Genomic DNA, 144,179 nt, shown 5'->3' with positions numbered 1-144,179 from the left:
CACAAGGAAGTTTTTAGCGGATGCCTTACTCTGCGGAACTGAATAGTACTCCTGTGGTAGAGTGACCAGACGTCCCGGTTTTCCCTGGACAGTCCTTGGAAATCACCCTCCGTCCCATTGTCCCGGGAGCTTTTTCAATTTCCAAACCCCGTCCGGGGATTGGAAGGCTGGCTGGCTACGGTCCCTGTTTTTGCCAGGTCCCGATTTCGGAATCCCAATAACGGGTGCTGGTGCGACTCTTCCTGCATGTAAATGGGGGCATGAATCCTTTTCATGCCCGTATTTCCTCCCCGGTGCTCTCCTCCAATGAGAGCAGTGCGCCTGTGAGCACAACCCCTCCCTGCCCACCGCAACAGGCCAGTGACATAGAAGTAGGACTACCGTTTTATCGCAGTCCTACTTCTATGTCTATGGCCTGTCCCAGTGGTTTTTTTTTATCTGGTCACCCTACCCCGTGGGAGAATTTAAACGCCCCAGACCCTTGAGAGTCACCACTGAACTGAATTCCATGAACTCTTCTGACATGCTATTTTGAGGTCTGGCGGTTATGTGGTTTTGCTTTGATGCACTTTGCACCAGTGAGCTATGTTTTTTGGAGTAAAATGTGCATAGCATTCTTCCCATCAGAACTGGAGGTAAATACCACTGGAGTGCACGAAAATTGAGGCAAAATGTGAGTCACTGCCGCCCATATTTGGGCGTTGTTTTTGTAGTTTTCGAACTGTCCAAGTTTGTGGCGTGATGCAGAAGGTGTGATGGGCAGTTTAGTGCGGCCTTCTTCAGCTTTGTGGCCACTTTCTGGCTCTTTTGATGTTCATTTATTGTTTATGCTTGTGCAAGTGGTATTCGAAAGTGGAAATTAAAAACAAGCATTTGCAAATCTGCAATCCCTTGCAAAAACACAGTGGTTTGCTTTTCTAAATCAGCTTCTGTCCTGCAGCTTTCTTAACGCTCGCTGTCGAGAAATACTAAACAAAATGGCGCATGCAGCACGTCGGTATAGTCGTAAACCAGTGTATACCTCGCTGTAGTAAAACACTGCAAAAGGCCTTATGCAGCATGATGAGGTACACTACTCCGCACCTCCAGTTTTGGTGGCCACTTGCATTACGCTCCACTGCCACAGGCGGAGTGAAATGCAGCTAACTTTAAATCAGCCCGACGTCCTCATGAAATCACCTGGGCCATATTGAAGCAGCAGCACCTATAGAATAGGTCATCTTCAGTGGTGTCCGAGGTAGCTCTGTTTCAACGAGAGCAGAGGAAGGTGTGATGCGACATTTTGCTAGATATAACCCACTGCGCGTGTACCCAGAATCCTTCTCGACTTACTTCAAGAGGGAAGATACGAAATGGCCACGAGAGAGCTGAATCGTCCTTATCCGGCACGAGTGAAGCAACTGCGGCAGACTCCCCCTCAGAAGCATTGAAGTACCTCGCTGGCTTTCATCAGACAAGCTGCCTACAAGAAGGGACGGGGACTCTTTCTTTTTGATCCGCTTTCATGTTATTTGAAAATGCCACAACAGGCCGAGGCATGCACGCTCACACAGCATTTTCGCCAGACCATATGTGCCTTTCACAAGAAAGCAGTGAGGACTGCCAGAAGCACTGAACTCCACCGAGGAGCAGAGAGAAAGCCTGGCTTGGATTAATCCTCTTTTGCCCTCAGAAGACTATTCCTGGGATAATTCCTGGCACATGCGGAACACGGCCACCCTGGGGTATTTTGGCGCAGCACTGTGGCCAGCGAGCCGCACAGGGGACAGAGTGCCCACCAGTCTATTTATTGGGGACCGGTGGAGGTTCGGAAGTAGTTGATGGTTAACGCTGTACGTCTTGCTCCCAACTCTTTACCGGTTTACTTGGTGTGGGGCCTGCATAACATGGCAGGGCCTGAGTTGGGAGAGGGAGGAGGTTTGGCATTTGCTACTGATATGTCATTTTTTTGAAGTGCAGCATTTTTAAATATCAGGAGTGGGGGTGCGCGACACAGTCCCAGGTAGGTGGGCAGTAGGGAGAGCTTATAAAGGGCGGGACTGCTGTTGGTTGTCCTTTTCACTGGGGCCGGGGATCAAGGTGGGGCGCCCCACCCTGATGTGTTCACAGGGATTGTGGAGCCCGGTCCTGGCAGTGGACTCTGCCAGGCCTTGGGCACTGACCTTTTCTGGGTGTGGCTACTTCTTTTGGACAGCAGATGTCAATGGATATGCCCGCTCGACCTGGTTCAGCCTTTTGCAGGGGGGAGAGGATAAGAAGAGGGAAGATTGTTGCTAAGTAAAATACATATATAAAACAAAAGAAACAAATAAATATATATATATAATATAATGAATAATAAAATGTATAAGAAAATTGGGTAATTAAAAAATAATCATAATAAAGTTAATCCAATAAATAGCATTGATGCATCTGTTATAGTATGCCCCAGTACATTACCCCTTTGACTTGTTGGTTTTGGGGTATTATATGTGCATGTAATAACTTTCTGGGGTGTGTGGGGAGGTGAATGAGGCTCGTGCAGGTTTCCCAGAGCAGGGGATCTAGCAGGGAGGGCAACAGCAGGGCTCACGGGGGGGGGGGGGGTTTGGTCGCCCCAGCCTTTGATAGGCAAGAGGAAGTGCTGGCATATTGTGGTACATGAGCACTCCAGGAGCAAGGGAGGTATGGGCTATCCCCCATAACAAGAGGAAAACGCGAGGGGCCAGGATGGTTCCCCTGTTAGTGGTAGCAGGGCAACAGAGAAGGCTCAGTACGGCCTTGTGGAAGTCCACAACAGCGATGTAAGATGGGCATCACCAGAACGCACACTGAGTAGTACAGAGGCAGCCTGGCTGTGGGGTTTAATGGCAGTCCCGGGATCAAATGAACTGAAAGGCCATGTTAGGCCTAAAATGTGCAGAAATACCTTCTTGTCATGGGAAGGCACACTGGCAGACTAAAAACAGCATAACAAATGACAACAGTGCCAATGTGCCTAGTGAATTCAAATGTAGGTACTTCTGCATTTGACGCAACAAACATGTGAACAATGAAACCAGGCTGCAGAAGGGAATTGGAAAGGCACTTTGTGATCTGACAGACAGAAAGGCAGCATTTCATTTTCAACTGCCACATCAAAAATGCTGTTTTCAAAGAAAGAGAAATACACTTATTAAGCGTGCCTTGCATGCAAAATTCAAAGCCATAAAAGTACCTTTCATTATATCTGAGTGAGGCCTATTTTCCAGTAAAAATGGCTGATGCGTAATGTGTAACTTTGAAAAGCATAAATTGTTATCATGGAAGTGAGTGCATTTTGCAGCCTAAAGTAATGAGCACATGGAGTAAAAATGTATATTGCCAGGGTAATGTGACTACATATCATGACGGAAAAAAATGAACATTGATGGCAAGATGCAATTATATTAAAAATAATCAGAAGACCTAATTTATAATGTAATGGTAACATTCGAACATCAGTTCTGTGCATGGAGAAAGGCTGGGCTTGACCATAAGACATTTTCCCCTACACCTATCCAGGGCTCAAAGCTCTGCTCAACTCTTTATCTGAAAGTCCAATCACCTTGAAATGTCTGCAGAGCCAACTTCTGATGGACTAAAGTTTTATGAGGTTAGCAAATGACCCGTGTAGGGGAGGCATGGTATCACAAGTATGACACTTTGTAAAACCTTTATTGATGTTTCTGGGGTTGAAAAACTCTTACTTTGCCCTATATCTAGGATGGTAGTAGTCTCAACCATCACAATAAACAAAACAGTCCTAGTGGAGTTCATAAAATCAAAATGGCCTATACTAACAAAACCTAATGCCGGACCTATCTCTTGTACAAAAAGTGTATAAAGTAGAAATGTATTCAAAGGAAAAATCAGTGCGCAAAAGAATAAATGTGGCTGAATCAGTTCTCCTCCCCACGTTAAACTGCACGTAGTAAGGCGGTCCCTGTAGGCAGGATGACACACTCGCTCAGGTTTCCAACACAATAAACAGTTCCAAAACGTGGATCAGTGCCCACCTGGCCTTCCACGTTAAAGTCTCTGTTTCCAGACTTCCAAATAATGTTTCAACAAAAGGTTCATGTAGGCCTCCCTCTGTCGGGCTCAGACCTGTTCAAAACACAGTTGACGTGGGTCCCCTTCTGTCGGATTCAGACCTTTCACAACAAAGTTCACAAAGGCCGCCTGTGTTGGGCTCAGACCTCCTCAGAACAGTTCAACAAGACTTGCAAGGGGGCTCCCTTCACCAAACTTATTATACTTCAGGTCTCCCTCAATCGGGTTCAGACCACTTTTGAATGTCGAAGACTTTTGAATGTGCGGGTGGCGATCTTTACAGACCTCCATAGGACCACCTTGAATAAAAGTTCAAGGTTCAACGTTCACTCTCCCCTCCTCTAGTAGTTAATTTTGCTTGCTTTGCTTTTCCAGTTCATTCGCTTTATCGTTACAAACATTCACCTTTCAGGGAGACTTTTGAGTGGGCTACTTCCTTTCCCCAGATGAGTCTGTTACTCAGAATCGCTGATTTCATAGCTTTCCTTACTTCAAAGTTCATTCACAGGTCTGTCTTTCTTCGTGTCTCATCTACAAATGTGCAGCCTTCACTTACGATATGATGTTGCCACTTCAAACTTTCTTTAACACACACCGGTCTCTCAGTTCACTTGCAAACTCACCGGCTGCGTGCGTTCGTTTCTTGGTTTTACAATTTCCAATTCACAAGCTTAGGTTAGTACCACCGGGTTGGCCTAGCATCCCCAAATCTGCCATTCACCCGGGAGGTGACTGGCATCACTGAAACACAATGCAGCCTTCTGATGTGGGATCAGGCATTCTCTCTGTGTCTTTCATGGCATGTCAGAAGCAATGACCTTCATTAGAGAAGTCTTGGGGATTTTGACCAGCTGCCCTCATCCTTTGGTCCGTCGCTCTGCTATAGTAGGTTTTCCTTCACTCCGGAAGTGCTGCTCGTACTCGTTTTCCGCCTTTCTCAGAGTGTATTTCTAGGTTCTGCCTTTTATACATGTGAGGAGAGCTAATTGGTATTAGGTGTATGCACTTAAAGTCAAGTGCCTAACTTTGCCTGACCTGATTAACGACACATGTCCAGTACGATGTATGAGAGTTAGCCTTGTTACTCTCAGTCAACCTAATTTAACTGAAGTAAAAATGTGCATATAACTTGCAATAATTAAGAGGTGGCTATTTAAGTATATGCAGAATCAGAGTTTATTGATTTTCTCAGGAACCGTAAGTCACTCAGTAATGGTTCAAGTGTCATTAAAAAGATGATGAACAGGCCTACCTGGTGATTGAAGTCTCATAAAACAACTTGGGAACAAGAGGTACAACCTAAATTGTGTTTTAGTTCTCTATCAGAATTGTCCCTGGACCTAATATGATAGCAAACTTGTCTGTTTCCTCCACCCTCCCATTACTGTTTTTTTCCTCCTCACCACCCCTGCAGCACTATCTGAAACCTAGTATGATAGTCGCTTGTTTTGTTCCTCCCCTCCCTTTCTGCACCCCTCTCCATTACCTTTTGTTTTTCTCCGGCTCCACCAGAAATGTGGTCAGGACTAGTATGGTAGTCGCCTGTCTGTTTCCATTTCCTTCCCACTCTCCCCCTCCCTTCCTTATCTATGTCTTAGCTCTTGCACTATCTTAAATGTCGTCAGGCTGAGTACGATAGTTAATTTCACATCCTTACTGTTCATGGCCTGCAAGAATGTGGTTGTAGTTTCCCTTGTTCCCTCTCTTGCCTTGAAGTGCTTTGAAACACATTGGGCCTGATTCCGAGTATGGCGGTAAGGGATAGCGGCCACCGGTAATGAGACCGGTGGCGGTGATCCCTTACCACCATACTCCAAGTTCCCTTTGCGCCCTCGCCCTTAACGCCTGCTTTGAGCAGGTGTTAAAGTCGAGGGCGCAAAGGGGCCTCCAAGCCAATAACGGTGACCGTAATGAACGGTCACCGTTATTTGCATCTTCCCCATTCCCATTGATCCCTATGGGGGCTCATTTGGGAATGGGGAAGAGCCTTGGTGAATGGGGAATTACCGCCCCGCCAACCTTGGAATGGGGCGGTAATTCCGCCATCCACCAAGGCGCTGCCGGTCCGGGTACGGCGTCAACCAAGGCGTTAATAGCGCCATTGGTTAGCGCCGTACTCGGAATGAGGCCCATTGTGTATAAGCGCTATATAAATAAACGGTCATATCATATCATATCATTCCCCAGAAAATATCAAAAAGCTGAGATTTAGGCAGGTGATAGCTTAATAAATTAGAAGTCTGGTTAAAAAATGTCATATTGATAACTGTTATAATTTTGGGATTAATCATGAAAAAAAACATTTGTACGTGCAACATCATGCCGAGACGAGAGACATTTCAATAAATACACCATGATTAGCAGAATCTAAATATATATACCATTTAGGGCTTATTTGTAAATTAAAGAAAGTTGTCATGTAGGAGTTTTGTTTAGAGTGCAAACTGACAAGTGTTCAAATGTAAATTGCAGTGGGTGGATTGATGCCTCCCCTAATTTAAACGTAATCATGGCAGGATCAAATCCCAAAAAGAGGGACATAGGCTTGAATGAGGGGATGGAAAATAGTTGTCCAATCAAAAGTTAGGGCCAATGAGCTGGCATGTCATCATTTAGGTATTTTTGTGGGTGTGATTTAAGATTCATAAGGGGACGCACAATGGAAATCAGTGAGAGCTACCTAAAAATCATCTGGGTGGAAATACTGAAACATTGCTGCCAAATTAATATTGCCTGTGAGACAGGATTTGGGAAAGGCTTAAGCTGGCTGGGAACCATAGGAGAGCCAATAGAGGGATGAATGCTAGAGGTTTCCCTGACTGAACCTGGAGAGGCTGCCTAACCAAACCCCTGTGTTTCACCCAGAGATCCAATGTAAGTAATTGTCTAACAGAACCAAGTGTGTTGAGGATCTGAGCTAATACCTTCCACTTAATTAGTGGGTGAGGGCAAACTGAGTGGACCCTTAGCATTTTACAAAATGATAATTCAATGAATTCCTCTCTAGCCAAATCACGCAGGGTGATTTTGTTGAAGTTTGAAATTAACATCGCCCCCAGTGTGAAGTCTGTTAATATCATTTGGGTACACCCATTCTATTTTTGCCAACACCAGAATCCCCAAAAGGGAAGGGGTGTCCTTGTAAAAAGGAAATGCCTGTCACGACTCACTCCCTCTGCTCCCGGTCCCACCCCTTGGGGCCATGATTTCAGGTTTATTCCCTACTGGACTTTTCGTCCGAACCTTATGCTACAGTGCTGTGATGAATTGGGAGAGATAAATCCTTATTTTCCAAACTGCTTCCCTTCCGGATTCATTACAGGTTTTTGGCAGCCAGCATGCTTCTTTAATCAAATGACTATGCTTCCCAGAATGCCTGGCCCACTGCTTTATCTCCACCCTTGCAGGACAAGGTTGGGTGGAGGATAGGCAACACCTGTGGCTGCAGGTGCAGCAAGCAGCACACCTGAGGCGTGAGATTGTTAAGCAGCTTTAAAAGCCTCAGTTTGCTTCAGTCCAGCGCTGGTCATTGATGCAGTTTCCTGTTTGTGACTGGTCCCTTGTGCCTGGTTCTTGGCTTTGTGCATACTTCCTAGTTTCTATTTCTTCTTCCTTATCCCTGGATTTGAAATGTATGTGCTTAATTGATTCCTGCTTTCTACATTCCCTTTCTGTATTCCTCTGTTTACAGGCAGAATTTCTCAGTGCTTTCCCTTTTGATGCTGCCCAGTTTGCCTGTGTTCTATTACTCTTGACTTTGTCCTTTGCTGCTGTAAACCTTGATGCTTAGTCTTTCCTCCTTATAGATTAAGCTTCCTGTCTTTTTCCTTGGATGGGTTTGGGAAGTTTGCCTTTGTAATTTCGTTTTCCCTGCTCCTGCCGCTTTACCTTCTCTTGGAATCCATTCCATGTTTTCCCTTGCACTTCTGCATTTATTTCCCATTGATTATTAGGTGTGGTGTGCTGTTGTAGCTAGCTCCTGTGTGAATGCCTATGTTTTCCTCACTATTCTGTAATCATTATTCCTACTTGCCCCTTGTCTTGAGTCTTATATATTTTATATTTAGTTATCCTCCCATTGCTGTTATAGCCTTTCTGGGTCACTGTTTGGTCTACAGGGTTCATGGGCTTGCTGACATTCAAGTGGTATTTCTCATCCTCGTGAGTACTGTTTTTAAGTTCCCTTATTCAATACCATCAAGAGTGTTAGCTCACAGATCCTGTCGTTGCTTGTCCTCTACGTGGGTTTACCGCTGTCAGTACCTGTAACAGCAATTGTGGGTAAGGAGCTTGCCGACTTTCCTTGCAGTCATAAGGAGTTTCTAAGTGCTTACCCCACATCCCCTTTCTTTGTATTGTTGTCACACTCTATTTGCACTCCTGAGTTTTAGTATACATGAGTCTTGGTTCCTGTGTGCACGTTGTTTGATTCAAAGCTATTCACTGTGTGATTTTGTGCACATCCCCTTTGCCATATTCACTGCCTTTGTCCGTACCTGACAATGCCTAATGGTTCACCATTCCTCAGGGCTTTTCTTTAAGCAGAGGGGTGCTGAGTGCAATTGATTGTATGTTTTATTTTTTGTTGCTGGGGCAGATAGGTGTCTTGCTAAATGAAATAAAGTGAAGTCCCTAATTGAAATATACATGCTCTACATAGAGTGAGAAAATGTTTCCAGAGGGAAAAGAGATTTTGCATTGTAGAGGGTTGATAAAAAAAGTGTTCAGAAATTAAATAAAAGGGCCTGTTCTGAAACGTTTGTTGGGCAATAAGACTGCTAGCTTTGCTAAGGGCGCAGTGCCAGTCAAAATTTGGTTTACATGTGATGTAGTTAAACCATACTGTAATGCCTTGCTAAGCGCGCATGGAGATAACCATCTAGATCATTGCAAGTGTGAAATTGCTTTTGCAAAGTAAAGTGTTACAATTTTGATTTGCATTGAATCCTTGGTTTGGTGCCACAGAGAAGGTGGCATGTCATGTGAAGTAGTGTAAGTATGAAATGTTCTAAAATAATTGATAAAAAATATATTCTTTCTGTGCACCAGCTTGGTTCTTGGCTTGTTATTGCTCAAGGGAGAGCAATTCAATGGTTCTAGATGAACCAAAGACAGGGCTAGATAGAATATCATTGTCTATTTGTGTGATGCTGTTGATTGGGGGAAGTACTCCCCACATTACCATTGATCCCTTAAATATATCTCACAGGGCTGCTCCCTGCACAACAAAGGTCAAGCTCGGTGCGGGATGAAATGCAACAAGCAAGTGGTAATTTGCAGGGAGGAGGAGAGAAGATAATGTGGCCACAACAGGACAGATGGATAAGGGCGGCCTGTTGGCAAAGAGGTGAGCGCAGGAGATAATGGGCAATGTGTTGGCAATGGAGGGGGAGCAAACTGAGATACAGGGGGCAAATTGAAGATGCTGTCGAGGGAGTATCTGGTTGGGAATTCAAGGTTGGAGAGCGGGTTGGTGGCAGAAGCCAGGGTACCGGTGAACATAGGGAATTGGATCCCTGCAGTCTTCATATATGCAATTGGTTACGTGCAATACCAGAGTGGAATGCAGCACTTTTACTGCAAGCATGGACACCAGCAATAAGGTATTTGTGACAGCAAGGGCTGGAGTGGCAGAGGTACTATGAAGGGTTTAGAGCAAGGATAGGAGAGGGGCAGAGAATAAGATATGGGATGTAGGGGGGGAAATTGGGCTACATTGGAGGGTGCCTATGCACCTGACACCTGCTCAACATATGGAAAACAACTTTACCATGGTTTTTCTGGCCTCTTTATGGGCCTTTGTGCTGGACAGAGTGGGGGTAGGTAACAGAGGTCAGCAGGAAACACCATATTGGGCGTTTACTAAAGTAGCATGTTGGGCAGTCGACAAGTCCTGATGCAAGTGCAGTAGGTGCGCTGGACGGCACCCTGTCATGTATTGGGTGTGGCCGGTGACTGGAATGGGGGATTGGGGGATTAAGTGAGCAGGGAGAGTAATTAGGAGCAAGGGCCTACATACCCGTTAGGTTGGAGTGCTCGATGTTTGAACAGTAACATTTATTTTACACAAATGGGGCCAACGCAATGGTCTTGGGGGGGTGGGATGAGCTTCAGGCTTGGTATAGGGTGTGCTAGTGTGGTCCCAGGATGATTAAGTGAGCAGAGAAGTTAAGGCAGCTAAGGAGTGGCGGGATGGTGATAAGGTACGTGGTGGAAGGGACCATGGGAGAGATCGACAGATGTTGTAGTTGGTCCCCGGGGGGGATGGGATAACAATATGGAAGTATTGTTCGGCAGCCATGGAGCATTTAAACTGTAGTAGGAGCTTAACATGGATGGCTGCGGTCAAAAAATGGGACTAATATCCCAAGCAAGGTATTTGGAGCATAGGTGAGCTAGTTAAAGTGGTAGTACAGTTGGGGAAATTTCACTCTAAGTAAAGGAGCTAGAGCATTGGGAAGAACTGTATTGGCAAAGCAATTAGAGTGTACAATGGTGTATAACGATGCATAAGGAAACAGGCTGGTGAAGGGGCGATTAAAATGGAACATGAAGTTGAGTATTGCAGAGGGGTACCCATTTGTGGTGACTGTGCAGGACGGTACCCAAAAAAGGGGGAACAACAGTTGCGGTCAGCTGGGGGGGATCGTCAACCGGGGAAGTGTTGGAAGTGTTGGTGTGGGTTGCGGATGGGAGCGGATGCAGAAGGTGCATGGGATGGCAGCAGGGCATTAAGACAGACTGGTGGCATAGGTAGGTTATACATTTGATTTTGGAGCCGCAAACGGGCAAAAAATGGTACATTAGTCCAAAAGGGAGTAGCATGGGAAGAGTGACAACAGGAGGAGGAAAGGAATGAGGTGCCAGTATGATTCAGAGCATGTTAAGGAGGAGAGCATCCAGCATGTGCAATAGTATGAGAGGTGGAACAGCCAAACGGGGCATTGAATGGAGGGTCAACAAAAGAGCAAGAAGTGATGGCACGAAACCAGTGGTAGGGCGAAAAGACGGGTAAGGAGGGGAAATGCAGTATTGGTAATAATGGGTTTAGAGAAGCATATTAAAGGGAGTGGCCAACGGAGGATACGAGGAAGAGTGATGGACAGGAGTGCAATTTTTTGGTGGATGTGTGTGACAGCACCATGAGCATGTGGGTTGCCAATGGCATAATCTTAGTTGAGGGGCAGCCTGAAGAGCACTGTGGTATGGTGTGCCAGATCAAGGTCATGGTTGGGGTCATGAGGTGTTGGCAGGAGTGGTAGCATTGGTGGTGTTGAGAGAGTGGTCTGGGTAATGAGCAAGGGTAGTTGGGGTATAAAGTGGGTGTGCAGCAGGGGTTACTTAATGCAAGGATTTTAGTGCAGAAGGTTCTGGGTTCTGATCCACTAATATGGAGTATATAGATCACAGTGCGGGCAACCAAGAGCGGGAATGTAGGTGGCAGTTATGGAATATAGGGGTGCTGGGGGGTGGCTCTGAGCAAATTGGTGAGACAGTATGGGGAGGTGGCTGGAGGTCAGGAGTTTCAACTCTTGCAAAGAGCGACCGTGGGGTAGTACAGGGAATGCGTTGGGGCCGAGAGAAGCCAGGAACCGTTCAACTGATTGCTTATGGCTACGTTTGGTGCTGAGGTGGGAGAAGGGAAGGATTAGGAATAAGAGGGGTCGGCAGAATTATGAGGGGGAAGAGAGAGGGCAATGATGTGAGGGAGTGTATGATTAAGTTGGTCTATTGAGGGATAGCGTAACGATAATGGAGCGAGGGTCAGCATTGGTGGCTATGGTAAATGGTTCTGGGTCAGTTCGGCATGGTAGGGAAGGATATAAAGAAGGATGCTATAGGGCAGGGGGACAAGAGGTCCACAGTGACATCAGGAGTAGTGGCCAGATTGCAGGGGTTTGGCTAAATGATTGTGGTCAGCAGGAGAGGGGAATTTTTAGGGTGGGATTTATATCATTGGTTGGGGCTGCCATGTTATGTGAAGTGGTGGTGGTCAAAAGAAGGGAGGAGCTATTATCGAAATGTGTACGTTTCTCCAAGGAGGGACTAGACATCTTCCTTAAGAAGGCCAATAAATAAATAAATTAATAAATACATATAGTACTAAATAAACAAAGGAAAGGTGGAGGACTTTGTAAAAGGGGAGGGTCAGAGTTGGGTCTGGTTAAGGAAGGGAGGGGATGATGGGAGCGAGCGGCAAAGTGGCAGGACCAGAGTTTAGGAATGAGAGAAGGGAGGATTTGACAGCGGGAAAGGTTTAGGGGGGTTAAACAAAGGTGTGGTTAGTGGAGAAGGAAGGGCGGCTCTTGGTTACATGTCCAGGGGATAGAACAGGTACTCAAGGGGAAGAGTTTGAGTATAAGGGAGCAGGAGAGTTACAGTTTGGGGCATGTGAAATAGTTAAGTTATAAGGGATATTAGGGAGAAGGGCTGACAGGAGTTGAATAGGAAGGATCGAATAAGGTATGAAGGGGGAGGGTGTAAAAGTTTCTCACCATTTGTTTTTCTTTCTGCAGCTGTGGTACAGTTGAAGAGTGGCAGTATGGAGAGGTGAGTTGACAGGAAGACGATAGAGAAGGAGGGATTAGTACACAGAGGGAGGAAAAGATGAAGAGGTGGGGGTGGGATGGTCAGGCTTGGGCAGAATAACAGGGGCTTTAACAGTTATTGATGATGAAGTGGGATGGAAGAGGGGAATGCGTGCCAGTGGAAATGGTAATTCAGATAGGGGAGAGTGGCCCAGGTAGAATAACTGGAAAGGCCTCCATTAAAGAAGTGAAGAAGGACTTTGTGATTCTTAAGGAGGATTTGGCTAGGTTTTCAGTTACATCGGTTGCAGGTAGTTGCCAGAAGGGCCTAAAGGGGTGGGGTGTATGGGCAAGTGAGGAGCTGGGTAAGGTACAAGACGGGGATAAAAAAAAAGTTAAATGGTTACTTTCGGTATTGTATGGGGAGACACGGGAGGTGCCATTTTATTGGTAGGTATGAAGTAGGGAACTTGTAAGGAAGATAGGAGACACTTCTTTAGGAGGGGGAGGAGTACAATGTGATGAGACATCATGAAAAGTAGGGAAGGTTGGAAGATGGGGGGTGGTGCAGAAAGATGCTCCTGCATCTTGTATCCTTTCTCACTTTCTATCGCACTGTTCCCCATCCTTGCTCCAATCTGGAGCTCACTGCCTCTTTCTGGCCAACCCCTCCCACTCTGCTTTATGGCCCACCGCTCCCTCTGCTTTATGGCCCACTGACCCAACTCTGGTTTACTGCTCCCTTACCACTCCCTCTTTGTTCTCTTGCCCACTGCTTCTGCTCTGTCCCACTGCTAGCCCTGTATCTCCTTTCCACCTCACTTTTCTTTTGCATAAATGTTGGTTTTGGGTCAGTTCCTTAAAAAAATTAGGGAACTGAAAATAGATTAGGGGAGGAGCTGTTTTTAGATGACCCATTTTTGGAAATTCGCAGGTCACCTTTTTTAAAAGTTGACCTGGGTTTCCATGAGGGGCTGAGTTGTAGCACAACTGTAAGCCATCTTCAATACATTAGTGCCAGGAGTGTTCTCCCAACACCAATGTTCTACAAGTTCCCATCATCACAGAATCTGCTGGGAGCGATTTTACAGTAACGTGCCCACACTCTCCTTGTGTGCATGCCTTTGAACAAGTAAGGGAAAGGTAACGGAGGGAGGTGGGAGAACACAAATATTATCAGAAGTAGAGTAGAATGTATATACATATAAGAAGAAGGAAATAGGGACTCAAAGGGTAACTAAGCAGCAGAAAAGGATACCTGGGAGGACACCCTAGAAGAGAGAGGATACTGGGGAGGACACCCGAGAAGAGAGAGGATACCGGGGAGGACACCCGAGAAGAGAGGATACGCCCAAATTCCTACGCTTAATATAGCGGTTAGAAGAAACCTGCATCCATAGTCCTGAATAAAATAGGGACAAATAGAAAATAACAGCAGTTAAAGACGCTGTGAAAGGGGTGGGTTTACACCCCATGTTGGGATAACATTAGGGGCAGAGGTCTTTGTAGCCAGCTGGAAATTGTCTAGTCTGTTAACTTCTGTCTTACATGTTGTTTGTTGTGACATCATAGGATGACATTTTTCCTTTGAGGAGCTAGCATATAAATTACACGATTGCACAACTGAGATATTGTAGAACACGAATTGATGGTTGTCGGTTGAAAAAGGAGATATACATTTTTGTGAAAAAACGGGATTGGAGCTTGCAACGATTGGTGCTCGCTCATACGGTTGAAGTTGTTAAAAAATGAAAGACATAACAAGCGTTATATAAAGAGAAAGTGAACAGAGTTAAACATGGAAGACATGACTCCATTGATACATCTGTGCAAACAGTTGCCAAAACATGCACCTAAGCTGAAAAAGTACAGTGCAGAATGGGTTAAAGGAACCGCAAACAAAATGTTTATGGAATGGCCCCAGGGTGGATCGCTATCTAAAACAGTCCCACAGCACATGACGACATATTTGCACGCCACATACACAAGCAAAAAGTTAGAAAAACGCCTAGCTAGTTTAGAGCTTTGGAAAAAGTAACAGGATAAGGAGGAGAAGCCGCCGTTAGATTGGATACTGAACGTATGCACAGAGGGGGGTGAGACGCCTTCTGTGCCGCCGCCCCGTCTGAAAAGAAAAACTAAGTCAGTAAGGACGAAGGATTATACCCACTAAGAGAACTTAGAACCAATCTGTATGTAACGAAGTCTAAGAATCACTGTAACAAGCGCCACGATGCCTCCGGTCTGCTGCGCGCTCAACAAATGCGAATAAATAAATAAATAAATTAAAGCAGCTACAGGGTATAGCAATCCAGCATATGAGTCACCTACGCAAAGTAGTTACGAAAATCCAGACAAAGACAGAGATAGAGATATCACCCCCAAAGTCCTGAGGGACAAGGAGAGACGCGAGAACGAGAGAAAAGAACAGGCACAAGAAAATACATCTGTCGATACAGAGAGAGCGGGCAAAAGATTTTTTTATTTTTTATTTAAATTTCTTTATTATTTTTCAATAACAACAAGAATATGCAAACAACCTATCTTTTTCAAGCCAATTGAGGATTAGTAATAACACTTTGGTTCGGACTCTGGCGGTGGGGTGCACATAGGTGAGTTTGACCCAGTTTAGGAAGGTAGGCCCGATCCCCATCTTAGTCATGGTGGCATAGAGCCATTTCCATCTGACCGAGTCAAAGGCTTTAGAGGCATCGAGTGACGCCAACGCACTTCTGTCGGGTTCGTTGTCTGTGCTGTGTATGACGTGATGCAGTTTACGCAGATTCTCGGTGATGGAGCGGCCCTGCACATACCCAGTTTGGTCTTGGTGCACCAGGTGTGGAATGGCCGCCTGCAGTCTCCTGGCTAGTAGTGCTGTTAGTATCTTATAGTCCACATTGAGCATGGACAAGGGCCTGTACGAGCCACAGTCAAGACTGTCTTTGTTGGGTTTCAACAGGAGAATGATGATCGCTTTGCACATGGTGTCGGGGAGGCGGCCCACATCGTACGCCTCGTTATATACCTGGGAAAGTAAGGGGGGCTAGTGTGTCTTCGTAGTTCTTGTAAAACTCCCCGGGGAGCCCATCTGGTCCCGGTGTTTTCCCGGAGGGTAGTGTTCTGATGGTAGCCATGACCTCATCAGGCGTGATGGGGCTATCCAGGGCCTCGATTAAGTGTTCGTCTAGGTGCGGCAGTCTGATAATGTCAAGGACATCTTCAATGTCTGTGTCTGAGGGGGGGGTGGGGTCGGAGTATAGGGTCTGATAGTACTCTTTGAACGCTAGGTTAATCCCGGCTTGCGTATGGATATTCGAGCCATCCTCGCCTCGGAGAAGGCAGATGGGTGTTCTAGGGGCCTCACGTTTATATAGCCACGCGAGTAGTTTACCAGGCTTGTCACCTAGGGCGTGGCTCCTTTCGGTGTATTTCGCATAGCTCAGTTTCCCTAGTGTCTCCCAGTGTTTTAGACAAGCCTGTTTGAGTTCAATTGTTTTATGCAAGTGAGAGGGGTCAGGGGATGGCGCAGCCTCAAGGTCCCTCAGCTCAGCTTCAGTGCGCTCGAGCAGGGATGTGGTGTGCTTTTGGGCTCCTCCCGCGGCAGCTATCATCTCGCCCCTTATTACCACCTTGTATGCCTCCCACGCTGTGCTTATATGTTGGACACTGTCAATGTTAGTTTGCCAGTAGTTCGTTGTACCTTGTCGGATTTGATCGTTAAAGTCTTTGTCAAGGAGCGCCTCGCTTCTAAGCCTCCATGTCGGGACGGGGGGTCTAGGGGCTGTCAGGGTCCATGTGGTGATCAATGGTGAGTGATCAGAGAGCACTCTGGCCAAATATTGTGTGTGTTCGAATAGGGCCAGGTGATCCTCGCTGACCAAAAGACTATCAATTCTAGTATGCACGTTGTGTGGCGGGGAATAAAAGGAGTAGGCTCTGGCGTCAGGGTGTTGTACTCTCCACAGGTCTTTCAAGGCGAATTGCTGCGTAAGGGCATTGAGTATTTTGGCTGGGGGGGGATGGGAATGTTTGCTATCTGATCTGTCTATGCTCGGGTCTAGGGTGCAATTGTGGTCACCACCCCATATTATGAGACCCTCCCTGTAAGGTTTCAGGCGTGCGTGCAGTGAATGAAAAAAGACAGTCGCGTTGTGGTTGGGAGCGTAGGTGCTGATTAGACAAAGGTCTTTTCCTTCTATGGTGCCTTGTATTAGGGCCATTCTGCCTTCGTTATCCGTTTTGGTGTGAGATAGGGTAATGCGGACAGATGGTGCAATCCAAATCAGGACTCCTCTTGCATAGGTGGAAAACGTGGTGCCAACACAGGTTCCTCTCCAGGCTTTGGCCAGTGCGGCGAGTTTGGGTGCGTTAAGGTGTGTCTTCTGTAGGAGGGCGATACCGATTTTGTGGCGTTTCATGAAGGAAAGGATGCAGTGTTGCTTGACGTAACTGTTTAGGCCCCTGACATTCCAGGACATTATTCTGATTCTTTCAGCCATGGTCAATACATTGCTATAAGCTTGTGGGTGGATCCAGGGTGGGTTTGCGGGTGGGCCCGGCTAGTTCCAAGGGGATCCTGCAGCGGGTGGGCTTGGTCTGTAACCCATATAACTTTAACTGGGTTCCATCTCTGGGATACCCCTTCAAGTGAACAATAACCTTTAACTTTCTTCTAAACAAAGTGCGTCTAGCGGGGTTCCCCACTTTCTGACATTCCCGTTTCCGCTCCTTAGAATGTAACTTTAACTGGGGCATCCGCTTGGGGTTCCTTTCCCAATAACTATGAACTTTTAACTATGAACTTAACAAAACGCATCTAGCGAGGTTTCCCTCGTTCTGACTTCCCCGTTTCTGCTCCATTTGACCTAGGTCTCTTGGCGCCCTACGGGCGGGTAAATACCCAAACTATTTCAGGGGGGTGAAGGTGGTTCAACTGCAGGCAGAACAGAACTGAAGGGTTTCCGTGTCTGGTATGCTCCTGTTGCATCATTCTCGCCGCATTCCATAACGTCTCACAATGTTCGATTGAGCGCCGCCGGGGGTGGCTGGAAGGTCCTCACGAGGTTGACTGACGTGATTTGCGCTGTTTGGGTTCAAGGTCAGGGACCTGCTCTTTGTCCATCCAATCTCTTACTTCTGCAGGGGTGTCGAATAAATAGGCTCTGTTGTTATGCAGGACTTTAAGCCTGGCTGGGTACAGTAGCATATAACGCAGGCCGGCATTTTTCAGTCTGGCTTTGGTGTGAATGAATTGGGCCCTGCTCCTTTGGACCTGTAAGGTATAATCAGGATAGATGGCGATTTTAGCAGAGTCCCGTTGTATGGTGCCCCCTAGTCTTGAGAAGGCTAAGATGGTTTCCCTGTCCTTGTAGTTAAGCACTTTGGCTATGATTGGTCTAGGTGGAGTCCCTGGGGGCGGTCGCTTGGGGAGGGTTCGGTGGGCCCTCTCTATGGTGAAGCCTTGTGATAGCTTGCCAGCACCGATTTCGTGTATGAGGAGGTCCTCAACATAGTTCGTGGGGTCATTACCTTCAATACCCTCGGGCAGGCCAATGATTCTAATGTTCTTTCTGCGGGCCCGCCCTTCAGCCTCCTCAGCTCTATCCTCCAGGTTCTTCACCTTCTGCGCTAGAGCGTCTACTTCTTTTAGGAGTCGCGTTTTTGCTGCGGTGTTGTTTCGCACTTGGGTCTCTAGGGCGTCAGTTCTGCTGGCTATGGAGCGCACTTCCTGACGCAGCAGGTTCATATCGATCGCCACAGCGTCAATTTTATTCTCCATGGTTTTCTGGAGCGTCATAATGGCCTCCAAGAGTTCGCTGGTTCAGGCGCCTCCGCACATGGTGGTTCTCCGTTAGTTGCGCCAGCGTCCGGTTTGAGCGGTCCAGTGGTATCAAAGGTCTCCATTGTGGTCTGTCTATGTTTGTTGCGGGAGCTTTTGTTTGACATAGCTTGAAGGCGAGCAGACCTGCCTGGTCTTTTGGGCTTCTCAGCGTCTTCTGAGGTCCCTTGCTCCCCAGGGGCGCAGGTTTTAGGGTTGGTCGTCGCCTATCCAGCTGGTCTTCGTCCTGCGCATCCGCTTATATCAGGTGTGGCGCGGATTAATAGGTGCCGCGATGTAACTGAGGCGTGAGGGCACCAGTGGAGTGCACGACTCGTGCGGCCATCTCCCTAGGTCCTCGCCTATATCGGTCCTGTCTGAGCACCGAAGGCTCGTGGGTTGTGCACAGTATCCGGGTTCAGACCGTGGGCCTGCAAATTGCTGGTTTCTCCGCCAAGATGCGGGCGTCGTTGTGCTGCCTGAGCATAGGGTGTGGGGCACTGCCGCAGTTCAGGGTGTTGAGGCGCAGAGGCTCCTGCTTACTGTGCCAGATGAATGCTCCCAAGGCTTCGTCTGCTCTTCTCCGATCCGCGTTGGTGCCACTCGCCGTCCAAGGCACACACGTCCCGCTCTCCCGGACCTCGCGCCTCCTCCTCTCTATCCACTCTGGTCTTCCTCGTAGAGTCGAACCGAGCCCAGGTTCGGAGTTGCCGTTCGCTCAGGGGCACCTTGCTGGGGCGGGCAACTCCGGGTCCACAATGCCGCCGCCTAGGCGTCCCGCTCGGGCCGCTCCCGTCTCCCGCCGATGTCCGTTCCAGGCCGTTGTGGCCGGTTCTGCTCCGCCTCCTCACCCCCACGCTGGTCTGGGACACGCGGGGCGCAGGTCCGGGTTTCCACACGGAGGGGCAACTCCTCCCTGGTCCAAGTCTCTCGGCCCCCACTGCCACCGCAGACGCGGGAGCACAGGATTACAGCTGGTTCGTGTTCTCCGATCCCGAGGGCCGGCTCCGGCGGGGAGACAGGTCACTCCACAGCCGCCATTTTCAGTTCGCGGAGCCGTCCCTCTGACTCGGCGCGGTGGGTCTGCGGAGGATCAGGGCTGCTCCTAACTTCGGTCTCTAGTTCCTAAGACTCGTGCTGGTAGTCGAGGCGGTTGTCAGCCGACTTATATATGGTAAAGCTGGAAATAGTGGCGGATCAATGAATGTATTAAGCAGAGCTCCCAAGAACACGTCTTTCCTACATGGCAGTTGGCCACGCCCCCCGAGAGAGGGCAAAAGATGGAAAGGAAATGAGGATATAACTGACGAGATAGCATTCACACAGAACGAATGGATGGGAGGTCAGATTTTATTGAAACTTGATGGTAAAGGCATTGATGATGCGAAACAACAAGGGAAGCTAGACGATTTACAGAGAAAGGAGAACGAAAAGGAAAAAGGATTGAGAGACGAAAGAATAAGGAAAAAGGATAGGCAGAGATGAGAACAGTTATATCGCGAAGAGCAATAAAAGCTACGCGATCATAAGCAGAGAGCAGCCAATGATCAGGACAGACAGGAGTAGAGAAAGAATAGAAGAAGAGCAAAGGATACGAGAGAAAAGAATAAAGAGACGAAGGGATGAGGAAATTTGAAGGGCAAATGAACGTAGAGACGCAAAGAAAGAGGAAAAAGATAGAGTCAGAGAAGAAGCGAGGAAGCACAGAGAATTTGATGATGACGTTGAAAGTAAGTGAAGAGCACGCGATCTTGAATATCTGGAGAGGGAGGTTAAAAAACCTGGTCCAGTAGTAGACTGGGAAGATATAGAAGAATTATTTCCTGAGTTCGATTCAGTAACGGGCATGTCTAGGGCAGATATCGAGGGTGACTTCGACACAAGAAGCATCAGAGAGATGATCGATAGAATATATGATGAAATGGGGCTAGAACCTCAAGGGGAGGGGGAAGACGAGTTCCTGGAGAGCACTCAGCTTTACGATGCTGAGGACGCCTCCCAAAGTAGTAGAAATAGAGAGCTGTCCCTAGATAGGATGGAAATCAGTAAGAACAAAGAGGATGCGAGGAGTTGCACAAGTTGGGCACAGACAATGTCAGATACCGAAAGAGAGGAGCATGAGGAAAAGGAGGAAGAGAGGAGACGCGAAAAACAATTCTCAGGAGGGAAAGGGATACGATGGTCAGATTCTAGTGGGTCTGCACCGAGGGCATCAGAGTCAGTCACATAGTCAGACCAACGCGAAGAAGTATCTGACGGTCAGAGGGGGGTGTCTCCACCACCCTCTGTGAGCCAGCTAAGGACTTTGCCAGGTAGGCGGCGATGCAGGAATATTACTCTTGCAATAGACAGAAGAACAATGAGAGAAGAGCGAGAGGGCTATGGGTCCCAATTTCCGTTGCTCGACAAAGGTGGAACGAGACCACAGTATATTCCATGGCCACACATGGATTGGGAAAACCTGAAAAACAAGCTTCCAATGTTGACATCGGGAGCTGGAAAATGGATACACGAGCTTGAGAAAATGATGGGAGGGAACAGGTTAGCTATAGGGGATATCAAGGGTCTTTTAATTGCCATACTTGGTGATAGAGCAGACAATGTGTGGACACGGCAGGTTACCCTGGTGTGACCACAGTTAATACTGCGCATGACAGATACACCATTTAACAATTGCAGAGTCATGGTATGGAAAGCATTACGATCGCTATATCCAGATACTTCCGACATGGGAGCTATCATGACACGGAAGATGAAGGAGTCGGAAGACCCTCTGCTTTACATTCAGAATTTCCAAGATGCGTGGGTACTCGAGACTCGTGAATCTTGGGGGAATCTATACCCGTATTTTACCACATATTATGCCAAGGGCTGCCAGATCCGGTACAGAAACAGCACAAGAAATTGGTAGGAATCAAGGCCAAACTGTGATCTGTAATACAGTTGACCATAGCACACTATTGTAGACTGCTGCAAGAAAAGAATTGCAAAAAAGAGGCTGCATGAAAAGCTAAAGAGGCAAAATTAGTGCAGAAAAATTTGTCAAAATATGCCATTGAAGGGGCAATGATAACTAGCACAGACGGGTCAAGTATGCAGCAGGTCAATAATCCACAGCAGAGTAATCAGGGCAATACTGGGCTTTACCCCAGAGGAAGAGGATTTAGAGGAAGAGGTTGGCAGAGTAATCAGGGAGGTTTTGAAAACATGCAAAATGGCAATCAAGATATGTCAAATGGGCAAATAAACAGACCACTGCCAACATGTTGGTTGTGTGGGATGAAGGGGCATCTAGCACGCACATGCAGAAGTCAAGGCATGATGCAAGATGACCAAGGAACAAGAGTAGGTATGGTGAATGCACCTGTGTTTTTACAACAGGGAGGAAATGGAGTTGCAGAATCACACGGTGCAACAGCAAACACCAGGAGTGCAACAAAGCTTGCAATCTCAGAATTTGATGAGTTTTCCACAAGGACAGCCTCAACAGTCACTGATATAACTATCGCAGACAGTCAGTGCAGGACTGGCTGGGATCTCTGGCCTAAGAGGTAACACTGGTGATGGGGGAAGTCCATTCCCGCAAAATGGGACAAAGTTGTATATGGACTAGGAGAGCTCACTGGGAACCCTGATAGGTTCCATCTCATCTGTGACACCAGTCCCTCACCAGGAACCAAGGTCGGATGTCTTTATAGGGGATAAAGAATATTCCTTCTTAGTTGACACGGGTGCAACATGTTCGTGTATACGTGAAGGCAAGTTTTCCTTGTCAGGCGATGCTATAAATACTCAGGGCTTCACTGGAGCTACAAGTCGTGTTCCTTTTACAGACGCACTTCCAGTCTCTATAGGAGAATGTGATATGAATGTACCACTATTATATTCAAGACAAACCCCAGTGAATATTTTGGGACGAGATCTAGTGACGAAGTAAACATGACAATTTCATTCAGAGAAAGGCATAGTATGTTCAACTCCAGGAATGCACTATTTGAACGTGTGCGAGATGATTAGAGCATACACAGAACACACAGCTATGAAAGCTATCCCATCAGAGCCAGAAATATTTGCGTATGTTATGTTATATTTGCATTTATATACCGCCTTATGTACCATTGGTATGGTCTCAAGGCGCTGGTAGGTTGAACGCCCTCAGGAACCAAAGTTCAGGTCAGTATAGAGAAATTGAGAGAGTCAAAAGGTGCGTTTGAGCACCAGATATGTGTGCAGCTGGGGTGGCATTCGTGTGATAGCTGCTTCTTTCTAGCTGTAGGTGTGGAGGCTGAGAGATCAGGAGTATGTGTTTGTTCTGGCAGGTTGTTATCCAGACTGATTTGGCTGTGTAAGGCCTGAGGAGAAACACTTAGGATGGAGGGTGTGAAACCAGCAGTGTTTAGTTAGGGTGATGGGGAGTATGAGGTAAATGATGGTATGAGAACAGCTATACTGAATGGTGTCATAGTATCGCTGTGTTCTATTTGAGTGGTGGTGTAAAGAAGAGAGTAAGCGTGGAAATGTGGATATGGTGGTTAACCTTAGCTGCTTGAGGCCGAGCCCACTCCAGTAGTTCCATGTACTCTATCCGTTCCATGTACTCTATCCGTTCCATGTACTCCATCCGTTCCATGTACTCCATCCGTTCCATGTACTCCATCCGTTTCATGTACTCCATCCGTTGCATGTACTCAGACCGTCCATGCGTTACGACCGTGTCAAGCACTCAAAGCCGTTTGTTTCAATGCTCTTTCAAACCATTCCATGTAAGTCACGCCATTCTAGGCGTTCCAATCCGTTCCATGCACTCTAATCCGTTTCATGCACTCAAATCCATTTCATGCATTCCGGTCTGTTCCATGCACACGCAACTATTCTGTGAACTTGCATCTGTTCCATGCACTCCACTTCTTTCCAGACACTCCAGTCCGTTCCAAGCACTCCAATCCGTTCCAGGGACTTTACCCATTTTATGCACTCCAACCATTTTATGCGCTGCTGCTTTTATTCGTTCTACCTCACATTATCCTTTCTCCATGCATCATCTATCCACATACGTCTTCTTCGCACGTTTCGTCCACTTAATAGGTTCTACCCATTTCACTTGTTCTGTCCACTTCACCCGTTTCACCCACTTTACCTGTTCCATCCACCTGCTTCATCTGATTTTACCATCCCACCCGTTCCACTCACTTCACCCATTCTACATCAGTTCAACCATTCTGTCCACGTGCTTCACCCGTTCTATCCACATACTTCACCCGTTTCTTCCACCTGTTTCACCGGTTCCTTCTATATGCTTCACCAGTTCCATCCACATGCTTCACCCGTTCCAACCACATGCTTCACCCATTTCATCCACATACCTCACGCGTTTCATCCACATACCTCACGCGTTTCATCCACATACCTCACGCGTTTCATCCACATACTTCATCCGTTCCATCCACATACTTCACACGTTCCATCCACATGCTTCACCCGTTCCATCCACATGCTTCACCCGTTCCATCCACATGCTTCACCCGTTCCATCAACATGCTTCACCCGTTCTAACCACATGCTTTATCCGTTTCATCCACATGCTTTTTCTGTTTCATCCACATACTTCACGCGTTCCAGACCCAGAATCATCCGTTCGACCCAGAATCATCCATTCGACCCAGAAACATCCATTCGACCATGAAACATTCATTCGACCATGAAACATCCGTTCGTCCCAGAATCATCCATTCGATCCAGTCCATCCGTTTCACTCACATACTTCACCTGTTCCAATTTCATACTTCCATATTTTTCATTTTATCCATCCACTTCACCCGTTTCATCCACATACTTCAATTGTTCTATTCAATATATTTGACCTATTTTGTCCACATACTTCACCCGTTCCTTCCTCGTACTTTACCCGTATTTTACCTATTTTGTCCACATACTTCAACCGTTCCTTCCTCGTACTTTACCCGTATCGTCCATAAACGTCATAGGTTCTTCCAGCTCCATCCTTCGTTCCTACCACTCACTTCCATCTACATACATCGCCTGTTTGATCCTCACCCGACACCCGTTCCGTACTCTACACTCGCTTCCCATTCCACATTTTAAGCCCGCTCCTCACTCCGCATACTACACCTGCTCCGCACTCTATACTCGCTCCGCGCACTCTACACCCGCTCCGCACCCGCACGATACCCTACGTCCGCTCAACGCCTCACATTGGTTCAACACCACCGCACCTTATATGTGCTCAACACCCTAGATCCGCTCAACATTCTACATCTGCTCAGCACCATCAGGCACTGCATCTGCTCCACACCCTAAATCTGCTCAACATTCTACACCTGCTCCACACTATTATCCACTCACACCCTACATCTGCACCATAACCTATGTCCGCACCACCAACTATGCATTCATCCGCCCTACGCCCTCATCCGCTCTGCGCCCTCATCCGCTCTGCGCCCTCATCTGCTCTACACGCTCGTCCGCTCTACACGCTCATCCGCTTCTACACACTCATCCGCTTCTGCGCACTCATCCACTTCTACGTGCTTCATCCACTTCTACGTGCTTCATCCACTTCTACGCACTCATCCACTTCTACGCACTCCAGCCGCTGTACGCGCTTCATCCACTTCACCGACTTCATCAGCTCCACTCACTTTGTTCGTTCACCCTTATTATTTTTTTATTTTATTTTTTATTTTTTTTGGATATAACTCATTCTAATGTGTTTGTCCTTTTTTAGTTAACCAATAAAGGTTATTAGTTTTCAATCTCTCGCTCGGATCTTGATGCTACATTGCTATTTATGATTTAGCATTTGGCAAAGTCAGTGCAATGCTGTTATCCAGTTTGAGTTAGTTTGAGTTCGGGTCGGTTTTAGGGGAAGAGCCAAGTTTTCAGTAATTTGCGGAAAAACATGAGTTCTTCAGTGAGTCGGATGTGGAGTGGGAGTGCATTCTACAGCATGGGGGCCAAGGCTTAGAAGGATGATCCGCCTAACCTGACTGAGTTTTTTTTGGTATGACCAAGAGGCCGGCTGAGCTTGATCTTAGAGTACGTGCTGGCTGGTAGGGTTTTAGTTTGTCTTGAAGATATTGGGGTCCGGTTTTATGCAGTGCTCGGTGAGAAATGCATAAGGTTTTGAAGGTCACCCTTCGGCAACCGGAAGCCAGTGCAGAGTTTTGAAGGCTGGGGAGATGTGGTCTCTCGGGCCAAGTGCTAGTAGGAGTACGTGTGCTAATGGCAGGGATGCCAGGCCTTGCAGAAAAAACCATGAGAACCCCAGATGAATTTCTCTTTAAACCAAGAATACCTATGCATGAGGAAAAGGGACAAGTATTTCCCTTGGTGATACACACAGCCACTATACGAGGAAAAATAGCTTTGATTGATGGTTGGGATGATGAAGGCCGACAATGGTGCACAGTAATCACCATTGAAGAAGGGTACAGATTGATTATGATCTGTTTGATGAGCAAGAAGATGGGGGAGAAACAACAGTTGAGGTAAATCTCACTTTCTGGGTGAAAATGATCAAAAGAGAAGTGCCCCAGAGAATGATGTTGGCACAGAACTGTCCTAAATATTTCGAGGACGACATCGCCCAGGTGCCTGTCTCAGTATGGAACACAGGCCCCTATGACGTAGGCTTATTGAAGGGAGTCGGAGAAGTAAAAATTAAACTGAAGCCAGGAACAATATTACCAAAAGCACGACAGTATCCCATGTCCAGGGAGGCAGATGAAGGAATTTTCAAGACAATTTTGGCTATGATGAAACAGGGCATCTTAGTGACATCAGAATCATCATGCAACACAGTGGTTTATCCGATTAAAAAAATCAAAGGGAGGGTCGTGGAGACTAATTCAAGATTTACGCCCGATAAATGATATTGTAGAGGCTGAGTTCCCTTTAGAACCCTAACCCGGCTACAATCCTATGTAATATACCCATTGAGGCAAAATATTTCACGGCGATTGACTTAAAAAATACATTTTTCTCAATCCCATTGCACCGACATTCACAAGATCTGATGTCATTTATGTTCAGACAAATGCATCTGAAAAGCACGAGGTTACCACAGGGGTACTGTGAGTCTCCTATTTTCAACAAGGTCCTGCAGATGGACCTGAGCAGTATTGCATTAGAAAGTGTTGTCTTGCAATATGTGGATGACATCTTAATTTGCAGCACAACAGAGGAAAGATGCAGACACGATTCTATTCAGATATTGACTATATTGGCTGAAAAGGGATATAAAGTTCACAAAGAAAAGTTTCAATATTGTCAACAAGAAGTGCTATACATAGGTCAGCTGATCTCACATGAGGGGAAAAGGGTTACCCCGGAAAGGGCTGAAGCCATACTGAACACAGCCAAGCCACACACAGTAACGTAGATGCAGAGCTTTTTTTTAGGTCTTTGCAATTGTGTCAGGGCATGGGTCTTTGACTACAGCTCATATACCAAGCCCTTTTTACAGGCCCTAAAGAAGGCACAGGTGACGAAAGAAAAAATTGAATGGTCTGAGACCATGGAGAAAGGATTTACTGAACTCAAGAGAGCCATTTGCACAGCACCAGTTTTAGGGATTCCCAATTATGCAGAGGAATTCTACTTGTTTTCAGACACGAATGGCAGCATTATGACAGCAGTGCTCACACAGAGAACCACATTATGGGTACAAGCCCCTGGCATATTACAGTGGAAATTTGGACCCAGTTTTGAGAGGTAATTTCCCTTGCGAACAAAGTTTAGCTGCTGCAGCGTTCGCCATAAAAAAGGCTACAACAATAGTGATGGGAGGCTCCATGACGTTGTACGTCGAGCACGCTGTATTTGCTATTCTAGAGACACCAAAGGGCACATTGAAATCGCAGAACGCTTCTGCCTATGAAGTGATCATATCAAATCCATCGATTAAGATAGTCCGATGCAAAATAGCATAGCAGAGCCAGTCACTGAAGGAGAGCCAATCCATGACTGTGCAAGTTATGAAGAATTCTATGATGAAATTCCCAGAGTGAAAGAAAATACATTGGCAGAAGGAGATATTGTCTTAGTTGACGGTTCCTCAAGAATCGATCAAAACGATGGGCAAAGATATACAGGCACTGCTGTGATGAAGCACACAGCAAATGGAGAATTTTGAGTACTCATTAGTGCACGATTACCATCTCACTATTCAGCACAGGCTACAGAATTATCGGCATTGATACTCGCGATTGAGAATCATGCAGACCAGGAAGTAACGGTGTACAGTGACTCCATCTATGTAACATCAACAGTGCATGCAGGCCTAGCACGCTGGAAAAGGAGGGGCTACCTCTGAGCGGATGGCAGGCAAGTGCAGCACGCAGCCCTATTGGATAGGCTCATTAAGGCACTACAGCTCCCAGTGGGCACAGCGGTTGTGAAGTGCACTGCCCACATGAAGGGGACAGATTTTATCTCACGAGGAAATCAAGCAGCAGGCACGGAAGCCAAGCGTATGGCATCCAAGGGCGAGATGATCATGGATGTGGAAATTATGACGTAAACGAAAAAATTATTGTTGCACGAAGTGAACCTGAAAGCTACAATAACATGGGGCAAACCCAGTTAATGGAACTCCAAGGGGAGGCACCACAGGAGGAGAAAAATCTCTGGAAGTGGCAAGGGTGTTCTTTAAATGCCTCCGAAAGCTTGACAGCACGGGTAAAACATTAATGCCTAAAGCCCTGCTAAAAATAGCATTGGAACAGTTACGCTATCCAGCGCACATGACAAAAGAAAATCTCGTGGCAACGCTCGCTGAAGACTGGTTCATACCGAACTTAGCAGAGCACGTTGCATTTTTTATGGTGAACTGTATAATTTGCCAACAGTTCACGCCTGGGCACACACTAAAAGTAATTAGAGGCGTCATCCCAAGGCCCAATGGACCTTTTCAGCACTTGTATGTTGATTACGTCGATATGATTCAAGTATGTAACGGGTACAGGTATCTAATTGTTGTGGTGTGTCCATTCTCTAGATGGATAAAAGCAGGTCCCTGTACACACCCAGACTCTACCTGTGCAGCCAAATTTCCATTGAGAGAGTATTTCCCAGATGGGGAGTTTGTAAAGTAATGAGATCGGATAATGGGGCTCACTTTGTCAATGATGTTTTTGAACAGATTAGCTTGTTACTTGGTAAACAGCACAAGCTCTCGTCGGTGTACCACCCACAAGGTAACAGGATATGTGAGTAGCTCAACGGCTTGTTAATGGAAAGGATAGCCAAGTTGAAGCTTACTCTAAGAAAGGGATGGTTACACTGCCTTCCTTTGGCACTGTATGCACTCAGAAACCAGCCTGCTTCTGAGCATCATCTTACGCGGCACGAAATAGCAACAGGGAGAAGGATGCGCACTCCCCTGACACCCCAAGACAGAGCTAGATGTGATGCCCAGTCAACAAGAGAAATCTTACGGTCTGAAATTTAAAATTACTTGAATTGCATGACATCTTGTCTCTCTGTAATTTCAGGCCAGCTGCTGCGATGCCGAAAGGGTACAGGGCAGCACAGAACACAGAAGGAGATACTACTGCAGACACAGTTCAGAGTCTATTTGTTCCATCGATCTTCCCTGGAAACACCGGGGGTCATTACGAGTTGGCCAGTAAGGGTTTACTGGCACCGGTAAGGATGCCGGTGCCGGTAAACCCTTACCGCCCTATTCCGAGGTCCCTGAGCGGGTCCCAGCAGCCGTTCTTAGCGGGACCCATTAAGGGACCTTGGAGCTAATAACGGGCCTGCAATTTGCGGGCCCAATATTAGCGCCTTCCCCATTCCCATTGAGCCCTATGGGGGCTCGAATGGGGAATGGTATTTGGCATGGGGACTTACCGGGTCTGCATAGGTCGGAATGTCCCCATTCCACCTACCCAGACCCATCCCGGGTTTGGAGGCAACCATGGCGCTAATAGCACCATGGCTACCTACAAACTGGTAATGACCCCACCATCCTAGTAAAGTTCACATGAGAAAGAAGTGGGACGAGCCAATGTTTAACGGTCCCTTTACAGTAGAAGACGTCACCCCCTCTGCAGTAAAGTTACAAGGAAGAAGAGTTTGGATCTTTTTGAGTGAGAACAAGCCATACATTAGAGAATACCACCTGCCCACACCCCAATGAGTAGAGACTACAGACAATGGGGAAGAACCACAGCACGTGCAGACGAGATCCATGACGAGGAAGAAGGACGCATGACCAGCAGAAAAGCAAAGACAAGGAACTTTTGTGCAAAGTTGTGACTTCATTTTGAACATTCCTCTGAACACAAAAGAGGTTAGGGACGTAGAAACGGACACTCTGTGCATCTTAGTTGCAGGGAGAAGAAGAAAAGCGCACATATAAGCCCCAACATAGTCTGTTGACTCTGAACTTTAGACTGAGGCACACTGAAGCATTGATAAGAAAAGAATATGCCAAATTTTTATCGAGGACACATACATTGGAAGAAAATACAGTATCCAGATTCTTTCAACACAAAGACTTTGTTCGGAACCACTTATGGTGTCCCACAGTAGTGATATCACTAAGGAAGTGTTACTATATTTCGAGCTAGTACTGAGATCATACCCGTCATTGGTGGAGAGTCTCACCAGAATCATTGACTTTCTTCAAGATCCTGAAAACGAAAAGACCATAAGGAGGCTGCTCACTGTAATTGCCGAGCAGTTGCTCCTGCTTCCGGAATACAGCGAGGAAAACCAAATGTCCCAAGCGGAGCAAGAAGCTAATAGGATTATGAACGTACTGTTCTTTCGCCTAATTGAAGACTATCCAGGTCTTGTCGGAAGAACCACAGACGTTTTGACATTTCTTCGAGATCCAGCAAACACAGAACGTTTAAGTATAATCCTGAACGGAATTATTATCCAAGTTGCTTTCCACGCACACTGAAATTGGAGAAACTGTTCACAGTGAGTGAGGGCCAAACAGTTCCAAACTTCAGCAAGGGCAGGACAAATGTCCCTGTCACCAGAACATGCAGGTTGGCAAGTAACGTCTTTTTTCGCCTAATTGAGGACTTCCCAGAACTTGTGGGGAGACCTGCCAGTGTTGACCAGCGACCCAGATAATTCTGCGCAGATGAGCATGCTCTTGCATGGTATCGTGATGCAAGTCAAACTTTCTAACCATCAACAGAACTATCTGCAAAGATATCAAACTTTCCACGAGGGACAGATCGAGAGAGTATTGCCAGAGACTTCACCTTAGTTATACTGACAGGAACAAGATGTCTTTGGGAATGAAGAAAATAAGAGGCACCAATTGAGAACTCGTATATTTTGAACATGCACAGTAAGGAGACTTTCTGAATTATTACCTGATTTTGACATTTCCTCATACGTAGAAAAAGAAACTGTATTCAGAGACAATAGACTCTGTACGGGCAAAAAGGAACAATTGTTTTAGTACCTGCAACTCACAAGCAGAACCAGCAGAATCCAGAAAAAATATTGTCTAAGTGTGTATTCAAAGTTAGTATTTTTCAACAAATGATCGAGATGGGGATTCAAAGCAGCAACATTGTCCTCCTTCAGGAGGAGAGACGCTCATATTTTTTTCCGGAACTAAATGCTGTAGATTAACTTATAGGGGTATCATGCAGTTATGTATTATATTCATCATTGTTTTGCTGTCAATGACGATTAGAAATGCATTTTTTATTGGTGCACAAAGTGTTCCAATTCCAGTGCACCCACCTAATGATGCACGCATGTAGCCTATGAAGGCACCCAGACCTTACATAGTCATTCCAGTCCCTAGAAGGTCTAATAGCGGAATGAGTGAACTTGAGATGGATGTGATTAGCAATGACACACACACATTTATGGTAACAAACAAATTGAAAAGCCAGAGACAGGGTCGGCAGAGTATGAATAGAGAAAGGTTACTGACAACCAAACACATGCAAACGATGAGTGCACACACACCAGGTCTAATGTCAATAACTGCAAAACCACAGGCCGAAGAAGAAAGGAAGGTTGAACTGCCAACAATGAGAAGCTCTACGATCAGCAAAGTTAAAAGCCAAATGGAGAAGGCTCAGCTCCTAAAAAGACAACAGGCATTAGAGAGGAAGCCAACCGAAACAACATTAATAAACAGCCCTGATACAGCACTGAAGGAGGCAAATGCAAGCCCAGACAAAATCTCATGAGCACAGCTGATAGCAGAATCAATATGGCTGTCATTAGCCAGTGCCAGGAAGAGGCAAGAGGAAATAGAAAGAATTGCCAGACTTTTGCCTACTCAAATGGTGCAGATGAAGAGGTCTGCGCCATGGACCAGGACACCTGAGAATCCTCCAGCAAGAAGAAGCCATATGGATGCATTCAAGGATGTAGTTATAGCAAACTACATGAAAACCTTGAGAATCACGAGAAGCATACAAGGAGATCACAGTGAACTAAACGACTACCTGGACAGCACAGCACATTTGGGAAACAACATATGGTACACACATATGAAAGAAGTTGGAAAACGGAGTTCAGAGGGGGAATCCCTTGTTTGTGCACTCCTACCTTACAGCATGGGGAGTCAAAGATCTTTGTAGCTGTAGAAATTGATGTCCAGACAGCACACTGTCTATCGCACGTGGCAAGGTGCAAGACCAGAGGCCAGTTCATGGGAAGTGATGTCTCACTGAAATGGGCAACTGAAGCAACCGATCCAAATGAAGACGATTATGTCCAGGACATAAAGACAAAAAAACAATGGAAAAACAAAACACATTGTGATCAGATACGAGAAGCCTGGAGTTAAAGGAGCAGAAATCTGAAGAGAAGCAAACCAGAAGCTAAATAGCCAAGGGAAAACTCCAGAAGAGGCTCGAAGTTGCAAGAACAGAGGATTAAGGAAGAATTAAGGGCGATCCAATTTATGACTCTCCAGAACAGATATGTTCTTGACATGATCACGGCTATGGATGGAGGTGTTTGTGCAAAAATCGGAGAATCATGTTGCACATTTATACCTTCTCACAATGAAGAAAAGGGAACTGTTACAGAAGCCATAGGTATGCTGACAAAATTACAGAATCAAATGATGAAACTGAGGAAGTGAGCAAAAAACAGTTGGTTTGGATCACTATTTTCATGGGTTCCACAATGGATGGCAGATGTATTCAAATTCCTAGGAGCCCTGCTAGTGATGATATTGCTTGGATTTTGTGTTATCAAGATAATAATCTCTCAGTGTCAGAAAACTGAGAAATAAGCCATAGGGATGAAGATCATGACTGATGTCGAACCAGGGCAGAAGCCCAAAGACCTGACTGATGAGGAAATAGACTTTGAGAAGGCCAGCATCTATGCACCAGAAGGAACAACGTTTCTGTATCCCAGGAAGCATCAAAATTATGTGGGAAGATGCATCTATTGCAGCCCAAATAGACATGTCAACTAATGACGTGGAATAAAGATGAACACGTAAGAACAGCAGGAAGTTTAAAGGGGGTTATGAAAATATGGTCCCCAAAGAGACATTTCTTCAGACCATCATGTATAAACCCAGAAGATGATGAGAAAATGGACCCAGACAATGAAGTGAAAGTGAATACCGAGGAGCCAAAGAAGATGAATCCAAAGGAAGAGATGAAAGTGGTTGATGAATCGCCCAGAGAGGGGAGGGTAGAGGAGGTCCCAAGTACGGCCAGCACTCCAACCGTCCATTTTGCAGTACCAGGAACGTTCATGCCAAAGTATGTGACGTATGATGAGCAAATAAACCAGCAGAGAGCCGCAGTGGGGCTCTGTCCAGTACCCATCAGAAGAACAGCACCTATTGAAGTACCGACACCAAGGAAAATATGGACAGTAAGGTACCCATTGAGAAAACCATATCAACAAATTAAACAAAATGAAGATCGTCTGAGTACAGTCCAGGAAGAAGCCAAAAAGGTCTTAATTGCAGACGAATGGTGACATCAAAAGAACCCAGATTGACTCACACATAAAATATATGATGACCTGAGAATGTCGTAAAGAGACAAAATGCCATGGACAAGGGACATTGTGAACCTAAAGTGAAAGGACAATGTCAAAAGTGAGAAGCTTATGCTGTGAGCATGACGAAGATGTTCAACCCGTTTACGCATGTACATATGCTTGGAACCGCAAGACAGCTAAGGAAATTGTGCAGCTTGCTATGCTTAGTAGAAAGATAGAGTGCGGCAAGCGCCACCTATACATATCTACCTCAAAAGAAGCATGCTATTTAAGTGTACTTCCACTATGCACAAGAAGACGAATCAACCAAAGGTTACTAAAGGCTACACGAAGAGAGCTTCATATTTAACAAATCAAGAATAAAAGGCAGAAACGAAACTCAGCAGAGGCAAAGCATGCCAGAAAAACCAAGGTCGTATCAGCTAAAATAGATGAAAAGTAGCTACAATTAATGAAGCAAGGAACAGAATATTCTGCTCAGAAAGGTCAAGATAAGAAGCCAAATGCAGGTGGTGGGCAAGATGAAAATCAAATACACGAATTACATGGAGAAGAAGGCGATTTCACTGTGTCTGAATCACATGACCAGCAGAGCGAGAAGACGTGAGACTTTCACACCTACGCATGGCAGTGGGCCAGGCGAAGATATCAGAACTTTTCCAGACAGGAGATGCAGTCTCAAGGCCAACCACAGTGAAATAATTGACACATGACCACTAAAGAGATGATTTATTATAACAATAATTGGAGGAAGGCCGGGGGAGCTGAGGGGCACCCTGCACCTGCCCGATCATTCTGCGTACTGCTAAGCAAAGTGGAAAAGTATGAGTGGGATTGGTGCCAACCCAATCATAACGGACCAAGTAATCTAGGGTCCCATAGTTAGAAGAACCAATGGGACGTTGTACTTTTAGTGACGTCTACAGTAGCCATTTTGAAGGAAGGGCTTAGATGCCCCACCTAACAGTGTTTTCCCAATCCTCTTACTCCGTTACCATATACAGATATAGTACCTATATTAAAGTTACCTTTCTAGAACCAATAGAATTGCATGCCACGTTTTAAGCATTGAACGTCAGTGATGACGGGTTTTTAGTATAAATAATGTGTTTTTTATGAAGTTCGTTAGAGTTGTGAAGCGAGAGGTTAGATTACGCATCTGCTGATATTCATGAGACTCCCCGTTTTTTGAACTTGTTATTAAACTGACTCTCTTTGCCAAACCCTTGAGTTGTCCTTATTGATTTGATGCTTGAGTACTAATCTACATCCCCATCCATCTCACTGGTGCTGCTATTCCATCTTAAAGTGTTATTGGGCAAACCCCAGATCTATGGGCAGGTTGAGTGTCCTGGTGCACAACACATAAAAAAATAAAATACATGACAGTTTCAGTAACGACCCTGACATGCAATACACACCACTGCACCTATTCCAAACAGCCACATGGGTTACTTTAGTTTTCTGCGCAATTGAAAGTCCACCCTGTTTGTGAATTTGGGATGTCCTTTTAAATTTAAGCATGCAGAAACCTCGCCTCATTTGTGCAAATGTGCAAAGGTGTGAAAAGGGCATCTGAATGAGAGCGTACAAAATGCACACATTCAGATGTCCTTTTTGGATTGGGTTGTTCCTTTTTTGCGCAAGTGACGAGATGCGCTCATGCATCTCAATGCTTGGGCCCTAAAAAGTTTGGAGATGCAGCCTTTTGTCTTTTATTTTTTTTAAATGTCAGCTTTCTAAAAAACGGTGGTCTTTCACAGCTTTTTGCGTGATCGTGAAATTGCAATAAGCAATGGAGGGTCTGATTAGTCCATGAGCGACAGCACAGGCTTATTGCCTTTGCTAGCACAAACATGTTGGCGCTGCCTGTGGTCAGATTTTGTGCCATGGGTCAACACAAAGTGCAGTGTTGTATCCTGCAATATTACGGAAGAAATCACTGCTTGCGCGATAAGAAGGGAAAGCAGCGCTTTAACTCAGCCAAGGGAGGGGGTAGAGTCTCATTTTGCTGATACTATGTTTTCTTTCAATTGAATGTGCATTCACCAGGATGCCTCGTTTATTTAATGTATTTATGTTTTCTATTCCCTTGCTGAACTAGAATAGAAGGGGGAGGAGAGAATGTGAGAGTAGGAGAAAGGAAAAAAGGGGGCAAAATGAAAGCGGGAGACAAAGGAAAGAATGTTGGAAAGTGAATTTTCGATATAAAGAATGAATGGAAATGATCAGAAACACATCATGTGTTCCTCAAACTAACAACGCAATAACTACATTATCCCACTGAACAGAGATAAGCAGCGATTTAAAGTAACATTTAGAATAGAATAACATCACTGTATATTTTGTCAGCAGGTTCTTTCTTTATTGTAAAAGAGGAGAACTCACAGAACATTTTATTGATGTATTTGGTATAATTATTGCAAGATTATTTTACTGTGATAATGAATAAATATAAAGAAACCGCCCACCAGAAAAGGCCAGCAACTGCCCATACTGCCGCCCAGTAGAAGTGACCACATGATGGGGGACAGGGCCAGCCTTAGAGGTCGCAGTGCCCCGGGCAGCAAAACAAAAATGTGGAGCGGGCGGTCCTGTCGTAAGGCGGGCCCTGATAGGGGAGGTAAGAGAAAAAAAGAGAGAGAGAGACAAAGTTGGTGCATGTTTCTGCATTTGGATTGGCAAAAGAGGAGGGTGACTACTAGCTATGAAGGGGGGTCATAAGGAGGCCGGCAGCAGGAGATGGAGCAAAGAAAGAAAGAGTGCATGTGTGATTGACACTGCAATAGCGGTGTGCATTATTCTGGTTACATGATATGTCATATATTGAGATTGTTTCACGTGATATTTTCAAAATGGAATCCACTGATATTCCCAATATCACCATTATGGGTAGGTTGGGGTAGCAGTGCCTTTTCAGTGTCCCAGTTTTCTTTCCCAATTTACTCTTGCTTGTTGCGCTTCTGGTGCAGCTAACCACTCATTCTTTTCTTATTTACTATCCATGCTATTATGTTCTTTCATACCAGACTCATCTGAAGGGTTCATTTAAAGGCCCCAAACAGAAGTCTCTTTCACATGAATGGCAGGCATTTTAAACACTGAAACAAAAACGGCCTGGACTTTGTTTTTGCTTTTCAAGTACAATTAAAGACTCATGTGTGTAGAAAGGGGCCTTTACCAATAGACAAGCAGCATTTTCCTTTACAAAAGAAGGAGGAATCAAAGATCCCTGTGACATGGAAACAGGATTTTTACACATTGAAAACAAAAACGGCATGTGTGTGCATATAAAAACGGTTTTAACAAGTAAAAGTGAAAAAAATATCACTGCTCACAGAAAAATGGCAGGAAAAGAAAACATGATGTGAGGTTTGACCAAATGCAATGTATCTAATGTTTCACCCACAAAACTCCAGTTACATCTGAAGATCCATTTTGTCTTCATGGAAAATGTCAGCGTCAGACAAATCCTTTTGCTGGCTGTGAAAAAAAAAATTCACAAGGAAATGGCCCACTCCCAGCCTGGATGTCACATCTCCCATCAAATGACCAATTGCAATAAAATATCCTGCTAAAGGTGTCAAAATTCAGTGTTCTCCAGACCTGCTGGATCTGAAAGCATTGACGTCAAGCAAAGTTACCCCTTGGCTGGAGCATGACAAATATGTGTGAAAATGGGGGCACCCACTTCAAAGAGCAAGCTTCCAACACAAAGGAGACTGAGGAAGGTACAGGCTGAGCCAGTGAAAACAAATGAGCGAAGGCAGAAAAGGTCCATTTGTCCCACATGAAGATTCACAATTAATTTAAAAAGACTATTATCATTTAGGCCTTTTTCTCAGCCATCATAAGGCAGAGGGATGTCATCTAGGTACCATTTTTAATGTAATTTCCAGGCTATTTGGGGGGATATAAAATTCACCCACGTGCGACTCATGGAACTGTAATGGCTATTTAAGATGTGTTTCTAGCTGGTCTAAACATGTTCCAAATGTGAGAGTTGGTGAGCGGGTGGAAAATGAAATTAGGGATATGCTTAATAACTTACATATTCATAAATGTTGTGCTTTTTATGGAAACGGCAGAAATGTGCCACATGGCGGTGCTACATCATACGGATTTGGTGGGTGGCTTATCTAATTCTCCATGATTAGCTAAATCAGAAAATATGTTTAGTATGGCAGTTGCTAGTAGAATTATGAAGTTGTGATACATAAAGTTTTTGTCAAAAAAGTTGAAAGGAGAACAAAGGGCGATTACAAATGGAAATTGCCATATGTTGCTCCAGACCCCTAAACCAATCGTGACTTGGAGGTTGGGTTTGGGAGGAGAGAGAGTGGTAACTGTCCAATCCTAGTGGCAGGGATTATTGCAGGGTACTTCCCCAAGTTTGTAAAATTGGTGGTGTCAATGCTGCTATATAAGGGGAACTGCAATAGGACAGGAGACACACACGAAAAAAAAATTTACAGGCAGAAAAAGGAAAGAGAGAAGAGACAGACCATCAGGAAGGTTGCTGAAACTTACCATCTGACAGCTGTAAGGAGACACCAGAGGAGATTGCGGAGAGTGCATCTTGGTGGAGCTGTCTATTTCTAGGAAGGCCTCAAAGCTGACTGGGTCCCATGGTGGAGAGCGGGAGGCCATCTTTGAGAGTTGAGTGACCAGACCCCTGCCCCATCTGTCCAGAGTGTCCTGAGATGCAGCTTGCTTTCCAGAACTGTAAACAGAGGATTGCTATGTAAGTAGAACAGAGCCCTGGGAAATCAAAAGGTGGAGGAGTCTGCTTGCCTTGAACCCTTTCCCTTTATAGTCAGTGGTGGGGCAAAACTGTGTAGATCCTTAGCCTAGTTAACAAAAAATATTAATTGAATTAATTCCCCATTTGGCAGAACACAACGGGGTGAATTTTGTTAAAATTTGAAATGAACGGAGCTCACTTCCCAGTGTGTGCTGAAAACTATAGCCTATAAATTATCTGGGTAATCCTTGTTGTCCAGCTGACCCCCACTTGTTTACGGAAGAGGGATATCTTTGTTCTTAAATCAGTCCAACCTTTTTATCCAGCTTTCCCAACACAGGCTTTTCAGTAAGAGGGGTCTGAAATCCAAAATTCCCCAAAGCATTCCGGTTTTTCTGTCTGACTTCCCAACATAGACCAAAGCAAGGGCGTCTGAAAAATAAACCACTAAATCACCCTGTGTTCATTTTAAACTAAAAGTGGGTGACATCATAATTACCAATCTTGAAATCCTACTGCTAGCCTTTAAAGCCTGTAGGAAAATCAAAATCGCACATTGCATGATAATTGCCTTTGCTATTGATCAGTGTAATTATTTTGTGATGTGAAATTTGCAGAACGTGAAGAATTGTGTTCTTTTTAACTCACTTTTGTAATTTATTTTTGCTGAGAGAAGTTGATTGTGTTGTGCCACGGATGAAGTGGTGTTTGACATTTTCGTGCTAATTTCTATTACTTTTAATTTAAATAAATACCAATATATTTCCTGTACACCAGCATGGTTCTTGGCTCATTGTTTTCTCAGGGCAGAGGGATCCAAAGGGCATGATATGTGTCTGAGATAGGGACAAAAAGAATCTGTTAAACAGTTTGTTGCATGACCACTTGAGAGGGGAGGGAAGGAACTCCCCGTGTTGAGGGTGGCTTCTCAATAAACCGTTACACATCATTAAGGTTGCAGGAGCATCCCCCATGGGCGATGCATCAGGGACCTTTTGTCAGTCTGTGGTTCTGGCACTTACTTGCATACTATGTGTTGTGGACTACGTCAGTGCTTTGATCGTGAAATATTTTATTTTTGCAGTTTCTTCAAATATATTTTGCAACTCTACACAATGCTGCATTTAATTGAGCATGACACTGGTGTTATCGACTCTCATCAAGGTTTCGCGGATTTCCCTTTCGCAAGATACAATGATAACTTTTTCGAACATAAATATATATTCTAAATAAGTAGCTAATGCTTATGCAGACCAGTGGCAACTCCTTCGTTATGGTGGGGGCGCCCCCTCGCTTTGGGTTTGAGATGTAAACGTTATGTACATCTCTCTGGCACTGTTTAATGCTTTGAACTGACACTCATATGTCCAAAGCAGTAGCTTAGTGGCAAGCAGCACAGTCCACCTGGGTTGTTTTTTTTGGCCGGGCATCTCTTCTGTCTGCTTCAGTCCTGAGGAACATCCCTGCTATGGTTTTATCTCAATGCCAAGACTTTTGGGCTCTGCAAAACACTTAGTGCTCAATAATGAGAGGCGGGCGGTGTGTAGGAAATCTGCCCATGCTGTCTCTCATTATTGCGCTAATAGCATACGCGCTGACTGACAGGAAGGTTTCCTCTTATGTCAGTCAGGCTGTTCTGTGGATAGGGCAGGCTATCCAGTCATCTTCCTGTGTGATGGTGTGCTGAGGGTGCGAGCAGATGATTGAAGTGTTCAAGTGTAATTTGTTTGAATATGTACATCCAGGTAAAGGGGTTGTCTGAGTGTGCACCTGAATGAATGTGTCTTCGGGTGAATGTGTCTGTGTCTTTGTTTGTTTGTTTTTATGTCTACATACTTGTATACATACAGAAATGCTGCAAGAATTCCAGGGAAAATGAGAGAGTGTATGTTATATGAATCTGCAGGTTAATGGTAGAGTGTATGTTCTACATATGTGTGTTTGAATGAACCATGTGTGCCATAGTGGGTGTGTCTGAATGGGTAAAGAGGGAGCAGGCCTCTAATTTTAGGAGGGGGGGGGGCTCCCGGCAGCATTGCATTTTTGACTGGGCATGAAGGGTAAAGCCAACCTGATAAGGATTATTTTGTGACTAGACTGGCTCAAATTGGTGCAGCCATTCTGGCCATGTTTTCTAACTGTGGCATGCCATTTTTTCATTTGTCATTGTAAACTGCTAGGGGGAAGTGCAACATGCTGAGGCATGCTGGAAAAAGACCTACCTACAATAATGTGCTTCCCTAAAATGGCCAACAGGGACAAGCAGGGGGAAGCAGACAGGAGGCAGGTAAGTGCTGAATGGGGGAGCGGGGTAGAATGAGAGGGGCCCAGTATGCAGGAAGGGGATGCAGATCAGAAGCATGGGGCATAGGGTATAGTACCCCCAAAGGTGGATTGGAGGAGGGGAGAGAGAGGGAAATTCCTTAAAGAGGGCGGCCTTCAGCAGGCTGCCCTCTGCAATGTCATCCTTTTGGGAGCTGGCTTTAGACACAGATACCTATTTTTAATGGCCGTTAAGGGCAATGCACACATGATATGTCTTATTACATGGCTTGATTGGCCAACATTGGTGGTGAAGCCATTATAACAATGATTTCTAACTCTGGTGTGGCATTTGATACTGGCCAACAAGAGTAAAGCAAACATGACAATTGGTATTACATAGCTAGGCTGAGCCACATTGGTTGTACATATAATCTAGCCACTTTTCCAACCGTGGCATGGCATTTTTTACTGGACATCAAGAGTAAATGAAACATTGCAAGTGTTAATATGTGGAAAGATTGGCCCACATTGCTGGTGCAGCCAGATTGGCCACGCTTTCAAACCATGGCATACCATTTTTTGCTGGGCATGAATGGAAAATCAAACATGATAAGTGAAATTATATGGCTAGGTTGGCCCACAATGGCGGTTTAGCCAGTCTGGGCATGTTGCCCAACTGTGGCATGGTATTTTTCACTGGGTATTGAGAAGCAAACATGATCAGTGCTATTACATAGCTAGACTGGACCACATTGGTGCAGCCAATCTACCCACGTTTTCTACCTGTGGAATGGAATTTTAATTTACAAGGCATCAAGAGTAAAGCAAACAATGAAGTGTTATTGTGAGTTAAGGCTAGCCCATTGAAATGATCCAAGGGACAGGTACGTGATTAAAGTCTTCTTTATTCAAGAGCATATGTAAACCTCACCGGGTTCTTCTCTGGTCCTCTCTTAACTGACTCTCACTCCTGCATCTTTCGTACCACATTCCACATTTCATGTTCTATGTTCTCACACTACATACTGGAGAATGCTACACATCTCCCTCTTTTACAATATTGAAAAAACACATGTATCTGAGAAAAAAAAACATTGCTAACAACTTTAACTGTGTACCAGCCAATTAACCTACAACACACAAACTATTTACACATAAACATTCTATTAATTAACTTGAAAGTACTAATACTGTAATAAAATAAGACATTGGGCCTCATTACGACCCAGGCGGTAAGGGGTTTACGGCAGCGTTAACAGCGCCGACCCTTACCGCCTGAGTACGAGGTCCCTTAGCGCCATGGCGCTTTTAACACCTGCTTTTAGCAGGTGTTAAAATCCATGGCGCTAAGGGACCATGGAGTTAATTACGCCACCGTAATTTACGGTGGCGTAATTAACGCCTTCCCCACTCCCATTATGCCCTATGGGGCAAAAATGGGAATGGGGAAGGGTAAATGGGGATTGGGGACTTACCGCCCCGCCAAGGTCGGAATGGGGCGGTAAGTCCGCCAACCACCATGGCGTAAACGTAGTTTACGCCATGGTGGTAAAGTCACAGCCCAGGCGGTAACTTACCGCCTGGGTCGTAATGAGGCCCATTGTGTCAGGAATGGCACTCTGTCAAGAGTGGCCCAGGGCACCCCGGTAAGTTTTGGGTGGCTGTGCTGAAGAAAGGTAGCAGATGAGCACACACAGCAGGAAGATCAACAAGAAAGAAGAGTAGGAAACTGTAGCTGTGAGCAAAAAGGGGCAAAAGATACAAAGGTACAAACAAACTGGATTCCCTCTTGGGGTGTATGCTGAAATGGGAAAGAGTGTTCCACGAACCTTAGGAAACTCCCACCTTCTGCACAGATTGCTATAACAGAGGCACACTCTGTATGCTCATGGCTGGGAACAACAGCAGTGGGTGTCTGTAACACTGAAAACGCGACAAGGGAAGGGGCAGAGGTTGCCTGCCGGAAACCAACGGGCAAGCTCTGTACAAAGGGATTACAAAAGACACATGAGAAGACAAGAACAGAAATATCCAGCGAAAAGGAAGTCAATGGCCAATCTAGCAGAATGAAATGAAGGAAAGGCAGTTAGACTGAAGTAGATAACCTAAGGTGGAGTACAGAGGACTCAAGGAAGAGAACAAGGGAGCAGCAGTCAGGAAAACAGAAGGGCTGCAAAGTAGGAAGCAGGTCTGCAGTCAAGAGTGGCACTAGGTGCAGGCAAACTGTAGTGGACTGCGGAGGACTGTAGTAGGCAGCAAGGCAGGGAGTCCAGAGGAACAGGACAGAGAGAGATTAGTAGTAGGCGACAGACAGAGAGCCCAAAAGAATAGGGCCGCGCTGTAGGGAGCCCAGAGGAGCAGGGGTGTAGGCAGCTAAGTGAAAAACAGGCTGTGAGGCAGAGGAGTGTAGCAAGCCGCAAGGCAGGGAGCCCAGAGGACAAGGGCTGTAGGCAGCGGAGGGAGACAGTCTGCAAGAAAGGAGCCCAGAGGACAAGGGCTGTAGGCAGCGAAGAGGTGCAGGCTGCAAGGTAGGGAGCCCAGAGGACAAGGACTGTAGGCAGCCGGAGTGAGGCAGGCTGCAGGGCCAGGAGCCCAGAGGACAAGGACTGTAGGCAGCCGGAGTGAGGCAGGCTGCAAGGCAGGAAGCCCAGAGGACAAGGACTGTAGGCAGCCGGAGTGAGGCAGGCTGCAGGACAGGGAGCCCAGAGGACAAGGACTGTAGGCAGCCGGAGTGAGACAGGCTGCAAGGCAGGGAGCCCAGAGGACAAGGACTGTAGGCAGCCGGAGTGAGGCAGGCTGCAGGGCAGGGAGCCCAGAGGACAAGGACTGTAGGCAGCCGGAGTGAGGCAGGCTGCAGGGCAGGGAGCCCAGAGGACAAGGACTGTAGGCAGCTGGAGTGAGGCAGGCTGCAGGGCAGGGAGCCGAGAGGACAAGGACTGTAGGCAGCCGGAGTGAGGCAGGCTGCAAGGCAAGGAGCCCAGAGGAGCAGGGCTGCTGACTGTAGAGGGCTGCAGAGGACTGTAGTAGGCTGCAAGGCAGGAAGCCCAGAGGACAAGGGCTGTAGGTAGAAGGCAGCAGAGCGTGATTGGCTTCAATGCAGGGAGCCCAGAAGGGCGCTGGATCAAAAACAGGATAATGCAGCAACAGGAACAGCATACAAAGTAGAGGGTCAAGGCAAACAGGAGTGGGGAGATCTCAAGATGCAAGACACTGTGCTCCTGCAGGCAGCTGCTTATATACAGCCTGCCCTGTTCTGAGGCAGGCTAATTGACAGCACCTGGAGCAGCACACCTTAAGACAATCTGCCTCCTCCCTCTCTGGTCCTGAGCAGGTGGAAGCAGCACTGGCCGCTAGGGCTTCTGGAGATTGTGGTCCCAATAACGATGAATGAGAATAGCCAGGAATTGAGGACTGTAGCCAGGTGCATTATGGTAAATGTAGTTAATTGAATAAAATAAGAAAGAACCAAAGTTGAGCAAATGGAAATAAAAGACCAAGGCGTGAATAGGAGTTGTTCAAAGAGTATTAGACGGATAAATGAGTACCAAGAAGTCCATGATGGTTGCCAAAGCATGCGCCAGCGGCGCGGGCATGACACATTGGTTAACATAGTAATTAGCAAAGCAGGACATTTGTGTGGTTAACATATTACGTTTGTATTGCAGGACATTTGTATTCCTATAGAAATCACGTTCACAAGAGCAGGGAATTACTCAACATCGCCTCTCAAATACGACTGTCTCCAACACCCCTGTCTGGAGCGAGGCCTCAGATCTCTTTGCCCTAACTCAGCTTTCTTTTCTTTGTGAACACTCTGAGTGCTCTGATATCTCCTGATCTGCAACTCCACAGGATCCTCAACACACCTGCACACTCTGTTGACGTTCCACACACACCCACCTGCTACTTTCACAGCACCATGTAACCTTTTTATAACCAAATCAATCCTCCTCTACTTTGCTTTGTGGGAACTTAATTCACAGCCAATCCCCTTCTTACTAATGTTCTCCTTAACTAAATCTGTATCAATGTCCTTTGGATACACCCTGCCTAGCCAAGCTGAAAAAAACCCTGGTATTGGGTATCCTCCCTCTCAACATTTAAAAATGCGACACTCCTGTTGTAGCATGAGGGATAAACCTATAGGCCACCACTTTTTCTTCAGCAGTTTTCTTCCAACCTCCTCCTTCTGAAATGGCTGCCCTAATGCTGTTATTAAGGACTCTATTACATCTTTCAACCATACCATTGGTCTCTGGGTGACATATCGAACTGGTTTGTGTTCTATACCATTCCCCTTCAAAAAATTATCAATTTCCTAGGAAACTAATTGCACACCATTGTCTGATATAATGGTAGAAGGATAGCCTTCCCTTTTAAAAATCTCATCCATAAATGTAATGACATATTTGGTGCAAACATTCTGCACACAGGAGATGTCCACCAAAAGTTATAGTATATCTACCTATAGAATTCAATACATCAGTGTTCCCTGAGCCCTCCCAGGTCCCACAATATCTAGAGCTACCTGTTCCCAAGGCACGGGCAGAATAGACATCAAGGTCATAGGTTTCGCCCTTGTCACACAGCCCTTAGCAGTATACTCACACACTAAACACTCTCTGATGACTCTCTCAACTTGCAAATCCATACCAGGCCACCAAAAGTAATGTCTTATTAATTGCTTTGTTTTAATCGCTCCTGGATGACCTTCATGTGCCATTTCCAGGTTTTATTTCCATACTCCAACAGGAGAAAACAATGTATCCCCCCTAAACACCATCCCGTTTTTAATGAGATGTTTGTCAAAGATATGTCTCACAGCATTAGGAATGACTCCTCTTCTGATCTCACGTCTCTTTACTCTACATTCAAGTCGTTCCTTAACATTAACAATCACTGCATCAGCTGACATTGCTTCCTGCCGTTCACTCTCTGACACTAGCTCTTGACTGACATCTTCTCTGGTCCTCTCATAAATGCCTCTCACTCCTGCATCTTTCCTACCATGTTCCACATTCCATGTTCTATGTTCTCACACTACATACTGGAGAATGCTACACCCATATTGATGCAATCAGTCTGGATAAACTTTCTTACTGTGGCATGGCATTTTTATTGGCCATCAAGAGTAAAGCAAACACAATAAGTGTTATTATGCGGATAGACCTGCCCATGATGACCAGTTTTCATTTGTCTAGGAGTTAGTGGCATCTGGAATGTTAATGCAATGCATTTTAGAAGTGTCAACCAGTTGTACTTGGGGAGCAGTATGTCAACCAGTTGGTTTGGGAAATGAACATTTGGGGATTAATAGACATACATCTGACTGCAGACAATGCTCTGCTGAGTCACAAATCCTAGGGTTAGAGGTTGTCAACCAGACAAGGTGAACTTCTGGGTTCGATAAGGTGAATTCCAATTTCAATAAAAAGGTATTTGTATAAATATAGGACTGATATCCATCTTATCAGCAGATTTGTATATGTGAATGAATCTATGTCTACTGGTCAGAACTTTTCAGATCGAGACCACTTTGTGAAAACATTTGTGAAATCAATGCCTAGTGGTCATCAGGGTCACTGGAATGAATTGTCGAGGCACAGCGTGCCAGAGACCACCTGTCCATGGTCATGGGGGGGCATAACTAGTAGCAGCCAGTGTGGCAAGAGATCAACATCTCAGTCTCTCACTCTGTGAAGTCTCAGTAGAAAGTGAAGTCAGATGTATCCCACAAATCAATATGGTGCCACTCAAAACACTCCAACTACCAATTACATGTGATGAAGAATATCATACCATATCTACAGATGCCACAGAAAATCAAAGTCACACAAGCTCTCGGTTTGGCCATATTGGATGATGGTAAAACAACATATATACGGACATCATTCAATAATTGAATCAAATGTTGCAACTACTTCTAAACAAAATATTGAGAGTGAATTTTGTTTGCCAAGAAATAATTGGACAGGAAGATACCTGACTTGAAGGTGTTCCATTGGCTCCCTATTGATCGAATCATCACATTAAAGCCCTTGTGTTGTGACAAATCAACTTCCGAGGCACTAGTGGTCCAGCGATGAATATCGGTTTCTAAACCATCAATCAACCCCACACCTTTAGTAACCAGAAGGGATTGTAACAGATTGGAATAAAAAGGGAATTATAAGACCTACTTGTCCAATTTTTGGTAACGTGAACGGATCTCCACGAGGTTGTGGATCGTTTGTTAGTTGCATTGGTTAATTTCAACACAGCAAAAATACAATTATTACCCAATGATAAAAGGGACTGTTCAGTCAAGGTTGTATAAAAATATCTACTTTATCATTACTACAACAGACAGTTCTAGCACAGTACAAAATACAACTGACCCTGTAAAGAAACACAGGACAGACAATTTCACGAAGGAAAGGGATGCAATCTGGATACTAACAGGAGGGTAGTTGGTAAAATAATCAGTCTTACTGTTCAAGGATATTCTGTTCCAGCACCAAAGGGGCAAAGGGTTGTAACTGTCTCTAGGAGCCTTTGGAGAAGGACCCGGGGGGCAGAACCACAATGTACCTGGTGCTAAAGAAGTTCTTGGTGCTCGACAGCATCAAAGCGGTTCCAGGGCACTTCGCAGCCCTTGAGACAGAGTTAGAGGTGGGAGACAGCTGCGGGTACCAGGCAGCAGGCAGTTCGGCAAGCAAGGCTGGACGGACGTCTGCAGGATGTCCAGGGTGGTGGCTCGGACCAACAATTGTTGTCTCTGTGCTGGTTGGTGGATCTGGAATGCTGGTCGAGGCGGGTCAGATGGCTCTTGCGACTGCGGCGTGACAACTGTCAGTGGTGCAGCCGGATGCGGTTTGAGGACTCGACTGTCTCGAAAGTGTCCTTAAAAGTTGGATGCTGGATGATGTTTGTGTGGCGCTCCTCCTAGCTTTTTCGCAGAGCCGGCGTCCTCTCAAAGTGGACGGCCAAAGCTCAGGCGAGTGTTGGCAGGAAACGTCTGTGTCCTAGTTCAGATACTCTCCGGCACTTACCACCCAGGGCACGCTGTGTGTTGGCTGGGTACCGGTTCTGGAGTTGCTGGACGGGTCCTCTGAGTCCAGGATCACCCTCTGTTCCCTTGGAGAAGTTTAGGGGAGGGATCTTGCTTCCCTCTTGGAACTCCTGGCCTTCCTTCACTGGCAGAAGATGAAAGGTAAACTTTACCTTCAGCTCGGGTCTAAATCAGTCCTTCTTCTTACTCCTTTCAAAGGCTTCAGATGATCTGCTAAGTGAGGGGTTCAGCCTTCTTTTAAAGCCAAATGGGCCTTGGTGATTGGTGCAGGCTAAGCCCACCTTAATGAATCAATCCTGTGTCCCCACCAACAATATTCTGTTATGCATGAGGTCAGGACCAGAGTACTCTGCAACAGGACAGACAAGGGGGTGTCAACATATACCTAAGTCCCACCCATTTCCCTGTCGGTTGTAGATCAAAGTGTCTTTCTGGTTAACTGAGCCCTCTGCGACTCTTGATTAAAGCGCAGGGTTCCCTTGAAGTTTGTGCTGGGAGCAGACTTCCTGTCTCTCCCAAACCACATACTTCTGCCCTCTGACAGCAGTCAGCTGTGCAGGGGTTTGCCGACGGTAAATAGTGAACCCAGACATGCATTTCACTGCCTTTCATACAGAGGGGTGGGAACTAGCTTCAAGTTGACACATTGCATACCAAAGGGGTGTTAGCCCTGGTTTTGCAGTTGTCTTCCTGCAACCAAGCGCCTTCAGGCTTGCTTCAATTATTTCTCATTAGTGTGCACTGCCACCAGCCGGAGGACAAAGGAAAGCAGATCCATAGGGCTTTTGATATTTAAATTAGGCTGCTCATGCTGGAGGAAGGTGTGCCTTCCCCCTCCTTGAAATGCTTTGATTACCCGGGCTGTCACATTTCAGCTGAATATGACAAGGTAAGACAGCACCTGTAGGCTGTGTCTTCCCGGAGTACATTTGACTATGCATTTTGTGCAGGAAGCAGAAGAATTGTGTGTGGAATGGCCTCACACAGTCCTCGAGGTTGGTTTCCCATCATTCCTTTTCATTATTAAAAAATCAAAAAAGCCAAGGCGAGCACACTCTCCCTGTGCGGATGCTCACATTTCTCACATTTGTATTGTCAATAAAGTCCTCCTGAAACCAGGTCTAGGCAGACAACTGCCAAAAAGGAACTTGAAATCCTCCAACCTTGACTTACTGTCACATCCAACCTTCAGAAAATGCCATCATGGAGGATGCATGTTGACAGTGGGGTCGGGTGTCCAAAGATTGGAAGAATGTATCCTTGGAAATCAGGGCAGAGCTAAATCATGAAAGTTTTAAGAGACTGATTAGGGACTAGTTGCCTAATCTTGCCTCTGGTAGGCAAGCCGAACCACTCATGCAGCCGTTAGATTGACTTACCTCCTTCCCTGAAACCTTGCACAATGTTTCACTTCTTTGCGCAATTGGCAACAGGCTCTTTTGCTTGACTGTGTTGCCTTCTTCCCTCAACTCACTTGCTCAAAGCAGTTGCATCGAAATTTTGTTTGCTGCAAAACTTGAAAACAAATAAATAGCCCAAATGTGGATGAGTGTAGAGGCATGTGTACATGGTGAGGGGTTTGGGCATAAGGCTGATCAAACAAGTCTCACTCCCCAGATTATTTCTTTGTTGGAGAGTGAGTTGTGTGTGTGGGAGGGGGATTAGGAGAGCTGTGCAGTAACCATCCCGAGGAACACAAAAGGTTATTTAGAAAGAAGGAAATGTGCACACTATAGCACAGCCACTAAATGCCTAACAGGAATGTTTTGTTTTTTTGTTTGCTTTGAATTCGTTATAGTCATTGTATCCTTGTCTATTCCACCCCTATGTCTCACGATTCTTTCTTCCCCAGTCTTTCAATTTTACACCTCATGTCCACTCTTTCTTTCCTTGCTTCACCCTCTCCTACCTGTTTCATCTCCCTTTGCATGCACACACACACACACACGCAAACTAACACCTTCACTCTCCTACTAGAGTTTGTTCACTTTCCTTATTGAATTTCCCTCTCACTCCCTCATATTCTGTGTCTTCACTCCACTTTTCTCCCTGTATCATAAAGAACTAAGTGAACAGCTACCCCTCCCTCAGATCTCTAGTTCTAGACAAAACTCTATTTCCGGTGCATATAAATCATTAAGAATGCACTATACCTTAGTGTTCTTCTTTGTGCATACAAGACAATTTTATTTCCGCTTGTTAGGCACTCTCCATCATAGGCCATAATATTCAAAACATACATATCATGACAAACATTAAAACATTTAACAATAGTTCCTCATACAATATGAGCTAGGCTTCTTCTCCAATCTGCCTCTCATGTGGGGTTAGTATTCTAGAGTGCTTTCATTGCAATCGCAATATCAGTATCGATTTCAGAGTTTTGTACAATGTTTTTATGGGTGACTGCTAACAAACAAGGAGTTCTTACATCTAGTTGGAAACAATATTGTATCACTTTTCCCTATTTAGACTGCAGTCTGTTTTATTTACTTATGGTTATATAGTAAAGCTTGAAGCCCCCGGTGGCTACACGCAAGTGTACAAAGTTGCCACTGTTCAGTTTGTTGCTCGGATGTTATGTTCGGTAAATGCGTCGACACAGATGGGGTAATTCATGGAATGACTGTGTGCTGAAATTTGTGGCGCAAGCGTGAAAAAGCTAGCGCACGCGTGCAATGAATGGAAGGCCCTGCGTGTGTTTTTCCCGGGATGTGTGTCAAATCAATGCTTACCTTACACGTCACTGCGACTTTCCAAACGCGTGCGCAACAGGAACAGGGAAAGCGCACAACTTCTCGCGCACACACCTAAAAAGGAGCGGAACACAGGGAATGGGGAACAATGCGTGAAAATGTAGGTGTAACGGGTGTAACGTTGGAAGTACCGCTGGGAAACATACACAACGCCCACACGCTAGTGAACAACACGTATTCATGGACTCCAATAGGGAAAACCCGCGCAAGTCAAAACACATGCACATGCACAAATACGTCCGCCACATGAAAGCAGACGGAGGCGCCCCCGCGCAGCATAAAAGTGCACGCAAACAACAAACAAGCAAATACAGCTACAGCTGTGATCGTGGGACACCGCAGGAGGAGGAGAATAGCCAGGCCTCGCATTTTTTTGACCAGGACCAGCCTTTTTGGGATGCCTGATGACCGGGTCTATGGCAGGTATAGGTATCCACCTCATATCATCCTAGACCTGGTCACTGAGTGGGAGGATGAACTCACATCACCCACCCTGTGCTCCCAAGCGAGCGGGGTACGCGTATTCCATGGGTGCGTGAGGAGTTTTACACACGATTTTGCTGGCGAGAGCGGGGTACGCGTAATGGAGGGGGGCGCGGGGAGTTTTACACGCGATTTCACTGGCGCGTGAAAGCTGAGTGGCATTTTTTGCGGTTTTTCGTGGTTGGGGTGCTGTATGCTGGTCCACGGGCCTTTGCACCATGTAGGGGATTTGTGCGATATTTTTGGTGCATGGGGAGGGGTTGGGGGCGTAACTGGAGCTGCTGCAGGGTCGCTGCGCCACTCTGTGCTATGGCTAGTTATGGATGTAAGTATCCATGAATACGCTGTGCGTGAAAATGGGTTTTGGCGCACGCGGCTAGCACATGCTGGCGCACGCTCCCTCTGCACGGCCCGCGTGCACTTCTTCTGCGCTAAATTCTGTGAATTACCCCCAGAGTGTTTTGGCCCTTTTGGTAATGTTGCATACATCCTTTCCTGTAGCGCAGGGATCTGCTGCAGACCATCTGCAACCTATGGCTCTCCAGATGTTATAGACTATGACTCCAATGATCACTCACTATTGAATATGCTGACTAGGGCTGATGGGAGTTGTACTACAAAACATCTAGAAAGCCAATGGTTGCTGACCCCAGCTCTAGCACCTGTTCAGAAATCTCTCTCTGTCTCTCTCTCTCTACACTCCTCCCTCCGTCACTCCCTCTCTTCACCCCCCTGTCATCTCCCTCACTTAGTAAAATAGTGAGAATAGGCTGGATACTGTCCAACAGCTGGGGACAGGTGCCTGTCCCCCATGCAATCATAGAATACAGTAAGGGGCCCAGATAGGCTGGAAGAAACATATATCCTGTGCAGGACGGGGACTGAGGTCACAGAGCCTGCTTCCCTACCCCAGGAGTATAGTGCTGACTCCACAGACAAGGAGTACGTGCAGCTCCACTTGATCCCGTGGCACTGTCACGCCGACTGTGCGTGGAGGGCTTGAGCCAAAAGCCTACACTCATCGCAACACAATCTGAACTGGCTTCATGCTTGGGGATTTGCATCACCCTCCCCTTGGGGGGCCTACACCACAGACTGAATAATTCTGCTCTACTGCAAAGTGTGCATAATAGTCCATTAGGGTGGGTAGAAACAGCTTTTATTTGAGTGCCATGAGACAATTCAGTAGGTGGTACATGGCATATGGTCTATATTATTAATATTAGAAACAACGTAAATACTATTAACATTTTGCTTGTTTTAGTTGCAGCATCCTCTGCCTCATGGGAAATGGTGGAACAGTAATAGGGAGCAGACAAAACAATGGACACATCAGAAGATTGTAGGAGGAGACGGCCCATCCGAGATGCCCATTTTTAGAAAGATTGAAGGATAATTCCTTCAAGGCCTGCGGTGTACAATAATGTATTATTAGATTTGAATTTGTACAACAACAGGAATACATTTGAATAAATTGGAAGCATAATTTCAGTACATGAGACAACCCATCAAAAACCATTTGAGAACAATTTACCAAGGATTGTAAAAGAGAATCAGAACAGAGGAAGAGTAAGAGGGAAGTAATGAGGTTAACAGGATGGGGGATGAAGAAGATGAGATTTCAAGGAAGGAGTGATAAGAGGAAATGGTTCCGATAGAGAGAGGAAAAGAGTTCCATTGTAGGGGGGCAAGGAGCTGAAAGGATCGGAAACGAGAAGGGGCACAAGGAGAGGGGGTAACAGTGAGTAGGAAGAGATCAGCAGAATGGAGGGGGCGAGAGGGAGCGCAGAATGAGAGGAGAGAAAAAAAGGTAGGGGGGCAAGATCATTAAGAGATTTAAAGACGAGACAGAGGAAATTCAATTTAAGTTGAGAATGAAAGGGAATCCAGTCAAGATAAGGGAGAAAAGAGGAAATGGAATTGCGTGGAGAGAGAAGACAAAGGGTGCGAATTGCAGAGTGGTAGAAGGATTTGAGGGGGGCAAGATGAGAGGAGGGGAGGCCGAAGAGGAGAGTAGAGCAATAGAAAAGATGAGAGAAGATGAGGGAAGAGATTAAGAGTTTAGTGGCATGGAAGTTGAGGGAGGAACGGATTTTACGTATATTGAAGAGGTGGTGGCGACAGGCATGAGAGGTAAGAGAAATATGGTGGGTAAAGGAGAGGGAGGAGTCGAAGTGGAGGCCTAGATTGCGAGCATGGGCAGAGATGGGGAGATTAGAAGGGGAAAAAGAATAAAAGGAGGGGAAGCGTATTAGAGGGAAAGAATAATACTTCAGTCTTATCAGTGTTGAGGGAGAGAAAGTGGGATGACATCCAGTTTTTGATTGCAGTGAGACAGGAAGAAAGATTAAGGTGGATGTCAGGTGTGAAAGAGGAGAAAGAGGGAAAGAGCTGGGTGTCATCAGCATAGAAATGGTGAGAGATACCGAAGGAAGAGATGATGGAGGCAAGAAGGGAAGTGTAAAGTGAGAAAAGGAAAGGGCTATGGTAGTGTGCTTTGTAGCTGTTTATTTGTAATAATAACCCACCCTGTTAATATAAAAAAAAACTGGATATATAATTAATCTAAGGATTTGTTTACCTTCTATAGGGGCACAGCATAGGCAGTGAGAAAAGACTATTATTGATATAATAGTTCAGGTACAAAAAACAGTGTATATACAGTTGTTTGTCTACCACCAAACCCGGAATGACATATAGATGACAATGCATATAAGATTAATGTGCCTATTGTATCTGTGTTCACTATAGACTATGCACGTTTCTGGTTTTGTAGGCGCTATAGCCAGAGAACGAAATGTGCAAGACAGATCTTATCATTAATGATTAAGTGTACGGAATGGACAAGGCATGCTGACTCGCCCGCGCTGGTTACTGAGGTGGGGTCGTCCTTTTAAGGACAGCCACTTTAAAACCTCTGATAGAATGAACCAAAGTTTTGTTTATTACTAATGTGTATATAGCCTAGGTGCTGTCTTTATTTTAATTATTGCTGCTTGATACTTGTTGGCGCATTCGAAACTGACATAGAGATAGTTTTATTTACTTGGGACGCCGCCGGTGCGGTTCATTCCTCTTTCTACTGCTGCAGTGGGCATTTCTCTGCCTCACTTGCAGCTTTAGACGGCATCATATGTGCCGCGTTACTCCCCCACACATCGACAGGCACAGTGGGCGCACTGTCAGCGCGCCAAAGGTGCGCTTAAGGCAAGCCTGTCTGTGCCCGTCCGTGCACGGACTGTGCAGGCCACGGACAGTAAGTCTATGGTAATTAATGCCCTAGAGCGAAGTGTTTTGCTGTCACTGGCTCCTTGCAATACCAGCTGTCCTATGGGCTTCATTAAACCCTTTAAACCCTCCAGTACTCCTAAAGCTATGCAGGCAGCTGACCTGCAATGTAGGCTATTTAATGCTCGCTCTTTAGTGGCGCACTCTATGGAGTGTTATCATTTAGTGTATAGTTATCAGCCTGACCGCCTGTTCCTGATTGGGTTAGACGTCTGGCCCTTCCATTGTTCAGACCCTCCCCCTTAATTATGAATTGGCGCATGTTGACCGCAAGGCAGCCCATTCTGATGGGTGGGTGGCCATTATTTATAAAGCCAACTATAAAGTTGCTTGCACTGTCCCTAAGCACTCCCTCAAAATGGAGTGTCTTTTGTCCTGCATTTCTTCCTCTACTACCTTGAAATGTACTGTTTTAGTGATCTAACAGCCCCCTCGGGTCGACAGTCTGTTCTGTGCAGAATTTCCAGCATTGGTGCTGGAGCTTCCGATTAAATATCCTGATCTGCTGATTGTGGGTGATTTTAATCTTCCGGTCAATCCTGCCACTAGTGGGCAAGTAGCCAACTTTTTGGCTTTGATGGCAGATTTAGGACTTCCCCAGCTGGTTGTTGAACCGACTCACCAACAGGGCAATATCTTGGACCTGGTCTTGGCCTTTAGGGCATCCACCACTACATTTCCTCCCAGTCCTGTAATATGGTCTGATCACGCCCTGGTGCCCTTTTCCATCCTCCAGGAGGCTCTTACTCCTCCTCTGGTCAAACCAGCCATTCTTAAACGTAGTTGGCACAAGGTATCTTACCCTGAGTTAATTGCCTCTTTGCAAGCAAAGTGTGGTTACGACGCTTTATGCTCCCTGGTCACATTGGATGCCTCCTTTATAGCCACTGCTAATCTGCTGGCCCTGTTGAGGCTATGTAAGCAGAAAGGTTGTTCTCCTGAGCCCAGGTTCTCTGAGGAACTTAGGGCGGGTAAACTACTTTGTAGACAAGCGGAGAGAAAGTGGCAGGTTAGCTACTCTTGTGAAGCCAAATCTGTTTTTCGCCGTTCTCTTACAGCTTGTCACAAAGCAATTATCAACGCAAAAAATGTTTTTTTCATTCACAAGGTGGAGGGTGCTCTTAACCAACCGAAGGCCTTCTTTGAACTTGTTCAATCATTATCCGCCGCTACGAAAGTGTGTGCCCAGGTGCCACCCCCACAGGACTTCTGCAACTCGCTCTCCTCCTTTTTTCTGACAAGAATTTGGACCATTCGACAACATCAAGGGTGGGCGCGTCAGTTGTCTGGTGATGCGGCCCCTGATGGGGTTTCTCCTACTAATGGGACTTGGTCCACCTTTCCTACTTTCTCGGACCATGATATACTTGCTGGACTGGTTCTCAGCCTTTCCACTCGGCATCTCTTCCCCCTTTTCGCTCCAACCCTGCTTCACTTTCCTGTGTCGTTCCACAGGGATCTGCTCTGTATCTTATCTTGTTTAACGTTTATATTAAGCCTCTTCTGCTTCTTATTGTGTCCCATGGTTTTCGATACTTTTCCTACACAGACGATACACAAATCTTGGTTCACCTTGATCTGACTCAATCTGATACGGCGACCTAGCTTAGGAAGTGTCTTGAGGATCTGGGCTCCTGGATGGTGACCAACTGGCTAAAGTTAAGTGGCAATAAGACTAGGGTTTTGGTGGTGGGCACAACTTCTCCTCTTCTTTTTTTGGACTTCTGATTTTTGGCCTACATCTCTTGGTCCTCTTCTCATGCCTGTTTTGTCTGTCAGGAATTTGTGGGTTAAAATCTCCTCCTCGTTTGCTATGGACGAGCAGGTTGCAGCGGTTTGTAAGACTGGCCATTTCAAGCTCTGTATTCTTCTGAAAGTCCTCCCTTTTATTCCTGCAAAGTGTCATGCCCCTGTTGTGGCTGCGCTTGTTTTGAGCATGTTAGATTACTGTAATTCACTCTATCTAGCACAGTTTCGTGTTCTTATTAACCGGCTCCAGCTTCTGAAGAGTGCCGCAGCCAGGTCCATTCTTCACCCTCCGTTTGGAGCGCATGTGTCCCTGTTGCTGAGACAGCTCCATTGGCTACCTATTGATAACCGGATTCTTTTTAAGTCCATGTGTATTGTACACCATGCCTTCTATGGCCTTGGGGCAGCACAATTACATGCTAAATTTCTGCACAATGTCCGCACTCACTGTCTCCGTTCCCCGTCTGCTCTCCTTGTATTGGTCCCTCGGATCAGACTGTCATGGGTGGGGAGGCACGTCTCGGTTGTTGCCGCTAAGGCCTGGAATGATCTTCCCCTCACCTTACTTGAGATTGTTGACCACCTCGCCTTCTGCCAGTCATTGAAAATGTTTTTATTCTAAATTCTGGTATATAAAAACTCCTGTTCACGCCTCCAGCGCCATGATGCCCTCAGACAAACGTGCGCTTAACAAATTTAGTTACCATAACCTGATATAACTTTCATGGTGTAGCTCTGGGGCAACACGTGTGTCTTGGAAGTAAGACAACACAGAGTGTCCAGCGTTCCAATCCCAGTCCAGCGCTTAGAGGCTGGTCTCTGGCATGAAGTGTGATACAAAAGCTCAATTTATGATTTAATAATTTCAATTGTTGAAGAGATACTCTTGAGTATTGTGCAGTCTGGGTAGTCCATCTTCATCACTGTTCACTTTGTTTTGGATTTTGGGGATTTGCACAGAAAGCCCCTGTTCATTGTCAGAATTGAGCTCCTCGTTGCTAGCACGAAGGAGGTGAATCTAGTTTGCTTCAGGTAGGCAGAGCTGCAGCTCTCCATTGCATCCTCGAGAACCTTTGCAATGTTCATCAACTGCATTGGGAGCTTTGATATGCACTCAGAATCTGAAGCGCAGCCGTCTTATTGGGCGTCCCAAGTGAAAGTGGTTAATACACCAACATGTGGACAAACTTGGTGCTGTGAAACCACAATGGTAGTGATTTTACGCAACATTAAAGCGTTCTAATCTCACATGCACAAATAACTTGGTAAACAGTGAACGTTGATTTTATGCCAATAAAGTATTTGATTATGTAGATCTTTTGGCTGCCATGGGTACATTCCTTCTTCATTTTTTGTTTTTTTGTTGTTGCTGCATTTTTCTTAGGATCTTCATTTGGATCTACTTTTAGGATTTTTGTATGTTTTTTAAGCTATTTGCCATTTAGGTATTTTTCAGAATATGTGTAAAGTTTATTAATGTAAACTGTATCACATTAAATAAATGAATTAAGTTGTTGGTGCAAGTCCCACATTTACAGAAGCCTACAGGCTTCTTTGGAAGCCATGAAAGTTTAGTTTTGGTGGGTTCCTGTTCTGGGTGCCTGGGACGCAGTACATTATGTAAGGTTTTTTGGTTTTGTGTAGCCAATCTCTGAAGACTTGTGTCTATAACTCATAGTCCCTTCTGTTCATTTGTGGCTCTTGCGCCGATATCTGAAATGTGTTGGAGGTAGGTAGCCTGGAGATTGCTCTGCAAAGCGGCTGGTTGAGGCATGAATACTTGCACTGACATGTGCCGACCACACACACCACATTGCCTTACACCTCAGCAACCTGCTCTATTGACAGTGCCCGTTGCTTGGTTAGGCCTCACTCAACTCTGGCAGATCTCCATTAATTGGATCGAAAAGCAGGGTGGCCCGATGGTGCCCTGGCGAGGTTGCTGGTTCGTCATCATCTCCCGGGTACTGCGCACTATCCCATATCCTGTCCCCTGTAATGTGGGTCTCCTCATGAGGGACGAAACCCAAATTGTCACCATGGTTATCATCATTGTAGTCATCATGATGATCCAGGTCTGGTGGCTGTCTGACACAGGAAGTAGATGAAGGCACGGGAAGTTGCCCAGGCACACCTTGCAGATTCGCTGCCTAGGCCCTGCAGCAAAGAACACATGGGCAAGTCTTTACAGGCAGGTATGTTGGAGGTGGTAGCCTTGCCAGCAGTGGTGGTGTCATTTGTGGTGGTGATGTAGTGGTGGGGTAGTGGCTGCGATGGCAGTGGTGGTGGCAACGGTGGCATTGCAGCCAATGGAAGCCACTGGAAGAAACGGCATTGATCTCCTGGATTCTGCACCAGATGCAAGCCACCTGCCACGGGGCCCTCATTGCCACTCCCTCTGCAATACAAAAGCTCCAGTGCACCGCATTTGATTTTTAGCCAATCCTTAGAACTGCCATCTTAGCCGTTGCAAATATCATGGAGTCTTGCTGACATTGGGAAGGGCAGGACTGGGAATGGACTCACCCCAGCGTTTATAAAATGGCGGCTCCCGTCTTTTCTGTATTGCACACATGTGGTAATGAAGTGCCACGCCCAGTATTTCTTTACCGCTTGCAGAATATGTTATACGCGCTGATTGACCGCCCTTGCAGCGGAAAACACACAATGGTTCTGGCCAACGAAAAACACCACACGTGGTAACGATGTTTTGTTGAATGTGTACGTATGAATTCGCAGTAAGTGACTGTAGGCCCGCTAGTTTTTCTTCTGCCATATGCGATGCCTTTTCTTCCTTGGGTCGGACCCCCGAGAGATACAATAATAAATGCGCCTTTTCAGGAATGTAATCAAAAGAGTTCACTGGAGAACCCCCTGAAGTCAGCAACAGCAAAAAGACATGTGTTTGTCATAAAATGGAGCTACACAATGGGCATTTGTGAAGTGACTTTCCACGCCACATTTTTGTTTTTAAATATGACATGAAATAAATTGGAAAAATGTGAAACGTGTTAGTGGGGTCGAGGGTAAGATTCTGCAAATGTAGCTTAGATGTAAGGAATTTAACCTGACACCGGACCGCAGGCGCATCCACTCATCATGGGGTCGTGTACTAGGTATGACAAGACATTCTGCCGCGCTAGGAAGGAAGAAAGATTGTTTTCCTTACTCCATAACATTGAAACTATTATACAGATCTGTGGGCTAATGGGCCCACTGCAGGGATCTGTGTCAGACATGCATGCCACAAATTTAAATCTTGGCTGCGCTCATTCAGCCTTCCAGGCTTGCCTGGGCGACACCATGGACATCTGGAAACAAGACGCCTCTGGTGTACAAGCCCAACCCCACCTAGAAAATACACCTGCACAGTTAGTCAGGTGCTCTGGCTCCTGTATGCATCAAGCTAAGCACAGCCCCCGCCATTTTCTCTCGTCTACCTTCACTATTCTACACTCGCTTTTCCTTTCAGATGCACCAAGGCTCCTGGAGACCACTGTTACGCTCACCTGACTCCCACGGAGGCGCTGGCCTGGTCTCTTCTAAGGTGATGCGCAGGGTTCGGAAGACGGACTGGACCGGGCCCTCAAATCTGGCTTGTCTGGCTCGCAGAAGTATCCTTCTGTAGGCGAAAATAGTGGATTAACTGTCTGCGGGGTAATGCAATCAGCCTCCCACTTTCCCCTCTCACCCTCCTTAAAAGCCTTTTGTGATTTCTCGTAGCGTCTCACCTTAGGGTCTGGAAGGACGAGCTCTCCATCCTGCTTCTGATGCAGGGGCGCGTTGGTATCCAGTTACTTCACTGGATTTTCGGATTGGTGAGAACCAAACTTGCTTGGCTTCCAGGTAAGGTTTTTGATAAGAGGTTCCCCTTCTGTCCATGCATTAATGTACTAATGCTAGTGTCTTTTTCTCCATAGGGGCCGGGGTACGGAATGATGGGGAACAGGCACCGACCCGAGATGAGAGGTGAAATCCTTGTAGAAATCAGGTAATTCTTTAATGAGCGTTTTTTGGTAATGTCTTTTCATTCGCTCATTAATACTGATGTCTCTTTTTCCCAATAGGGGCCGGGGTCCGGAAATGCCAGGATGCGGCGCTGACCCGAAATGAAGAGGGAATGAATCAACAGGTAAGTCTTAACATGGAGATTTAGCTTTCCTTATTCCCTTCTCTCTCTCACCTTTTGTTCCGGTCTTTTTCTCCCTAGGCGCTGGGGCGTGACTGCGAATCCGGATGATCGCTGCTGAACATGGAGGCGCCCTCTAAAGGTGAGTGGAATGCGGCGCTGCAGCAATCGACGCGATGAGCTTTTAAATTAAAGTCTTCCTTTTCAGGATTGTCGGCGAGATGTCTCCGGGATGCGGAATTTAGCAGGTAAGGACTTTTCCTTCTTCTGTTTTCTTCTTCTCTTCCTTTGCAGGTGATCCAGGATGCTGGCAGGCGTGGCAGAAGTCAGGATGCAGGAGCAGACACGGTGAGCGTCCAGCTGCTAGATGCAGAACAACGCGAAGCAGGTGTGGCTGTTCGGGTGGGGTTTAAATAGCCTTGGAAGAAGTTCCAGGTATGTATCCTTCCTCCAATCAGGTATGTATCCTTCCCCAGCCACGCCCGGATGGTAAATTAGTCCCACAGGTAAAGTAGTTCCTTTCAGGCCTCAAGGAGGCCGGGATCCTGCAGCTTGGTCAGCATCAGGTAAGTGCACCCAAGCATTCCCATAATGAGCCTGGCGCCTATGGTGCCAGGACTGATGTCTTTTATGAGCCTGGCGCCATAGGCGCCAGGACACTGTCCAAAGGGCCCCTATATGGGCTTGCTGGGTCCTTCCTTGGGGACTGGATGTCCGCTTTCGGGGACGCCGGGCTTGAACCGGCTCCCCGGGGGCGGGCATCATGACAGCACTCCCCCCCAAGGCCCCTCCCAAGGTTGTTACCTCCGGGGGTTTTGGTTTGTCTGGGAAGAGTCGGTGGAATTTCCTGACTAATCGAGGTGCATGCACATGGTCGCTGGGCTCCCACGACCTCCCCTGAGGTCCGTACCCCTTCCAATCAATTAGGTAGAACAGTTTTGACCTAAACATTTTTGAGTCTAAAATGTTCTTCACTTCGAATTCGGGCTCCCCATCTATTAGAATAGGTTCTGGAGGTTTGAGTAGTCGGGTTCCGGGTACCACTGGTTTCAGAAGTGACACATGAAAAACAGGGTGAATTCGCATACTAGCTGGTAAATTAAGTTTAACAGCCACTGGGTTAATTATTGCCGTAATAGAATAAGGTCCCAGATATTTTGGGTTAAACGTTCGAGGCCCTTTGAGTGGTAAATGTCTGGTAGCTAACCACACTTGATCCCCAATCTGATACGGAGGTGCTTCACTCCGATGTAGATCAGCATTCTCCTTGTATTTTCTCTTGGCTTGTTGTAAATGCGTAGTTGCCTCTTTGAAGGCTTAGGTAATTGTAGAATGCAGATTTTCTACTGCAGGTATTCCGAGGTTCTGAGGTGAGTCAAGGTTTGAGGTTCGAGGGTGATGCCCAAACAAAGTATAAAAAGGACTGTGGCCAGTTCCAGAGTGTACCGAATTATTATATGCGTATTCTGCTATCCAAAGAATGTCTTTCCAGTTGCTTTCAGATTGCTGTAACATACACTGTAAGTACTGTTCAAGGGTCTGATTTGTCCTCTCGGTCTGACCATCGGTCTGAGGGTAGTGACTGGTCGATAATCTTACGTCGATCTGCGCCATTTGACAACATTTGCGCCAGAAGTGGGAAATGAATTGGCTTCCCCGGTCAGAGATTAGTATAGATGGGAATCCATGTAGCCGAACAATATTTTCGAGGAATTGTTTGGCTAGGACAGAAGCTGAAGGTAAACCTTTCAAAGGAATAAAGTGGGCCATTTTGGAAAACAAATCCACAATTACCAGAATAGTACTGTACCCAGAACAAGGAGGCAGGTCCGTAATAAAATCCATTGATAGGGTGTGCCAGGGTGCTGGTGGTATGTCTAGAGGTTGAAGGAGACCGGCTAGTCTTTTCTTTTGACTTTTATTTTGGGCGCAAACACCACAGGACATCACAAAAGATTTAACATCTTTTCGCCAAGAGGGCCACCAAAATTGTCGTTTCACCTTTTTCTCTGTCTTGGCAATACCGGGGTGTCCCTCTATTAATGTATCATGATAACCGGAAATAACTAGTTCGTGTAATTCCTTATGTGGCAGGAATAAGCGTCCTTGGAAATAAGGTAAACCATTATCTATGGTAAAGTCTGATCCCTTTTGTATCCATTCCTGTAAGGTTGTAGGGTCCAGGAGTTGTTTCACTCTGGCTTGAATGTCTTCAAGCGTCTGTAACAAAGTCATGCCTAGAATCCTCTGTTCGGGAATTATTGGTACTGGTTCTGAGTTTGTATCAGATTCTCCCATTCCAATTCGGGATAAGGCGTCTGCTTTGCCATTCTTGCAGCCAGGTCGATAGGTAATCACGAAATCAAATTCAGTGAAAAACAAAGCCCATCGGAGCTGCCGTGATGACTGAGCCTTGGCGGTTTTCAAATACTGTAAATTCCGGTGATCAGTGATCACTGTGATGGTATGTCGAGCGCCAAGCAGATAATGCCGCCAGGTTTTAAAAGCGGACTTAATGGCTAACAGTTCTTTGTCCGTGATTGCATAATTAACCTCGGGTGCCGAGAATTTTCTGGACCAAAATGCTACGGGATGCAGTTGGTTGGTTTCGGGATCTCTTTGGGACAGGACAGCTCCCATGGCTAGGCTGGATGCGTCAGTCTCGACGACATAAGGGAGATCTGGACGCGGGTGTTTCAATATAGGTGCGGAGGTAAACTTAGCTTTTAAATCCTGAAAGGCCTGCTCGGCTTCTTCAGACCATTCAAAACGTTTATTTTTCCTCAAGAGTGCAGTAATGGGTTGTACCACGCGTGAAAATTCCGGGATAAACCTGCGATAGAAATTGGCAAAGCCGAGCATGCTTTAAACCCCTTTTACAGAGCTAGGTGATGGCCATTTGAGGATGGCCTCCACTTTTCTTGAGTCCATTCGGACTCCTTTGGGTTTCATGATGAAACCTAGAAACTCGACTTCTGTGGTATGGAAAACACATTTCTCCAATTTAGCAAATAGTTTGTGTTGGCCCAGTTTTTCAAGTACTGCCCTGACGTGTTTTCTGTGATCAGATTCCGAAGAGGAGTACACCAGAATGTCATCGATATATACGACAACACAAACATCGATGAGCTCCCGAAGGACATCATTCATGAAGTATTGGAAGGCTGCCGGCGCGTTACATAATCTGAAAGGCATCACCTGGTACTCGAATAATCCGTATTTAGTACGGAAAGCAGTTTTCCATTTGTCGCCTTCTTTAACTCGTACCAGATGATAAGCCCCCAGGAGATCTAACTTGGTGTATATGCAAGGGTCCTTCACCTGGTCAAGGAGTTCAGGGATCAGAGGCAGAGGATAACGGTTTTTAACCGTTATCTGGTTCAATGCGCGGTAATCGATACAAGTTCTAAGGTCGCCTTCTTTTTTGGGCACGAAGAACAAAGCCGAGGATGCCGGGGACTTTGACGGGCGAATAAAACCAATAGCTAGGTATTGATCCAAATATTGTCTCAAATGCAGATTCTCAGGTTCGGTAAGGGCATAAATCCTGCTACAAGGGGGTTGTGCACCGGGCACCAGATCGATTTGGCAATCGTACGATCTATGAGGAGGTAACGTGTTGGCCTGTTCCTTTTGGAAGACGTCCTGAAAGTCTTGGTATTCCGGAGGTAGTTGCATGGAGGCAGAGGTTACAGATGCTAGATTAATCTTCAGGTTTTCTGGGTAGCAGGTTTGTGTACAATCCGGGAAGGTTATTCTCTTAGCTCGCCAATCAATTCGAGGATTATGTGTCTCTAACCAAGGGATTCCAAGAATAACCTGAAACTGTGGAGCCTTGATTACATCAAACTCAACACCCTCCCGATGGCCGTCGGGACCAATAAGAGTCACCTCAGTAGTGGAATGTGTTACCGGTCCAGAGCCAATTTCAGTTCCATCGACTGTGGTGATGACATCTTTGCTGGTTTTAGGACGGAGAGGGAGGTTAATCCTAGAGACCAATTCACGATCCACATAGTTTCCAATAGCCCCACTATCGATGTATGCCTTTATTGCATGCAACCGATTAGGCTGTTCTGGATCTACGAGAACCATTGGCACAATGAAATGCGAGGTCTGAGAGTTAGTTTTCAAGCTCGGCAAGCGGACCCCTACACTTGTCGGGCGGAGTCGTTTCCCGAAACAGAGTCTTCATGGTTTTTATCAGCGGCTCCTACCGCCTTTCGGGGCGGTTTTGCCGGGCAATCTCGTAGAAAGTGTCCAGAATTCCCACAATAAAGACATAATTTAAACTGCCGCCTCCTTTCACGTTCCTTTTGAGTTAAGGGTCCTTTAACCCCTCCAATTTGCATAGGCTCATTGACATCAACTCCCTTGGGATTAGCATGGGTCTTGACCAACACCCGGGTCTCAAACCTGGACCGATCTGCTTTTCTGTTTTGAAGTCTGTGATTCAATTGGACCACTAAGTCTATATACTCTGTGCATTCTTGGGGCAGATTTACAACTTGGGCCAAGACATCTTTAAGTTCTCCGCGAAGGCCTCGATAAAACAACGTGACTCCTTTATCCTCTGGCCATCCCGTTTCCACAATTAGTCTATTAAAGGTTGCAATATAGGATAGGAGGTCCTGATTGCCCTGTCGCAGGGATAGAAGTTCGTCATCCAGAGCCTGCCCCTGAGAGTGTCGAGCAAATAACCTTTCCATGCTTGCTTGAAACCTTTCAAAATCACGGAGAATCGGGTCATCTTGAGTAACCAGTGGAACTGACCAATCGGCAGCGCAGCCGCTGAGATATGACAATACAAAGGCTACCTTGGTCTGATCATTAGGGAAGGCCCCAGGTCTGCATAGGAAGTGCAAACAACACTGATTCATGAATACGGCGAATCGTTTGGGGTCCCCAGCAAAGCGTTCGGGTGGGGCCAGCGGCATGTTTCCAGGTAGATTAATCTGCACAGGGTTACTGGAAACCACAGGAGCGGGGTTCCCTCCGGAACCGGGTAGAGGAGTTTGCCCAGCTTGACCTTGCAAAAGCTGTCTCGCCAGGTCATCAGTTCTTTCCTTTGATATTATTAATTCCCTCCTGAGGGCATTAGTCTCTTGACGAGCGGCATGTACTTCGGCCCGTAATTCCCCCAGTAATTGGGCCAACTGATCAGTCTCAGAACTTTCCATAGCGCCTGGGTGGGAATTTGTAGGAAGGCTTCGCGTTCTGTTACGCTCACCTGACTCCCATGGAGGCGCTGGCCTGGTCTCTTCTAAGGTGATGCGCAGGGTTCGGAAGACGGACTGGACCGGGCCCCCAAATCTGGCTTGTCTGGCTCGCAGAAGTATCCTTCTGTAGGCGAAAATAGGGGATTCCCTGTCTGCGGGGTAATGCAATCGGCCTCCCACTTTCCCCTCTCACCCTCCTTGAAACCCTTCTGTGATTTCTCGTAGCGTCTCACCTTAAGGTCTGGAAGGACGAGCTCTCCATCCTGCTTCTGATGCAGGGGCGCGTTGGTATCCAGTTACTTCACTGGATTTTCGAATTGGTGAGAACCAAACTTGCTTGGCTTCCAGGTAAGGTTTTTGATAAGAGGTTCCCCTTGTGTCCATGCATTAATGTACTAATGCTAGTGTCTTTTTCTCCATAGGGGCCGGGGTACGGAATGCCGGGGAGCAGGCACCGACCCGAGATGAGAGGTGAAATCCTTGTAGAATTCAGGTAAGTCTTTAATGAGCGTTTTTTGGTAATGTCTTTTCATTCGCTCATTAACGCTGATGTCTCTTTTTCCCCTTAGGGGCCGGGGTCCGGAAATGCCAGGATGCGGCGCGGACCTGAAATGTAGAGGGAATGAATCAACAGGTAAGTCTTAACATGGAGATTTAGCTTTCCTTATTCCCTTCTCTCTCTCACCTTTTGTTCTGGTCTTTTTCTCCCTAGGCGCTGGGGTGTGACTGCGAATCCGGATGATCGCTGCTGAACATGGAGGTACCCTGTAAAGGTGAGTGGAATGCGGCGCTGCAGCAATCGACGCGATGAGCTTTTATATTAAAGTCTTCTTTTTCAGGATTGTCGGCGAGATGTCTCCGGGATGCAGATTTAGCAGGTAAGGACTTTTCCTTCTTCTGTTCTCTTCTTCTCTTCCTTTGCTGGTGATCCAGGATGCTGGCAGGCGTGGCAGAAGTCAGGATGCAGGAGCAGACACGGTGAGCGTCCAGCTGCTAGATGCAGAACAACGCGAAGCACGTGTGGCTGTTCGGGTGGGGTTTAAATAGCCTTGGAAGAATTTCCAGGTATGTATCCTTCCTCCAATCAGGTATGTATCCTTCCCCGACCACGCCCGGATGGTAAATTAGTCCCACAGGTAAAGTAGTTCCTTTCAGGCCTCAAGGAGGCCGGGATCCTGCAGCATGGTCTGCATCAGGTAAGTGCAAACAAGCATTCCCACAATGAGCCTGGCGCCTATGGCGCCAGGACTGATGTCTTTTATGAGCCTGGCGCCATAGGCACCAGGACACTGTTCAAAGGGCCCCTATATGGGCTTGCTGGGTCCTTCCTTGGGGACTGGATGTCCGCTTTTGGGGACGCCGGGCTTGAACCGGCTCCGCGGGAGCGGGCATCATGACAACCACGCAAATAGCAGTGGTGCACGGCATAAATCCACATAACATAGCATAACAATATTAGTTTGGGTGACGCCACTTGCCTTGCGCAACCGAGGGTGGCGTTACATTTTTTGTGCTGGTCAGTAAATATCTTTCACATGTGCAGGGCCGGCCTTAGGGCAGGGTGGGCCAGCCGACCGCCTTGCCCCCCAGGGCACCATTAGCCCCCTGCCACGCCAGCTTGGAGGGAGTCGTTTAAGGGCTCCCCCGAGCTGGAGTAGTGAGAGAAGGCGCGGCAGGTGCCCTTTTGTTATTAAATGCACCCGAGAAGGTAATCTACCTCCCCGCTCTGACGTGAGCATGAGCGCCCTATTCCAGTGATGAACTTCCTGACAGGCGCCGGAGCGGGCAGAGTTAGAAAGAAAATGTGGCGCTCCTGCCCCCCCCTTCCCCTGTTGACAGGGGCGCGCAGGGAGGGGGGGTGCAAATCCTGCCCATGGCGATCCTGCCGCTAAGGCTGGCCCTGCACATGTGGAAAGTGGAACAAAAGTAGAGCAAATGTGTGATGTTCATCCTCGCTCGGGTGAAGAGTGAAAGTGGTGGTTTCGCAGCATTTGTCAATGTGTTGTGAATGTGTTGCCTGGTGATGTCGTATATATCGGCATACCTGATGGTGATGATGAAGTTAATTCTGACATCCTACATGATTGATCCTACATGATGTCATGCTTGTGGTCATAAGTGGTGCATTGGGGTAGAGTTAAGCCTCTCTGCAAGCTTAAATATTGCAACTTCCTCTGTTTAGATTCTGCTAGGCTTTCATTAACACCGGCAAGTAACCCTTCTCACAGAATTTCTTTATTTATGTTTGTGAGTTTGGGTAGAGCAGTCGCCTGCAGTCCGTGTTGAAGGAACTGGTCTAGCAAACATGGACCAGCCAAGGTCGCAGCAAGCTCCAGTTAGGCACTCTCATTGTCTCCGAGGATGTTGCTGCTCTGTGACAACAGAACATTACAGTGCCATTAGGCACTGATGGGACGGAGGGGTGACTATTAGCAGGGACTTTTGTCCCTTAAGAAATGTGAATTGGGGTGATCAGAAGCAGGAAGGGTGCATAATGCTGCATGCAATAATAACTATAGCTATAAAAACCAAGGGGGATTTGTTGGGCTCACATTAATCTGCATGATGCTATTGTGACTTTGCATGCAAGATGGGGAGAATAAAACTAAAGCCGTACTCTTATTGCTGAACATATTTCTGTTACAATGTATATGATGTAAAGTTAGTTTATTATAAAAGGCTAGTTTATTGTGTAATGTGGTTTACTTCCAAGGCATTGCAATAAATAAAGTATTATTTAAGCACATGAAATGTAAAGCAAATCCTTAATAAATATCTATAGAAACTAAACCTGGGACGTTGTGTTCAGTTGCTTATATTGTCCACATCCTGGTTTCACCAATTAACCAAAGTGTGTGATCCTGGGCAAATAATGTAATTGCACTGTTTTATCGGCAGCTCTGTAAATCATTCACTTCATAGCTTGTGTTAATATATCATGCTGTTATATAAAAAAAGGCCTAATGACTATAGAGTTGTTGCAAATATACTAATAGTGCAATTTAGGTATTTTGCATCACAACGTTATTTGCCACTTGGCTTACTTATAGCAATTTATTCAAAAGTCACTTCCGTGGAGCCTCAAAGTATCAAAGACTGATGATGCTCCTTGCCAGGTGCTTCTCTCTGAAGTCACTTTTGTTGGTGCAATCCAATTGCAAATTAGGAGGTCTGCGTATATTTTGCTCCACATAGCACCAATAGAGGAGTTTTCTGGATCTGTTACAGTCCTGCAGTTTTATGGCTTATCGTATTATTATTCATAAATATAATGGTAACAATTCTTGGAATTATTGTTGTATCATAACAGTAGTAGTGATACAATTAATATTTATTATTATTATCATTATTGTCAAATATGGTTGTTGTTGTTAACAGACGTTATTATTATATCTACCAGATGACACCATGTCATTTTATGACACCTTTCCTGAGTCATCAGCATTTATTTCTCCATTTATTGCATTGTGGGGATTGTATCGTGGGACATTTCAACTGGAAAAAATGGACTACAGTAAAACTAAAAGTAAAGGCCTCGACTTCAGGGTTCTATGTCCTTTCATCGTCAGGCATTTCAAAGCCTGCAATTCAAACGTTTATGAAAGTTCATCAAATTAGTTTTTTTGGGTGTGGGTCCCGTCCCCCAAACCACCCCCTCCGGCTCCTATTTTTACCTATACCCAACCACCCCAACCACTTATCTACCCTTTCACACCCTCCACCCCTTCCCCCGCCCCCCCAAAAATATTCGATGAACTTCTGTACACGTTTACAGTGCAGGCTTTGAAACGACTGGCGATGAAAGGACGTCGGACCGACTGGAGGTGGCCCCTCTGCTGACATGAAGTCATCTTGTCACTTTTAGTATTTACATTACTGATTTTAAATTATCGTTTCATTTGTAATATGCTATTATTTTCTCTGTAAAAGATATTTTATAATTATTTGTTTATGCATCATCGGTGTATACTATGATCATTGTCCGAAGACCAGTGAAGGATACACGGGCGCCTCGAATTCGCACTGCAACCCGGCAATAATGAAGAAATCATCTCCAGATTATATCAACAAAAGTTCTTTATTATGAAAATAGTCATGCCCAGATTGTAGGGTTTAGCAGCATGACGTGTTTCGCAACAATTTCGTTACATGTTCACATATTACCAAGGTGACAAAGTGCAGATTTTAAAGGAGACGGGTGCTCTGACATTCATTGGTCCTATCTTTGTGTCTATGGTACACTGCTAATAATGTGCATGCTGAAATGCATTTTCCTGTCGGCCATGATAGAAAAGGTCATCCCACTGTGACAAAGCATAGCTATGCTTAAAAGTCCATCATTCATATTCTTATGAAACAGACATGGTTCAAAGAATCAAGTACATTCTAAGGCTTTGATTCATGGAATTAATTGCGTGGAAAATCGGGACTTTGCGGGACATTCTGCGCCAAAAAAAACTTTTTTTTTATTCATGCAATCGACTTTGTAGGACTTATCTGGGCTTTGCTGGGACTCTGAACAGGCTCGGCACATCTCTGCGAGCGGTCTGTCGCCTTGTGCGACACTCCTCGCAGAGTGTGGATCGGGCCTACGCAGAGACCCATATAGGAGGTGGAACATGCAGAATGGAAAAGAACACAAGAAAATGTGGGCATGTTGAAGGACGACCATGTCAAGCAATCGCACGACCGTTCCAACACACACCCTACCGTATCCATGGATTTCAACGCGGAATGTCATACTGGGAAAAAGCAAACACTGTGATCCATCTGCCACATGATATTAGGCGTAAAGTTGAATGCGCAAGGGATCCAATGCATATAAAGCATGCAATGCACACCAACCCAATGCCCACAGCTACGATGAACCCAGCAATAGCAGGAGCTATTGTCCACAAACGCTGGAGATGGAGGAGGATGCAGAGGGCCTGGATTTTTGCACAACGCACTATGCTTTTCGGGATTCCAGATTATTAGGTATTTGCTAGGTACTGGTTCCCCTCCATGTAATCCTAGACCTTGTCAGGGAGTGGGAAAATGACCTCGCATTACCCACCATCTGCTCACAGGCCTTTACCCCCTTTGAGAAAGTGCTGACTGCACTCCATTTCATTTTAACTGGTTCCTTCCAGCGTACCACAGCAATAGTTGGTTGGATATCTCAGGCCATATAATCGCGCTGTCTCCACCAGGTATTGCCATGCATAACAGCATGTGCGTGTGTGCCCAGGCACATATATATGGCCTGAACACTGGAGGAAAGGCAGAGAGTATGCCAGGAATTCTACGCAGTAGCACACTTTCCATGTGTACTAGGTGCAATTGACTGTACACATGTAGCGCTATGCCCCCGATTGACAGAGCAAATCTACCGCAATCGCAAGCAATGGCACTCTTTTAATGTGCAGGTAGTGTGTGACGCTAAAGGACTGATCATGGAAGTGTATGCCAATTTCCCTGGCAGCACGCATGATAGCTACACCTACCGCCAGCCATCACTCCATCGGACCCTGGCATCTGAAAAATATGGCAACACCTGGTTCATCGGTGAGTATGAACTGTCATGCACATGCATTCATTAGAGACACTGAACCACAGACCATGACAATAAATGACAATAGCACCATGTACACAATTGCAGGGGACTGTGCCTACCCGCTGTCACCATATACTATGGTGCCATACTGGAATCCTCCCACACCAGCTGAGGTAAGATACAATTCAGCACATATAGCCACTAGGGCCATAGTGGAGTAGACATTCGGGTACTAAAGTCACGTTTCTGGTCCCTTGACCACTCTGGTGGGGTTTTGCTATATGCCCCACCAGTAGTCTGTAAAATTATAGTGGCAGCAAGTGTACTGCACAATGTTGCCACAGCGTGGCGTATCATTACATTACATTACATTACAACATTTGTAATGCACACTATGGACCCTCAGGCATAAAGGCGCGAACAGGTTGGACTGAAGACACACATAAAACATAGAAAATGCCAGTGGAAATGCAAGTGGGACACCACCCTCACCCCCAGGCACCACCCCCGCCCTTAGCTGGCCAAAGGTCATGTGGAGAGGCTGCACGTACCCAGCTGGTGTAAAACTACTTCACCTAAAAACCTGGCCCTGCGGAGCAAACACAGTGAGGCCACAACGCAGGTGCCATTCAATTATGAATTTGGGCCTATCCTCTGTGCCCACTTCAACACCCTGAGAATGTGTGTCTGGGAGAGGCAAAATGTGTGTGCTCATTAGACATAAAATAACATGCACAAACAGTGCTCCAGATATGATTTTCAAGTGGGAGTATTGAACTCCCAATTATAAAAGTAGGGAGTAAAATTATGTTATAGGGTGTAAAAATGTAAGTTCAATTCCAAATGAGAGTAATGCAGAAGCAAGTAAAAACATTTCCTAACTGAAAATGTTACTGGAAAGATACATTGCTTTGCACCTAGTCATACATGCATATCAAAAGATACGTGTACACTTCTTCCATTCAGGCAGCTCAAATCGTAATGGACACCTGTGCTACCATGTGCACCACTGCACATGCACCACTGGATCAAACATATCCATGACGTTGTGACGGTGAGAGCAGGAGCGCAGGATTCCACATGACTTGTTGCATACATTATTTTGGGGAGTATTTCCACTCCCTATTATTATTAGACATGAGCATGTGCCAATTTCTACGGACTGGAAGTGGCTGAAACACCCCCTATCTGTAGGGCTGTGCACAAATCACCAACACAGTCAAAGCAAGTGGAACCAACAGTGCCCATGTATTACACCCAAAAGCACACAACACAATCAACAAAGTCCCTGACGACTGTCACATTATGGACACCAACCACTATTCTGCATGTAGCCACCAAACTACATACACGAGAACACAAGTAGGAAGGCACAGTAAAAAAATGTACATTAGCAACCAACACGTGTGAGGAGTGCCCTGGACCCCCTATGCACACAATACACATTCACATCAAAATAGTAATGCAGACTTTGAGAAATGCACCAGCATTTCAATAAAGATGCACATCTCACCTCACACCTTTTACCTTGTGGGCCTGCACCATCTGCATCCTGGAATGCATAGATGCCCCCTCTGTAGGCTTGCAAACCACTCAACTATGATGATGTGTCCTGTGCACACATACAACAGTAACATCTCCTTCAATTGCAGCAACCATCTTCCCCCAGCAGAATGTTTCTGTAGAGAAAAACAACACAACGTCAGGCCAGGCAACACATCTATGCACCCAATTACACAGCAATATGTGCCCCACCCCTGAATTCCAAGCAACAAATGCAAACAGGAACTCACCAGCCACCCATCACCATGTGTCCCTGCACCAATGTAGCCAGATCTGCCCACCTCACACTTTTGCAATGAAAATAACCCACACGACAATTACCTTGCAACCAGTGCCACCCTGATTGTCTTGATAAAACAGCATGCATAGATACACCAGCATATCACATGCACCCATGAATCTGGACCCGTACACCTCAGTACAAGGAAAAGAAAAATAACTTCACACAGAGCCAGACTCCCTTTCACCATCGACAACACAAGTGCCACCCTTTGACTTACCTGCACAAGGTACCCACCAGGCTCACATCCCCTGCATTGCACCGGAAAACCAGTTTGAACTTGCAAAGAAATGCATTGCATCATTGAACAGCCATGACAACTCCAGTATGGAACAAGGAAATAGGCATGGACCACCCAGTGTAGAAGGATGACAGAGGACAAGAGGGAGACAGGACACAGCATGATGATTGCCTAGCAGTGGAGTGGAGAGAGAGAAAGAGAGGGGGGGGGGGTAGAGGCAATGCGGTGCAAGGAGGAGACTGACTGGTGGTGAGATGAGGATGGATATGTCTGACATCACATCACAGCCAGAGAGAAGGTGGCCAAGAGAGGAAGACAGATACATGAAAACTTGTGAAAGAAGCAGCCTGGTCAGAGAGCCTGGAAGGCACGCACATAGATGGAAAAGTAGCCTGCGTGGTGGGTGATGAAGGACAAAAGTGGGTGATGTAGAAGGACAGACTGCCAAAGAAAGGCTACCTGTGAAAGGTCAATCAGCAGCTTCACATCAAAGAAACAACATGCACAACCTACCATGACACGCAGGAGGAGACCCATGTACGCAACATCCCCGCAAAGAAGTGCCTACAACCACCTACCCATACCCTGCACCAACCACCAACCCCCTCTGTTGGACACCACTTTAAATGGACCTCAGGACAATATGCAGCTGTTCATTCACCCCCCAACAGACAACACACCCTGTGCAACACAGTCCCAGTAAGTGTGAATGGATCCCAGGGTGCACTGGCAACTCCTACAGGGACAACAGATGAAGACAAGCTGGGGGGTGTATACATTGTACTACATTCATGGGCCCACAAGGTGCACACACACCATGCAGTCACTCACAGTGCTGGATAAGATCAACAAGTAAAGTAAACAAATAATCATGCAATACATACAGGTGGGAAAAATATATGGAAACAAACAATGTACACGTGACCTGATTGCCTGTTAGGGTTACACATGTGCATATATGTACAACCCTACAAGCAGCAAGATTGGCAAATCTGTCCCGTGGAGTCAATGTCACAAATGCCCACAAATGTGTCACCAGGGGCAATGCCATGACGCAGAGCAGCTGAGGATGTGTAGACCTGACAATGGACGTGTGTGTTACATGTGAAATAGCTGAATGGCAGGTCATGTGAGCTGATAAGGGTGGGGAGTGGGCAGTGGCACTGGTCAAAGAGTAGAATGGACAGGGAGTACACCTGCAGGCTCCCTAGGAAACATGGGGCAGGGAGAGTACAATGGTGTCAGTAAGGAGACATTATCACAGTCAGTGAGAAAAGTGTTGGAGAGCCAAAATACACAGAGAACAGATGCACAGAGAATGCATGTCGTAAATTAGCATGTACATCCAGAATGTGGGAAATACAGGCATTGACTCTTGTGTGAAAAGTGCTGCACAATCCCTTCAAAATATCTTCAACAATTGTGTACGTGTATCCTCCAATGCAATGCACACGCATTGGAAGTGCAAACACACACATATGCATGTGGACAGACACACATCTACAGTGACGTTTACCATGACTCAATGATCACACCACCAGCTACCAAATATGTGGAATGCATGCAAGGTTTGTGGTGACCATTAATACATACATTACACAAGAGCAGGGCTGTCATTTAGGGTTCGCCAGAGGTCGCAACTGCGACCTCTGAGGTCTCCCTTGTGACCTATAAAAAATAAACAAAAAACATATTTCTTTTTTAATCCAAGCTCCTGTGCTGTGGCCAGCACCATGTGGCTCTTTACCTTTGGAGTGGCTGGCTTACTTGTTCAGGCCCCTTAAAAAAAAGAAGAAAAATAAGAACAGGAGTGCCACAAGTCTAACACTTTCAGCACTGACCCTACATAAGAAAGAATAGGAATACCAAATAATGTGTCTTTCTGGAATTCTATACAATAATTGCTAGACTCATTAAAGGTTTATTTCAGGCACACTTCAGGGGGTGAGTCACTGATTTAGTCTGTTCTTAAACGCCTCAACTCAGCCTTTCATCCTTCTGAGGTCGATAAATGAGTACCAACACAGGTTGGGTGATATTGGGTGTATATTATTTCTATATAAAGTGCTTAAGCGTAAGTGCTATATAATAACACATCATTATCATTTGGTCATGGACGTCTGCTTGTATTCACACTAATTTGGTAATATGGGCCTATAGACACTGATCTTAACGATACATATGGTGATCCATTCTTGTATGAAATGTACATCACGTTATAGTGATATCGTAACCATATTTCTCATAGTGTTCAATGCTATGTGATGACACTTCCTGTTTTGTCAACGGATGAAGGGTCGTGTTTCATCCCTTCCCACAATATCACTTCGGGGTGGGGTCAAATGACCTCACTTCCTGTGATGTCATCAGGGGGTCCAGGGTCGTGTGATGTCACTTCCGCTACCCCTGGCATTTTGGTGAAATGACGTCCCTGCACAAGAGAAAGTGCAAATCCTTACCTGCTGACATAGCTTGCCTGATGTGATTCCCTCATCTCCTCCAACGGAAACTGTACCTCCAAATTCGTGAATGGAGGGCCAGTGCCTGGCAGAGGGCATGGGGAATAGGGACGTTAAAGGGCGCAGGGTGAACCTACCATGGAGTGCAGACACCGAGGGAATCATGATCACTGCAACAAGGTACATAGCATTACACCAGCCATAGATGCTAAGTATGCATACAGCACTTATGTGTCAATATTCCATCAACCCTTTGTTACCTGCACATGCCATCCTATCGTCCTTAAGACAACCATGGCAGTTGACACCACTGTACATGGCTGCATGTCCACTACTGCACTCATCATACCTTTGAGACGGCAACAGCATATCTCTCTACGAAATAAAAAAGAAATGAAAATGAGTCCCTCTCGAATTGGGCGGAAACAAAAACACATGCCTCCATCCTGGACAGAGTATTGAAAAACAAGAAAAAAGTGTCCATGCTGATCAAGGAGTCAAAAAAATGAAAAATCAGACCACACCGGTCACGTAAAAATAAAAAATAAAATATCTCCATCCTGGACTGGGGGCAGAGGGGTGAGTCCACCCTGGAGGGGGGATGAGAGTGCATTTCGATATCCACGAGTGAAAAAACTCCAATGAAAATCCTCTCCACATGGGCTCATGAACATCACGCCAACGGTGGTTCAGGAGGTGTAGGTGTGCTGGACCCACCATCCTGTAGCTGATCTGCTGGTTGTGATGGTGGATTCAATCCACGCATTGGCAAGGACTGGTCTTCATTGGCCTGGGCCAGCCGTGACACGGTTGCATGCACCAGCACACCAATGGTGGTGAGGTCTCGATGTGCTTCCTCGCGAATGGCCACAGAGTCTGTATGCGCACTCACACATGACGCATCGAGTTGCTGGGACAGTCTCCTCATGGAGCAGTGTCCTTGTGGCTGAGAGTTGATCATGCAGGGAAGTCCTCAAGCTCTCCATCTCCTGGCGATGCGTACTATGAGATGCCTCCATCTCACGCCTCAGGGCCTCTCTATGTGTCTGAGCATCTGCATGCAGAGACTCCTGTAGACACTTCAGGTCAGCCTGTCGGCCCTTGATGTTGGCCTCCACGCCCAGTCTGTGGGAGCGGATTGAGTGCTGCTTGACCTGCAGCCATTGCACTTCCCCGACCCGCTGGTGGGGTCATGTTCTTGGCCATTTTATCCATGCCCTCTGTAATTCTGTCAGACAGCGGCACGCAACATTTGCTGCTCTCGCACTGTCTGTCCAGCCTGCACACAGGGCTCATGGCGGCCTGATGCAAAGGAAGATGCCCGTTGCTGTGATGCCCTGTCATTGGCTGCAGGTCTGCAACCCTCCGTTGGACATCAGCCCCAGAACCTGACACCAACTCATGGGAAGGTGGCCTTGCAGCTGTAACCACCGCAGACGTGGGGCCCACCACTGACTGGCCTTGTGAAACCAGCTGCACAGCCGCAGACTCAATGGCCCCATCTGATCTGCCCCTTGGGGTACCACCTTCTTCCCCTTCGAGGCAAACACTTCTGGTTCTGCATCCAAATCAGCAGAGACAGAAGAGGCCGCAGCATGACTGATAATTGTCTGTAGCACCAGTGGGTTTTCAAGGCGAACGACACCACGGCCTCCACTGGTGGTCTGAGGTACCAACGGCTCTTCTTCCCCCTCCACCTCTGCATCTGGTGCATCCTCATCTACACATGGGCAGAGAATGACATATGGAGTCATGTTCCTCCATCAGAAACAATGGGGGCAAGGGTGGTCAGTCAAAATCTCGAAAACAAAATCTCGAATGACAAAAAGCCCGAAACAAAAATCTCGAAAAAAAAATATCGAATTTTTTATTTATTTATTTATATATGTTTTTGGGGTCAGGTAAGTAAAAAAAAGGGGTAAAATAGAAAAAAAATGAAAAAAGGGAGGTTGGGGGGGAACCCCCCTATTTTGGAAAAAAACACATTGAAAAAAAAAATTCGATATTTTTTTTTTCGGCCTTTTGTATTCGAGATTTTTGTTTTCGAGATTTTTTGATTCGGTATTATCACTATAAACCGGGGGCAAGACCCTCTTTTTTGTGAGGGGGCCTGACTCTAGAGGGTTAAACAGGAATAGCAAAGGAAGGTTTAGAGTCAAAGGCTACCCTAGTCATGGGCATGAAGGGGGAGGTAACCTAACTGTTGGATGTGGAGGTAGATATCAGCTAGCTTAGATAAAGGGTAAAAGATCACCAATAGCTAAAAAAAAATATGATTCAATTTGTCAACAGAAAAAGGTTTTAATTCAACATAACATGAATGACATGAATTCATGAATAGGCAAGTGCCTTTAGGTAGCACGTTTAGTATGCATATGGAAATATATTGTGGTATGCATAAGGGTGGGTTAGTAGCATAAGGGACAATTATTTCTTAATGCATGCAAAATAAATCATGTAGCAATATGCTAACATTGTCAAATTGACAATGTTAGCATATTACTACATGATTTATTTTCAGCAATACAAGAAATAATTGCCCCTTATGCTACTAACCCACCCTTATGCATACCACAATGTATTTCCATATGCATACTAAACGTGCTACCTAAAGGCACTTGCCTATTTATAAATTCATGTCTTTCATGTTATGTTGAATTCAAACTTTTTTCTGTTGACAAATTGAATCATATTTTTTTAGCTATTGGTGATCTTTTACCCTTTATCTAAGCCAGCTAATATCTAGCTCCACATCCAACAGTTAGGCGACCTCCCCCTTCATGCCCATGACTAGGGTAGCCTTTGACTCTAAACCTTCCTTTGCTAGTCATGTTCCTCCAGACAAAAATGAACATGAGCATCAAAGTGCAGAGACACAAAATGGGAGGACATGCAAGCATCTGAAATCGTGATGTCCCACACTATGAGCTGTAAGCCGCAGATGTATGGCATTTGCTAACATGCGGCACCCCTCTCCACCACAAGGCCCTTTCCATGTTGTCAGTGGACACATTGACGTACAAAACAGTCGTACACATTGACTGATGTCCATGCAACTGTCATGTCAGCACACAACCCAGGCACAAGTACTGCACATGTGTCATTGTAATGGTGAAGGCCACCACTTCGCATCTGTCAGCCACCCAAGTCCACAGATACTACCGCCATCAAAACACGACACACAAAGCAATATGTCAATTAAGAAGTGGACCACCATGTCCAGTAAATACACACATGTGTACTGTTCAAACATTTTTCAGCATCAATACATATGCTGCCTGCCTGAGATGGTAAACTGGCAAATCCTTCGAAAAGTGCTACAGTGCCTGCATGTGGACACAGTATACATGCATACCCTCTCCACTGGCATCCACTCCATCCACCCAACATCACAACCACTGCCACATGTCACCTTAATGCAACCATGCACCCTGACCATGACAGCATGGCCCATTGCATCATTGTGCAGAGCGTAGTCCACGTACAATGAACAACGTGATATGTGTGCAGCAAAGATGTGTGCGCTGTCAAATCACAAACCTCTCAGTGTAGGGCTCCCTATGTCTGGCAGCAAAGTGACCACACATATGACTGTTACCATGTCCCTATAGGTGCGTTATAAATGCCATATAATATCAATGTCAACACCAGGTCTCCCGGCACCCTGTGTGTGGTTCCACGTTGGCGTGAGACCCCTGCTGTATGCCTAGCAGAAGTCAGGAATATGCATTGTGAATTGACATTGTGTGAGATGACATTGTCATTCAAATGACATTGTCATATGAAGCGTCAGTTGAAGAGTGGGCATGAGTGAGTGACCAACAGTCATTGACTGCAGTTTTGAATGGCACTGTCAGGCAACTGGTACTGTCATCTCATACAATTCAAACTGCTACTGCAAGTCATGGGGTCTGCCAATTTGCACTTGTTCTTTACTTAATCCAAGGCGCTTTTACAAAGCAAAAATATCAAACGGTACAATCAGACATGAGATTTGACAAAGTATGCACAGAAGGAGTTTTGCTGGGACAGATGTCATTTCAGTGCTTTACGGAATAGGGGATAGGAAGTGATGGAGCAAATAGAAAGAGGAAGAAGGTTCCAGTGTAGAGGAGCAAGATGTGCAAATGTACGGAAGCATGATCGTGCACAAGGAGGAGATGGAACTGTCAATCGGTACTCAGTATTAGAGCGGAGAGAACGAGTAGGAGAGTAGAATGAGACTAATGAGAAGAGATAATCAGAAGTTAGACCATAGAGAGATTTGAAAGTTAAAGAGAGAAAATTGAACTTGAGTTGTGCGTGAAAAGGAAGCCAACCCAAGGTGTGAAGAGAGGGAGATATAGAGTCATGTGGGATCAAGCAGAGGAGTACCCTAATTGCAGCATTAAAAATAGATTTTAGAGGAAAACATCGAGATACAGGAAAACTAAATAGCGGGGTAGAGCAATAAAAGAGGCATGAGAAGATGAGAGAGGTTATGAGTAGCTTAGTTGAGTCGAAAGTTAGAAAAGAACAAACTTTTTTGATGTTGAATAAGTGATACAGAAAAGCTTGAGAAGAGATGGAAATATGGTGTTTACAAGATAAGCAGAGTCAAAATAAAGCCCAAAATTGAACGATGGGGGATCAACCTCCGAAAATGTGTGAGGCCATTCCGCACACATTTTCTCTGCTCAGCACACAAAATGCATAGTCACGTGTACTCCAGTAGGACACAGCCTACAGGCGTCGTCCTCCCCTGTCATGTTCAGTTGGAATGTGACAGCCACGGGTACATCAAAGCATTTCAAGACGGGGAAGGCACACCTTCCTCCGGTCATGGGCAGCCTAATTAAAATATCAAAGGCTCCATGGATCTGCTTTCCTATTGTTTAGTTCTGCTGGTGGCAGTGCATACTAATGAGAGATAATTGAGGCAAGCCTGTTTAGAGGAGCTTGGTTGTCAAACAGACAACAGGAAAGCAGGGCTAACACCCCTTTGGTTTGCAATGTGTCAACTTGAAGCTAGTTTCCATCCCTATGTATGAAAGGCAGTGAATGGCATGTCTGGATCCGTCAGTTACCGTAGTTACCCCTGCAGAGCGGACCCCTTTCAGAGGGAAGAAGTATGTGAATTGAGGGAGACAGGAAGTCTGCTCTCGTCACAAACTTCAAGGGAGACCTGTGCTTTAATCAAGAGTCACAGAGGGCTCAGTTAACCAGAGAGACACTTTGATCTACAACAGACAGGAAGGTGGGTGAGACTTAGGTATATGTTGTCATCCCTTACCTTTCCTTTTGCAAAGCATTCTGGTCCTGACCTCACGCATAATAGAAGATTGTTGGTGGGGACCCAGGATTGATTCATTAAGGTAGGCTTAGCCTGCACAACCACTGAGGCCCATTTGGATTTAAAAGAGGGCTGAGCCTCTCACTTAGCAGATCATCCGATGACTTCAAAAGGAGTAAGAAAAAGGACTCATTTGGACCCAGGCTGAAGGTACAGTCTGCCTTACATCTTCCGCCAGTGAAGGAAGGCCAGGACTTTCAAGAGGGAAGCAAGATCCCGCCCCAAAACATCTCACAGGGAACAGAGGGAGATACTGGACTCAGAGGACCCATCCAGCAGCTCTAGAACTGGTACCCAGCAGGCACACAGCGTGCCCTGCTAGGTTCTGCCAGCAAGCTTCCTAGGTGGGAAGTGCTGGAGAATATCTGAACTAAGGACCAAGCCTTTGCCTGCAAACCCTCCCCTGCACTTTGGGCCATGCACCTTGAAAGGACGACACAAGCCCTGCGAAGAAGCTAGGAGGAGTGCCCCTACAAGCATCAACCAGCGTCCATCTTTTAAGGACATTTTGGAGACAGTCAAGTGCTCGAACAGCAACCGGCTGCACCACTGACTGTTGTCATGCCGTAGTCACCAGAGCCATCCGAGACGCCTCGACCAGCATTCCAGATCTGCCAAACAGCACAGAGACAACGATTCTTGACCCCAACCTGCTGTGTAGGCCAGCCTGCAGCCGTCCGTCCAGCCTTGCTTGCTGAACTGTCTGCCGCCTGATACCCGCAGCTGTCTCCCGCCTCAAACTCTGTCTCAAGATCTGCAAAGCACCCTGGAACTGTCTTGACGCTGTTGAGCATCAAGAACTTCTTAAGCACCAGGTATACTGTGGTACTGCCCCCCTGGTCCTTCTCAGAAGGCCACGAGAGACAGTTACAACCCTTTGCCCTTTGGTGCTGAAACTAAATAACCTTGAACAGTAAGTCTGATTACTTTACCAACTACCCTTCTGCCAGTATCCAGAGTATTTCCCTTTCCTTCATGAAACTCTCTGTCCTCTGTGTTCCTTTACAGGGTGGGTTGTATTTTGTAGTGTGCTAGAACTGTCTGTTGTAGTAATAATAAAGTAGATATTTTTATACAACCTTGACTGGACAGTGCCTTTTATCAATGGGTAATAATTGTATTTTTGCTGTGTTGCAACTAACCAACGATCCACGACCTTGTGGCGATAAGCCTGCCGTTCCGTCCACGTTACCAAAATTGGACAAGGAGGTTTAAAATTGAATTGTGTTCCAATCTGTCCTGATCCCTTCTGGTGTACTAGAGGTGTGGGGCTGATTGACAGTTTATAAACCGATATTTATCTCTGGACCACTGGTTCCCCGGAAGTTGATTCGTCACAGTGCTACTTTGCCTGTCTGTCTGTCTGCGACCACGTTGACACAAGGTGCTGGGTCACCTGTGGCCTGAGGCCCTCCACGTCCTCCTACGGCTGGGGCAGATGTGCCCTCACCACGTCCCTGACCCCGTCTGTACCGTTTGCCTCTTGGGGCCTTTCACTCATGTTTCAGGTGTAAAGTACAAATGCAAGGCACACCGAGATATTGTCCTGGGACAGTTTAGGTAATGTGCAATGCAAATGTGTGGTCCATTAAGGCTGCAATGTACCCCAAAAGCCAAAATATACAATACGTGATATGCAGAGGCACCCCTAAAATCTGAAAATGCGTACGCTATCCCAGAGACCTTCCAAAAAGTTAAAAAAGTAGTATGGAATACGCAGAGGCACCCCAAAACCAGGAATTGCATACGTGACACACCACAGGCCTCAAAATGGACAAAGATACATGCGCATATGCGCAGAGGCAACCTCCAAAAGCAAAAATATGGTACGCGGTACCTGAAGCGAAAGGATTGCATAGCACCCCCAAATACATATAAACAATACTCATCCGTCTTCTTTCCTTTGTGCACACAACCAGAGTTGCGCATCTATGTTCTTATGTATCCCCGTCAATGCTGTCAGCCATGTAGTAACTTACATGCTAACGGCCTTTAGTGTGTTTTCCGCTGCCTTCATAGTTAAACATGGAAGAACCCCTCTCCTGCCTCTGTGCCGGTTTACCTGCCTCCTCCTGACCTGTGCTGCCTCCCACTTTGCCATCTGCTGGTGCCTGTCCATTGTGAGTGCCTGTTGCCCACCTGTACTGTGTAGGGTGAGTGCCTGCTGAACTGCCATTGCCTGTACTTCTTTGTTCGGCCCTGTGACCACCTCAGCTGCCGTGTCGGGCTCCCACCTTCCCATTCCACTACCACTGCTATGCAGCACATATCCAGGACCACTTTGCCCACCCACACCTGCTTCTGGCGTTGCCATGTCTTCACCAGCTTCCTCTGACCAGAGCATCAACCTCAAGGCAGCGAGGCAGATGGCTGCAAACTTCAGCTCCAGGGAAGTTGGCATCTTGGCGGATAAGGTCCTGGAGAACTAGGATGCCCTCTTCAACTGTCACGCCTTCTCGGTCGCGAGCGCAGGGTTTGTTTTCCTCCCGCAGCTCTGCCCTCCACCGTATCAACGAGCATGCCCCCGCAGTACCTGCCCCAGCCGCACAACAGAAGGGGCGTTGTTTTCCACCACAAAGACCATGGCCATTGCAGTATACACTGCGGTCTTGTTGACGCCTGCAGCCATTCTCAGGCAACGTAAGACCTCACGTGACCCGTTGCTGCGGCAACCCCCATATAAACTAGCCTTGGGTGGGGAAGCACCTCCGGTCCTTCTGGAGCTTTGTAACCTTTCCCGCTTCTACATCTGTCACAGGCCTTCTATAGGGAGGTCACAACTATGAATGTCTGCTTGTGTTCTATGCCCTTCTGTATTGTTCCTTACTTGTTCTTTTCTCTTTTTCAGCCACCTGGAGTCCCAGCGCTGCCGTTCCAGTTACCTGTGGCCTCAATGATCGGCCAGTGAGTAATCTGCTCTCTCTGGCTGGTACTTGGGGACGGAGGTCTTTAATCCACATGACAACCACGATTTTTGACAGACTGAGAAGCCATACTTGTGGTGTGGATTATGGACGCTGCTGCGGGGGATCCAGTGGCTGCTCTAGTGCAGGCCATTGCAGTGTTAATGGCAGACATGTCCGCAGCCGCCACCGCAATACACCAGCATTTGGATGCCATACAAAGTGAGTGCCACGCTCTTCCAGCTGACCCCAAATTCAGGGATGTACCTGCACAACACACCGTGTTTGGAGTAGCTCAGCCTCAAAACCCTGTGTACATCCCTACCCTTTTTCCCTTGGCTGCCCCAGAAGAATTCCAGGGAGACCCCAGAAAGTTTTGTACCTTTCTCAACCAATGCAAGTTGCACTTTTTGTGTCGGCCACAGGCATTCCCAAATTCTACCACCAAAGCTGTGTTTACCCTCTCACATTTAAGTGGGATAGCTGCTGCCTGGGCTAACCCACTTCTTGAAGGCAACAGTCCTGTTCTGTATGACTTGACCAGCTAGTGGCCGAGATGAGCTGGGTATTTGACACACGCTACAAAGCACAAACTCGGAACCTAGAACTCTTAGATTTGGTACAAGGAAAGAGTAGCCTCAGTGAATACATTACTAGGTTTAACCAGTTATCTGTCAAAACAGCCTGAACTGAAAACAAGAGGGCTGTGGCTTTCTGTAGAGGCCTTAGTGACCTTATGAAGGACGCCCTTGCTGTAGTACCCATGCTGCCTGTGACGTACCCAGAGCTAGTGGATTTAGCATTGCAAGTAGACGCCCGCAGGACCGAACGAAAGACTGAGGATAACAGGTCTCCGTTTCTACCATTTTCGGCTTGTTCCCCCTCTACTGAGGCATCAGGGGAACCGATGCAGATAGGGGGCATTCGCGGTCCTCTGACTCCCACTGAGAGGGAACGTCGCCGTTTGTCCAACGTCTGTTTCTATTGTGGTCTAAATGGTCACCTCGTGAAGGAATGCCCCAACCGCCCTAGGAAGCCTGTGGGTTTTCGGTAGGCTCATCCCTAGAAGAGGGGGCGTGGATGAGCCCAACTACGATGCCCCCAACCCTTGAGCCCACTGCTTCTCCCACTGCTCTGATGTCATTACAAGCCTTCCTCTTGTCCCCCTATGGCACCAAGCACACAGTGCATCTAGTCTTGGACTCGGGTGCCACCAGCAACTACATATTGCCTTAGCCACATCCTTGAACCTGCCTCTACAGAATAAGAGTAGACCCGAAATGGTAGAGGTTGTGGACGGTTCTTTTCTTGTATCCGGTCCCATCAAACAACAAACCACACCACTTACGCTGATAATCCATGACAACCACATGGAAACAGTGACATTTGACTTAATCACTACCCCCCCCAGTTTGGCATCATCATAGGCGTCCCCTGGTTGCGAGAACACAACCCTCTCATCGATTGGTCTCAGGGACGCATCTCTTTCAAGTCCTCGTATTGTCAGGAGCATTGCTTGAAAATGGGTAGTGGTTTTCGCTCTCCCTGCCAAGCCCTAATTGCTATTGCACATTACGACCAGAGTGACATCACAGAAACACTGTCTGTCTTTTGCTCACACAATAGGCACTGTCATTCCCAATATTCCCACATCACACCACATGGTCTCTCAATGAACTCTGCCAATGTCAAAGCGGTTCTGGACTGGCCCATTCCCACCACTATCAAAGTTCTACTATCCTTTTTGGGTTTTGCCAACTTTTATAGACGATTTATCTCTGGTTTTTCATCCACTGCTGCTCCCCTAACAGAACTTACCAGTCCCAAACTTCACGTATGTGTGGACTTCTGTGCATCAGGAGGCGTTTGATAGCCTGAAAACCGCATTCACCACAGCCCCGATCGTACAGCATCCCAATGCATACCAGCCATTCATAGTGGAGGCTGGGGCCTCCTCTTTTGTGTTAGGTACGGTCCTTTCACATTCTTGCCCAACAACAGAATTATTCCATCCGGTGGCATACCACTCACAAAAGTTTACCACCACCGAGGCACACTGCACTGTTGCAGTGAAAGAATTGTTGGCAGTGAAGGATGCCAGAGAGACTAGAGCTATCAATGAATTGCCATCGTACCTGTTCATATTCCCTGATAAAGACAGAAGAATGTTCTTTATGAAATTTCGGTCGAACATATTACCCACAAAGGAAAGATTAGTAAGAACTAAACAGCAAGTAAATTAAGAAGTGTCTTGTCGGATATGTAAAAACCAGATGGAAACAGAGAGCTTGTATCATCTTATGATGTTCTGTCCTGCTCTCGATCAAGAGAGAAATGTATGCGCTCCTACTTTGAGATCGCACATAAGACACTGAGCTCGGAGGAAAGATGGGCATGGATATTGTTAGGGACTGAGAAACGGATGATTTATATAATTTTTCATTTTTGGAAGAAGATTATGGATAAAATTGAAAATGAGAATTGATTGAAATGTAAAACTGAAATGTAAGATGTTTTGATAAGACAAAATGAAAAGTTTATTGTATACTGAAACATTTTAATAAAAAATTAAAAAAAGAAGGATGCCTTCCAAGTCTGGAGGCATCACTTACTCGGGGGCCAAGTGGCCAGTTACTGTTTATACTGATCACCGAAACATTCAGGACCTGGCGGCCCTAAAATGTGTCAACAGCCATCAGGTCCGTTGGCACTTGTTTTTCTCAGCCTTTGACTTCGTCATCCAACACCGCCCAGGTACGAGCCAGGTACGACCCATGGCAAAGCGATGTCCTTTCATGTATGGTGGGTGGGTATACTCTCCCTGTGTTCCCTGACTCGTTTGTTTGTGTACACCCCCCTCTCCTTTACTTACCGACATTCGGCTATGGATCTCCAAACACCCAGAACAAGTACAAGACTGGAACCCTGTACTGCTGGAGGGTCTTCCTTTTGTCCAGGATTGGTTATTCTTGCCTACACCGAGCATGCGGCTTCAGGCCTTGGAATGGTCTCATGACGCTGCCATGAATGGCCATCCAGGACAGAAACGAACGCTATCCCTCCTTTAGCACTGGTGTTGGTGGACAACCATGCGACGAGATGTCGCTGCGTACATTGCAAACTGTTCCATTTGTACCCAGTGTAAGAATCATAAGGGCAGGCCGCTGGGTCTTCTGCAACCCATGCCACTACCACAGAAGCCTTGGCACACAGTTTCTATGCATTTCATTACCGACTTGCCAAAGATCCAGGGTTTTGATACCATATGGGTAGTAGTTGATAGCTTCACCAAATTGTCCCGCTTTGTCCCGTGCTCAGGTATTCCCTCTGCCCCCGCATTAGCCAAGCTTTTCTTTCACCATGTGTTTTGTCTTTTTAGTCTTCCCTCTGTCCTAGTATGCGATAGGGGTTCACAGTTCATGTCCCGATTCTGGTGGTCTCTCACCGCTCTCTTGGGTATTGATTCACGCTTTTCGTCTTCCTACCATCCCGAAACAGATGGACAGACGAACGCGTGAACCAAACTCTGGAGCAATATCTACCTTGCCTTTTCCTGCAGTATCAGAAGACATGGTTTCACGTTCTCCATCTAGCTGAATTTGCCTATAATAATGCACCACACTCATCTACAGGTACCTCACCGTTCTATTTGCTGTATGTCCAACATCCTGTGCCATGCCTTTGTCCGATCTGCCCCTCTCTTCCACTCCAGCAGCTGATGCTTGTCTTAGGGACCTCACCATCGTCCATGATCAGACCCTGACCCACCTGCAAGAGGCCCAGAGAGCCATGTGCTGTTCGGCCGACAAGAAACGTAGTCCGGCTCCCTCCTATGCGGTTGGTGACATGGTATGGTTGTCTACGAAACACCTCATTATCTCTGGTTGTTGGAAGCTGTTGACTAGATACATAGGTCCCTACAAGGTTGTCAGGGTTGTCAACGATATGTCCTACCGCCTGGCCCTGCCTGTCTCTTGGCGTATACATCCAGTCTTTCATACCTCACTTCTGAAGCCCTGCCCTTCCTCCACACGGTGGGTGCTTCCCCCTACCCCACTGCTACAGGGCTCTGGTGATGAATTTGAGGTCCACGCTATCCTGGATTCTCGTGTCTGTAGGGGACAACTTCAGTATCTCGTTGACTGGAAGGGGTACGGTCCGGAGGTCAGATCCTGGCAGGCTGCCGGGAACGTCCATGCCCAGCTCTTGTCGTTCGCTTTCACCGGACTCATCCTTTGCGCCAACGAGGACGTGGCCATTGAGGGGGGCTCTGTCACGCCTTCTCAGGCGCAAGTGCATGTTTGTTTACCTCCCGTGGCTCTGCCCTCCCCCACAACAACGAGCATGCCCCTGCACTACCTGTCCCAGACGCACAACAGAAGAGGCGTTGTTTTCCACCACGAAGACCATGGCCCTTGCGTTATACACCGCAGCCTCATTGGCCGTATACCCGGGTGACTGCAGGATGCTCAGAGAGTGTCTGCAGCCACTCGTGAGCAACATAAGACCTCACGTGACCCTTTGCTGCGGCAACCCCATAAAAACTACCAGGACGCTACGTGCGCCGCTTCTCAGCTATATCTGTGGGTCAGTTTGTTTGGCGTTCTGTTTTGCTCGTTCTAGTTTGCTGCTTGGACTTCCTGGTTCTCCTTGACCCCATGGCTCTGTTTTGCTGGACTGCTTTTGGATCACCCTTGGATTGTTAACCATCGGAACTCTTATTGTGCTCGACCTCGGACTGCTTAAGGGCTGTTATTGGATTGCCCCTCTGTATCATGTTTTTTGTCTTTTCCTGCGCTACAATCCGCTACTGCAACATCTTGTTAGCAGGTACTTGGAACATTGCTCCCAGCCTTCTGTTGGGGTTGCCCTGCACCCAACAATTCCTGGGTTCCCTGAGGTCCCTGGAATCCTGTCACTGCCTGCAGCACCTTGGGTGGGGAAGCACCTCCGGTCCTTCTGAAGCTTTGTAAGCTTTCCCACTTCTACATCTGTCACAGGCGTCCTATAGGTGGGTCACAACTTTGGGTGCCTGGAGTCCCAGCTCTGCCGTTCCAGTTACCTGTGGCTTCAATTATCGGCCAGTGAAAAATCTGCTCTCTTTGGCTGGAACTTGGAGACAGAGGTCTTAAATCCACACGACAACCACGATCTTTGACATCAACCCAGCGAAGCAATGCAGCAAAGAATCAAGCAAGCAGATCTGGGGGTCATAACAGCTGCATCAAAACAGAGGGGGTGGCAGGAATGTCCATAAGTGCTGGGAGGACCCACACCAAGGCCTTGCGTGCCCTGAAGGCCGGTGCAACCGTGGAGGTGAACCGTGCAGACAGGTTTAGGTTTTTATCATGCGGTCCTGGTGAGGTTTTACCCAGGGCTGTATACCCAGATCTGCAATTCTAAACAACTTCTGGAGGCTGATGGTGAGTGGTGCACTGCTCTACAGTGCATGTGTGTTATGCATGGGTCTGCATGTTCGTAGTTCCATCCTTATGTATGCAGCATGTGTGTTTCAGCGATCCACAGTGGCATGCAGTCGCCAAACATTTATCCCCATGTGTGAAGTGTGGCCTTTGTTCATTGTACATGCACCGGTATTTGCAGTGTGTGTAGTTTTGCAGTTGCGCAAACCGTACCCATGCTGGATGGTAAGTCAGGGGTGGACGCAAATGTTTGCGCAAAGGTTGGTCTATTGCTATGTTTTTGGTTTATGTGAGGTTGTGTTATGGGCATTACTCATGCAGCTCGGTTTTCTTTGCAGGTCGGGTTGAAATGCACTTTGGAATCTGTGAATATGCGGAGCGTGCAGAGAGTCGTTTTCGGGACGCAGGGATTTGCAGGATTTATGCACAAATTCCATGCATGGGGTTAGTTTACTGCCTTGATGTTTGTAAAGCATACCTGATCCACTTTAGAATGCGTGCAATTATAATGATGCATAGGCCATCATAAATGTGCACAGTACAGTGTGCTATCTTGAGTGATGGACTGACCTAGAAAATAATGCTTTTAAGGACCAACCGTCAGTTTAACCTAAAAACCAATTCTTAGTGCCGTGCATTCTCAGTTTCATAGATGGTCAGCACACAGATTAATAGAAACAATTCTATGCATCAAATCATAACATTGGAAATGCACAGTGCAATAATACCACCCCGACCAAAGTCTCTGTTACACATAGAACATTAATATTGATGTATTCTCTGGTAGCAGTGACACATTAATAGCTCTAAAGTGCAAAGTGCTGCGCAAATGCGGAAGATATCAAACTCATAATCCGGTACACGAGAAGGAGTATTGCAGATGTAAAGTGCAAAGTGCTGCGCAAATGCAGAAGATATCAAACTCATAATCCGGTACACGAGAAGGAGTATTGCAGATGTAAAGTGCAAAGTGCTGCGCAAATGCGGAAGATATCAAACTCATAATCCGGTACACGAGAAGGAGTATTGCAGATGTAAAGTGCAAAGTGCTGCGCAAATGCGGAAGATATCAAACTCATAATCCGGTACACGAGAAGGAGTATTGCAGATGTAAAGTGCAAAGTGCTGCGCAAATGCAGAAGATATCAAACTCATAATCCGGTACACGAGAAGGAGTATTGCAGATGTAAAGTGCAAAGTGCTGCGCAAATGCAGAAGATATCAAACTCATAATCCGGTACACGAGAAGGAGTATTGCAGATGTAAAGTGCAAAGTGCTGCGCAAATGCGGAAGATATCAAACTCATAATCCGGTACACGAGAAGGAGTATTGCAGATGTAAAGTGCAAAGTGCTGCGCAAATGCGGAAGATATCAAACTCATAATCCGGTACACGAGAAGGAGTATTGCAGATGTAAAGTGCAAAGTGCTGCGCAAATGCGGAAGATATCAAACTCATAATCCGGTACACGAGAAGGAGTATTGCAGATGTAAAGTGCAAAGTGCTGCGCAAATGCGGAAGATATCAAACTCATAATCCGGTACACGAGAAGGAGTATTGCAGATGTAAAGTGCAAAGTGCTGCGCAAATGCGGAAGATATCAAACTCATAATCCGGTACACGAGAAGGAGTATTGCAGATGTAAAGTGCAAAATGCTGCTATGGATCTAAAGAATGTTTGACATATAATGACGTGATTAACGCTGTCCATACTCAGATATGCGTACAATATATAATAATCACGCACATAAAAAAGAATAAAAACAATGCCATAAACGCGGACGCCTCATTCGGGATATACAGTGCAAGGATACTATGGCGAGCAGAACCTCTACTGTACCTACAGCCTCAGAGTGATTCAGCTCTGTAGCAGCCACCACGCACCGACAGATTTAGGACCTGACTCATGGAAGCGTTTTATAATGGCGCAATCCCATAGGGAAACGTTCTGTGAATCAGTGCAAAGTGCTGTGTAAATGCGGGCACATAAGACACCTATACAACAGTGCGTGCAAATGGAATTGTTAAATGCAACAGACGTAAAGTGCAAATACTATGATCATATGATACCCATATAATACCCAAATTCATACAAAATGCACACGGGTTTAGGACGCTGACTATGAATAACAAACCCTCCATTCACCGATTCGGGCCAATGCACATGCATGGTACCCCTAAACTGACAGGGCCAAACTGTTGGGATCAAAGGGAAAATTGTCCTGTCGAGACACTGTGCATGCTGGTCTTTGTCCATATAAATGAAACTGTTCACTTCCGGGGCAACTCTCTCACTGGGTGCAGTGTCGCAGAAGTCACAGCCTCTCAGATTATCTGTTGGGTGACTGACATTTTCCAAATATTGTTCTTTTCACTTTTCAAAAGTCTTTAAAATAACTCAATTGCAAAAAAGCTATTAAAATTGTTTTAACAAATGGTCAGATATCAATGCATACTCTGATTTCCCTGAGTTAGGTCAGAGTCAAAGTTCGACGTTCAGCTGCAGGGCGGTTGGGCCTGCACGGTGGTAACCATGGCTACCTCCCGCTGGAGCGATTCCACCAAACGGTAACCATGGTTAGAATCAGGCAGTCCGTGGTGCCTGTCACATACACTCGACCAACCAGTTGGAGGGCTCCGGCAACGGGAAAGTCCAGGATATACCTTGGTTTAAGACGAGTGAAACATGTGCACAATGTCAGAAACATTTCTCCTTTCTGAAGAAGTTATTCGTTTTCTTTCAAAATAAATCTTCAAAATATGAAAAAAGAAATAGTACATTTTGCTTCAATAATACCTATTCAGAAAAACAGTGCTTACGAAGAAGAGCTAAAGACAGGCTGTTTTCAATATCTTCAACACTAGCGTGGATTGTCTCCGCGTCTTCACAATGGGATTTACCACATTTTGGCATATACTTTGCTCGCCTTAAAATTGTATGACGCATGCGATGCCTGACAGAACACATAAATATGTTCAGTGAAAAAACGTTCTTACAGGGACATTATAGATGCAACACAAAACAACAAAAAACCAAAAATGGCTGGCCACCAGGGGGCGCACGGATGAGTATCCCTCCCGTGTGAGCTCCGTCCCTGCGGTCCTGATAAGCGGTATGAGCCCCCGCTGATGGACCCCCCCCATGAAAGTTCGAGATTCTGTGACCTGAACGGACCCCCACCGCAGCTGAGAAAAAACCCGACAAAAATCGGGCCCGTTTTGACCGAGAACTCGGTAGTTCCAGAAGTGCCTATCCGCTGCGCCACGGAAAGCGCGAACCCTGGCTTTGCGTGGCCCGTGCGACAGGCGTTACCCGCAGTGAACATCTGTGCCCCAGGCCTGTGGTGGTGATCCCTCGCTCGCGGGAAGCGGCGAGCCCAAAGACTCCCAACGATACCGGGCGGCTGCACGGTGTGAGTGAGGGACTTCTACGCGAAACTCCGCGGTGCCAGGGACCGCGCCACGCGGTGCCGCGTAATACGCATGACCCCCATCCCTGCCGCGGAGCTCATGGGGTGAACTGTACCCCGGGGGCTGTGTGCTACCCGAACCGGGCGGCGCATTGGCCTCACGAGGTGTTGCATCCCGTTCCGGGGGTCCGCGGCTTAACCCGCTGCAGGACTTGCTGCCTCCCGCTGCACCGGAGGGGAAGAGGCATCCTCCTACGCCGACCCGCGTTGGGCCGACGTGAGACCCCGCAGCGTCCTAGGGACCCCCGTTCTGGCGCTGGCTGCCCCCCCTGCAGCGGCACTGCACACGACCCCCCTGAATACTGTGAGGGGAGAAGGACATTGGAGACCACGTGGATTGGAGGACACATCGCATAATGCGGTTTTGAAGAGACGCTGATCTCCACACTGTCACCCTGGCTTTTCGTCTCCTGCCTCCTTTTGCCATACGCTCCCTGCACAACACACTACGTCGGAGGAACAAAGGTGGTCTGCTGGCCTCACACCAATTACAGTGCAGCCCCTCTGCCCACGCACACTCCTGAACCACACATAGCCCGCGTTGGGGACACCCATGATCCCCCTGCGGAGCTGAATCGAGGAGTTGACCCATATCACACGAAGTGCTGAAGATCGAGGACAATACTGACCCTGCAACCCACGTATCCTCGTAGAGGGTAGGGCCCCCTACTCAGGGGAGCGTGCCTCCTCTAATCAGGATTTCGTCGCATGGACCTACGCCACAAACTAGCCAGATTTGCCTACGAACCGTCCCTCCCGCCTTGCGGATCTACAGGTGCAATGGCCACGGACCCATCGGAAGCAGGTGCCACTGCCACCAAAGGAGACATTGCCACACTATTGAATGAAATAAAAAACATGGGAGCCAACCTCAGCGGTAAAATCGACAAAATCACCCAGAGGATGGACAGATTCGAAGAACGATTGGAAAGTGTGGAGAATAACCAGGCTTCGATTGATACCCTTGAAGCCCAGATGGACGTACGGATCCGAAACATCGAAAAAAGGGAGGTCGAGGCGAGGCTCAAGATGGATGACTTAGAAAACAGGGAGAGGAGGAATAACCTTTGCTTTTTTGGTATTCCGGAACGTGAAGGTGAAACTGAAAAAGACCTCAAAGACACCATCCACGACATCATTAGAATATTGACCGCCGATGAAGACATCAATGAGCCTAAGACGGAACGCATACATAGAGCTCGTGGGCCGCCCAGCGGCCCACGGTCTGTCCTGGCCAAATTTCATCGATATCTAGACAAAACCAGAATTCTTGAGAAGGCCAGGTCTGGAGGCCCGCTCACAATGGGAGGCGCTCAAATCACCATCTTTCAAGACTTATCCTCGCTAACATTAGCCCTGAGACGCTTTTGCAGCCCCCTGACGAAATGGTTTAAGGACCAGGGCATGAGGTACAGATGGGGATACCCTTTCTCGCTCACCTTCGAGCATGGCAGCAGGAAAATAGTCGTACGCTCTGAAGATGAAATCAAAGATTGCATCGTCGACCTCCTCGGTACGGACCCGCGGGGCAAAGAAGGTTGCAACGACGGATGACCGGGATCGCAGTGGGTGCTCCAGGGCCCCAGGCGCAAGAGGGTAAAGGGATCGATAAAATTTAGACGCCCCAACAACACCCCCGACCATCATTAAGCAAGAGAAGCTGCGTCAGATTCGTGCCGGCTACAGTCATACCTAAAACACGAGGTGTTGTCTCCTGCGGAGGGTGCGACATGGCGAAATCACCCACTTTGGTGCCGCTGCGGGCAGGGCACCCCCCGGAAATGGGAGGCGACGTGAACTCCTGCGGGGTGACCTGAGAACCACACGTAACGTTGAAACTTTCACATGTTTGTTGTTACTATTGTTGAAACTGCATAATGTTTGGGGGAGGGGAGAAAGAGATGGGGGCTCACCCTTAAGTTGCGATGGTACATCTGATCGGGACCGTAGGTCAACGGTCCCTACTGATGGTCCGCCGACGGACTGCATACTCCCATCCAGTCTGTCCCGGATGCCGTCAACAGCTGCCTATGCAGCACCCCCTGTTCGTAAGCTCAAGCGAGCACCATCAACTATGGTGGAACATGGGAAAAGGGGAGAGAGGTAACGGACACTTGGGAAATGTACAGACAACACTACGTTTGCTCCAAAGTATCACAGTCAAGATGGCACAGGGTATCCACTCGTCTCTCTGGCCGCTGGTGGTGAAGGATCCTAGACTGCAAACCGCTGATGGCATCACATGAGAAGCCTAAGGGCAAGGGTCTCCTCAGAATTGGGACTATCAATGTGAAGGGATTGAATTCCCCTACTAAGAGGTCGCTGGTGCACAGAGAATTCCGAAGATCTGACATTGACATTCTCCTCCTTCAAGAGACAAAATTTGCAAGAGCGGAGGAGCGGACGGTTCTGGGGAATCGGGGAGGTATGGAATTCTGGGGCTCTGGCCCGCTCAGGAAAGGAGGGGTCGGAATTCTCATCAAGAAGGGAGTTGGCTTTGAACTAGAGAAGACCTGGTCGGATGTGAGTGGACGAGCCCTCCTGATAGTGGGGAAAATTGCAAGAGTTCAGGTCACAATTGCTACAATATACTCACCTAATAGCGGACAAGCTGCATTCCTTCAGAAAATGATTCTCAAAATAGTACTGGAAACTGCAGGCCACCTCTTCATAGGAGGCGACTTTAACCAGTGAGTGGACCCATCCGTAGACTGGAGGCCAGGCAACCCCGACATGCGGACCCAGCATAGAGGGGACCGTACTGAATTTGCCGTCATGATGGAGCTATACGATCTACGGGATGTGTGGAGAACACAACATCCTGACAAAGGGGGCTTCACCTTTTACTCGAACCCCCATCGCACATTCTCACGCATAGACTATATATTCCTCGTGCCTGACCTTGCAAGGTCCACAAGTCACAGGAGTATTGTCCCGATAACATGGTCAGACCATGACATAGTGCTAGCAGACGTCAACTGGGCTGACCTACCTGTCGCTGGGGGATCCTGGCGCTGCAATGAGTCCCTCTGGACCGACGCGGTGTTAAAAAATGAAATGGAGACCGAGATCGAAGAATACTTCAAGACGAATGACAACGGGGAGGTCTCCAAACAAGTGATTTGGGAAGCGGGGAAGGCCACTTGGAGAGGCATATTAATACGCAAGGGCTACTCTAAAAAGAGAGAGCATAAGATTGTAGAAAACAAGCTACGTAATGAAATACACCAGCTGGAGGCGGAACTAAGAGACAAAACAACGGTGGACTCCACCAAACTAGACATGGCCCATGTTAGGCAGAAACCTGTGCAGTTCCCTTAGGGACCACTGCAAAAGATTTAAGACTACAGGTGTTGGCAGCAAACCCACCTGGTAGCAGTCTGCACCACCAAGATTTACCTGGTAGCTGTGGCTGAGCAGTCAGACTTCCCTCAAGAAGAGTTAGGCAGTATGCAAAGTATACTCAATAGGCACTTAGATACAATAATACAAGCAAACACTGACCAGAGCTTTGGTACCAAAGTATATAATTATTTATTTATAAACACACAGTGAAACACTCCAGCACTCATATTGTAAAATATTCTAAACACAGTTACTATTATGATATATACACCCCTTTTCCCCTTATTAGAAAATCACAGTAAAACACCACTTATTTTCATACAGAGGTGAGCGCTTAACTAGATTGCACTCTACTAAGGTTGTGGAAAAGGGGCTGAAAAAGACAGAATATGCAGGATTACACCACTCTACGATTCAGGAACACTATTAGCAAGGCAGAGAGCAAAAGTCACTGGTGAGCCAAAGTCCAACGGCTGGGCCCACTCTTAGAGAGAGCAGAGCACAAATGCGCCCAAGATCACACAGTTACACTAGGCTTAGAAAGTCTTGCAGAGGGTTCAGAAAAGAGTTTAGAGAGGCTTTAGAAAAGTTTAGCCAGGGTGTCCCAGGCTAACCCAGGTTCGAAAGCCGGGGGCTAAATCTACCCCATACAGTCGGTTGCAAGGGAAGCCGGGTGGAACACGGTACCTTAAGTGGGAAGGATCCTCCAGCGGTGGCAGTTGTTCCTGGTAGTGGTTGCAAGTTGCAGCGTCGTCCAGGGGAAGAGAAGATCTCGACGTGGAGGAAAGATGCAGGTCGTTGCACTACCAGGGCAGAAACCAGCCGCATAGTTTTCCGGTAAAAGGTGGTACCTTTATCTCGCGGTCGTGGTAAAACGTGGTATCCCGGTTGCCGGGGTGCTTAGCACGGGCAAGGCGGCCACGAGATACGTCGGGAAAGCGAAAAGACGGTGAAACTGGTTATCCCCACCAGTCAAAGGAAGAAGACTCTCCGGCGGGAGATCTCCTCTGTCGTTGGGAAAAGTGGTGAGACGGTCCAGCAGGGCTCCACGCGTCGTGGTGTCATGGCAGGTCGGCTCAGCTTCTCCCTCGTCGGATTCTTAGGTCCTGTGGCGACTTCTGAAGTTCCAGTCCCCAAAGCCCTGCTTTTATGCAGCAAGCCCCCATTCACTCAGCCTAGCTGTCACTCAAACATGCTAAGTGGTGATCCGGCCGGCTCACCACTTGGGCCAATCAGGACGGAGTGCGACTTGAGTTGCCTAGGCAACTCAGTCCAGGGTGCCTAAATTCCCCTCCACCCCGCCTAAGTACCCCAGACATAGTGGCACCACTTTGGAGGGCTTCTGTGGAGAAGCCCGCCAAAAAGTGGAACAAAGGGCTCGACTTGGGTTGGAGTCACAGAAGAGAACACAAACGCCATTTTAGAATCAAGTTTTGGCAAAAAATACCAACCGGGGAATTAATATTAATTAAATAAACCGGCGGTATGTTCGAGGCTACCTTAAATAATTAAATAAAGATAGTAGCCTAAAACAATGGGAAATCCCATAGGAAAATATTCGCGGTTGAATATAAAAAGTAGTATCCACTGCCACCAGCCAAAACTCGATCAGGGGGGACGGAGACGTGCCCCCTCGACTAACAGACCCTGGGGCAATCGAATTGCCCCAGCCAGTACGTCCACAATATGATGGTTTGTACTGGTTCTGTTCAGAATTTAAGACTAGTAAAGTCAATGGTGACTTTACATGCCCTGGGAGACAGTAGTCAGTCCCAGGGTATGGAGTCTATACTGCGGGGTCACTATGACACCCCTGTGTTACTGCACGGAGGGTGCTGTGTGACACACATCACAAAAACACATGAAACCCTATGGAGTAAAATACCCCATAGCCCATTAGGCACATCTAGATTCAAAGAAACACACTCAAATCATGTCCAAGAGTGAGGGTAAAAGAGTCTCACTCTTGGCAGGAGAAAAAAATAAACCCCAAAAATCCAGCATAGCTGCTGGGGGACTCACTAGGTTAGGAAATGCAGCCTAAACAGAGAATTCTCCCTAACAGCCCATCGTAAAAGAGAGGAACTACGGCTGTTAGAACACGGCCAGGTGGTGTGGAAATTGCAATTCCTGAAACAGACATATTATGAGAAGGGGGACAAGGCTGATGCACTCTTAGCCGCCAGGCTCAGGAAAAGGAGGGAGGAACGCAAGGTGAAAGAGATAATAGAGCCCACCAATCCTCCGATGCACCCACCCACCTCAATACTCGAGTGTTTTGCCAACTTTTACGAAAACCTATATACCTCCGAGCTGCTCTCGGCTCATTCTGACATATCCTCCTACCTGTCCCCAATTACTATGCCTACAATAACACACAGAGACCGAACTCCTTGATAGTCCAATAACCGAACACAAGACACGAGAGGCGATCAAACGGCTTACACTGGGGAAGTCTCCGGGTGAAGACGGTTACACGGCCGGCTTCTATAAGACCTTCACCGATCAACTGTCACCCTTTCTCACGGAACTCTTTAATGAGATAATGAGCTCTGGGATCGCACCAGATTCCTTTAAGAAAGCCCTCCTAACTGTCATCCCTAAAGAGGGTAGAGACCCCAAACTATGTGGGTCATATCGCCCCATTTCCCTCCTCAATCTCGATACGAAGATTTATGCTCAAGTATTGGCGGCCAGACTGGAAACTTTAATGCCCAAGTTGGTCCACCCTGACCAGGTGGGATTTATCCTTGGAAGGCAGGGTGCCGACACCATGCGAAAAACTCTACATCTTGTCCACGTAGGGCACAGTCTACCAGATGATCCGGCCCTCCTATGGATTGATGCAGAAAAAGCCTTTGATCGGGTGGAATGGGATTTCCTGGGGGCAGTCCTCCAGAAAGTAGGGATAGGCCCCAAATTCCGTGATGGGATACGAGCAATATACGCCTCTCCCAAAGCATCAATATTTGTGAATGGGGAATATTCCAGGTGGTTTGAACTGCAACGGGGGACCAGACAGGGATGTCCACTCTCCGCGATCCTGTTTGCACTTTCCCTCGAGCCCTTAGCTCAAAAAATAAGGAGCGATCCCCGAATAGAGGGAATATGGCTGGGAGGGACAGAATATAAGGCTGGGTTGATGCTGATGATATCCTTCTACATCTAACTAAACCTATGACCTCCATCCCCCATGCCCTAACTCTAATAGAAAATATGGCCGGTTCTCTGGGTTTAAAGTAAACATGTCAAAATCCATACTCTTTCCACTCCAAGGATGATAATGACACCAAGTTCCTCCCCTTAGGGCTCAAAGTAGAACACACGACATTACGATACCTGGGCATACAGATCACCAGAACCCTAGACGACCTCTACGAGGCTAACTTCCCCCTGCTCCTTCGTTGCTTCGAGAGAGACCTCGAGAAATGGAGCAAACTGACGATCTCTTGGCTGGGGCGTATCAACGCCGTCAAGATGGTGAGCCTCCCCCGTTTTCTCTACCCCTTTCAGATGTTACCGATCGAGATGCCCAAAAAATTCTTTGTGGATGCCCGAAAGATCCTGTTGCGGTTCATCTGGCAGGGGAAGAGACCGAGGATCTCTTACGACACACTTACTCTCCCCAAAGACAGGGGAGGAGTAGGTCTTCCTGATCTGGGAAAATACTATAAAGCCGCCCAGTTACGTGTCCTAATTCCGCACTTCAGGGACCACAAACACCTGCAATGGGTTCAGATGGACAACCACTACATGTCCCCCGCCACAGTGGCAGAGTGGCTGTGGTCACCATACCAACGGGTCCAGAGGAGAATTAATCACCATCCCATACTGACTACCATATGGGCCATATGGCGCACTGGGAAAGAGATGCGAGAAGTTACCACCTGGCCATCCCTGCTCAGTCACTTGTGGTCTCCTGGCATAAATGACCAAATTCCGAATCTAGAGCGGTTCCAGTCATGGTACGAGGCGGGCCAGGAAAGGGTGGGACAACTCCAGAGACAGGACTCGTTCATCACATTACCTGATCTGACAACGGCACTGGGGATAGGTACTTTATCGACATTTCACTTCATCCAGCTAAAAGGGGTGTTAACGAGACCTGAATGGAGAGAAAAACTGAGAAGAGACCTTACTGCCTTTGAGAAACTCCTAGACTCCAGAACAGAAATGAAAGGCCTTATATCTGTAATGTATCAAACGCTATTAGCAGCAGGAGGTGGAACTACAGAACCCCTTAGGGCCAGATGGGAAAAAGACCTCGGCGAAGAGATACTCCCCGATCAATGGGACTTAATGTGCAGAACTGCACCTAAATCCTCCATATCCAACCAATATAAGTTTCATGCAATAAAGCTTCTACACAGATGGCATTACGATCCGCTTCGACTCTCCAAAATGTCCCAGTCCATGAGCCCGAAGAGCTGGAGAAATTGTGGAGAAAATGCCAACTATTGGCACATGTGGTGGAGCTGCCCACGCATCAAAGTGTTTTGGACTGAGGTTCTGGGATGGATTAAAGAGGTAGACGAGAACTTGACCCATACCTTGTTTTGTTTGGCCTTGAAAGAGACGAGGAGGATTGGTTTCGGGTGAAAGGCCTGGCCCCCCAGCTATTACTGCAGCGAGGGCCCTGATATCGACCAAATGGAAATCTCCTCTGGTCCCAGGTAAGACCGAGTGGATCAAACTGGCCACGAGCAATTATGTGATGGAAACGATCACTGCCTCCCTGCATAATAAATCGTCGAAATGTGAAACTCTATGGATGGACTTCAAGAATACATATATCGCACCTACTTACGACTCCCAAACAGAGGAACCCCCAAAAGCCTGACCGAATGATGCTATGCTCAAAGAACACTACAAAGGATGAGAATCTCATCTCCAGCGAACATGGTACTGCCAGATGTGACACTGTGTCAACCATACGATACTAATACTTTCGTCAATCAATTGCACTTGTGATGTACACCAATCCAAGTGGGGGGGAGGGGTGGGAGTGGGTTATGGCGAACAGTCAATGAGACATACCCAGATAATTGGGACTGTCGCACTACTAAGAGATTCCAGCATATTGTTTTAGTCTGCACTGTTTGTTCGACATGTACCTCTGGAAGATGTATGATTTTGTTTGAATATTGTTTGCCTCTTTTTGTTTCTTGCAAAACCAATAAAGTTATATTTATTTAAAAAAAAATGTAAAAAAATTTCAGTTATGATTTCCAAAGGAACCAAAACTGAGCCACTGACATTTTTTTTAAAAAAAAACAGCTCTGCCACTGCCAAGCACTGCTCAGGAAGTCTCTGCGAATTGCGTTTCTTCAGGGAAATTGGGTCATCATTTACCTTTTTCCCAGTTATGAGGTTTTTTTTAGTGTTGCCCCTCGATTTAAAATTAAAATGACCTGTTTGCCTTTCTGCTATTTTTTCTACAGCTCTGATGCGTTGCTCATGGCTTGTTGCAAGTGGGTGTGGCATCATTAGCAGTGCAGGGCGGTGATCACTTTTTTTGGTTGGCATATTTACAGTTCTGTGGATCCAGAACTTTTGCATTTTTGGGGGTTCGTTGTTTTTCACTACATTCATAATGCCCCTTTACAACCCTTTATTCACAGAATTTATATGGTCTTGTTCAGGGAAACCTACCCAAAACACCCATTGAAACACAGTTTTTTAAACACTTTTTTAAGGTGCTATTACATTTCCTTCAACTTAAGTTTTGCGTTTTTCTGTGAATTTCTTTGCTTTAAAAAAATATATACATGCCTGCTTTCTTTTCTTGTCTTTCAATATTCGGTCTCTCACCATTGAGTCCGGGTGCTGTGCCCGCTCAAAGCTGACCTCAAGCCAGCTGGAAGGGCTATGTGGCGTGCCACTCGGGTTTCCCAGGTAAGGGCTCCCCTGCCCAGACTCCACAGGGAAAGATCCAGTCAGTTGGTGCCCACCGTACGGCTCCCACTGGGTTTGAGTCCAACGTCGTGGCCCAGGTCTCTTGTGGTGGCACATTTACTCAATGGCACCTCCCCACAGCAGGGGTGTTGCTAGGTCTGCGAAAGAGCCGGGGCTACGCTAATGTCGGGACTCGGGCTAGCTAGCCTTTTGGTTGTAGCCCCTGAACCTCTATTCGGGGCTATAACCAAAAGATCTGGGGCTATAGCCCCTTAAGTCCCCCCCCCTAGCAATGCCCCTTCTCCGCAGTTAGACTCTTTCAAAGAATAACAGGTACGCTGAGGGGTGCTTGCATTCCCACCCTCATCTAAAAATCTTTCTGCAAACACTTCACTTTTTTGTATTTCTATTTTAGTATTTCTGTTTATTTTTTATAGAGCGCCACACACCCGAAGGCCACAGGGCGCTGTAACGCTCACCTGATTCCCATGGAGGCGCTGACCCAAACTGGACTGCTACAGTTGCTTCTATGACTATGATGAGACGTAGAACTCGGAAGACGCTCTGGGCAGGACCTCCGAATATTGACTGTCTGGCTTGTAAGGTGGGTTTTCTGCAGGTGGAAGAAAAAAGGTAATTACAAGCTGGTTGGATAAGTTCTCCCACCAATCTTCTGCTTTTCCCACTTCTTGGTTCTCGACTGGTCTCCACGAACTCTCAACTTTGGTTTAGTAAAGCCGAGCTCTCCATCCTGCTTCTGGTGCAGGGGCGCGTGGAATCCAGTTACGTCACTGGATGATTTCAGTGTTTAGGCTCAGTGTCCTTTTGTGGCTTGTAATAGTCCTTCAGGTGCTGAGGAGCTGTTGGCGACACCACCACTGCTGTGCAAGAAGAGGCTCGTGAGTATAGAAGATCTGAGGCCGCTTCTGAAGGAGCACCCTTTTATAATGTCCTTTTCTGTCTTTCAGGTGCCGAGATGCTGTGGGCGATGCCGCCGCTGTTGCACGTGCAGTGGCACGTAAGTATAACTGAATTGTGGCCGTTTCCAAATGGGCGCCTCTGATAATGTCTTTTCCTTCCTTTCAGGTGCCGAAATGCTGAGGGCGATGCTGCCGCTGCTGCGCGTGAAGGAGCGCATAAGTATTACTGAATTGTGGCCACTTCAAAATGGGCACCTCTAATAATGTCTTTTCCTTTCTTTCAGATGCCGAAATGCTGAGGGCGATGCTGCCGCTGCTGCGCGTGAAGAAGTGCGTAAGTATAAATGAGTTGCGAACCCTTCGGCTCGGACACCACTAACAATGTCTTTTGTCTTCCAGGTGCTGGGATGCTGCCGAAGCAAAGGCCGCGGTGAACTCCGGTGTGATCACGGATGGATAAGGTAAGCGAGCGCAGCTGCGAGCGTGTTGCCCGTTTTCTAACCTTATGTCTTTATTTGCAGGTTGTCGGAGACTGGACTCTTGTGGCTGAATTCTGGTGAGTAGATGTTCCTGTGCCTTTTCTTCATCCACAGGTTGCTGCTCGAGAAGCTGAGGGTGTGTCTGGACCTGGAATGCAGGAGCCGACTCGGTGAGCGTCCTGCTGCTGTTGCAGAATAACGCGAAGCACGTGAATTCTATCGGGCGTGGTTTAAATAGTGGAGAAGTGCTTTGGTGCGTATTCTTCCTCCAGCCTCACCCAGGTAAGAAAAGAGTTCCAGTGTCAGAGGATTAGCATCAGCCCCACCCAGGTAAGAAAAGAGTTCCTGTAACAGAGGATTGGTCCCTCCCAGCCAGTGGCTGGGACTTCACCCAGCTTGGATTGTTCTAGGTGAGTATGCAGCATGGTCTGCCACAGGTAAGTCCACCCAATCACTACTGCACACTTTAAGAATATGAGCCCGGCGCCCATGGCGCCGGGACTGTGGTTCCTTATGAGCCTGGCGCCAGAGGCGCCACGACATGGTCCAAAGGGCCCCTGTAGGGGTCTGCTGGAACCGGGGGTGTGGATGATGAGCCTGCTTCCGGGGACGCTGGGCCAGTCTTGGCTCCTCGGGAGTAGCGCTCATGACAGGCGCTGACAGAACGACCAGATAGGAAACATATACTCTGGAGCTGTTAAGACCCAAACCTCCTTACTCTTTGCCGTTATCGAAAATAAGAGTTTGTAGGCCTTTCTTAAACTGAGCCAAGGATGGAATTGTTCTCAAAGAGAGAGGCAATGCTTACAAAGCAAAGGTGCGCAAGCGTGAAAGCTGATACCTCTGAAATTCTTTTGGAGGAAACGTGGACATTCCAGAAGAACATCCTTGTTAGACTGCAGAGTTTGTCGTATAAGGTGCCTTTTTGATACGAGAACTAAGATTTTGCGGGACATTGCCTGAAAGACACTTGTAAACAAGGGTATTGGCTTTATGCTGCACTCTCTGCTCCACTGGTAGCCAATGTAGCATTTGACGGGCCACCGACACATGATATCGCCTCCCGAGCCCACCGACCACTCCGACCGCCCCATTCTGAATGACTTGCATTTTCTTTATATTCAATTATCATTTTAATTTTTAATATTTCATATCATTTTAACCTTGTATATGGCAACTTCATATTGAATGCGCACAGTCAACTTTAAGGAATTACATAAAAATAATATTTAAAAGATATTTTTTATGTAGAACTCTGCACCAGATGCCCCCGGCTTGTATGAGCTGTGCTAAATAGCTATTCTCCAGGTACGTCAATTGGGGCTACCAGGGGTCACAACTGTGACCTGTGGCAACTGCTGTGCTGTGCGATCCCTGACTCTGCCTCTGTGGCCCCTGGTTAAGGGTTCCAGAGGCAGAGAGAAAACGAAAGTAAAGAAGGCTCTCAGACGGGATCCCTCTTTACATATGTTCCTTTTTGAAGTCACTCTGATTTTAAAAAGAAATTATTTCCACTATTGTTTTCTGCAATGGAAATCATTTCTTTTTGAATTCAGAAGGACTTCAAAAAGAACCCTCTCCCTTCCCCCCCACAGTACATGGAAGGCTCTAGCTGCCCTACTCTGCACATGACAGGAACTGTTGCGTAGTAATACGCGGTTCTACACATGCGCGGCCCATAACGAGGCTCGCGCATGCGTGTTTGAAATAAAGACAGTCCCGGCCGGCAGTTCGCGCCGGAGACCAGAGCAGCAACACGTCTCTGGTGTGTCTCTTAGCGCGCGCTGCGTGTGTGTGTGCGCCCACAGGTGGGGCCTGCATCGCCCCACACCATCACAGGAACCAGAGCTGGTTCCTTGTGTGTGTGCAGCATGCGAGCTAGAGAAGCCTGCCTGCATAGGAGTTCCTCAGAGCAGCAACGGATTTGGGAAAAGGTAAGAACATGTTTTTTTGTAAATGGGTGTGCGTGCGTGCGTGCATGAAAGAGTGTGCGTGTGTGTGTATATTTATATTATGTATTGTGTGTAAGTGCATTATGAATGAGTGGCTGGGTGTGTTAGTGAATGGTGGATTGGTGCATATGTAAATGAGCACATGAATGGTTTGGGTGTGCTTGTGTTCAAGGCTTAGATTACTTATCAGTAATCTTCATCACTGTTAGTCCTACTCTTCCTCGTCCCAGTACTTGCCTATGAAGCACCTTGCCTCATACATTAGTACTGGAATGAGGAAGAGGGACGTGGAGGTAATGCATGGCCAATGAGCTGATTTTTCGAGTTGCAGGAAGAGAGTTGGAGGGAGCGGGGACAAGTCAGAAGGATGGGCAGGAGGGGGGGTGCGGTATCACATAATCAGAATTCAGGATAAAGCAGACATGATATGTGTTATTGTGGCTATACTTGCATTTTAATAGAAATGAATATGTGTATGACCCTAGTTGAAAAGCGCTTAGGTCTTTGAAAAATTGAAACAGTGGCAAGCTGCATACTACTAACCCAAAGACCGCCTGTAAAGGCCTAAAATACAGTGAAAAGTTTGATGTGGTTGGTTGGGTATGGAGTATCTGCGCTCTGACTCAAAAGTCCAGTAATCAAGAAAGACTATTAATTAGTTCTTCAAGTAACATTGAGAAATATGTTGCTTTATTGGAATCCTAATGAGGTGTTTAATCCACACGTGTTTCGACCCTTGGGTCGTCCTCAAGGCCACATGTTCTCTGTAAGCAATAATGTTGACCCTGTCAATGTCAACACATTGAATCCTAATCCTAATGGCTGTATCCGGATGATTGATGAGGACATGGTCATAGAATTGCCCAGTATTGCCTTGCAACTGTCTGGAAATATCAGGTTCAATACCTAGTGATCAGGATTTTCAGGTTCAATAACCCTTGGCGTTTCAACGTGTTTCAACGCCAAGGGTCATTGAACCGTCTTACTGATAAGCCAACGCGAAATGAACGAAAAGGAACTTGTGAATTTTTAGGAGGGGTCTAACCCATGACATGAAGTAACGCCCTGATTTGAAAAAGGCACAAGTGATGCCGAAACACGTGTCTCAGGAAGGGCACACTCTTTATAAACATGTATTAAAATTGGGAACAAGATTTCCCCTACTATTGGCATTGAGGTTTTTTCAATACCAAGTGACGCTTAAGTCTGTGTGAAAAACCTCAACTTAAACCCTTTCTTACTGTGGCTTGACATTTTGTACTGGGCATCTCTGATAAAGCGATCATGATAAGTGTAATTATCTGGCTAGACTGGCATTTGTTTGCAGCCAGTCCTTAGTGTGGCATTGTTTACTTTTCTGGGCATCAATGATAAAGTAAGCATGATAAGTGTTGTTACGTGGTTAGATTGGCCAACACTACCAATCTAGGAATGTCTTACTTTGGCATGGCATTTTTACTGTGCATCATCCATGCTACAGCAAGCATGGCAAGTATTATTACGTGTCTGGCCTAAATTGTGTAGCCAGTTTTTACATGTTTTCTTACGGTGGTATTGCATTTTTCATAGCAATGCGGTAAGACAGTTTACCGGGTTGAGCCCTCGCTGCTACGATTTGTGCGCGATCTGCACAAAATCCTGGGAAGGCCAACTCAACCTTTTATTCTTACGTGGTTGATAAATAAGTTCCAACTTTGGTTGGGATAATAATTGTATGTAAATAAGTGCAATGTACAGCACTTTGGTGAAAACGCCTGTGCACTGAAAGTTACTTGTACTTTTGGGATTTTTGGATACTGTATTATCGTAGCACTGGCAATGTAGGGGATCTATTTTTCATAAAATGACAATTCTTGACATGCAGCTATAATTGGCATAATATGGAAGTAACTGGCAATACAATGCTGAAGCGGCATATCTGTGGAAGTGCGTCGGCCTATTTCTTTTGTGTTTATAGTTTATTAAAAACGTTAACACATTTTTAATCATATACTTCAAAACTCTTAGTTCATTACAAATTGCAAAAAATTACTTCAGACACACAATTCTAAAACACACATTACAGACATGAATTCATTCACCACTACACAATATATTACCATCTACTGTATACCCATCAGGGCCTCCCTTTCTAACCCCCCAAGATTAAATTTTCCACCTATCCAACAAAATACACCCTTCCCTACTTCGTTATGGTGGACTAATCGATAAAAACATTTCCCCCCCCTCTTTTTGTGTACCGCTATTAAAATATTCACTAAATCAATGGTCATTGAGAAAGAGGATTCATACAAGAACGTAGCCCGCATGACTTCACTGTTTGAATCCACTAATTTCCTTATGAACTTTTCCAACCACATTTTCATTGGCCCTAGGGTTGTGCTACAGCCAATCCGCCAATGTTTTAGAGTTTCTGCCTCTGCAGGGTTTTTACAGAGCCAACAATTTCTTTCTTGCCAAGGGATCACTCTTATGGGACCCCACCTTTGTAGGAAGCCTAGTAAGTTAATTCAAAAGTGCATATAAATGAAACAATATTTAATCCCCATGGAATATCATCAAGGAGGACTGTATCTCCTTATATATCTTTAGGTGTGTGGTTAGCTCCCTTTGTAGTTTATACAATGACATTCTCTGTACATCTTTCCCTATTTTACAATGTTCTATTTGTTGTACATCTTCACTAGGCTTGCCATCAATGTAAGTTTGTCTGAGTCCATTTCAGCAAAAATCCGGTCCCAATACTCCCTAAAATTGCTCAATACTTTGTCATAATTATTGCTTAAAGATATATCTAATCTTCAAATAACGAAGCCAATGATGGAACCAAAATGTCCTCGGCCTATGCTGTGCCATTGGGTCTAACCCTGTCATATCATTACTGCATCCATGGCTTATGAAGGCAGCACCTTTGTTAAAATGCTGCTGGTACTTAAAATATTCTTGTCTGCATCAGAACGTGTTTGGTATTTTTAAATGTTTACGTTAATGTACTTGTTTATGCACACAAGCCACTGCCGGTGACGTTAACAGCGCTAAAGAGGAACTGGTGCCCTCGGGGTCAAAGGTCAAGTGACATCACTTCCTGTGATGTAATTGGGTCTGGGATGTCACTTCCGCTACCCCCTGGCCTTTTGGTGAATCAATACCCTGCTATGATCACCCAATTTCATGGTATTTCATTTAATGACTGCCGAAAGGGCTGAGTCATTCCTGTTGGGGATGGAACTCAGTCCTACAACTTAATCAGTGGCAAGCTCTTATGATGAAATGTGAAAACTCCTTAGAAGCAAATACATTGCCAAAAAGCCTGACAGAGTACAACACTGACAGCCCACTCAACCCGCCCTCATTGTTGTGTGCGTTGTCAAATGTGTACATCATTTTTCCCACATCAGTTAACCATGTCGAAAAATAAAACCATGACGTATTCCGACGCTTCTCTCTACGAAAGCTGTTAATTGATGGAATATTTTTAAAGTGTAATTTGACATGTCGCGAGCGCCCACACAGCATGTTGAGTTTCCAGGTGAAAGGTTTCGGCTTCCTGCTACTCAGAGAGAAACAAAGCAGTCGCCGTCGTTGCTTTCCGTTTTTTTATTTACTTGATTTATTTCGCACAAAGACTGGGAATCAGGACATGTATTCCTATGGTATGTGTTTTGCTATAGTATGCAATGTTTTGTATGCATCGTTATTTGTGGGCTATATTTCTAACTTGTACTGTGTACACAGAATGGACTCCTTAATGGACTCGAGCAAGGAAAATGATCCGGAAGTCTTTACCTGAAAGTGAATTCTAGGTGTGGGTGAAGAAATCCGTTGGTAACTGCGCAGGATATCGTTCCTATTTTTCGACACCTTAAGAATGCACTTCCAGGGACGTTTTTACACCAAAATGCCAGCGGTAACGGAAGTGACATCGCACGGCCCTTGACCTCTGATGACATCATAGGAAGTGATGTCATTTGACCTCACCCCGAAGTGACATCACTAGAAGCGATGGAACCCAACTTTTCGCTCCTTGACAAAAGAGGAAGTGGCATCACATAGCATTGTTCATAGGTACACTATGGTTATGATATCACTGCAATGTGATATACATTTCATACAAGAATGAATCACCATATGTATCGTTAATACCAGTGTGTATAGGCCCATATTACCAAATTACTGGGAATGCAAGCAGACATCCAAGGCCAAATGATGATGCATTATTATAAAGCACTTACGCTTAAGTGCTTTATATAGAACAAATATACATACAATATCACCCAACCTGTGTTGGTACTCATTTATATACCTCAAGAAGGATGAAAGGCTGAGTTGGCCTTACCGGGATTCAAACCTGCAGATCCCACAAACATTGCAGCAGCGAGCGCTCAGCCCACTGAACTTTCTTACCAGCTATAGCTATGAACTCTTACTCCTAAGAGCCCTTTAAGAAGAGGCAGCAATACTCAGAGGCGCATGGGGATGCGGAAGTTATTCAAACATCAATAATCAGAACGACTACGGAAATTTGGCAAAGTGCTTTCTGTTGTAATATCAATTGTCTAAAACAGGGAGTACAACGTGCATCATCCGACACCGCACAGCTCGATCTCAAAACATTTAATGAAAAACAGTTCTTTTATAAAAGAAATGTGGCACTGCTAATGTCATACTATGTGTCAAACTACAAAACCTATGAATACATGTGGTTGGCTCTCAGTGAACAACTACGTATACGTTCTATACAGCCACTGGTTATGATTGGGTACCAAAGTCAGGTGGGCATCAGAACCCACCCCCAATAACTGGCCATCATTGTCATCACTAAATACACAATGTTCAATTGGTTCTTCAAAGTATAGGGCTTTTAATTACACGGCCCACTATGATTGGTTTGCCACCCTTGTACCCCTCTAGAATCTTCCAGACGCTAGCAGCACGCAGGCTACCATCCCAGGTGCAAGGAAGCTCGGTGTGATCATGCTTCCCTCTCCAATTAACCCACCATCCATCAACACTCCTTCAGTCTATGAGACAATTAGGCTTTTGAACTTGGCCTTGTAACTGTTGACTTCATGCTGCTTCAAACAGAAGTGTGTTACTTTCTCACATTCGTTGTAGCCTTCTTGACAGGCATCAGTTTCACTGTGGACTTTTTTCTTTGGTTCTGGGCCAGCCCCATCTTCTCTGAAACTTGTCATGCCATCAGGAATTTCCAACTGTGCCACTCATTAAAAGTCTTTTTCTTGTTCAGGAGGTTTCAGGCCTGCTAAAGTGCATTGTGGAATCATCCAGGTTATATACATTCATATGTATGTACATTGGTGCATTGCCGCAATCTAATTCACTACAAAGCAAGCCTTATGAATACTTTCCCTACTTGCGTTTCAGCACTGTACATGTGTACACTGATTTACATATTTTCCAGTGTTTCTGTAGCATGAGCATCTTCATCTCAAGCCCGAAATGTTGCTCATCTGTACCATCTATTCTTCAACTCTTTTAGAGAATATTGTTTTGTTCCTTCTCTCCATCCAGCCTATAAATATGTCAACTCCTATTTCATATGAAGACATCACTCCTTTCTTTGTTCAAATGCACATTTCTTCTGTTACTTCATCCAAAAGAATACTGTGTCTCTGTGCATTTAGGTAGGGTTTCCTTAATGGATATCTTGTCTCAAAGGTTCTCTGCGGTATTGGTACACTGACTGGAACTGCACTTGTCGTCATCTCAGGTTCCCAACATATAGGCAACATAGGGGCAGAGCTTGGAGTGAGGATGTCTGACTGTACCTCTATAGCTATCTTACCGGCTATAGTAAAAAGTGCAATTACATGTCTGAATACTCTCAAAGTTAGAAAGCAAATTACACTCTGCAGTGTATATCAATAAACTGGTAACTGAGATTTATCAACAGGCCAGGTCATCTGCAAGTCTGGTGCAATGTTGGCCACATGTCAAGCCTGCGTGTGTATACTTTTCAGGCTTCAGAGGTTGGCAAAATACATACCATTGGGAAGGTTAATAACTGTGCATTAAAAAATTAGTAGTGCATGGAAAGCAGCGCACTCACACAGCATCCCGTACTCTGGGCACTCGTATCCTTATACATGCTAACAAACATCCTGAACAGCATGCCAGGGAGACAGGACAGATAGACACATTACAACAAAGCATTAATTGTGGCACAATGAAATCAAGTACCACTTGATGTGCTATGTACAAATATTTCTACACTGTACACAAGCTTTTAGGCACTATGATTTTGTCAAGTGACCGAGGACACTGAGATGGAATGTCTTGTGATGATCGCAACAGAGACAACAGCAGAAAAAACATACTGTAACTGCAACTTGTGAAAATCAAAATACACATCGTTTTTGTCTGCATTGTGAATTTTAGGTGTTTAAGAACAGACTAAATCAGACTAAATCAGTGACTCAACCCCTGAAGTGTGCCTAACATAAACCTTTGATGAGTCTAGCAACTATTGTATAGCATTCCAGAAAGACTATTTGTTATTCCTATTCTTTCTTATTTAGGGTCACTGCTCTAAGTGCCGCATGGCGCTGGCCAGAGCCCAGGAGGCCGATTTAAAAAATATATATATTTAAAAAATATTTTTTTGAGGTAGCAAGGGAGACCACAGGGATAGCAAGGGAGACCTCAGGGGTCACAGTTTTGACCCCTGGTGACCCCAAATGATGCCCCTGTGCATTTCTCGACTGGATGGGAATTACCCTTCTGCTGATGCCTCTTGAACATCCCTATATCTAGGAATGGGGAGGCCATTTTATTCCACAAAGTCCTGATGGCATTTCCAACATGTCATGTGTCACCTGATATAGCAAGCTCTCTTCGGTATAGTGGAATGGCGTCAGAAAGCGAGAAAAACTGGTAGTTGTCTAGTTAAGCCTTATAGACCAAAGGAGGACTCATTATTGCGGGTTAATATTGCTGAGTCTTTAAAAGGTTAAAGAAACAACCAGGGATATGGGTAGATATATTGACCACGCTTTTTAAATATATATTAAAAATTCAAATATTAACCGAAATCTTGGATGAAATTGTTAATTGATTTAAAAGGAAGAACATCAGAACCCGCTAAATTATCAACCTATTGCCTTATTAAATGTTGCCGGGAAAGTATTTAAGAGATTAGTCTTGAGAGATCTTTTGAGGTGGATAAAGGAGGAGGATATAATAGATAGATTTCAATCAGGATTTAGAGTAGAATTGGGAGCTGCTCCTAATCTGAGAACTTTATCATTAATCAAAGAAACAGCACTGATCTCTGGAGAACCAGTGTTTCTGGTTTTTATTGATTTTAAATTGGCATTTGATGCAGTGGACCAACCTATGTTATGGGCTGAGATGGAAAGATGGGGAAGTCCGGCAGATTTACTGGAGATCATAAAGGATATATCCTCAGATAACGTGATCCAAATTAATCTAAATCAACAGGGACATTTATCTCAACAGATTAGGACAATTAGAGGATTAAAACAGGGATATGTCCTAGCAGCAACTTTGTTTAATTTATTTATGAGAGATCTCAGTAATAAATTGACCCAAACTCGTAAACTGGGCACTGTTGCAGTTCAGTGGTTATTATATGCAGATGATTTGATCCTTATTGACCAGACTCCCATTGGATTTCAACGCTAACTAAATATGTTGGGGGAATACTGTCTGATGAATAATCTTATTATTAACATCCAAAAATCAAATATTATGATTTTTACTCCTGGATCTCGTAAAACATTGAATATTTAACATGGAAAATAAATGATACTTGGTTGCTGGTGACTTCTGAGTATAGATACCTGGGTCTCTTGATAAATGTGACAATATCGGAAGTGGGGTATAGAGAGGATATAAAGAGTAAAGTTGAAACAGCTGCATCACAAGCTTCTATCCTGCATAAAAAATATGGCACTTACTTCTACCTACCGGTCTTATTATTTTATAAGCAAAAGGTAGTTCCAACCTTGAATTATGGATTGGAGGGTAAATTGGGGATAAGATGAATTGGAACAAAATAGAAAGTATATTCTGGAAGAAGGTGCTAGCTGTGCCATAACATCCAGATAATGAAATATGAATTTGGGTTACTTTCCCTCCAGGCTTTTATGAAACGGAAGGCCCTGTATTTTTGGAGAAAAATCATTATTGGACCACAGGAGTCGATGCTTGCGATCTTGACAGCTGCATTAGAATCTTCTACTATCACCCCACTGACTAAATGGAAGACACAATGTTTTACTTGGTTAGATGAAAATGGATCATCTTGGGAAGCGCTAGTAAATAGACCAGATGTGGTTCAAATAACACTCTGGAAAGCTGACTGGTGTACTAAAATTGAGGAATGCCAAAGATATAAGATATTTGTACATCTAAAACAAGAACCCAAAGCATGGAATGTACTTCCAACTTATCTAGAATATTTCCATTGTTGAGGAAAGTGTACACATTTTTAAAGATTTCATTTAAACTTATCGGGAACAAGAGACGTATTGGTAGCCAGAGGTCAAAGAATCAAATTATATTCTCATTGCCGATTCTGTGATAAGGAAACTGAAACACTAAAACATGTACTTGTACATTGTGTTAAATTAAAAGAACCAAGAAATAGGTTCTTGAAAAATCATTTAAAAGATGTTATTGATCTCTCAGTTGAAACTCTCTGGACAACTATTTATAGAGGACCATATGTATCCTTGATTTTAGACACACTGAGAATTCTAGAGTTTATTGCTATAGAGCTATGAAATCGTTTTCTTTATTTTAAGAATCCTAGTGCTCTTGTTTTCTATGAATTATCAAATGTTATTTTTATGAATTATCAAATGTTGGTTTTATGAATTATCAAATGATTAATCAAATGTTTATCTTTTGTTTATTGGTTGTATTATTATGCATTGTGTAAAGGTTGTGTTTAACCATGTGCACTAAATAAATATATATATATATATATATATATATATATATATATATATATATACATATATATATATATATATATATATATATATATATATATATATATATATATATATATATATATATATATTGCTGAATGCGAAGCAGAGGATTATACATTGGATAAGGGTCATTATCCCAAAAGATAATTACCCCTCTCTCGCTCTATAAGGCCATTCGCACATGGAGCTGTGCAAATAAAGTGGAAAGTGTTTTAATGTGGGGAAGAATATGAGCACACGTAAGTAACTTGCAATGTTAGGGTAGTACACATGGAACTAGTAATAATAAGCTTTACACATTTGTGTTTCATTGCTGTTAGTTTGGGCAATTGTACTGACCATGCTTCTCTCCTTCTTTATGTAGCTGAAGGCGGTAGTTTCTTTGCTGCTTGTTAGGCTGCTGCTCAAGCCAGAATGTTTGGAAGGAGGTCCATACCATAGGCTATGGACTGAATTCTGAGCATTCTGACTGGCTGAGATGAGGTCTATAAAGGAATACACATGCAAAAAAGTTTAGAAACAATATGATAGAGACAACTGGTTTTACTTGGATTCACTGATAACAATATCATGTTTTTAAACAGTGCCCCCGCTTCAAAACACAGTAATATTAGTCGTCATGGTCATTCTGGGACAAAGTATTAGTCCATGAACCCCAAGTGGCCCGTATTTGCACATCCCAGTTACTAACTTTTCAAGACAAACTGTTTCAGTTGATAACCCGGGTCAAATGGTGCCTTTGAAAGCACCTCTGACATCAGCCAAATCCACCAACTGCACTTTGCAACATCCTCAAAGTTACACTTGTTTGCCCTCTACACCTGCTCATACAGCCCACACAACCGGCTTAAATAGATGTTGGACTGGCCCTTTGGGCTTCCTCTATTGCTGCATAGGCCAGTCCATGCCTGATACTTGTCAACATTATCCAACTCAATGGGACTCAAATTATTGATCTTGGAGGGATGAATGGTGAAGTCGGCCCTGGTGGGATTTGATCCTCTGATTGCAGGTTGCGCACACATATCTCCACTTAATTCTTTTGGGTGATATTTGTATGATAGTTGTTTGCAAGGATGTCTTTTTTGTTGTTCACTATAGTGTTTGCTCTTTTTTTACAACTTTATATTTCAATGAGCAGTAAAAGGAGCACAGAACAATATGAGGTTGCGCCACCTCTTCATTGAAGTATCCTTTTATTACGCCATACCTGTCACAAACCCATCTAACAACCAAACACATCTATTGCATCCCCCTTACAAAGGTTGCAAGCATTACAATAGTCTGTGACTGTTGCAGACTCAACGATATGGCCACCATCTCCCTTTTGTTGGGCCTCTACTGGATTATTATTGAATTGGCTACAAGATTTTTGACTTCTCTTCCCTGGTCGAGGCCCACTGCCTTATATATCCTTCAGGCCAACCCTCTCAAATACTTCTCATATTTTGAACGAATTTGCCACACAGCCTCGTCCTTTTTGTTTTTTGTTCTTTTGCTTTACTAAGGCTTTCACGAACGACGGCGACGGTGGGCGGACATGGACGGTAAAGCCCCGTCAGCTAAGGTATGCCCAAGCGAAGCAAGGGCCTCAGCTCGGGCTGCAAGCCGTTACTGGCTATGTTCGGTCCCCGCCGAGGACGTGAAAGCCATTCACACCACAGGATTTTACCAGGATGCAAATTGGTTTTCTTTTTTGTTTTGATTTTTGTCGGGAGATGAGCTCAACAAGCCCATCTCCTGACGAATAAAAAGAAAAGTTGAAAAAATGGTCGCTGTTATTTGGAAAGGGCATAGCTCCTTTTCTATTGCAATGATTCTGTAATCCCTGCCCGCACCAACACATTTCTCAACTGCAATGAAAAAAAAGGGGGAAAAAAGGATTTTTTCCCCCTTTTTTTGGATACGTCAGGAGACTCTGACGTATCAAAAAAGGAAACAAATGCCATGTATCTCCTTTTTTTTTCATCGCAGTTGAGAAGTATGTTTGTTCAGGCGGATTTACAGAATCATGCCGTGAAAGAAAGATTCTGATTGGATAATCTGTCTTTCCTGGGTGCGAATTGCATATTAAAAGGTGTAAATGGAAAATGAAAAGAAGAGACAAGGTGACTGTGGAGATGGACAGTCTGTACACTGGGGAGTGTTGTCCTATGTTGCAGAAATCAAATCAGTACATAAGGAAATATTAGTGTTTCACCAATTCAATCACATATCTTCCTCTATCACCAACAGGGCTCTCCAGTAGACACCGAAAAGGACTTAGTGGCTAAAACCTGAAGTGCTTCAGTGATTGAGGATCTTGAAAGTTGCAATTGTAGGAACAATATCCGAATAGAAAGATTATCTGAAAAAAAGGCAAACATTCTTGGTTAATCAAATAATGTATTATACCCATCCTCCTCCCCTACCTCCCTTCCCTCTTTCTCTTGTTCGTCTTTGTCTGTCCAATTGTTTGTCTCCCCATATGTCCACTCTTATTTACCCTAATCTACTATTTGCAGACTGGTTACCATATTCTATGTTAAATTAAGACTACATTTATCTATTATACAAGTTAAAATATGTTACATGATCCAATCTGTTTTATGCATGATTTTTGTATTGATTGACTTCGTCGCTGGTTAATATTATCAACTTCTGTTCACTTTCTATTTAGGCACATACTCCTCTTAAAGTCTGTAATTGCTAAAATATGCATTATCTTTATTACCTTATAGAATAAAAATGATTAAAATTAAAAAAAAGCTTGGGCGTTTCAGTGGACATGATAGGTCTAAGTGAAGTGCTTCAGTTGGGCTGCAAAAACTGTGAGGAATAGTTGCTTAACTGATATTATTTACACAGGTCAAGTGGATTCTGGATGCAACCATGTAATCGAAGCTGCTGATTTGAAATGGAGAATTACATAGGAAATCACAAAAAATTAATTGCTCATAACTTTTAACCCGTGCGATGGATTTGGCTGAAATTTTGCAAAAAAAGGTTCACCAAGCTGCCAGGCGACCCACATGAAAAGAGCACTGATCTCAAAAAGCAGTTATCTCTGGGTAAGGCTCAGCTAATACTTTTTGTGTTCCCAGTGCTCTGTGAAAGCTCTGAGAGACTATCTTGTTGGACTTTTGCTGAATTGCATTCTGGTATTTGTAGTCTCACAGTCAAGATGGGGGGGACAATGCCACAATAGTACACTTTTGCCTAACATATTTTTGTGTGACACTATGGTATGTGTGCTTTTCAAATTATCTTTTTAAAGCAGAGTATTGTTGGAAGCCAGACATGGGGGTGATGAGATAACTTTTTTTTTCATAGGGCTGTCCCAACCCCTTAGGTATTTTTGAGGTTGGCAAGCTTGCTCAAGTATTTGACTACCAGGATTTTACTTAGGTTTTCATGTTGCAGACGCTTACCCACTGCACCACAAGCACGTGTTTGATATTGGGATTTTGTTTTCTAGGGAATATTTCACTACAGATTGCTGGGTTTAAAAGGTGAGCAACTTGTATACGTTGCCAGCATATTTATTGGAACATTTCCTCTCTCAGGTTATTTGTCTGGTGTTCATTACTTTTTCCCAATGCTTTTTCGAATGCTATTTTGTCTTGCGCATTTTTTGCTAAGGGGAAGGTCAATTGAGCTACATTTGTACATATCACATTAAGATATGTTCACCTACTGTGCGCATATTCATGGGAGGCAGCTTTTCATTTTCAGGGCGCAAAAGTTCCTGGGCATATGCTATTCTTGGAGCCAGTAATTTGTTCCCTTTTCCGTGCTGCTTAAATGCGGTTTGTTGGCGTTGTGCAATGTACTACAGCAGTCACCAAGAGACCGGCCATAAAACAAGGGGCTTGTAGCACGCTGCTTAACCAAAGTGTGTGATGCTTGGAAAATAATGTAATCTCACTGCGAATTGCCTAAGGAATTGTGAATTCTCAAAGCCTGACATCTTTTATAGATAACAATACCACTGTCAAAACAGGTCAAAATCAGTCTGTGATTGATAAACGTCTTTGAGCGATGTTTGCATTAGGGTGGATTCCGAGGTTAACCTCTCAAACCTCTGCATATGTTATTCTTGCAGCCGGCCATGAGAGATATTACCCTACTTATTCACACAATGAAACAATACGATAATATGTATGTGTTTACACTGGCAAAAACAGTAATCTGTGATTGAAGGGGGCATATGGCAAAATACTGATAAACACAGATTCTAAAAAAAGTTTTAAAAACACGGGAAAAAAATGCATAGAAGTAAAAAAAAAATAAACACTGAAAACAGAAAACCCTAATCATAGTTTTACCCACATTTATGGCAAAAAAGTAATACAACAAAGCCATGCATAGTGGTCTGGTAGTGTTCTAAAATATACAGCGAGCACGGCCAAAGGCCGTGTCCAGGGGTGCAGAAAAAATCTATCAAATAAGAAAAACCTTGAAATTCAATGAAAAAACTTTAGTTAATGATCAGTTAAGGTAAGAAACTTATTGCAACAAAACCCCTGAAATTCAACGCATTCGGGAACTCTGGACTGGCTTAACTCGGCGCATTCACATGGCAAAGCCGAAGAGGACATGTTTATTAGACGAGAAGGGATTCACAATGCCATTGAAAATGGAGGAGGCACGCAATGCACAGAGTTAAGCCGGTCCCGAGTTTCCCAATACGTTGAATTTCAGGGGTTTTGCATTGTAAATATAATTTGTACATTTATTCGAAGCATGCATAATGTATATACTCGACATGGCTGTGTACATTTTGTATGCAAACTGCACATTTATTCTGACAGTACGTAATGTACATACTTTCCATTACATGTACATTTTGGATAGAATTGGTACATTCATTCTGAGCGTGTTTAATGTACATACTCTACATGTCTGTGTACATTTTAGGTAGGATTTATACATTCATTAAAACCTTGATTTGTATTTTCTTTTTTTTTTTATTTAAATTTGTATTGATTTTTCAAAAGAACAGCATAGGTACTCAAAACTCAACATTTGGGCAATCGCCCTCGACAAATCAAACTATAAGCCATTATTCCCTGCGTTTATTGCCCCCATCCCCCCTCCCACCCACTTCACCCAATGTCTCAGGCGATTCAGTCTGCTTATACAAGTCATGCGGCATAGGGCAGCGTTGATCCGGGTTTTCTCCGCCAGTGGTTAACCGGCTTTCCAGGTCCATTCGTTCAATGCCAGGGCTTGCTTTTGGGCCGGGCCAAGGGCGCCTGAGGGTCTCAGGACGTGACCTCTGTTTTGCCAAATACCTCTTGAAATTGCAGCCAGTATACCTCTATTTGGGTGCTTGAACCGTGTAAGGCCGCTGCAAGTCTTTCCATAAGGAATATGTCTTTGACTATCATCACCCATTCTCTCTTCGTGGGGAGGGCGGGCCTCTTCCATGTTCTTGCACGGGCCGCCCTGGCTGCCAACAGTAGGGAGTGTGAGAGGTCTGGTAATTTTTCCCAGTGGTCATCCTTACGCTGCAGACCAAACAATATCAAAATCGGGTCCAGTGGGAGTTCCCCCTCTCCCGCCTCTTTCAGCCAGCTAAGCACTTCGGTCCAGTAAGTTTGGACCTTCCCGCATGAACACCACATGTGCCAATAGTTTGCCCTTTCCCCACACCCATGCCAGCAGAGCAGGATTACATCTGGGAACATCCTAGAGAGTGTGATCAGGTCATACTGCCATCAGTGCAAGAGTTTAACAGCATGGGTTTTGTATTGGCAGGAGATCGAAATCTTGAATGACCTACTACAGAGTCGCCCCCAGAGACCATTTCCGATCCTACAACCCAAATCTCTTTCCCATTTCCCTCTGAGGCTTTTGGTGGCTCCCTCCCGGGGGGTTAAAAGGGCAGAATAAAGGAGTGAGATGAGGCCTTTCATTACTACATGGGTATCTAAGATTTTCTCAACTGGAGTGAGTTTTCTTTGTAACTTGGGCTTTAGTTTTGGTTTCATTAGGATTCCCTTGAGTCTCAGGTAGAGGAGTGGGGAGAGCCTGCCTATTCCCAGGGACTCTTCAAGCTCCTGAATACTTATAAAGGACTCCTCCCTGACCAACTGACCAACTCTGCATAGGCCCGCGTCAAACCAGGGATGATAGTGTTCGTGGCATGGGATTTCCTCTAAAACTGGTGTGGACCAGATGTGGCTCAGGGGGGAGGGCCAAGTGGTCACCTTCTCTCCATGTCCCTTACCTTCCAGCGCCTTCCACATTGTTACTAGTATTGGATGTTCCCTAATTCTCCTTGGGAGCTTTTTCATCGGGACCCATAACCACTCGCCCACCGTGACAGGGCTCAGGAGGGAGTTTTCAAGAAAGACCCATTGCTTGTTGGGGTCCTCTCTGAGGTGGGGGGCCAGGGCTCTGAGCTGGGCTGCTCTGTGGTAGGTTCCTAGGTCTGGGAGGCCGACCCCCCCTCTATCCTTGGGCAGGGTGAGTGTTTCATAACCTATTCTGGGTCTCTGGCCTTGCCATATGAATTTCGTTATGCGTTTTTTGGCTTCTTTAAGGAGTGCTTCCGGGGCCCCTAAGGGGAGCATCTGGAAAGCGTACAGGACCATGGGGAGGAGGTTCATCTTTATGGCGTTTATTCTTCCCATCCATGAGATTTGCCCCCTACCCCATGTATCCATTTCTTTGAGTAATTTGTCGAACAGCGGGGGGTAATTTGCTTGGCTTAAGTCTTCGTGGGGCCGAACGATTTTGATCCCCAAGTATTTGATCTCTTCGGTACAAATTTGAAGACCCAGGGGGGACTGCTCCGTCAGGTCCCTGTCTGCATCTGGGGCAAAGGGGAAGATCATTGACTTCCCTATGTTTATCCTGAAGCCTGAGAATTGGCTGAAGCGTTCGATAACCCACACGGCGGCCGGGACAGAACTAGTAGGTTCCCTCAGGTGGAACAGTATGTCATCTGCATAGAGGCCGAGCTTGAAGGTCCGACCTCCAATGTCAATACCGCGGACCATCGGGGCACATCTGAGGTACTCCGCAAGTATTTCCATAGTCATGGCGAACAGGAGTGGGGAGAGGGGGCAGCCCTGCCTCGTCCCCCTTTGAAGGCTAAATGTTCGTGACAGGCGACCATTTACCATGACTCTGGCAGAGGGGTCTGTATATAAGGCCCTAATGGCTCGTCTGATTCCCTCACCGAAGCCCAATTTGACGAGGACTCCATGTAGAAACTCCCAGTCCACCCCGTCGAACGCTTTTTCGGCGTCGATGGCCACCAAGACAGGTTTGTCTCCCTTCGGGGCCGCTTCCCTCATGAGATGCAGGGTTTTACGGAGGGTGTCTGCCCACTGTCTCCCCTGTATGAAGCTCACCTGGTCGGAATGGATGAGTACCGGCATATGGCTGTCTAGTCTCATGGCTATGATCCTGGTGAACAGTTTAGCGTCCACATTCAGGAGGGAAATTGGTCTGTATGACCGGCAGTCTGCCGGATCTTTGCCCTCCTTCGGGATCACTGTTATCAGTGCTTTGCCAAAAGACGGGGGTGCACTCCCGGTTCTCATAATATTTGTGAATAGGCCCACCAAGAACCCCGCTAGTAGGCCTCCAAAGGCCTTGTAAAAGCCTGCGGTGAACCCGTCTTCCCCAGGGGCCCTGCCCAGCTTGAGTCTAGATATTGCCTTGAGTACCTCCTCGCTCGTTATTGGGGTGTCTAAGGCTGATGCCTCTGAGGGGCCCATCACAGGCAATGTCACTCCTCCGAGGTATGCTCCCAGTGCCTCCGCCTCCACTTCTCCTTCCCTCCCATAGAGAGTCTCGTAAAACCCCGCAAATTCCTCCACTATACCCTCGGGATCAGTTTTTACCCCCTCCACCCTGCTTGAGATTCTTGTCACCCATCTATCTCTCCGTTGGCCCCGGAGTTTGGCGGCCAGCATAGCGTCAGCCTTATATCCTTTTTCATAATACCTTTGACGCAGGTGTTGGAGGCCCGCTACAATATTACCCATCTCCAATGCTCTCAGCTCTTGCCTTTTCTCTCTTGCATCCCCCAAGTCCCTTCCCCTCTCTTCGACACCCTTCCCTTCAGATCCCTCCAATGCTATTATCTCCACCCGTAGCCTATGGGCCAGGAGGGTCCTGGTCCTTTTTTTGGAAGCCCCCTCTCTAATCAAAACACCCCTCCAGGTCGCCTTTCCTGCCTCACACACTGTCTCTATGTTAACCTCACCCGTGTTGTTCAGTTCGAAGTATTCGTTGATCGCCTTTTCCATCTCCTCCTTAAAAACCACATCCCTAAGTAGGAGGTCATTGCATTTCCACAGGGATTCTCTGGACGTCAGACCCGATACACTAATATCTGCCCAGACCATATCATGGTCCGACCAGCTAACCGGGCGGATGGCAAAGGACTCCACTCTGCTCATGTTCTGGTGCCCCATGAAAAGGTAATCTATTCTCGTTCTGGTACCATGGACCGCTGAGTAGAAGGTGTATCCCTTTCCCTCCGGATATAATTCCCTCCATGTGTCCACAAGCCCATAGCCCCACATCAGCTCCCGGAATTTCCCCTGGGGTCTACCCCCTCTGCTGCCTAGCGGGATGGCCTCTCCACTATGGTCCAGCTCCCGATTTGCCCACATGTTAAAGTCTCCACCCAGTATAAGGAGCCCCTCTGCTTTGGCCATTATCTCTCCCATTGCCTCTTTGAGAAATTCAGCCTGGCCCACTTTAGGACAATAGATAGCTGCTAGGGAGACTCTAGAGTTGTGCAAGTTACCCGATATAATCATGGCTCTACCGTCTTCCCTCCCCCACCTGGTTACCTCTGTGAGTCTCTGGTTTCTCTGCAGGATGATCCCGACTCCGCTCCGTTTAGTGGGAGCGGATGCCCAGAAGGTCTGGCGCACCTGCACTCCCGGGATGGCCCTCTCCTCTCCCGTGACCGTTCTAGTTTCCTGGACGAAAAGGACATCTATTTTAGCATTTTTCATTTCCCTCCCCAAGAGGGAGCGCTTTGCTGGGGAGTTCAGACCCTTTACATTGAGTGAACCTATTCTCAGTGACTCAGCCCGGCCCCTATTCTCATTGCCTGCCATTGGATCCTTGCCTTGTGTATACCGTCTTCCCAGATCATGCATGCTGCCGCCTTCCCAAGTGGTCTTGAGACTGTGTGGGTCCCCAAAATCCCCAACCCCAACTCCCTCCCTTCCCTCCTCCTCCCTCCCACTCTTTATTGTGGCGCCTGCCAACGGGCAAGCCACCAGGGTGAATGCAAGTCCATCCACCGCAGTCCCCTTGTAAAGCTCAGCATCCCCGGCCGAGGCTGTTTGATTCAATCTCTCAGTTTCTCTAATGGCGAGCCTCTGACTACTTAGTCCTCTTCGGCTTCCGTTGTGGGGGTGTTTAGTTTCTTGAATTTCCTTCTGCCCTTTATCTTCTTCTTTGTGGACCAGGGGCCCTCTGGCTCCCTCCTGGTGTTCCGAGACCCCTGCACCTCCATCTCATTTCCGTCCTCTTGGGTATCACCTTTAAGTATCTGCAGCACTTGGGATGCCTCCTTGCCGCTGATCACTCTATAGTCCACTCCTGCACGCTCGAAAGACAAGGCGAATGGGAAGGACCACCTGTATCTTATGTCCTGGCTGGTGAGCCACTGGGTCAGAGGCCGGCACTCTCTTCTGCGGGTAAGCGTGAAAGCCGAGAGGTCCTGGTAGATTCTAACTGGTCTCCTTCAAAAAAGAAGCTCTCCAGCCTTCTCGCTTTCTCGAGGACCTCCATTTTCTCTCTGTAGCGGAGAAAGCGCACAACGATGGACCTTGGGCCGCCCCTCGCTCCGCCTCCCCTTCGGTGGGCTCTATCCAGCTGGACTTCCTTGCCCCCCTCGAGTGTGAAGAGTTGGTTGATGAGGCCTTGAACCTTTCTCCCCATGTCTGCGGCCGTCTCGCCTCTCTGTTGAGTCACACCCGTGATGCGCATGTTGTTTCGGCGTTCTCTATTCTCTAGGTCGTCCATTTTCAGGACTATGTCCTCCTCTCTGATTTCTAGATCCGTTAGCCTCGCTTCGTACTTCATGTCTAACAGGTCCGTTTGGAGGTGGTTGTTTTCCATTCCCTCCATTTTTTCTTCGAGCGTCTCCACTCTCCCCCTGAGATCGACTATCGAGGCTTGTATGTCTGTTCGGATCGCCTTTATCTCCTGGAGTATGTCCTTGAGGTCGTCCTTCGTTAGCACTGCGGGGGGGGTCGGCACTCAAAGGCATAGTGTCTGTGTGTGGTTCTCCGAGGGGTGCGTAGGACCGGCGGAAGCGTTGGAGGGAGTGGATTGCGCACGTGGGCTGGGTCGGTTCCAGGGCTCCAATCTCTGGATGCACCTTGGAGTATGGGTGAGGGCGGGGGCGATATGTAGGCGCCCCTCACCCTGCCTTAATGCCTTAATGTTCCCTCTGGTCGTCTTGGGCTCTCCCTGCTTCCGCGGTGGCAAGCTCGCATGTGGGGGGGTGACCCCGGAGATGGCTCAGGGTCTCTCGAGGGGAGCTGAGTTTGCAGTTGGGGCCTGCTTCCCTGGATACGTCACGGCTGAAATGTTCCAGAGGGCCCCCTGTCCTCCAGAGGGGGAGGCCGGACCAGCTTTTGTGGAGTGGATTGTACTGGCCCGTGCTCGGTGGGCACTGGAGGGGGGGCGGGAGGGGCCAAACACAGCCCGCCGGGTCTCAAGTATCAGTTCACCCCCCTGCGCTCCACACCTTCTTCAGGTCGCCGGGGGCCGCCACATGTCTGTTGTGGGCTTGGGCTCCTTCACTGTAGACTTCTTTTCGTGTTGGCCTCTGTGTGCGGGGCATGGGTCGGAACGCTCCCGGTGTCCTGATTTGCTGCTGGTGGTGATTTCCCAGGGACCGTCTGGAGGCCCCGCACTGGAGCGGTTCTTGGTGGTGGGGGTTCTCACCAGGACGCCCCACTCGCCCCCGGCCCCGCGTGATGTCCACACACCGCCGGGGCAGAGCTCCAGGGCCTGCGCAGCGTGGGGGGCGTGCTCTGGCGTCCTCCTCTCGGTGTTATGGGCGGGGGGGAGCCCCCAAAGCTCCGGTCCCGGATCGTGGCCGCGGGGGCGGCGACCAGCAGCTCCGGGCTCCGCGGCGGGTCTGACTGAGGCCTGGGGCACCGTGAGGCATGCCGCCCCCAGGGGCTCTGCTGCATGGCGTCCGGGAAGGTGTCCTCTCTGTTGCTCGGTGAGCGGGGCCTCAAATCGGGTCCAGGTTGTATCTGCTTCCGGAGGAGTGCTCGATTCGTTGGGCAGCTGCCGCGGGGGCACGGGTTCTCGCCGGGGTTACCCCAAACACCCGGCCAGGGATTGGCTCAGAGTGCTAGGCCCTGCGGTGGCGGAGGAGCGCTGGTCTCACACGTCCAGCATGCTCCGCGCGCCCTGGCGGTCTCTCATTTGTATTTTCAATATAAAGAGTCTTATATAACATTTACAGTTCATACTTGAATAAATGGGCACAAACTGTACAAACAGGCAGATGTGTTTTGTAGTGTGTTGTATGAGCACATTTTGTAGGAGTATAGTAAAGTATAACCTGTAAAACTCCCATGCTTTTTTGTGCAGTTCGGGCACATTGATATGATTAGAAAGCTGCCATCAAAGTTACCACTGAATTGTATGTGAGTTTAAGACAATGTAATGGCATAATTTATGAACTGTGAAACTGATCATATATCTGAGCACAGTTTGCATGTATGATGCACATTTATTTTGGGGATGCACCAAATATCTAGAGAATGTCACTGAAGAGTACTTGCCCTAGAAGTGCGTGTCGTAGGAACACTTGTTGCAGGAGTGTGTGTTGTTACATTGGGCCTCATTACGAGCCTGGCGGTATGGTATAGAAGGTGCCGGTATGGTCTTACCTGGCGCATGTCATAGGAGTGTTTATGGTAAGAGGGTGTTATAGGAGGGCGTGTCATAGAGCACATGTTGTAGGAAATGTTTTTGGAGCATGGGTCATGGGAGCTTGTGCACTAAGGACTTGTCATAAGAGTGTGTGTGATAAGAGTGCATGTCATAGGAGCGTGTGGTAAGAGGATGTGTTGTAGGAGCTTGTGTTGTAGGAGTGCATGTCACAGGAGCACTTGTCATAGGAGTATGTGTCATAGGTGGACATATCATAGGTGCACATGTCCAATGTGCACTTGTTGTAGGAGTATGTCTTATAAGAGCATGTGTTGTAGGAGGGTGTGTCATAAGAGTATTTGTTGTAGGAATGCTTTTTGTAGAAGCCATATTTTGTAGGTGTGCATGTCGTAGGAGTGTGTGGTAAGAAGGTGTGTTGTTTGAGAGCGTGTTGTATACGTTCTGAGCACATTGCATATGAAAGATTCACATTTATTGTAGGCATGCATCAAATATATATACAGCATATCTCCTAAGACCATGTGTCATAGGGTTGAACGGAAAATTATATCGTGCCTCCTATTTGATGAATATATGTATATTGGCCTACGCCAAGCTGCTTATAAGCCACTTGCGAGGAAATCCGCGTTGCAAGGTCTTGACCTTAGATCAGTGTAAGCCGCCATTTTAGGTCTATCCGCCATTTTAGGTTCTCCCTCTAAAAGTCACCCTGTGTTCTAAGATGGTGGACAATGTCATTCCGAATGTAGCATGGCCGTCTTGACCTCTGTGTATAAACTAATGTATAACTTACCTGCAGGCTACATGTTGGGGTCATGAACTGAGACCTTGTCCTTCGCTGACCTGTGTGTAGAGGATTACTTGCGCCAACTAAGCTAATCCACGAGCATATGTTAAACACAATGTATTCAAATACAGAAATGTGAACACTTGTTTGACTACATTTTATAAAACTGTTTGAGAAGGTTTAACATGAAATCCTAAGATATACTGTTGCCATTGAGGCTTGTTAGTGAATATATTAAAGGTAAACCCTAAATGTACAGATGGACGAACTCGGCACGAACCCTAGATCCATAATGTATTAACTTTTATTAACTTAGAAATGGATTGAACATCATGATTTCGAGGGTATAAAGAGTGCGACTATTCTAATGTACAGCCCCACTCACTGAGCACACCGAACCGAGCTGGAGTTCGCTGTGTTGTACTGAGGGCCGATAGCTATCTGTTGCTTTGTCCTTTGAAACTGTTCAGTATAAAATAAAGATCTTTTGTATGTTCCTTTGTAACCCGTGTTTGGTGTGTTTCCTTTTGGGGTACCCAGCCTCGATATCTTCTTTTTGTTTTCACAGTTGGCACCCGAATAGGGACCATCAAGATTGATGCCAGCTCATCGAAGGTTGACACAAGCTATCGGACCGGGATTGGACGGTGTGACAAAATAAAGGGGGCCCATTTCCGAAAGAGACGCAACACCTCAGCAGCGCTGCACAACCCGATCCCTGGAAGATGAGCTTGTGGTCTGAGACGGCATCTTGACGAGGGTCCACTTATCGAGGCGGGCAGATTTGCCGAAATCACCAAACACGAGGTAAGATTAGTTAGAAAAGAATCTTTGAAATCTGATTGGACCTCCTTAGGATTGATCAGGTGAGTCGTGACTCGATTATTAAGTATCCTGATAATTTGTTTTGGCGCATTGTATCTGAAAATACAATTATTGACCAGGTAACACCAATATTTTGATATGCCTAGGAAATTGTCTACCTGCTTCAGGGCGTTATTCCGCAGTAATAGGCAATCTTTGGAATTTAGCCGTCGGCACCACAGGAGGGGTCACCGGCTTGTACTATGTACTGTAAGCATGGCATTGGTAGTATAGTGCTTAATGATATTTGGCACAGACAAACCAGACATGCTTCCGAACTTCAGTGGCCGATTAATGGTAGTTTTGAAATCCCTCACATTGAGTATTTAGAATCCATTTTATTAAAGAAAAAGGTTAGACCTGCAGCATTCAATGTTTTACAGAATTGGAAGAAAGAAGCTTTGTCACAGCTTAAGAGTGGAAACATGTGCGCCGTCATAAGACGAACGCCGAAAAAGCGTTGTTATATGACCAAGATAAACAGTCTGAATCGACTAGGAATATGGATAGGGCTTTCTCACTTGGCATTCAGAAAATCTATCCTTCTAAAGACTTTCATGTTTCTGAAGAATTTATTGACAAATTGTTAAATGAACGAAGGCCTGGTGCCTCTGTGCCATACTACGTATGTTCCTCTTCCTGCCGCTTTGCCTCTTCCTGCTGTTATTCCTGCTCTTCCTTCTGTTGTGCCTGTTATCCCTGCTCTTCCTGTTGTTCCTCTTCCTCCAGTCGTTGTTCCTCCGCCTGCTCCTCCGCCTCTTCCTATTGCCCAGTAATAGTACCTCAGCTGAACTTGCCTTCCCTTCCTCTTCCAAGTGTCCTGCACCGCTTGTAGTTGATCAAGGAGCGAGATCAAGGGTTGTCACTCGTAATACTGTACCTCCAGAGACGAAGCGGAATTTGATTGCGTGGGCTGAGCATTGTATGGAGAGAGATGATCGAGCTAATGTTTTCACCACTTTCTAATATGGACAATTTTCCTGAGAAAAATGTTTTTATTGAGGGATTAGGGATAAACTTATGTGTAATGTGGGACAGACTAAACAATACAGATCTCCCACAAGGGTTGAGGGATCTGAACACCTTAGCGCTTTCTAGAGACACTGTGGAGAAAGTACAAGAGCATGTTGAGAGGATATTTGAGTATAGGAAGAAGTTGGAAAAGTTACAGAATGAGGATGACGATGAGGATAGTATGTATGTACAGAAACGGTTCCTTCCTTGTCATAAAACGATATCCGAAGAATCATGATTTGTATGAAAGATGCGATTAGATGGATTTCAGACATATCAATAACTCCAGTTGTAGTATATGACACGTATAGTCAGTATATGCCAGAAATTCAGAGGAAAGTGATACAGGTAATGGTAGAGTACCTGCAGGATGAATGTGTGAAAAGAAAGATTTGTTGTCCCACAGAATTATTGAGTATTTATGAGAGAGCTTTTTCACTTGACACTTCTTCGACTGCTTTAGCGCTCGATTTGGCTCTGTTGCTTAGTAAGCGTTCGGAGTTGCTTACTTCTCAGTTGCCTATGAGAGAGGTTCCTCCGACATATTTCCTGAAAGTTGAGATTGCGGCTAATGCTGTAGCAGGTACACCTGCTCGAGAAATTCCTGTACATTATGTGTCGCAGTTTTTTCAAGTCCCGTTCTCAAGACAGGAAGTGAACACTGTTAGACAATCTATTCCCGACATTAGGAAAAATCCGACAGGATTCTATAAAGAAATGGACTCTATCTTGCAGTCCTCAGTATTCACCTTAGGCGATATTGATCTGTTATTTCCTGTACTCCTGCCCGTACATTTGTGGAACAAGTTAGGATTATAGATGATGTAGCAGGGTTAGGAAATACATGGGCTAACATAATTAGACTCGATGGAGAAAGGCCAGCTGGCGAGAGACCGACCTCAAATGATACTAACTTTACCTGACAGAATTATTGCTAAATTGAAAACCATAATTCCCGAAAAGAAAATGATTTGGGACAAGCTTACGGCCTGTGTCCAAGGGAAGTCTGAGGGTGCTACCGAGTTCTTTAATCGGTTCGAACTGGTATTCTCGGATTTCAGTGGACAAGACTTAGGAACAGAGTCTGGGAAAAGATTATTTGTAGACAAATTTGTGCGAGGATTGTTACCTGACATCCAGTCGCAAATAATTTCTTCTGAGAGTGCTTGGCAAGCAAAGTCTCAATCAGAAGTGCTGCACAGGGCTCAGTACTATGAGAATCGTGTCAATAATGAAAAAGAAAGAGTAGAAAAAAGGAAAGGTGATTTGAAGACAAAAGTATTATTTCAGCAAATTGTTAGAAGCCCTAGAGAGGGTAGTTCGCAAATTAGAGGTCAGTATGTTCCACAAGGAAGTATGCCCTTGGGTCCTGTAAACATTAACCAGTGTGCCTATTGTAGGCAAGAGGGCCATTGGCGTGCACAATGCCCGGTCCTTCGACAAAGGTCAAATAACGCATCTGGAAACATGGGTAGACGATCCAGAGGTCGCCCGGGTGTCGGGGGCCCTGGTAGAGGTCAGTTTGCACAGGATCAACAGCAACCTTTTTCACAGGATAATCAGGTACCAAGTGTGGATACTAGAAACATATTCGACCATCCTTCTGCTGCTTACCTCTCTGAAGAACTTCCTTTGATGACATTCTGTTTCGTTAGGATTGCCCGAAGCAGGGTTTGGAACCGACGCCTATTCCCGTTAATCAGAAAGGTCCCTACGGTGAGATGATAGTGGGAAATAGGAAACATCTATTTTTGATAGATACAGGGGCACACAAGTGTTCCATTGATCATTCTTGGGTTCCAAACATTCCACTGTCAGGGCAAACCAATGTTTCTGTAGGGTTTTCTGGCACACTAGTTGTTTGTCCAGTTTCTTCACCAAGTACCTATTACTTTGGGTCCCTTTAAGGACCACTGTCCATTCCTTTTGACTTCAAATTGTGGAGAGAATTTGCTGGGGTTGAATCCGTTGAAAGAATTAAATGCGGTAATTCATTGTTCTTCTGACGGAGTGTGTTTGACGATTTCACCACAGCAATTTTCTGTCTCTCAATTCTTGACTAGACCTTTGCCGCCAGAATTCAGTGATGTACCAGAGAGTTTGTGGGCAATTGACGACAATGATGTCGGTGTTTTGCAGATCGAGCCTGTTAAAATAGTTCTGAAACATGGAGTAAAGTTGCCACGTATTCCACAATATAAGATTTCAGTTGAGGGTGAGCAAGCTTTGAAATGCATCATTTCCGATTTTGTCCATCGAGAGGTGATTGAGGAAATTGCAGGTAGTTTGTGCAATAGTCCAATTTTGGCCGTGTACAAAAAAGGTGATAATGCAATTCCATTTCGTTTCATAATTGATCTACGTGCCATCAATAAGGTTGTCGCTCTGCAATTTCCAATTGTACCTGATGTTACGACAATATTAACAGCTACAGCTACTTACGTTAGTGTTGTGGATCTTAAGAATGCTTTCTTTAGTATTCCTATACACAAGGACAGTAGATACTTGTTCGCGTTCACCTTACGGGTATGCTCGTTTACCTTTACCCGTGCACCGCAAGGTTACACGGAAAGTCCTATCATCTATAGTAGGGCTTTGAAAGAACAGCTTGATACCCTTGAATTGCCCTCTACTTGTACATTGCTTCAGTATGTTGATGACTTACTTTTGGCTGCCGACTCTGAGAGCGCTTGTAAGGAGGGCACTGTGTTATTACTTATACATCTGGCTAAACATGGACACAAAGCTTTGCTTAAAAAGTTTCAATATTGTTGTCAGGAGGTCGCCTATTTAGGCTATCTCCTGTCAAAGGAGGGAAGAAGATTGACACCTGAATGGATAAAACTAATTTCTGGCATGTCTTTCCCAAATACGCAGAAAGAAGTTAGAGCCTTGATAGGAATGGCTTCTTACTGTAGGTTATGGATCCCGAACTTCTCACTAGTGATTAAGCCGATGTTGGCTTTTACGAAGAGGGGCATTTCTTTACCATTGCCGTGGAACATGGAGCACCAGCAAGCATTTGATCTGCTCAAGACCGCATTGTGCTCGGCACCGGTTTTGGGCACACCAAACTATGAAAAGGCCTTTGTGTTGTTTGTGCATGAATGTGATGGATGTGCTTTGGCTGTATTAATGCAGGAACATAGAGGGAAGAATAGACCATGCAGTTACTTTTCTTCTGCCCTTGATCCTGTAGCATGCGCTTTGCCAAGATGTTTGGGAGCTGTCGCTGCTGCTGCTGTGTCTGTAAAGCAGAGTGAGGGAATGGTCTTGGCCATGATCAAACCCTGATGGTGCCTCACTCTGTAGATGTTCTATTGAACAGAACTCAAACGCAACACCTCACTTCCGCACGGTTGACGAGATATGAATTGATCTTGTTTGGTACCCACATACAAATCAAGAGGTGCTGTGTTCTTAATCCGGCTGAACTCTTACCTTTCCCGCAAGGTACTGCTTGCAGTGACGAAGAGTCACATGACTCTGTACACTACCGAACAAGAGACAAAGGGTAGAATTGATCTAAAGGACACTCCTTTAAATAATCCGCAAGGGGAGCTGTTTTGCGATGGCTCCTGCTTCAAACTTCCGGATGGTACATCCACAGCTGCTTATGCAATCACTACATTAAGCACGGTTGTGGAAACCAAGAGAATCACGCATAACTCTGCGCAGGCCGCAGAGATTATAGCATTGACCCGAGCTTGTGAACTTTCCGAAGGGCTTACAGTAAACATATATACTGATAGTCAGTATGCCTTTGGGGTGGTTCACAATTTTGGTAGACTTTGGTTAGAAAGAGGGTTCTTAACTTCACATGGCACAAAGATTCAGCATGGCTCCCTAATAGTACAACTGCTCTCAGCGCTTGCACTTCCCACTCAGTTAGCAGTCGTGAAATGCGTAGCACATCGAAAGATTATAGACGATATAGGAAAAGGGAACGCTTTTGTTGATCAGATAGCTAAACAGACTGCCACCATCCTTTCCACAGAGATGTACATTTCAAGGGAGACCATAAATGCCTATGTAATGGATGAGGTGGTTGACTCTGTAAAGGACATCCAAGCCAATGCCACACTAGAAGAATCCAAGATATGGGCAGAAGGCTTGGGGAAACTTGATGATGATGGGTGTTGGGTGGACATAGTTGAAGGAAAATGGCTACTTCCTGACGCATACGTAATGATGATGGTCATCATGGCTCACGGCCCTACCCATATATGTGCCCGGAAGCTTACACGAATGTTGGAAAAAGTTCGGGCAAATGACAAAATCTCTAAAATAGCTGAGCGTTATGTTCAGAATTGCATGATCTGCTTACAGCATAATGTGGGAAAGGGAACATCAACTCCCAGGGGAAGTTTTGGTCCACCTTCTGTCCCCTTTGAGGTCATCCACTTTGATTTTATCGAAATGGAACGGTGTAATAACTTGAAATATGTGTTAGTTGTCAGTTGTGCTTTCAGCAAATGGGTTGAGGCTTTTCCTGTTAAGGACGCTATAGCCATGACTACTGCAAAAACTATGTTAAAAGAGTATTTCCCTAGGTGTGGGCTACCAAGAGTCATCTGGTCGGACAATGGTCCACATTTTGTCGCTGTTGTAATTCTGCAGATATGTGCGACATTACAAATCGACGAACGGTTCCATTCGGCTAGACACGCTCAGAGGGCCGGATTAGTAGAAAGACACAATGGCATCATCAAGAACAAGCTTGCTAAGACATGTGCCGGCACCAAACTAAAATGGCCGGACGCCTTACCGATCATGTTACTAGCCATGCGTACAACCCCTCAAACTAAGACTGGGCTCTCTCCATTTGAGGTGGTAATGGGGAGACCTGCGAATATCTGGAACCTTCTGAAATGTCGGTCTTTGAACAATGTCGAAAATGTACGTCTTTCAGATTACTGTAGCCAGTTGACTAAAAACCTGTATTTGATTTATCACCAGGTGCAAGAGGCTTTACCTGAATGATACGAGGGCCCGGGTCACAGCATTCAGCCCAGAGACTGGGTGTTAACAAAGGCATTTGAGCGATCTTCTTGCCTTGCACCTCGGTGGCGGGGCCCTTTCCAGGTCCTGCTGGTCACACATACTGCAGTGCGTGTCACAGGCAGATAAAATTGGATCCACGCGACACATGTCAAGAGACTTCCACACCCGGTGCCACACGATACAGAAGAAACAGAACCCCTCACCAATACTGCAACCAACGATCCCGAAGCAGTAAACATCAATGAGAGTGCATCAGAGTCTCTCTCTGAGCCCGTGAGGCAAGGGGAATCAGCCATTTTGTCTCCACACTCTCCAAAAGCTTTGTTTCCGGAAACTGTTGTTCCAGAACTTGAATCTTCACTTGCTCTTGATACGTCGCTTCCAACGGGAAGTGACAACACATTGTTCTCGGATCAATCAGTACCGTGGGCAAAGAGGTATAATTTACGTCCAAGGAAAAAGACTTACGGCACGGTTCGGCTGTGCATTCGAAGAAGAGAGGAAAATCATTTAGGGCTTGCTTTTTGCCCAAGTAATTGTTTGAAAAAGAGGATTCTGTTGGCTAGGGTTGTGGAAGGACGAAGAAGTCGCTCGGCCTGGAGGCCGCCAGCAAAAAAACATTGGGGATTCCATTTGAAGACTGCAATGCCTGCAACCCCTACCGCTCGTGCAGGACTGATAAATGACCATGTGACCAGCAGTGAGAATGGACAAACTGTTAGGGCCTCGAAAACGTACTGCTGTCTTTTTATAATGTCAATTGGTTTTATAATAGTAACTGTGTTAAGCTTTTGGTACCTGGAAGAAGTGCATCCATTGAAACCTTGTTACCGACTGAACATGTACCCACTGTCCCTACTCCTTTTGTGCATTTGCATACTTTATTTCCTAGAGACTCTCAGCATAGACAGAGATATTACAACAATACATTGTTACTTATCATGAATGCTACACATGCCATTTTTAATAAGTCCAACTGTTGGGTCTGTTCGCATTTACCGCAACACAGGGATAAGGGGCTCGGTTGGTATATTCATCCTTTACCTTTGACAACCGCTTGTTATGCCTCTCTTAGAGCACTATTCTTTGGCCGATGGAACGATAGCATCTCGGGGAATTTTGATGGTACTAATTTGAATAGTTTTGAGAAACGTGTTCTTAAGCCCTTGGGATGCTCGCTTTTTGCAAATAGGAGCAAGCTCAACGTTGCTTCTATTAGGCCTTCTGATAGACTGTCTCGTCCTTTTCAGTCTTTGATTTCTTTTAAGATGGCTCCTATAAGCAATAAGGATGCCATGCCTCCTTCTTACACTGTTAACCATAGCCCCGATTCAGTTTCTTTCTGCATACAGAGGGATGGTACTCAGTCAATGGGAAATTTTAAAGATTGCGCCAACATTGCAAATTTAACTGGGGAAGACAGACCTTTGTATGTAGGAGAACCTGTCTACTTTGTTTGCGGTAATGTAGCATTTCCATGGTACCCAGGGATTGGCAGGGAACTTGTTATTTAGGGATCTTGTTACCCAGGGTATTCATAGCCAGTACTGTAGAGGTTTCAAAGGCTCGTCCGTGATGGGACGAGAATGATGACACTCCAGCACAGGTTCTGGGAGACGTAGCGAAATCCTTCGTGCCATTTTGGGGACAAATAGCAAATTCCGAAGACATTAGGAGACTAGCGAGAGTACTGGAGAGACCATCAACCAGACCACCGACACACTCTATAATATGACATTAGTACAGAAAGCAATAAGATTAGTAGCACTTCAGAACCGGATGGCATTAGATGTCATTTTGGCTGAACGTGGTGGAGTGTGTAAATTGGTGGGGTCTGCTTGCTGTGTTTTTGCGCCAGATTCCTCCCCAACTATCTTCAAGGCAATACAGAATCTGCACGTCCTTAGTTCAGAAGTGCTTGTTCCCGAGGGAAACTGGAATCTTAGCGCTTGGTTCTGGGACTTCTTGCGATCTTGGGGTTGGAAGGTGCTTTCGGTCTTGCTGATCATTTTGGGAATTCTGTTGTTCCTTTGTTGCTGTATACAGTGTTTACCTAGTACATGTTCGATGCTAGGGGGATGTTGCGCACAGGCGATAAGTACATTAGGACACAGGGTATACGCCACATACAAGAATTCCAAAGAATACGTGTTGAAAGAAATCCTGATAGACAATCTAATGGCAATAGATATTTCTGACTGTGATTCAGGGTGTATTGACGATGAGACGTGAAGTTGTTCATAAAGTGATCAGACGTAGTTTTAGCACTTGGCATAGGCCAAAAGGAGGGTTTGTCGAACGGAAAATTATATCATGCCTCCTATTTGATGAATATATGTATATTGGCCTACGCCAAGCTGCTTATAAGCCACTTGCGAGGAAATCCGCGTTGCAAGGTCTTGACCTTAGATCAGTGTAAGCCGCCATTTTAGGTCTATCCGCCATTTTAGGTTCTCCCTCTAAAAGTCAACCTGTGTTCTAAGATGGTGGACAATGTCATTCCGAATGTAACATGGCCGTCTTGACCTCTGTGTATAAACGAATGTATAACTTACCTTCAGGCTACTTGCTGGGGTCATGAACTGAGACCTTGTCCCTCGCTGACCTGTGTGTAGAGGATTACTTGCGCCAACGAAGCTAATCCACGAGCATATGTTAAACACAATGTATTCAAATACCAAAATGTGAACACTTGTTTGACTACATTGTATAAAACTGTTTGAGAAGGTTTAACATGAAATCCTAAGATATACTGTTGCCATTGAGGCTTGTTAGTGAATATATTAAAGGTAAACCCTAAATGTACAGATGGACGAACTCGGCACGAACCCTAGATCCGTAATGTATTAACTTGTATTAACTTAGGAATGGGTTGAACATCATGATTTCGAGGGTATAAAGAGTGTGACTATTCTAATGTAAGCCCCACTCACTGAGCACACCGAACCGAGCTGGAGTTCGCTGTGTTGTACTGAGGGCCGATAGCTATCTGTTGCTTTGTCCTTTGAAACTGTTCAGTATAAAATAAAGATCTTTTGTATGTTCCTTTGTAACCCGCGTTTGGCGTGTTTCCTTTTGGGGTACTCAGCCTCAATATCTTCTTTTTGTTTTCACAATAGGAGTGAGTGTCATAGGAGTGCATGATTTAGCAGTGTGTGTCATTAGAGCACTTGTCATTGGAGTATGTGTTGGAACAGTGTGTTGTAGGACCATGTGGCAAAGGAGCGCATGTCATAGAAGTGTATGGTAAGAGGGTGTCGTAGGAGTATGTGTCATAGGAGCATATGACATATCATATGTAGTAAGAGCTTGGATTGTGTACTAAGAACTTGCAATGAGAGTGTGTGTCGTAAGAGTGTGTGTCATAGACCATTTATTTTAGGCATGTGTGGTAAGAATGTGTGTTGTAGGAACGATTGTTGTAGGAGCGCATGTCACAGAAGCACTTCTCACAGCAGAGAGTGGGCATAGATCTCTTTCTTCAGCGAGAGCCTCCCTCTGGAATGGCCTTCCTGCCCCTCCCAGACCTACCAGCATGCGAAGAACAGGACTGGATAAGCACCTACAGATTGGAATGGATCATGTTGGTAACTATGCACTTGTTGTAGGAGCATGTCTCATAAGAGTGTGTGCCATAGGAGTTTGTGTTGAAGGCACATGTATTATAGATGCGCCTGTTGTAAGAGCGCATGTTGTAGGAGTGCATCTCATAACTTGTCTTAGGAGCATGTTTCGTAAGAGAGAGTGTCATAGGAGCATGCCTCCCAGCAGCGTGTGTCATAGGACCACATGTTGTAGAACCACATGTCGAATGAGCGGGTGTCTTAGCGTGCCATAGGAGGGCATGTCACTGGAGCATGTCTTGTGAGAGTGTGCTATAGGAGCTCATGTTGTAGGAGGCTGTATTATAGGAGCATCTGTCGTAGGAGCACCTGTCGTAGGAACGCCTGTTGTCGGAGCGCATGTCGTGGGTGCACTTGTCATAGGAGCATGTTTTGTAAGTGAGTGTGTCATAGGTGCATGCGTCTTAAGAGCATGTTTTGTAAGTGCTTATGTCTTTGGGCCGCTTGTTGTAAGACCATGTGTCGTAGGAGCGCATGTTGTAGGAGGGTCTCATTGGAACACATGTTGTAGTAGCACATGTCATAGGAGCATGGTTTGTAGGAGCATGTCTCGTGTGAGAGTGTTATAGGAGCGTGTTTCGTAGAATCGTGTTTTGTAGGATGGTGTGTCATAGGAGCATCTGCCGTAGGAGCTTGTGTCGAAGGAGCATATATCATAGGAGTGTGCATAATAAGAGAGTGTGTTGGAACAGTGTATATTAGGACCATGCGAAGTAGTAGCACATGTTGTAGGAGTGTGTGGTAACAGGGTGTCATAGGAGCGTGGGTCGTAGGAGCGCATCATAACATATGCCTTAGGAGCGTGAGTCGTAGGAGTTGGGTACTAAGAGATTGTCATAAGAGTGTGTCATAATAGTGTGTGTCGTAGGAGCATGTGTCGTAGCAGTGTGTGGTAAGAGGGTGTGTTGCAGGTGCATGTGTTGTTGGAATACATTTTGCAGGATCACTTGTTGTAGGAGCATTTGAGATAGGCGCACATGTCGTAGGTGCACCTGCTGTTGTAGGAGCATGTCTCGTAAGAGTGTGTGTCATAGGAGTATGTGTGCTAGGACTGCGTGTTATACGACCATGTGTCATAGGAGTGCATGTCGTAGGAGGATGTGTCGTAGGAGCACATTTTGTAGGAGTACGTGTCGCAGGAGCATGTGTTTTGAGAGTGTGTTATAGGAGTGTGTGCCATAGGAGCGTATTTTGTAGGACCTCATGTTGCAGGATTGTGTGTCATAGGAGCGCATATTATAGGAGCATATGTTTTAGGAATGTGCATAGTAAGAGTGTGCATTGTAACAATGTATTATAGCACCACGTGAAGTAGCAGCGCATGTGTCCTAGGAGCGCATGTTTTAGGAGTGTATGGTAACAGGGTGTCATAGGCGGGTGTCTTAGAAGGGTGTTTTATAGGAGCACATGCTGTAGGGGCATGTGTCACAGAAGCATGTCTCTTGAGAATGAGTTATGGTTTGTCGGAGCGCATGTCGTAAGAGTGCATGTCGTAGGTGCACATATCATAGGTGTATGCAATTACATCTGAAAACGAACACGAAAGTAAGCCCTAACTTTCATATGTTTTAGATGACACAATGGTGTAATATATGAACCGTGAAACACATGCGTTCTTGGTACAGTTTGTATGAAAAATGCATGTTCATTCTGGGCATGTGCGTTATATAGATACATTTAAAATTTAATAGCTCAAATTTCGCCAATCGATTTTGAATTTTCTTTTCAGTGCATCAATTCCTGATAAACTGTAGGACCATGCTAATCACTGTGAAACTCAAAGTGCCCATGGTTGAGATATTTGGCCTGAAAACCTAAAGCCCCATGTTAAAATCAGTTTAAAATGTGATCAAAGTAAAACCATTTTAAACTATGAACTTATTAATGTACCTTTCTGAAATTTCACACACACAGGCGGCTGCCTCAAATTAATAAGAACGATTATTTTCAGATTTTTTCATGTAAGGTTTGAAAGTTATTGAGAAAAGTTATTCTTTCCATATGAAAAATGCAAGTTAATTCTGGGCTTGCGTGGTATATATAGATACATTTCAAATTTTACTAACTCGAAATTGGCAAAATTAATTTTCAAAATTTGTTTTCACTGCACCAATGCTGATGAAATCTAGTCACATGCAAAAAATTGTGACAATAGAAGTCGCCAATTTTTAGATATTTTGGCTGAAGTATTATTTCTTTTCCTATTGGAAAACCACATTTTAAAAGCTGTTAAAAACTCAATCAAAGTAAAACATTTTTCTAACTATGAAGCCATTAAAATAAAATGTGGACATTTAGCAGGCACAGACAGATACCTCTAGATATTACTCTGGAATATTTTCTGATTTTTTCATGTAAGAGTTCAAAAGTTATTAAAAAATATTTATTTTCTGAAACTCCATAGTGGCTTTGTCTTAACCTTATCTATGCAAAGACATAATATATATGCACTTTACGCACTTTACAAACTTTGGTCCATGGCCTAATTTAAGCATTGCCCGTCTTTGAGCCCTATATTTACATCAGACATGTTATGCACTACAGGTTAATCTTTGGGCTCGTGCTTTTTTGTGCAGTTCGCTGTACTTGGGAGGCTCATGCTGATCCTCAGCCCGGAGTTTAAATAGATTGGGTGATTACATTCAGTACTGCAATTGCTGATTTATCAGCGTTCATGTGGTTAAAGATTACTTTAATTATTTGTTTTCTTTTGATGTTCTTTTCTCCACAGGGAGACATTGTAAGTTTAGATCGAAGGGAAATGGCTAATATTACCTGTATGAAATTTTGCTAGTGTTTATGCTGGTTTTATGGTAGGTTGTCACTTGGGTTTTATAGTGTGGCTGTAATGATGACTATTGAATACATCTGTGATGTCACCATTGTAGTCATAGGCTGCACAACAGAGGGCACAAAGTTAAGGTGGCTTTAGCAGAATTTCCGGGGTTTCGTGGCGTTAAGTTCTCACCTTAACGTCCTTGCAACTAAAGTTGTTTCCTTGAATTTCAAAGCTTTGGTTATTCCATAGATTTTTAGAACACTATGAGACAACTAGCTGTGGCCTTGAGCCATGGCCAGTGGGCACTGCCACTCTATATTTTAAAACACCTGCACCCATTCACAAAGACGTTCATCAATTACAAACTGATTTTTGCTTTAATCTTTTTATTAACAGCGAAATAAAGAAAGTATAAACAAATGACATTCACATTGCATCATTACCTGTTTTGACAGTGCTATTGTTATGTAAAAAAGATGTCAGGCTTTGAGAACTAACAATGTTTTAGGCAATATGCAGTGAGATTCAATTATTTGTCATGGACCACACACTTTGGTTTAGCAGCGTGCTACAAGCCCCTTGTTTTATGGCCGGTGTTTTGGTGAATGTTGTGATGCATTTCACAACCCGAACTAATCACATTTAGGGACCACAGTAAAGGGAAAAACATGACCGGCTGCTTGGATAAAATATGCCCAGGTACTTTTGCCCCCACAGCGAAAATCCAAAGCTGGCACCTATGAATATACACACAGTAAGTGAACATTTATCTAAAAGAGAAATATACAAATGTAGTTCTATTGAGTGTACAAGGCAAAATAGCATTGGACTTTCAAAAACAGTAATGAACACCTGATTATTTTACTTGAGAGAGGAAATGTTCCAATAAATATGCTGGCAAAGTATTAAAGGTGCTCTCCTTTTAAATCCAGCAATATGTTGTGAAATTTTCCATGGAAAACAAAATCCCAATGTGAAGCAAGTGCTTGTGGTCTTGTGGTTAAGTGTCTGTACTGGGAACATGACAACGTGAGTAAAATCCTGCTAGCCAAATACTTTAGCAAGCCTGTCAACCTAAAAGAAAAATAAGGGGTTGCATCCCCCCTCTGAAAAAAATAAGTTACGCTATCCACCCACATGTGTCTTTTACTTATGCCCTGAAAATCAGCCACAATCCGGGGCAAAAAACTGCACCAGTTTCTAGGATTGCAAACTCTCTTGCCACATCGTAGGCAAATACTCATGACTTACTTCCCTGTCATCATTTCCCCTTCTCACCCACATGTCTGTTTTTCAACAATTCTCTACTTCATAAAGATAACTTGAAAAGTACACATACTAAATTGTCACTCAAATATATAAATCATTATCAAACTATGTTAGGCAAAAAGCGTACAATTGTGGCATTATTCACCACATCTTGACTGGGAAACTACAAATACCAGATTACAATTCAGCAAAAGAATGGTCTCTAAGTGCAATATTTTGAAGCACTGACATTAGCACATTTTAAACAAAAAGAATGTGGATGCCATGTGTTTTCTTAGTTCGTTATGAGATATTTAAAACTAAAAAAACTCACAGCATCTGGAACTGTGGACTGTCTCCCATCCATGCAGTAACAGCGATGACCCTGATTAGTTTAAAAGCGAGGAAGGTGCCTGTCCCCTCAAGCCACGTTGATCTACGTGGTGTTTTTAATTGTGCTCATTTGTTAGGGTGGCAGCTGCTACCTTGCTTTAAAGCTAAGCAGGTTCAGTCTCAGTTACTACCTGGATGGGCTCCTGGATGCCAGTGATTTTTCACCCCGAGGTCACTGCGTCATTTTTTAAACTTTTTTTCTATAGCCGCTGGTACGAACTACAGATAACTTTGGCTATCTGTAGTCATTTTATATATGAACTACAGATAGCCCTGGTTATCTGTAGTTTATTATAGCCACAAATATCAAAAAAACGACCAGAAAAAAAGCTTTCTTGCCCCCCAGGCCCTCACCAAGTGCCAGCATCATCTGTGCCAGCTCCCCCAGAAGGCTTCCTCATTTCCTCTGCCTTCTTCCTTTCTACCCACAACATATGCTGTTTTCGTGACACAGTTTGCTTTGAGATGTTGGCTATTCAAGGCTAGAGCCCATGTTACAGAAAAGCTTTGTGTTGAAAAAGCCCAAATTTACCTTGGTAACCATAACATTAACCATAACGCCCCTTTTACAAACTTTTTTCACTGAATATATACATATATATTATAGTGCAGCAGTTGCCGCACTATAACTAAGTTGAGTATCAAGTTCCACAGGAAACCCAGAGAATTTAAATCTAATAACTTTTGACTTGCATGACGTATTTAGCTGATATTTTGCAAATAAAATGTTTGTCATGCCCGCACCTTCCCGCTTCCAGGCTGGACTTTTTGGGAAAGATTAGTTAAAAAATGAAAACGTTATTAAGAAAGCAAAAAACACTGTTTTCAGCCTACTCCCATTAATTTTCCCACATCCCTGCGCAGCTCACCGCACAAACTGCTGGACAGAATTGGACCCGGTACGAAACAACTTGGGCATGAAACATTGAATCGATTTCTGGGAGGGGTTATTCCATCCAGTAGTTGTTAAAATATTTGAAGGAGAAGGTGGTGCCACCTTCTGCCAAACATGCTTTACATGTGCCCCACAAAGCATCAGCAAGGCTTTTCAGCCATTTATTTTCAATGCGAGAGATAACCAGGGTTATAGTGAGAATAACCGGGGTTAGACTGAAAAGGAAAAGTGGAAATAATGCCATTTGGAGGAGGAAAAAGGATGAAATGGCATCAGGCTAGAGGTTGGAAGGTGGAAAGAGGAAACCGTGAGAAATTGGGGAGGTGGAGCGGAGAGCTTGAATGTTTTCACATAACCAGGGTTATACTGGGGAATTAACATGGTTATTTGCGGGCGTCCCACAAAAATAACTGGTGTTTATGAATAAACGAGAGAGTTAAATACAAAAAAAGAGGAATTTTACTGCTACAGTCAGGTGGGCGGGAGCAATGGGTGTGGCCGAAGAATATGGGTACTGGGTAACTTTAAGGAACCAATGGTACAATATGGAGAGTGGACACAGCCAAAGGTCCTGGCCACTGTGCAGGTGGACCCCAACGAAACCTATTGGGGCAACATGTCAAGGGGTGCATTATGGAAAGTGGATGGACTAGTGTGCACAAATGAAACCTACTGGTGTGGCCACGGCTGAAGGCAATGGTTAGTGGGTCCATTTAGGAAACCTATTGGAGCAATATTGAGGGTAGCCACGGGTGAAAGTCGTGGGCTCTGGCCAAAGCCAAGGGCCATGGCTAGTGGGACCGGAAGAAAGCCATTGGGGTAACATGTAAAGGGGCCACGGCCCGAGGTCGGGCCAATGGTCATGAGTGAATGCTAGGGCTAATGAGTAAGAAAGAAAGGTAGTGTTTTAAAATGTACAGTGGGTACGGATGAAGGCCCTGGCTAGTGGGCCTGAAAGACATATATAGTACCTAGTGGCTCCAAAAGAAACATATTGAGGTACATGCATCAGGGTTGCCTTATAAGTTGAAAAGAGATTTAACTTGTTCAAATGGATTTTTGTAGGGGAGGCACTGGGTTGGCATGGCCTCGACAAGAATTATATAAAACTGATAAAAGTACTGCAAAGTAATGTTAGCAGTAATATTCGCAATATTTATGTAGGTGGATTAAATCAACCATCATTCATTTTGGAAGGGGAATTAAGCAGATTTGCCCAAATTACCATTCGTTTTCATTCTAGGATTAGAGGCACAAACACATATGACTTACACCTAATATATTAAAGGCATTGCAATTGGGGATATGCTGATCAAAAAGGTGGCTTCCTCTGACCAAATGGTACAATTCTTGAGTGAGCCTGAGAAATTGTTGCCAGAATAATACTGCTACATTTTGAAATCTCAAATTTCAAATTGAAGTTTGAGATCTTTTTTCTATCAGAACAGATTGTTAATTGTGTACTCACTGTTTTAGGTTTTAAATAGAATGACACCTATATAACCTATTTAGCTATAGCATCTGCCCCTTCTCTAAAAGACTCTTTGTAAAGGCATAATTTTTTAAAGTGTAGTGATTTTTCATTCAAAATGGGGGAACTCCATGTCCCTACCTTCTTTTTTTAATTTTTCTATCAACCTTTCCACTTTGAACAATCTATTTGTCGTTCAGAAATAATAATAATACCAACATTGATACATTTAAGAGAATGCCTTTACATTGATACTTAGATGCAACAATACCTTAGCACGAATGGTAAGATATATTATAGTAGACGGAATACAAATAATAATGAACAACGTGTTAAATGATAATGAGGAGTTAATAGATAGTTG

Source organism: Ambystoma mexicanum, chromosome 1q (assembly GCF_040938575.1).
Source record: "Ambystoma mexicanum isolate Mex_15411 chromosome 1q, UKY_AmexF1_1, whole genome shotgun sequence".
Taxonomy (NCBI): Eukaryota; Metazoa; Chordata; class Amphibia; order Caudata; family Ambystomatidae; genus Ambystoma; species Ambystoma mexicanum.
This window is presented reverse-complemented; position numbering follows the sequence as displayed.